Here is a 143,408-nt window from a genome sequence, read left to right on the forward strand (position 1 = left end):
TGCACAGAAAAACCCTATCTTAAAAAACAAAAACCACGGGGCTGAGAGATGGCTCAGAAGTTAAGAGCACTGACTGTTCTTCCAAAGGTCCTGAGTTCAATTCCCAGCAACCACATGGTGGCTCACAACCATCTGTAATGAGGTCTGGTGCCCTCTTCTGGCCTACAGGGATACGTTAAGGCAGATGCTGTATACATAATGTATAATAAATTTTAAAAAAAAGTCAGGCAGTGTTGGTACATGCCTTTAATCCCAGCACTTGGGAGGCAGAGGCAGACACAGATCTGTGAGTTCAAGGCCAGCCTGGTCTATACAATGAGTGCAGGACAGTCAGGGCTACAGAGAAATCCTGTTTCGAAAAAAAAAAAAAGAAAGAAAAGAAAAGAAGAAAGAAAAGGCTCTCAGCCTGCAAATGGTTCACCGTTCTTTTCACTTCATGCAGCGGCATCTGCTGAGAATTGTCATGGCAAGAGGGGAGGCAGCAGCAGGTGGCTTTGGCCTCCCAGCCCTGTGGCTGCTTTCTGGAGAGACAAGTCAAGAAATACAGCTCAGAGAGGACCAGAAGAGCTCTGGGGGACACACCACACACATCCACTCAAACACACGCACACACACACACACACACACACACACACACACATACACTCAGATGCTCACTTACATGAACTCTCAAACATGCTCACTCACTCACACTCACATGAACACCCCCTCCTCTCTCACACGGCAGAACATACGGGAACAGACACACACACATGTCCAGTCACACTAGGACACATTCTCTCACACACGCACACACACGCACACTAAGCACTTACTTGCACACAGGTTCAGCTTCCTTCCCCAGAATGAGTCAGTCCATGCAGCTCAGCTTCGGTCTCTCACATTCAGCAGCACCCAGCTCTGGAAATGCAAAGCTCAATAGAAAAGGTCCAGATTGCAATTCATGGATCCAGGATCAGGAGCCCCCAGACCCCCGTGACCCTGTAGTTAAATCAAGGGACAAGGAGGCCAGGGCAAGAAGCAACCTACTGGGATGGAGAGATGGCTCAGAGGTTAAGAGCATTGGCTGTTCTTCCAGAAGTCCTGAGTTCAATTCCCAGCAGCCACATGGTGGCTCACAACCATCTATAATGGGATCTGGTGCCCTCTTCTGGCATGCAGGCAGAATACATAATAAATAAAAACATCTTTAAAAAGAAAAGTAATCTACTGTGGGGCATGGTGGCACATAGCTTTATTCCCAACCCTTGGGAGGAAGAGGCAGGCAGATTTCTGTGAGTTTGAGGCCAGTCTGGTCTACATAGTGAGTTCCAACCTACTGTCAAAAAAGAGGAAGGGAGAGAGGGAGGAAGGGAGGGAGGGAGAAAGGAAGGAAGGAAGGAAGGAAGGAAGGAAGGAAGGAAGGAAGGAAGGAAGGAAAAAGCACAAGATCATGTTAGTAATTTATGTTAGCTGGAGTGGGTGCTCAGGCCTGTGACCCCAAGAGCCAACTCTAGGGAGAGAGGAATGGGACTGAGGACATGGGCTGGGGATAACATACTTGCATGCAGACCTGAATGCGGCAGTGCATGCGCTGCAATCCCAGCATGCCTATGGTGAGACAGATGCCAGTCTAGAGTGCACACCAGACACTGTCCTCTGACCACTACACATGAGCCATGTACATACGCACTCACACTTAAACATATGTACATATATGAGGAAGGAGGAAGAGGATGGGGGTAGAGAGATGAGTGGTTAAGAACCCTGTATATTCTTGCAGAGGACCTGAGTTTAATTCCCAGCACCCCGTGGCAACTCACAACTATCCTTACAACTACAGTTGGGTAATTCACAACTGTCCGCAACTCTAGATCCAGGGGATCTACCCTCTTCTGGCCTCCAAGGTCACCATGCAACACCCTAGTGCACTCGTGCACACACACAGGCAAAACACTCATACACATAAAAATTCAATAACAATAACAAAAATTTACAAAGGATTGAGGACACTAAGTCCCAAAGACACAGACAATGGTCCCTTCCCGGAGGAGAGCCACGGAGGGAACTTCTGCAGACACCAGCACCACAGAGTGTTCTCAGAGACTTCCTTGGCTTAATGTATGTGGAGAGATCTTTGGGGACTTGTTCCCATTCATCAGCTGTCTGTGTGCTGCGAGGGAGGGCTGGTGGAGACACTAACTCATTTACCAGAGCCTGGCTTCCCAATTTCAGAAATGAGTTTAACAGAGCCGGCCACTATGGGAATATTCAAGAAGATGGGAAAAGTCCCCTCCTCAGACACCCCAGCCCCTGTGTATATGAGGCCCTCAGCATCAGTGACTCACTAGTCATGCGCCTTGGAATCTTCCAGAAGGCTTGTGGAAGCAGAGACTGCTGCCTCCACCCACCTGCCTTCCCTCTCTTCAGAACCCTGACTCCACAAGTCTATTGGGAGGGGTCTGTTGGGGTGTGGTCTGTTGGGGTGGGGTAGAGTCTGTTGGGGCAGGGGTAGGGTCTGTTGGGGGTAGGGGTGGCATCTGAGAAGCTTCATTTCCCCACAGGCTCACAGAAGACACTGAGAGGCTGCTGGTCTGTGGCCCATTCAAGGTTCATCAGTCGGTGTCCTAAATGCTACATCTATTGTTCAGACAAAAGAGTAACTTTCTTCACCTGGAGCAGAAGGGTTCATTGCTTTGGGCTTGGGATGCAAAGTCAAACAGGCACTGGGGAGAAGGTTCAGTAGGAAAAGTGCCTTCTGTGAAAGCCTGGGGACCTGAGTTCAGAACCCCAGAATCCATGTGAAAAGCCAGGCGTGTCAACACACACAGGAAACTCCAGCAGTGGGGAGGCAGAAACAGGAGAACCCTTTGGGATTCACCAGCCGGCCAATCTAGCCCAGTTAGATAACCCCAAGTTCAGAGGGAGACCCTGTACCCCCTAAAGTAGGATGAAGAGTAATTAAGGAAGACACCTGACATCAACCTCCACATATGTGCACGCACATGTTCACTGCCCCTTGTGTGTTCCCATGAACATACACACACACACACACACACACACACACACACACACACACGGAGTTGTGGGCCCCAGTGGGCATGCACAGCAATGATCAAGGTTGTCTCTGGTTGTTATCTTTGTCGATGAGAAGAACAAATCACAGCAGGGCTCTTGCCTCCTGAGAGGAGAGAAAGAGGGAGGGCTTAGGGTCACAGGTGGGGTGGGGACACCTCTAATGACTGTCTTCATTTACTTGACTGAGGGGACAGTCGGGTGCAGGGAACAAAGGCAGATGCCATCAGAGTGGCTTTCACCTGGGTTGAATTGGGTGGTCCTTTGCTTTGTTTTGCTATTTTGCAGTGCTGGGGTCAGAATGAAGAAGAGGAGGAAGAGGAGGAGGGGAAAAGGCTGAAGGAGATGGCACCATGGCCCCCCTTTCTTCCCCACCAGAACTAAAATGCTGTTAGTACCCCACAAGTTGTGAGAATGGCCCGAGCTAATCCATGCACAGATGGTGGCTAAGATGGAGAGGAAGAAACACACGCAGCACAATTGCACATCTTCTTTCCGGTCTGCACGATGCTTCTAGAACATTCCGTAAGACAGATGCTTCCTGCTGTATCTGTCGGTATCCTGTCATTACGAGTTTTAGTCCTATCCCGTGTCCCCTTTGTGGGAACCTTGGGATGTTCGTATGTCTCAGCACACATGCGTGACAAACCCCAGACACACGAACGGTATGCCAACGATGGCGCTAAACACGGCTGCAGCTTCTCAGACTTTCCAGACTGAGCCTCAGCAAGCTGGTATCAATTTACTACAAGTTTCCAGGGCTTTAGCCCCGATACCATCATCCTCTCATGGCTGCCACTTTGATGGGCGAGTGTGGCATCTTACTGCTCTCATTTCCCTTTTCTTGGATACTGGGTGAAATGGACAATTTTTCACACACTTGAAGCACTCAGGTATGCGTTTCATAAACTGCCTGTCTGTATCCTCGGCCCAGAACTTGTTCATCATTCTTATTGATTTACAAAAGCTCTTTATATAGCAAAGATATCAGCCCTCTAAAGCAGAGACCCTAACGCATCTTCTCTGGCTTGTCATGTCCTTTGTTTATATTTTATTTTAATTGGTATGTGTATGTGTGTGTGTGTGTGTGTAAGTGTGTGTGTGAGAGAGAGAGAGAGAGACAGAGACAGAGAGAGAGACAGAGACAGAGAGAGAGAGATGCATGTGAGCATACACCTACAAGCATTTATGAAGAGGTCAGAGGAGGTTGCCATGTCTTTCTTCATTGTTTTCTGCCTTATTGCCTTGACCCAGAGATCTACCTGTCTCTGTCCTCTAATTCTGGGTTTTACACACACACACACACACACACACACACACACACACACACGTTTTTGCCTGAGTGCTGGGGATTCCAACTCAGGTGCTCAAGCTTGCATAGTAAGCACTCTTACTGAACCAGCGGCCCCCCCCCCCATTATCTCTGTCTTATTTTTACTGGACTTCCTTCTTCATATGCCCCTCTGTTCCTTTGAGATCCACTTGATCACCAGACAGGGGGTCCCCTTGTCTACCAGCACGTACCCTGCCCACCCCACCAGCCCTGGGCCCTCTCCAGCTGGCAGCCTGGGGCAATTTCTTTGATTTGCTACATAATAAGAAATTCTAGCTGGAAAGTGGCTTGCCAGGTTCTTCCAGAATTCCAAAATGACCCCCCACCCACTGGGCTCCTACTCCCGCTGGCTGGGGTCACAGATCACAGGTCATCATGCCCCAGGGACCCCCAGAGAAGGATGACTCTAGCCCCCCTGGTGATAATAGTTGATGCCAGCTGACTGGTTCTGCAGCTGGTGGAATGTGGGCAACTACATAGGACTGCAAGACAGAAAGTGACACGTGGAGCCAGGCTCTGCCTAGCCAGAGGCTCCCACATGCTGAGGCTACTGTGTTTGTTCTTTGGGAGAGATGAGAGTTGAGTGGTTTTCTTTGGAGTCCCCTCCCAAGATATGAAACCAAGGTTACACTTAGCAAATCCACGCCATTCACAATCCTTTCTCCATGCTTAACACTTGGCTGATTATTTTATGACACCAGAGAACCTCCCTGTGGACCCACCACCAGCCTTCCTCCATCTGATGTGAAAGTTGGGTCTTCACACCACACAGGATGGAAGTGAGAACTGTCAAGGGATGAGCATGAAGAAGGCTGGAGAGGTGGCTCAGCTGTGTAAAGAGCACTGGCTGCTCTTTCAAAGGACCCAAGTTTAGTTTTCAGCATCCATATTGGGCAGTTCACAACCATCCTTAACTCTAGCTTCAGGGTATGTAATGCCATCTTCTGGCCTCTGAGGGCAGCACACACACACACACACACACACACACACGAGAGAGAGAGAGAGAGAGAGAGAGAGAGAGAGAGAGAGAGAGAGAGAGAGAGAGAGAGAGAGATAAGCACAAAAATTCCATAAACTATAATTGATGTGGGATTACCTATGACAGGGCAGAATAGAGTAAGGCAGAAAAACTAAATTGAATGCTGGGAGAAAGAAGGTGGAGTTGGAGAGATGCCATGTAGCTGCTAAAGGAGACAAATGCTGAAACTTTACCCAGTAAGCCACAACCTTGTGGCGATACAAAGATTAATAAAAATAGCTTAATTTAAGATATAAGAGTTAACCAAAGATATGCCTAAGCTATTGGCCAAGCAGTGTTATAATTAATACAGTTTCTGGGTGATTATTTGGGTCTGGGTGACCAGGAAACAAACAAGCAGTCTCCCCCTACATGTAATAAGTTTAATTAATATTGGCACCAACTTAGGTGAGTCCCAGAATTACCACCTATGGCAATTCTAACCATACATAACTGGGTGCTCACCTAGTAGAATATGCCACCAGGCCACACACACACACACACACACACACACACACACACACACACACACGCGCGCGCGCGCGCACCCCATTGCGGCGAACGCCCCTGGCCAGCAGGGAAGAACGACCACCAAGTCGAGGATTCTTCTCAAATCACGCTTTATTGGAGCCTCTTGGCTCCTCTTGGTTGAAGGGAGAGCAGAAAGCGAAGGGCCCAGAGCACTAAACGGCAGCCACTTATATAGGGAGAGCAGACACGGGTCGTGCCTGGATTGGCTACTTGCTCGTCTTTCGATACCCCCGGCCACGGGATTGGCCAAGATTACTGCGCACTACTGCGCATGCGAGAGGTTCCGTCTACAGCCTTGCCTAATATGGAGTTGTTTACTCGGTGGTGCAGGGGCTCGGCGCCATCTTGTAATGGCGGCCAGCAAATCGGCTCCCTGCACACCATCACACACACCATCACACTCACCCATTCATTTAACAGACATCCATCCATTGCATTCTAGGTCAAATAACTGCCATCCATACATGCATGCAGCATGCACATAAATATACAAATACATGTTCTCATGTACCTGCACCAATGCATAATTGTTAACATGCACACACATGTAGACAACATGCATATATGTGTGTATGTGAATACTGCAAATACATGCCCACAATCATACACATACAAAAAATATTTATTTTACTTTTCTTCGTGTGTGTGTGTGTGTGTGTGTATGTTTGTGTATCTGCCACATGGGAACAATGCCTACAGAGACCAGAAGAGGGTGTCATATCCCTAGAGTTGGAGTTACAGAAGGTTATGAGCCACCCAATGTAGTGATGGGAGCCAAACTTAGGCCCTTTGCAATAGCAGCACACACTCTTAACTTCCCAGCCACCTCTAGCCCCCAGAGCTATTAAAGATAAAAGAATTAAGGCCAGCTGCCTCCAGTATCCAAACTGTGTGACCCTATGGAATTCAATCCACATCTCTGGGCCTTTGTCTCCTCATCTCCTGTGTGAGGCTGCAGTGGCCCACTGCCTGCCTTTGCAAGTGTAAAATAGGCCCTTCTAAAAGCGAGAACCACTTTCTCCAACAGGCACGGCTATGCTCTCACAAGACAGGAGGGTCTTGAATGAGAGAGAGGAGAGGTCCATTTTCAGGCTTTTTAGGCCCTGGTTTTCAGAACCTCATCCGTGGTGGGGGCAGGGTGAGGGGAGCCGGCAGCCACCTTGGTTGGAAGGAGCCTCTGCCAGGGCACTTTTTGATCTGCTCTAACTGCCACTATAGAAAATTAGATAGAATTCATTTCTGTGATGAAGGAATTAATGGTTATGGAGAGAATCGAGTTCAGGTGGAAGGCTTGAATCCAAGGAAGGGAATAAAGCCTTGAAATTCAAATGAAAAATTACGGTATAAGCATAAAGGAGCCCTATTTTACACCTGTAAGACCAAATGTATAAATATGAACCAACGTCTCCCTCTGGGAGACTGGGATTGTGCTTCTAATTCACCTAGACAAATAAGCCATGCATCTCTTCCACCCACACATTCCAATGAAGGCCAGGCACCAGGCAGCCTCAAAGGTCCCCCTTCCTCTGCTGCGCGCCTGTCAGTCAAGTCCTTCTGGCATCCCTGGAAGCCAAGCTCCAGAAACTGCAAATGCCTTGGACAAGGTCATGCATCCCAGGCTTCCTCCCGACTCTTAAGTCCCTGGTCTGCAATTTCCCCACCCCCACCATGCCTCTAGGGTACAAAATCCTGTCACCATCAAGAGGCTGCTACTTCATTCATTCATTCATTCATTCACTCACTCTCTTGAGGGTCCATTCCATGCCTGATATTGGGTATTGATGTCAAGGGGAAACTGAGGCCATGGGATCAGGAAGTCCAGGTAAAATCCTTTCCTACAACCTTGAGTCAGTACTTAGCCTGCTTTCTCATTGTAGAACAAGAGTTTAGATGCCCTTCCCCCCCACACAGGGCATCTCAGAGGTCACAGTAACAGGCTTGTGCTACATAACCAAGGCAGAGAAGCCTATCCCAAAGGTCTGGGGCAACTCACAATCATTCAACTTGGCTATCAATTGAGCATCATTTGCTGTTTACCTCATGAGCTCAGCCCAGGCATAGCAGAGGTACAGATGCCAACCACTGCCAAGGGAAGCAGCAAGCGAGAGTCAGCATGCACTGAGTGCCAGCTACAGGCAGGGTGCCAGGCTCCATGTTCTCACCCAACCCAGCCACCAAACTCAGGGCTGGCAGGCTATATCTGGGGTTTGCCATGCATAGATGGCCACATACCCTCCTGATATTCCACCTGGCCCCAGAGGACACAAAACACTTAAAAGGTTCAGAGCAAATCACTGACTCCCCAAGATTTGAGCCAAGGTCCTTCAACTTTCCCTTGAGCCCAGACAGCCTGCTTATGTGAGAATCATTCATTCACGCTCTCGTTCATCCACCCAGTGAAAATACATTGAGCATCCAGGAGGGCAGGTGGGAGACAGCAATGCATAGAACAGTGCCCTCCCTCCCACTGGCGGAGCTTCTGGGAGATTCCAAGACCTTTGCTCCAGCTGACAGGAGTGGAAAGAGACACTTCCCTCTCCAGGGAACTAATTTGGAAGCAGGAAGAAGCAGGAGCCCCAGGGAGCCCAATTCCATCAGCTTCCCCTTGGCAACTGGGCAATCTGAGGTGGAGAACAGGTAGCCTTTGATCTTTACATCTCCATTCTCATCCTTCCTGATGTCCCTAAAAAGCCTGGGGGTGCTGAGGCAAAGTTTTCCTGGGCTTGAGGCTTTCCCTGCACTGGTACACAGTCCCAAGCTGCAGGTCGGTCTCAGAGATGTGGGCCAGACTGCACTGGGCTCACTGCCCCTTCACCCCCGCTTTGATTTGGCTAATGAAAATACTTTGAGGGTGCCATAGATGTCGGCTGTGATAAGGTAATTGTCCAAGGGCAAGGTCTACAATCTATTAACGCCCAGACTTGGAGCAAACTGAACTTGGAGGAGGAATCTAAAGGGGCCAGGGCCGGAGGCAGCCCAATGCCATTCGATACTTGGTCTTTTGTTCGGACTGCTGGGAGCCCAGAGGAGGCACATGTGCACCATCCCAGGCTGTGCTCACAGGCTCTTGTACATGTGTGCACACACATGCTCCTAGCCACACTCAGTGAACACGCACATTCCCATACACAGGTTACCCCCAGCACACTCAGCTGGATGGGGGCGCCCACTCTTACACTCCAGGAGTCAAGGGGAAACAGAAATGAGGAAAGGCTGCTACAGATCCTAGTGACTGCCCTGCAAAGGTAGGAAAGGGTACATCAGGACAAGGAGGAGGGAGAGGGGACCAGCAACATTCAATGTAAAGGACGGCAGGAGGCACTCCTGGGTCACCCACACCCACACCAGCTTCATCTGCTCTGCTTTTTATTTCTAGAAACTTCAGAGGTGTAGCCTCCCTGGACCAGCCTGAGAAGAAGGCAGAAGATAAAGAAGCAGGAAAAAATAGGGAGGAGAGAGAGAGGGGAGGAAAGGAAAAGGGGGCAGAAGTGAGGAGGGAAAAGAAGAGAGAGAAGGAAAGAGACCTAAGAGCAGGAAAGAGAGAAGAGTGGAGAGGAAGAGGAGAAAGGGGGAGGGAAGCGAGTGAAGGAGCCCCTAAACCCCACCCTCAGGCTCCTGGCTCTCAGCATGTGCTTCCGTGCCTTGAGAGCAACCATCTCTATGCAAATTGATTTTATTTTTCTGGGGGAAATGAGAATGAGAACGTGAGATATAAAAACAATTGGGCTTCCTTCTCTTTCCCATTCCTGCCTGGGCGAGCACTTTGGTGTCTACACACACACACACACACACACACACACACACACACACCCCGCACCAAAAAGCATGCTTCCTTAAAGAGAAGGCACAGCTGTGTCCCCCAAGGAGCCTCTTCCAGTGGGGCTCCAGAGTCCCACCTGGGAGATCCAGGAGCCTCAGGGCCCTTTGTTCTGGGCTACTCAAAGCCTGTCCTCGTCCCCAGACCTACCCTCTGGTCTCAGCCAACTGCAGCATTCCTGTTTGTGACTCTGGCCCCTCCCATCCCAGGAGCCTCAGGAAATGTCAAAGATCCCAAACCAAAAGCCCTATTTTTCAATGTGTCTTTAGCATTGTGTAAAGAAAGATGCCATTTGGTAATCACGTTCCAAAAATGCTTGCTGCATCTGAGGTGAAATAAACAGCGTCTACTCCCTAGAGCAAAGGGTGCAACAGTGGACACTGGGGGAGGGGGGCGGGGGGTGTTGGTTGAAGTCTCACACATCCTGTTGGTCATGTGTAGACCCGAGCAGCCAGGGCCACTGGTTCCCCAGCCCTTCAAACAGTTCTTATTGGTTCCATTTTCTTCTCCCTTGCTTAATATAGCTCGGAGGGCTCCACTAAAACTTGAAAGGAAGAGTGTTCATGTTGCTGCAGCGCTTTAAAAAAGGGGGAGGTTGTGTGCAGAGATTCCAGACTAGGCTAGGAGAGGGTGGACTTAGGGGACAACTGCCCAAGTGGGGACAGCGCTGGAACAGAAGTGGTTCCTAGGAGGATGAAGAGGATGGCATGTATCATTAGACCAAAGGGAAGAAGGGAAGAGAAAAGATGGAGGAGGGAAGAGGGAGGAAGGGAGCAAGACGAGGAAGAAGACAAGAAAAGGAGGGGAGAAGGAAGGAGAAGAGGGAGGAGAGGAGGGAAAAGGAGAGGACCAGAGAAAGAGGAGGAAAGGAGAGAGGAGGAAAAGGGGAGGAATGGGAGGAAGAGTCTCTTCCCCAAGGGGTCCAGCCCCATCTGGACCAAAGGATTCTGGTCTGAGTTCCAGCCCACAGGGCAGTGGAGGCCGGTCATACTTCTGGAAACCATGGAGATGGGGAGGCGGGAGGACCAGACCACAGAGTCGGGAGAGGAAACCCGCTGGGGAGGAGTCAGAAAGGCTAGGAGGAAGGGGGGAGGAGAAGAGGGGGAGAGAGAGAGAGAGAGAGAGAGAGAGAGAGAGAGAGAGAGAGAGAGAGAGAGAGAGAGAGAGACCCTAAGCACAAAGGAGAGAGAAGACAGATGGTGTGGTGCAAAGGGAGGCTGGGACAGAAAAACTGTGCAGAGAACTGAGGCAGAGGGAAGGAGGAGAGAGAGAGGGAGGGTAGGGGGCTAAAGAGAGCTGAGCAGGGCAAGTACAGGCCATATCGCGCGCGCGCGCACGCACAGCTGGGGCAGAAGTCCTGAGAGCCTCTGAGGCTCTGGAGATCTTGGGAGTTGATTGATGACTTGGGAGGGGGTGCATTGGGACCAGGGGCTAGCCAGGGGGACCAGTCGAGCAGGAGAGTTTCTCCCCGACACCAGCTGTAGCCACCCATCCCCAGGTGAACCCCCCTTTCCCCTGCTGGATGTGAAATCGCCATTTCACCCCGCCACACTTCTTAATTGTTGCAAAAATCATTTGTGAAATTGGTCTCCAACAGGCAAGAACGGCCACGCTCATTCTGACAGACAACCCCGCTTCCTCCCCCCCTGGTGCCCACCCTGCCTGGGCTCAAGGGATCCCCAGCTGCAGGAAGGCAGCGAGGCCAGTACAGGGCCTGGGTAGTGAGTCTCTGTGTCTTTCTCCCTGGCGTGTAGAGAGTGGAAGATCAGCTCAAGGGCAAGGTGGACCCCAACCACAGGTCTGAGGATCCCAGCAGCATCCTCCCTGCACCAAGGTGACCAGCTGGGTGTCTGTCTCACTTCACCTGGGCTCCAGGGCTCCAGTCACGGTATTGATAACAGAAAGACTGGGTCTAACAGCCCAGGTGGCAGGCACTCCCCCAAGAGAGCTAATCAAAATAGCCCACCACTCTTTCTCAGACTTTGCTTAGACCTATGCTTAAACATACATGGACTCTGCAGCATAGCACCCCTATTGAGGAACCCACATTTAATTTATCTATACTGACCTAGGACAGACCCCCCCCACCTGCATATAAAATCCCAAATATGCCAGTGGAAGTCATCCATGAGTACACTGGGACCATGCCACCATACATAGAAGGGTACCTAAAAAACCTGCCATACCAAGGGGTGGATGGATGGACAGACAGATAACTGAATGAAAACACATGAAATGTGTATATTCTATGTTTATAGAGAGATATATGGACATAGATGTGTTTATATAACAATGAATATCCACCTCAAGAATTAAAGACGCCTAGGGTCTCAGCAAGTTTCCCTATTCCCTGAACAGACTACCAGCCAGAAACTCTGTCTCCCCATGTGGCTGGTGAAGGTGCCTGTGGCTCAGGCAACAGAGTCTAAAACTAAACAGCCTCTCCCCTCTCCCCATTCAACCCCGCAAGCAGGTATTTAACAAGCTTTTCCACAGGGCTCCCGTGCCCGGAAAGCCTCCCCCACCCCCAAAAAAGTCTGAGGCTTCCCCCTCGGTGGGGGGAAAAGGGTCAGTAGCATGCTGAGAGGGGCAAAGGTCACAGGTGAGGAGGAGGGAAAGGAAGAGGACACACTGGGGCCAGGCGGCAGAGAGCACCCCCAGGCCAACACCAGACTGACCCCCTCTGCCACCAGGAGAGGGAGGGAGCGAGTTTGGGGGTGGATTTATTTTATTGTAGTTTACCTCCAGGGCTGGGCCAGCGAGGCCTTTTCCTGGAGTGTTGGGGGGGGGGGCGCGGGAGGACGACACAAAAGGTCTCTAGTAGTGGCGTCCTATCCTGCTGCGAGGGCGTTTTCACCCCTAGGAATCTCTGTCCTGAGGCTGAGACCTGGTTACTCTGGCTTCAGAGAGCAGAGAATTGTGGGACCTCTGACCAAACCCACACACACTCTGGACCGTCTGATTGGAGCACCCCCACTCCCAGTCCACCAGTGGAGGAGTTGGAAGTTGAATTGGTACCAAGCTCTGCCTAGCCGTCTCCCGCTCATCTCCCATCTGCCTCCCAGACCCACAGACGGAGTAGCTTCCCAACACCTTGCGGTTCTCTAGTAAGGGGTGCTAGGTGGCGGCCTAGGAGCCAGAGAAGGCGGAGCTGGAAAGGGAGAGTCAGGCTGTTCTCAAGGTTTTGACAGATCCAGGTTTGCCACCAGCTTGCTAGGTACGTCCTGCTGGGCTTCTCCGAGCAGCTAGGCGCGGCGCAACCGGAGCCGAAAAGCCCTGACCTCGTGCCAGAGATGTAAAAAAAAATCTTTCCCTGAGAAGTCACCCCAGTATGTTCCTCCAGGGAAGGAGTCGCTGTCACGGAAAGTTCAAAGTTAGCGAGCTAAACAGAGAAGAGGTGGGAACGGTGAACTCCAGTTTTGGAGGCCGGAGACCCCAGGAGAAGACAGAGAAGCGCCCAGCCCAAGGCCGGCTTCCTACACATCAGGGAGACAGCTGAGGACCCGGGCTGGGGAACACGAGACCAGACTGTTTATCTCTGGACCACACTTATAAGAAGTTGTCCCTACCCTCTCTCTGGGCACCCTCAGCCCCCACCCCATCCTTGGGCTCTGCTTCCTCTATATTTTCACCAGCGGTTCAAATTATCTCCGTCCCCTACCACCTCCTGCAAAGAGAAAGAGAAGGAGAGGGGAATGGGGAGAGAGAGAGAGAGAGAGAGAGAGAGAGAGAGAGAGAGAGAGAGAGAGAGAGAGAGAGAGAGAGAGAGAGAGAGAGAGAGAGAGAGAGAGAGAGAGAAACCAGGTCGAGTTGGAGATCAGAAAGGAAGAAAAAAATATCGTTGGCGACTTCTTTTCGTTAGCGGTCCCCTCTCCCTCCCGAACTGGCCCCCTTTCCCTCCTCATGAATAAAAGAAAAGTCCGAACCTATCAGATCTCTCTGGCTGTCGCCTACTCCCTCCCCTCCCCTACGGTTGAACACTTTTGCACAACTTACCCAGCTGATCGCTCGCGCCCCCTCGCTTTTCCTCTTCTCATCCCCAGCCCTGTCACTCGGGTCGCCTCCCCTCCAGCCAGAAACCCGAGCAGGCGCGCATCCCCGCTCCAGTCCTCCCGGGGACAGGGTGTGAGGGAGAGCAGAAAGAGGCGTGGAGTGAAGGGATCTAGGGGAGGAGGGAGCCCGAGTCAGAGAATAAATATATAAATAAAGATCCAAAGAAGTCCACTCTGCAGCCTCTCGGCTCAGGAACTTCGTCCGGGAGCGCGGGAGCCAGTGGCCCGCAAGGCGCGGCTGGGGACCGAGAGCCCGGCCTGCAGGGCCCTTGGCTGCCGGTGTCACTCAGCTCAACTTCTGGCCCGGCCTGGTGGGCCGAGGCGGACTTGGGGTTGGAGTGTTTGTTTGTTTGAACTTCCTTGTCGCCACCTTCCCCCCCCCCACCTTACCCCCTCTGCCCAGCTTCTGGAAGGGGCGCGTCTGCAGCGGGGGGGGGGGGGGGTTGCAAAAGGGAGGGGGGGGAAGAGGCTAGGGGGGCGGGGAAGAAGAGGAGAGGAGAGGAGGATCGCAGCAGGGGTGAAAGGAAGAGACGCTGTAGTAAGGTTTCTCCAGCCGACTCTGGATTCGTCTCCGGCGTGCGCAGGAATGGCGGCGCTGCCTGGTGCGGTCCCCAGGATGATGAGACCCGGCCCGGGGCAGAACTACCCGCGCACCGGCTTCCCCCTGGAAGGTAAGTGCGCTCAGGAGGCTTTCACCGTGTACCCGGAGGGTCTCGGAGGTGCACACCACGGGGGAGCGAGCGGTGAGTCTTCCCGGGCTCTGCTGGATCCGCGTGCGACCCTGGAAGTTTCTGCAGACGACACTTGTCTGTTTCCGCGTGGGTTCCGCTGACCCGCGGCCCGAGCTACTCGGGTCACCGGCAGCGGCGGGCCTTTCCCCGCAGGGTGCGACTCCCCGGGCAGTTTGCAGCAGCTGCGTTTGGCAGCCGGGTAAATTCCAGTTTTCCCCACTATTTTCTGACGTTTTGCGAAGTTCCCCGGTCTCTACGCAGAGTCGCCGGCTTTCTTCCCTAGTTTTAAGTCGGTCTCCCTAGCCTCGGGATAGGGTCCCAACCCCTTTTATTTCGAAATACCAACAGGCGAAGCTCTATTCCTACCCTACCAAACTGTCCGCTTCCTCCAAAGCAATTTGCAAACCGGCTGTTTTTTTCGGCCCGGAAACAAACTAATTGGAAATAATACATAGTACCATATTTTCCTGCAAAACAAAAACAAAACAAAACACAACTTTTTACTCGGTCTTTCTGAAGTTTGCAAATGTCCCGGAAGAGAAACTCGAGACAGAGAGAGGGTACAGCAATGTCCAATCCAGGGGACTGTCTTGGTGATGAAACGAATTCAGCCAAATTCTTCAGCCACTCGAGGGAGTAGAAGGGACCAGCAGGCGGTGCGGGACCCGGAGAGGAGAAAGGGCCCCTTTGCGCCCCCCTCCCTTTTCTATTTAAACTGATGGAAGGCTTTCAGCCAGTCACGGAAGGGTCATCTGACTTCCTCGGGTCAGGCAGCCCAGGGTGTCACAGGAGCGTTAGAAATGGCTTGCCAATTTTATTTTTTAGTCGCCCCTCTTGTCATTGTGTGGGCCCCACTTGCGGGTGCGGGAGGATGGGAGAGAAGGCGAGAAGGGGCGGTCTGGCAGCCTGCGATCTGGGGAGGGAGACCCCCCTCGGGCAGCGAGAAGCCGCCGGGTCCCCGAATTAGACAGAGGCGAGGAGAGCGGGCTGCGTGATCAAGTGTGCGCGAGCGGCCACGCAGGCGGGAGAGCGCGGCAGCCGGGGATTTGCCGGAGCCCTCTCCTGGAACGAATGGAAGCAAAACAGGCGGCTGAGGACGCACGAAGGATTAGGACAATATTTGCCCAACATGACGCAGAATACTGAGGAGAGCCGAGTGCCGGTCGCTAAAGAGGCTCTTGAATATAAAGTTGGGCGTTTGAGAGCTCTCCAGCGCTAATGGCGTATCCCGCCACGGAGACCGAGTGACTCTGGCTTGGCGACGCACGATTTCTGATTAAATCCGAGGGTGGCTTCAGATACCTACTTTTACAAAGAGAAATGGGGGGGGGGGGTAGGAAAGTAAGGAGGGGGCGGTAGGAACAGCTCAGCAGCCTGAGCCTTTTCTAGCCTCCTCCTTTCCAATTATTCTATCTGCTTTCTCTGCTTGGGCCGCTGTGAAATCGTTGTAATCTTCCAGATCTCTGCAGCCGCGAGTCCCCAAATTGCGGGTATCGAGACCGGATTAGTGCACCGGGTGCCCCCCCAACCTTCTGTGAGAAAATTGTGTAGACTTTGCATTAAGGCCTGCCTGAGTTCTCCCCTCCCCATAACACACCAGGTATGCCTATCTTCCCTGTACACACACACACACACACACACACACACACACAGAGAGAGAGAGAGTGACCCATCTTCATTGCAGCAAAGACTTCTGGGACAGTTATTGCATTTCTGAGACCAAGTGAGGGGTATTTTGGAACTTGTGGTAATTGTGGCATGTGCCCCCGATTTGTCCCCAAACGAAATGAAAACTTTGGGGGTGCTTGGCAGCAAAGGGAATTCGTTAAGGGGTGGCCTGGGTTCCCTGAAGGCAGTCACCAATCATTAAGCTGTGAAGGCTTAAGGTGGCACAACCTTGGCTGCTCAAGTCGGAGCTGTTAATGTTGGGGAGCCCAGAGGCCTACTGATAGTGGGGTCCTCACCCCCAGGGTTGTGGAACTGACCACTAGCCTCATCCAGAGGCTACAGGCCTGTGACCTTAAACTACGGCTTCAGAACCATTTGCCACTGCCACTCCCAGGCTTTCTAGTCTGTCCCTTCAAAAATCCACATCGCCAAAAGGTGTATCTTCATTTCCTGCAGTGTAAGGTGACATCAAGGAACATACAAACCAAGGCTCTGAAGCCAGGGCCCTTCTCTTTCTCCCTGTAGGAGCCTCCTGGAGCTCCCTGTAGACCTTGGAGATCGGCTGGTGGGAGCCTTGGGTCTCAGCTCCCCCTCTCCTGCGCTAACCTTGGTCTAAGTCACTCTGACCCATCATCTTTCCTCCCTCCTCCAGTGTCCACCCCTCTTGGTCAAGGCCGGGTCAATCAGCTCGGTGGGGTCTTCATCAACGGGCGACCTCTGCCGAACCACATCCGTCACAAGATAGTGGAAATGGCCCACCACGGCATCCGACCCTGCGTCATCTCCCGTCAGCTCCGTGTCTCCCATGGCTGTGTCTCCAAGATTCTGTGTCGGTACCAGGAGACTGGGTCCATCCGACCTGGGGCCATCGGTGGCAGCAAGCCCAGAGTGAGTGTCTTTGCCTCTGCGGCTGGCAGTAGACCTTCCCTAGTGTGGGGACCTTGGTTGTCACCTCTCTATATCGTATCACTTAGCAGCCCTGGGTGTCTGGAAGCTTCCGATGGTACCAACTGTAGGACTCCTCCTTGGCGCTGAGAAACTGTCCCATTATCTGAAAATTTGAAGGATGTGAGCACTAGATTGTCCAAGACTTTGAAGCCAATAATCCTCACTGGGATTTCCTCACATCTGCCCCAACACCGTACCTGCACCCTGGCCAGAGGAAATCTCCCTTCGGTGTTGCCTGACATGGCAAGGATTATGAATTAGATTTGATTTTTATTTTGTTACCTATCCCAGTGCCATCCGGGGAACCAGGGACAGTTTCCTTGAAAAACCTAAAGCCCTTCTTAGGAGGAAGGGTATGGCCACAGGAGCGCTCAGCCTGGCTGGGATCTTTTGGGAGGTTGATACTAAAAGTATTTCCCTTCTCCCATCCCATCTCTCCATTCCAACTACCCCACCTCCACTTCTGAAGCAGGTGGCGACTCCGGACGTGGAGAAAAAGATTGAGGAGTACAAGAGAGAAAATCCCGGGATGTTCAGCTGGGAAATCCGGGACCGGCTGCTGAAGGACGGCCACTGTGACCGAAGCACGGTGCCCTCAGGTGAGAAGGCAGCTGAGCCGGGGACAGAACCCACAGGGAGTCTGGCTGGAGAGTCAGCATTTAGGGCTGGAGGGTGGATGGAGGGAAGGAGAGGGGTGGGTGGCACCTGGGAGGAAAACAGTTAAGTGTAGAAGTGAGCGAACACAGCAGGAGGACTAGAAGAAAAAGGGGAGCAGAAAGTTGGGAAAGGAGAGGTTCAAAGAAAGGAGGGAGGTGGGAAGAAGAGAGGGAGGAGGGGGGTGAGGATGCTGAGAGGAACTGAAAAGAAGTTAACCTCGAAGGTAGGGTTCCCCTGAGCTTTGGGGAAAGTGATCTGGAGAGACACCTGCCCCAGGAGGATTGGTGTCCTTGCCGCCCCCACCACCACTATTTGCACCTCTATTTTGAAGCTCAAATCTCAGACTATGCTGTGATGGGGGAAAGCTGCTCAGTTTGTTTCTGACTATAATTTTGTGCAAGATTGCAGGGCCAGGACACACCTGCATAGCTGCACCTAAGGCTGGGGTACTCTGGGTGGCACTAAGGCAGTGGGCTTGTTGTGAGTGCATGCAGGGCACGGGGTAGGCACCTGGTGAGTGTGCAAGGAAGTGTACTGAGAAGCACTAGGTGGGTGCTCTGCAGGCTTACCTGGTCGTGCACGCCCCAGGAATGGCCTAAGTTTCCTAAACCGCCGCTGGAACAAGCCTGAAATGCCTGGGTGCCAGGGAGCCGAGAATGGGCCTCCTGGTCCTCTGCCCCAATAACTTATACTCTCCCTTTTGCCTTTAATTTCTGAGGTTTAGTGAGTTCGATTAGCCGAGTGCTCAGAATCAAGTTCGGGAAGAAAGAGGACGATGAAGAAGGGGACAAGAAAGAGGACGATGGCGAGAAGAAAGCCAAACACAGCATCGACGGCATCCTGGGCGACAAAGGTAAGAACCTGCCGCGGCCCTGAAGCCGCCGGAGACCACGTTTTCCCCAGCTGGTGGTGAGGACCTGTGCGGATTAACCTCTGCCACAGCTGGGACGGTCAGAAAAAAAACGTCGCAGGTTGCAGGCGCCGGTCCGGGCTTTTGAAGGGCTTTACCGTGCTCTGGTGGTATATCCCTCCCCACCATGCCTGGCCAGGGGAGCGGGGCTGTGGGGTTGCACAGTCGTGCACCTCAGCTGTCACTCTTGCCCACCGGCCCACAGCTTCTGCATCTTCCGGAGCTGGCGTTTTGGCGTCGATCAATTATTTATTGAAAACTTGGGCAAGCTTGCAGGGGAGTGGGGTAGGGAGGAGGGCGAGGAAGGAGGAGCCCGCCCGGGGCTCCCTAAATGAATTTGTTAACCAGACCCGCACACGCTTTCTAAACGGTCCCTTGAAACCCCGCCTGACAGCTGACTGACCGCTGCAATCAATAAAAATTAGCGCAGGCCGCGCGGGCCGCCTCTCAGCCCCGCATGGCCAAGGAGGAGAGGGGGGCACTCAAGTGCTTTCCTCTTGGCAAGCACTGTTGTGGCAGGGGCTGGAGGCCAAGTTCCCAGATGCCAAGGGTCGGCGCCCCACACTCTCTGCCCAACCTTAGCTAGGTTTCCTTGCGCCGACTCCCTCGCTCCGACTCCCTCCCTCCGCTTTCTCTCGCCAGCTGCTAAAGCCGAAGTTTATCTTTCAAGTGCCTGGACCCAGGTTTGGACAATCCTGCAGTGTTTCTGTTTCTGGATGGGGAAGTCTTCCCTCGTCACCCCTCCCGTAGAAGTTTTCTTGTCTTTGTTTTAAGTGCGGTCAAAGTGTGGAGTGGATAGGAATAGGGGTGGAAGACTTCGGAATTACAAAGACTGACCTGGACGAGGGGGTGGGGGGTGGGGGGCTGGAACACATATGACAGGGAAGCAGAATGAACCCCAAAGACACTATGGAGGACGTTTACTAAGGACCCCTTGTTGCCCTGAGAATTCTTCCAGAGGTTTCCCAGCCCCGCCAGTCTAGGTGTCTCTCTCTCTGGTTCTTACGAACTTCCCAACCTTGAGGATGAACTTCACAGACAAAAGCCCACTTTTAAAGACAAGTCCCAGAGTCGGAGGTCCACCCCACTAGCCCCCATCAACCTCTACCAGCTTGTTCAAGGTGGGCAGGGGGATTGAGAGGAGGCAGCCCCCCTTTTAGGGCAGCCTCTTGCAAGCGAAGAACGGGCTGCTGACACTCTGGGGGAGGGGGGGAGAGGAGCTGCTGTCCCTCCAGGGACAAAAGGGCCAGGAAGAAAGGGAGGGAGCAGAGCCTAGTGCCCTGCTGTGCCTGGCCTGCCAGAGGGGCCTAGAGGCCAGACTCAGGAGGTAGCCTCTGCTCTACCAAGTAGCCACTGGATTGGCCATTCTGCCCAGAGTCCTGGAACTCCTTCCTGCCAGCGCAGGGTTTATCTCAGTTTATCAGAAAGACAAATTGGACTTTTTTTGTTTTCTTTGTAAAAATCAGTCTGCTTGCTCCTGGTGGGCCCAGAATCAGAATAATCTTTCCAAGGTACATGCTGCAGACCAAGCACCTCTAGGAGGTAGCCCCAGGAAGCAGCTGGGAGATTCGAGTTTGTTAGGAGATAGCTCACGTGTGTGTATGAAGGGCCATGCGTCTAGTTCAGTGTGTGATGAACCGCCAAGAAGTCGCTGACCTCTGAGAAAAGAAAGAGAAAGAAAAGGGCTTGTGTCTTGGGGAATCCCTCTGACTCAGAGAATTCATGGGCCTCACGAAAACCGGTGAGCCAGCTGCTTTGCTAGAGAGAGGGTTTCCCTGCCAGAGACCCAGGACGATTCACAGTCTCCAAGGGTTTAGAAGTCAAGCTGGCCCTTCCAGATGGGGACAGCTGAGAACACAAGTTGAATGCAGAGCGCAGTAAGAATGAATCGGCTTTGCGGGAGGCTGGTGTCCTGACAGATCCCCTGACAGGGTTTGAGTTGTTGTGGGAGTCGGAGTGGCACTCAGGGTCTCTGGATGGCAGTGTGGGCGCTTGTTTCCTCCTGGTGGTTGTATGCCTACCTATGAATGTCTTCGGTCTGAAGAGGCAGGAGTCACGGAGAGGCAGTGGTGGATCAAATGAGAGACGGTTTTCATTCTGGACAAACTTGGTGTCTGGTGTGAGCCCCGGCCAGTTGGCTGGCAGGCATTTGGGGACCGCTCATCTCTCCCCGAAGACATCAGTTCCCCCCCCCCCACTGAGTTAAAGCCCCTCCAGCCAGCGCTCGGGTTGTGGGAGTTCAGAGAGGGCCCAGACGCCCGATTTACCCTCTCCCGTGGAGAGAGCAAGGGGAGGGCTACAGACTCACAACTTTGTTTTGGCTTCTTGCTTTTTTGACAAACGCTTTCTCCCAGGGTCGCCCCTCTCGTGGCGGGGAGCCACCAAAGAGGGGTTTAAGAGAGCTCCTCTTTAAGCGCTAAAGAGAGATCCCTCCCTGAGTCCGTTTCTTCCTATCGTCCGCTTGGCATTTAATAACGTTAAGACTTATTAGAGCTGGTAATGAAAACTGAGGCTGCTGAATAGGAAGCTGTGTTGGAGAGGGGTGTAATAGCTTCCAGGCATGGTAAGAAACTATTTATCCGCAATCAGTCTTCACTCTCAGAGTTTGAAGCACAAACGTTAAGTTGAAGGGTTTTAAAGCAGATTAAATTGAGCTTTTATTTCTCCGCACTTTCATCTCTGAACGGCTCACTCCTGCTTCCCTTGGGCTGATATTCATGAGACTGTGGGCTTTTTTTCCCCCTCTTTCCCTCTTATCCTAGTTAAGACTGAGTTATTAGGATTGTTGCTTGTGAGAATTCTCAGGACTGCTGCCGATAGGGGCTGCGGTCTCACTCAGCTTACCTGGGGAAGGTGGGGGACAGTTGGCACCCTTGATGCAAAAGGGACACTCTCCTTTTCGTCTCTCTCCCCAAGAGTCAGGGGGATGGTAGTTCCGAGAGCTGGCTTGCTAGGGATCTGAGCAGAGAAGGCAGAAGAGGGCAAAGATTTTCCCCCAAGAAATTGATAAGGGCGTGCAAAGAAGGGTTGTCGCCACCGAGAGAGAGAGACAAGGTGGAGAGAGAAATAGACAGTAAATTAACAATAGCTACACAACCTGCGGCCAAAGCTTCAGGCAGCTGACAGTGCTCAAGCAGAAGCGGCAGATGAGCACTTCAGACATAGGATGGCTCTCTAGGCTACCAGGCCCAATGAGGTTATAATTAACATGAAACACTCATAAGTTACTGGGGGATGAGAAATTGTTTTCCCGTGTGGCCGGGAATACCTATGGGTGTCAGGGTCCAATGGGAAAGGAGTCCCGGAGTGTGAAAGCCGTAGAAGGCTGGGGAGATGGGGAGGGTGGGGACCAGGGCTTAGTTTTTCCATCCAGAGTCTCGCACATGCCAGGCAAGCACTCACTCTCCTCCCACTGAGCTACAGCTCAGGCCTTAGGTTTGTTTTCTTTGCATTTTCCCCCTCATTTATTTGAAGAAAGGCAAACTTACAGGTGTGGAGTGGGAGATGACGGGGAAGGATGGAGAGGAGGGCAGAGCCCGGAGTGTTGGGTTTAGACACTTGTAAAAGGAGGTGGGAAACAATTTAATTTGGCAGCGGCGATGGCTGCTAATGCGGTTTTCGGTCGTTTGCCGCACCGGAGGAAGCTGTTTTGATTGTGTGTACAAGGACCTGCCAAATTTAATTAGGCTCCGGGGGAGCGAATGAATGGGGAAGGGGGGGGGGGCAGGGCTCCTCTCAGTCCACACTTCTACTTTTCTTTTTTTCTTTCTTTCTTCCCCCCCCCCCCACCCCAGACTTCACACCTGGAAGGGTGGCTGTTTGGGGAGATAGGTGAGAAGGGGGTTGGGAGGGGCCTTGGAGAAGAGGGCAGGGCCGAAAAGGGACCTAGTCGGCCCATTTATCAGGAGACGATCTGCATTGATTTAAAACTACAACTTCCCTCCTCTGTAAATGTGTGTTTAGAGAAAGGTAATTGACACTCCAGCAAATCAAAGGATTACCCCGGGTTGGCAATCTAATCAAACACAGTCCAGGCGGGATTTGAGTCTGTTCAGAGGAGGATCAGCTTCGCATAATGGGGGCTCCGAGGAAGATAGGGGTGTCAGGCAATTCCTCGGCTTTAGGCAGCGCTCCGCTGCGGACGTGGAGGGAACAGAGCAAGCGTGGGAGGGGGCCCTGGAGGCCCCAAGGCCCGGTGGGGGAGGGGGACGCGGGAAGGTCCTGGGGGAAGGGAACTCCTAGCGAGGGGGTGAGCCCACACTGCGCTGACAAGACCCCCCCATCCCCCAGAACCCAAGACAAGAGTGAGGAGGAGGGAGCTGAGACTAAACGACACTACAATGGGGCGATAACTGTTACAAAGGCGAACACGCGCTCGCACGCTCGCACGCTCGCAGCCCCGCATCCCGCGGTAAATAAAGTCTGCAAACTGCGCTCCAGATAAACGGGTGCCTAAATCTAGTGTGACGGGCCAGGAGAGAAGAGACAGAAGGAGATAAGGCTGGGGAGGGGCGAGGAAGGAGCGTAATCTAATAGAAGACATTCAGAAAACAAACTTTATAAACAAGAGAACCAGCGAGTGCCGAGAGCGCAAACCTAGCAGGGCAGCAACTGGCCGCTGGGTCTGGTTGCTGGGGTTGCTTCAGGGACTCTGGGGATGCTGCTGGGATGCAGGAGCCCGGCCCGGGATGGGAGGGGGCGTTCAAGGAAAAAGCCCGGACCTATAGAAGTTGCTGGAGTCTAGCAAGTGGGGTCCCCCGCTGTGAGGACGCGCGGGTTCTGTGTTCACCTCCGGGCACGCACCCGCAGCGCAGCGGCCATTTCAAGGCGTCTGTACCTAAAAGATTCGTGTGCACAGAGTGGCAGTTAAAGGAATTAGATATTTACCAGTTTGAAATAAGCCTGGCTAAGAAGAAGAGAGAAGAGAGAGAGAGAGAGACACACACACACATTGAAAATATGAGGCTGGGGGAAGACTTCAAACGAATTCATCATTTGGAACGGTGAAGGGAGATTTACCAGACAGTATTGGGAAGTTATTTAGATATTAATAACACATTTTCCTGAGGCGCGACCACGGCAGCCGTCTGCGCTGCTCTCCAAGCTATTTGGCTGGGTAAAATATGGGCGTCTCAAATGTTGGGAGGCGATAAGGCAATCGGGCCAACCCTGGTCCTGAGTCTGCGTCGCAAGAGCGTTAAACCCGGATTAACCTCCCCCGCCCGCCACCCCTCCCCTTTCTCAGCTTTCCAAATTTTTGAGTGGAATTTACATGGAAGGGTTTTAAAGCACACATAGCAACGGCCACAAGGCAGAGAGGTGATTCTTGGTACTTTTATTTTTATTTAGGAGCCTTTTTATGAAAACAGTTGTTACACATTACGTTAAGTATCAATATTACACGAAGCACAGAGAGAGCGGCCCCGAGTAAACGACGGTTCTTCCTGAAGTTGCGATACCCCGTTAGTCCTCGACCATCAACAAAGTTAAGGCGGCCTCACCTGGGGTTGAGGGCATTTTAGGATATAAACCCGTAAACTAACAAGCTCAGGACAATTGGCCTGTGAGGAGAGCTTGAGACCCCAAAAGGAAGGTTCTCTCTGGGGCCTGGAAGGCCTGACTAAGAGGGTGGGGGGTGTGCATTCCGGGAATTCCTGAAAAATAGCTACATCCCCTCCCACTCCGCTAATGGGGTAATTAGGAAACCCAGTTGGGGACCCAAGGTGATTGGAAGACTGAGATGCCCCCCTAAGTTTCTGTTACTCGGGGCCCTCCCTCTCTTTTTCCCGACCCCTAACTCCCGCTGAACGTGGGGAGGAGGTGGAAATGGGGTCAGCACTTTCTGACCCGCTCTGTTGGGACTGGCCCCACTGGGGTCAGGCCGGGGGAGGGAGGAAACTCTCCTTCCCAAATCTAATCAAGGCAGAACGGCGACCTAAGGGGAAGCTGCACCACTAGTAGCTAGATCTCTCCACAACTTCAAACAAAGTGGGGCTGGGGAGAGGCGAGACCGGGATGCGAAGAGTGGGGAGAGCTTAGGGGAAGGAGTGGTGGGGAGAGACTGAACGTGCGAAGGGGTGGGGCCTGCAGGAGGAAGAGAAGGGGTCGAGGGCAAAGGGGAGGTGGGGGCCAAACGAAGGGGTGTGGGGAGAGAGATGTGAAGGCGGGGTCAACAACTTAAGTCCCGGGGGAGAGGGAAAGCCTCCGACAGACCCTGGCAGTTTCAGGAGGGATGCGGGAAAATTGTGTGTGCCCCAAATCCAGTTTCGAAGTACCCCAGAGCTTGTGTCTGGTCCTTTAGTGCTGCAGCGAGTTGAGTTCGGGCGGATTTCCAGGGAGCAGGAGGCCGCCGCAGGTCTTTGGAAATCCATTGCTGCCATGAATTGGCCTAGTGAGCCCGAGGTCTAGGGTCAGCTTGGTGGCTTGGTTGCCAGGCCTTGGAAGTGCGCGAAGCCTGAGTTCCAGTGGAGAGTCAAGCAGCGGCGGGATGGAACCAGGGACCAGAGAGAGTCTGCAGAAGGGCGCGATCGTGGAGACCCACGCAGGAGAGACGATTGGGAGTGGAGTGTGGGGACGCTAAGCAGTTCCAAGGATAGATAGAGAGGGGCGCAGGATAGCAGCTGGAAGGACAAAAGGATGCAGTAGCCGAGAAGCAACCCGGGCCCGCGAGCGCGGCGGCCTACAGAGCTAGCGGGGCCGGGCGGCGGGTCGCAGCGCTTTTGATCCTCGGCGTTGGGTGACACCAGTACAAAGGCTCCTCATCGTATTACCGCGCGGCCCGGCGTCTTCCCGGGATCCAGCCGCTTAATTAGAGGCGAGCGCGCCGGGCTGGTGGGGCGGGGACCCGGGCGGCGCGCTGTGACCCAGCGCTGGGCCTCGGCCAGCGGTGCGGCCGTGAGCGATCCCCCACCCCCACCCCCGCTCCAGCCGTGAGCCCGGCTCTCGCCTTCCCGCTTAACTGTCCCACTGCAAAGTTCCAGGCGACAATGGCTAAGTTATGAGCTCTAGGTTTTGGTTTCAGAGTCAGAGGAATGGGGTGTGTGTGGGGGGGAGGGGGGTGACGATTACTGAAAGACTGCGTCCTAGAGCAAAGTGAAGGCTGAGTGCTGCCCCGGGTCCTGTTCCACCCACCGCTTTTACCTGACTGGGTGTTTGTGGCCCTCAACCGGCCTGTGTTCCTGGGCCTCAGCAGCTACCGGTGGGCAAGGCTGGAGTACCAGGGCGGGGCAGAATGCACCAGCCCCTAGTCCCCAGTACACTAGTCTTGCAATTTACAACAAGTCGATGAGTTTCTCTGTGCCTGGGTTTTCCATGGACAGGGATTTACACAAAGGTCCCTATCATTTGGATGGGATTCTGGAGCCATTTGACAGTCAGGTAAAAGCTAGACAAACCAACCAAGCCTTTACTGCAGTCCATAGGGGCAGAATTTTAAATACTGAGTAAAGGCATGCCTCTGCTTCCTGAGGTCACACCCTGCTCAGAACGCCACCGCTACAGTTTTTGATGACCCGTATTCTTTAAAGAGCCCCAGTTTCCTAGAATGAAAAGGTTTCCATAAAGGGCAGGAGGGGAGTGAGAGCTAGCTGTCTGGCCTCACTTCCCTCTTTTTCCAAAAACAGCCAAATGCTGGGGAACACAAGTAGTGTCTAACTAGTCTTTCTCCAAAGCAGCCTCTCGGCTTCATGATTGGAAGGGTCTTTTCCCAGGCATTAAAATTTTTTCATTTATTTATTGTTTGTTTGTTTGGGATTGAGTATGCATATGTGGAGGTCAGAGGACAATTTGCAGGAGTCCGTTCTCTCTTCATCATGTGGGTCCCGAGATCAAACTCAGATCATCAGGCTTGAAGGCAAGCCCCTTTACCGGCTGAGTCATCTCACTGGTCCCTTCACAGATAAGTGCGTATGTGATGTCCCCTTTCGTCCCATATCACTAAAGGAAAAAAAAAAGGAAGGAGAGAAAACTCTGCCCCTGAGGAGTAAATACATATGAATCTCATCATTTATTCTTTAGGACTTTTGTTAAGCATATTTGAGGGACCAGGCACAGTGTTAAGCGCCTAAATTATACTCCAGATATCCGGTCCCTGCCTTCATGAATTCTGATCCTGGCAGGGAGAAACAGATAATAAGATAAACACTGCGCCCGTGCGTGAGCGCGCCTGTGTTCAAGTCTGCCTGGGAGCACACAGCAGGGCGTGTTGGCGCTGCCTCTGAGTGGAGCAAGCAGGCTCCAAGTTGACCTTTGGAGTTCCAGGCATCCGCTGCCCGGCTTTGTGCATTGAGGGTTCAAGGCAATGGTGGAGGGAGGACCGAGTCTCTTGTCGTCACTAAGCTCTTTGTCTGAGGAACCAAAAAACCTGAGATCAAAGAAATCCCGGCAGGACAGAAAAGGGGGTGGGAACAAGAGAAGTAGCTTAGAAAACTCTAACCTGAACTTTTCTGGGGTCCCTTTGGGGAAAGCCCCAGCGAGTGGGCTGGGATCCTTCTGGGGGTTCCTCTCCAAGGCTGGAAGCCTCAGCGGGGCTGACAGGTGATCAGCCACGCCTCCGGATGTGAGTTTAATTTCAGACAACAGGTCTTTAAGGAGATTGGAGAAAGTGGAGCCCAGCCTTCAGAGGTGATCTGTATGGGCCTGGAGGTGTTGGGGAGTGTGATGTGGAGTTGGGGGGAGGTGGCAGTGTTTGGGTTCAAGCTTCCTGGAGCTCAGGAAGCTGGCTTAAAGTCTACCTTGGGTTTATAAGAGCTGTGTAGACAAGAAATCAAAGAAAGCTGGAGTTTGCCTCCTAGGCAAGTTTTGGGGTTGATAGGGATGGGGGGGAGTTTTAAGGAAAGTTTTGGATCTTTACTTCCTAACGGAAGCTTCCAGAAGTACCCCAATCCCATGCTTTCTCTTGTGATTACAGAACCAAGAGATTTGGTATACTGAGCCCTTCAGCTCTGAGTTAAGATCCTGACTCCACCCCCATCCTTGTAATTTCCTTCTTCGTCAGGACTTCCTGGATTTGCCCTTTCCAGGGCCCAAAAATCCGGTAGAAAACAATAAATTCCAGTGGAGGAGGGGGGCTGCAGCTGGAAGGCACCTTGGGCTTCAGCTCTGGACCTCCCCTGACCTGGGGGCCAGTACCCTTCTTCTCATCTTCCTCCTGCTGACCCCAAAGGAACAGGAGTCAGTCGGAATGCCCACCCCTCTAGTGAACTGCCCCTGTATTTCACGCCTTTATTAGTGGGGCTTCAAGAAGACCCTGGGGAAAGAGACTGTGGAAGTTTATTGAAAGTGGGAGACTCTCAATGTGTTCCAGTTGGGACATTCCCTTCTATAGCCAGATGGGGCTACAGTGAGGTCTCACCAGAGCCTGCCCCTAACCAGGCTGCAAATGGCCTTTTGCTCTGCTCCCCAAGGACCCGTTTCTCTCGCAGTTTGGTGGGTTCCTATCCCAAAAAGTCTAGCCTCTGGCAGGGAGCCTTGCAACAGCAGTGACTTCCCAGTCAGCCATGGCCTCAGTTTCCCCGACTGATCAGCTGCTTTGATGAGAGCCTCCGGATTGGAGAAAAGTCTGGCCCGGTAGGGGGAAAGCTCCCTGGAGCCTGACAGGGAGTCCCAAGCAGTGGAGAGGCCCTGGCTCCTCCTCCCCTCAGTCGCTGGCCTGCTCTCGCCTCAATGGCCACTTTAGAAATACAAACAACTTTAGAAATAAAGTAACCAAACTCCCAAGGGGCTTTGAAGCCGCGAATGCCTGGTGGCGCTTTGCTGTGGTGTGGGCCAGACCCGGGCCTAATCTTGCTTTCATTTCCACCGGTGGCTGCGGGGGAAGAGCTCCCGGCCTCTGGGCCCCTCAGGAGGCTCATTAGGCCACAAAGAGCCCCCATTATCCTGAGAAGAAAACGGGGAAGGGGAGGCGAGGGGGAAGCGAGGGGGGGCAGCCTCTGAGCCAGTCTATTGACTTAGTAGATGAAGTCAAGAGTCGCACACGCGGGGCCTCGAGGGACGGGGGCAGGCCCACAAAACCCCCAACCAAACGGGAGCAACCAACTCCCCCCCCCCCTTTCTGCTAAGCTGCTTTAGGGTGACTGCCCAGGCTAGCCACCGAAGGCCTAGAATAGTAGGCCCCACCAATCTAGACCTTAGCTTGTGGATTGATGGGACGGTGGTGAAGCCTGCTCCCCCCCCTCCCCCCGGCCCTGCGCACACTGCTCTGCCTCTGGAATGTCCCAACTTAGAGATCCACCTGCCTCTGCCTCTGTCTCCCAAGTGCTAGGATTAAATTCAAGTACTCTTGGCGAATGGCAGGTGGGCAAAGGTCTCAGGATGCTGGGAAGAGGAAAAGATGCTTGGTGAGTCCAGGAATCTCCAGAGCACCTGAGCAGCTGAGCAGTGTCCTCCTGCCAGTTGGAGGCTACCAATTTAGCCGCTAAAGAGGAGGTGATTGAATCTGACACCCAGGAGGGTCCAAGGAGGAAGAGGATGCTGAGAGAACCTAGTAACTCAGAGAAATTTCTCTAAGACTCCATGTACTTTTTCTTTTAGACAGGATTTTCTCTGTGTAGCCCTGGCTGTCCTGGAACTCGCTCTGTAGATCAAGCTGGCCTCCAACTTAGAGATCCACCTGCCTCTGCCTCTGTCTCCCAAGTGCTGGGATTAAATTCAAGTACTCTTGGCAAATGGCAGGTGGGCAAAGGTCTCAGGATGCTGGGAAGAGGAAAAGATGACACCATACAAACCCAGCACAAACTCCCAGCTTCCTCAGCATCCTTCCTCCTTCAAGAATTCCTTCAAGAGGCAGAGGTCCTCCTCCGTGACCTTGGCATGTGGGCTGTGACTCTACAGCCAATGATGAGTAGGGGGGAGGCAGGACCTGGACAGATGGCCACATCCTTCCTGTCTACAAACCTGAACTTGGAAAGGTGATAGACTCAGGGAGCTGCCCATCTACAGAGGACCAAAGGAGAAAGAGCCAGCTCCGACAGTCGCACCTAACTGCAGATGAATGCAAAGACCTTGGTAGCCTGGTCCCTCTGCAGGTAGAGGCTGGGCAGCTGGGTGGAGAGAGTGAGGCCAAGCACTGGGGACTGAAAATGGCAAAAAATCCCTCCAAATAGGTATGAAAGAGGCAGGGGAAGCTGAGTGGCAGACTCCTCTTCTCCCTGCCTCTATTCCCCCAACACACTTGGCCTGCTGCCCATAACATCCTTTCCTGTACCCCTGTACCCTTGAGACAAAGTCCATGTGACCCCTGCATAGATGATGTGCAGTTGTGCTCCTCTTCAGCCATTCATCCTATCCCAAGAGACTAAGCTTGTCATGGTGGACTGTGCTGGGGAGGGGCTCGCCCAGGGACCTAGCTGTAGGCTTCTAAAATGCTGAGCTGGAGACTTCAACATAGAGCTTATTCTAAGGGCAGTGGGGAGCCTCAGAGTGATGGACTGAGCAGGGAATGTATTAGAAGGCTTGGAGGTTGATGCTGTGACCTGACCCGATGGGAGTGGAGAGCAGAAGATGCATAGAGAGGTGGCAGACCTCCCTGCTGCTGTGGAGGGAGGGAGGAGGCAGCTCTGTCCTTGAGTCCTCCCTGCCCTGGAGGCTCCAAGGTGTGGAGCCAACAGCTGCCACCTGGGGGTTTTCCTCTTCAGGCTGGGTGGACACAGACTTGTCCAGATCCCAGAGCTCATCACTTCACAGTACAAGGTTGGAAAAAGTGACAGGAGTGAGACGGAACAGGTCACAGAGATTATGGGTTGAGGGGCAAGATCAGAAAGCAGAGGACAGGGCATTCAGATGGCACTGGGTGAAATCCGCTCCTTTCTCGTCTCTGCAGACTCTTTGTGTTGAGCGTGGCACATGCTTGAATATTCCACTGAGGGGGAAACTGAGGCAGTGAGGTGGTTGGTGGGGAGGAGTACTCTCTTCTGTGTCAGCTAGACCCTAATGCCCTTGGTTTTCAGTGGCCTGGAGGGGGACCCAGCCACACTCCTCTGTTTGTTTGGGCTGGACAACTGAGGCCCACCACCCTCCCCTGTCTTTCATGAGCCCTGGACCTTCTTCAGTCCCGGGGGACACTATGGCTCCAATAGGCACCCCTATTAACCATTTAGTATGTTAACATCCCCAAGTATCTTATGAGGGCTGAGACTAGACAAATGTCTCAAACATGGCCTCTGAGAGGTCTGTTTTGTCACCCTGTGAAAGACCCAGTAAACAATAGGGACATGGAGCTGGGAGGCCAGGTGGCAGCAGACCGGCAGGAGTTGGCAGTGGACAGAGTGAGCCCCTTCAAGTCTCTGGTCCTTGGAGCTCTTTTCCCTAACCATGGCAAGGCTCAGCCCGGTGGTTTTCAAGTTGTGTAGGATGGGTACGCGGAACTCCAGCTCTGCGCAGGTGTGCACCAGAGGGGAAGATACACAGGCGGACTTGCTGGGTCTGGTGGAGGGCATTCCAATGAGGCTAGACTTTGTCCCAGGGAGGACAGGCGGGGCTGCTTTCCAAGGCTTCTCTGACGGGGCCAAGGGGGCGGAGGGGAAGCTGTTTCTCTTGGAATCAGAGCCTGGGGCTGTGGTTATTGGTCCTCAGAGATAAGGTGGTGATACTTATCTGGTGGCAAGTGGATCCTCTCCCTTTCTAGTTCCCTGATTAGAGAACTTTCTCTCCTGGCTGAGAGTCTTAGGCAGGGCTGTTTTATGGACCCTGGTGTCTGTCTCTCAAGTTTGCCCAGCTTGCTGCATGACAAAGGCAACAGATCGCCCTGGGCTTTACTGGTGATGTTGGAGAGGGAGTGGAGAGGCAGGCAGTGTGGTGCGTCAGGACATTTCTCAAGGGCAGATGCTGCAGAATGTGAAGAATGGAGGCCGTCTAGCCAGCAAGACAAACTGTGTGTCCCAGGTCATTTGATGTCCACCAAGGTTGAGAGTCACTGGCCTAGTATAAAACACGGGTGTATAGATAAAGAACCAGAGGCCCAGAGAAGGGGGGGATTTGGTAATTGTCACAGAGCAAGTCAAGAGCACCTGAACAGAGCCACCATCTCCAGAAGGCTAGGTCCTTCAGTGGAGCATTCTTCCAAAGTCGATGGGTTCCTTGTCCTTTACACATCACTTGTCCCTGTTGAGAATCTACACTAGCTGGGGACCACACTCTGCTCTGTCCTGCTGCTCCCTGCTCTAGCTTGGTCCATGGGGTGGCCTCCTAGGCAGTATGTCTCCATCTCAAGCCTGGTATCTCCCTGATCTGTAGTTTCCATTCTCTCTGTCCCCTGTCTTGGCTTTCCCACCCAGCCATTGAGTCACACAGACAGGAAGGGAACTGGAGCAGAAGAGGCACCTGGCCTTTGGGGGGGGGTGCTAGCTAAGATGAGGGGAAAGACTGGAGGGTGGTCTGTATGGGATGGAGCTGACAGGAGCCGGCTAAGTGAGGGATTCCCAAGTCAGTGCATACCAGGCCCTGGGGGTTTTGAAACAAACACAAACAGAATTCCCCCTCTTATGCATTTAAGGATTTACAACAAAGATGATACATGCTTGTGAAATTGTTTTATTTTTATTATTTTTCCTATTATTTATTTATTTACTTATTTTGGATTTTTCAATACAGGTTTTGTGTGTGTGTGTGTGTGTGTGTGTGTGTGTGTGTGTGTGTGTGTGTGTAACAGTTCTGGCTATCCCGGAACGTGCTCTGCAGACCAGGCTGGCCCTGAATTCACAGGGATCCACCTGCCTCTGCCTCTTGAATACTGGAATTAAAGGTGTGCCCTACTATCACCACCCTGCTGGAAATTTCTTTCTTTTCTTTCTTTTTCTTTCCTTTTTTCCTCTCTTTCTTTCTTTTTTCTTTCTTTTCTTTTCTTTTCTTTTCTTTTCTTTTTTTTTTTTTTTTTTTGGAGACAGGGTCTCTGTATCCCAAGTTAGCCAGAAACTTACTGTGTAGTCAAGGATGGTCTTAAGTCTCTGCTCCTCCTCCTTCCTGCCCCTTCCAAGTGCTGAGATTATAGGATCCCCCCACTCAGGTCATGCAGTACTGGTGACTGAACCCAGGGCCTCACGCATGTTGGGCAAACACTATACTAACTGAGCTACATCCCCAGCCCCTATGGTTTTTTTTTTTTTTTTTTTTTTTTTTTTGGTTTTTCGAGACAGGGTTTCTCTGTGGCTTTGGAGCCTGTCCTGGAACTAGCTCTTGTAGACCAGGCTGGCCTCGAACTCACAGAGATCCGCCTGCCTCTGCCTCCCAAGTGCTGGGATTAAAGGCGTGCGCCACCACCGCCCGGCCCTGGATTTTCTAATAATAAAAACTATTAACTAGGGCTGGAGAGATGGCTCAGTGGTTAAGGACACATGCTGCTTTTGTAGAGGACGCCCCCTCCACCATTCGGAAGCCACACAGCGGCTCTCACAACCATCTGGAAGTCCTGTTCTAGGGACTCAGACACTGTCTTCTGACAGACACCAGGCACACAGGTGGCACACACACACACACACACACACACACACACGAGGCAAAACACTGTCTTCTGACAGACACCAGGCACACAGGTGGCACACACACACACACACACACACACACACACACACGAGGCAAAACACTGTCTTCTGACAGACACCAGGCACACAGGTGGCACACACACACACACACACACACACGAGGCAAAACACTCATGCACATAAAGGAAGAGAAATTAATTCAAAAAAATTTTGAAGTATAGAAATTAATGTTTAAGGGGTCACCTTTGGATCCATGGGTAACCTTTCAGGGAAGAACTGACTGGCATCTCTCTGCGTGGCTGTGATTATATGTATCTGAGTGTCCCTTGTAGACCTGGAGCTGGAGGAGGGTGTAAAGTGGACCATGTCAGCTCACTCTGTGACCACAGAGGTGTGGACCATGAACCCCAGGTTGAGTTCCTAATGATCTCTGTATGCTGCTGCTTCAGGGAGCATCCTTGGGAATTGTTTCTTTGTTTTCTCCCCTTGGGCTGCTTGTGATGTTCAAGCTGTACCCTTAGCTCTGTCCTGAGCTTAGAGTTCCTAACAGGTTAAACACCCACGTCCGAACATTTGCAGGTGTTTGTCCTCTCAAATCAACACCCCCCCACACACACCTAAATGCCTCCCCTTCCTTCCCCCTTCTGCACCTGCCCCAGCTTCCGCCTCCTCGGCTTCAAAGCAGCAGGCTGGGCTTTACCTGCCTGTCTTTGAGAAAAGCAGTCAGGCCTGAAAGGGGAAGTGGTATTTTAGGGGCTTAATTAGACACAGGACAAGAATGGAGGTTAGCGCTCTGGTTGGGCCAGAAGAGATTGTTGGGATTAACACCCAGGTAAACCTATCAAGGCCTCAAGCCTTGCTGGCCTCCTGGCAGCAGGCCGCAGGTAGCAGGAGAATCCTGGGCAGCAGAAAGCCTGGGCCAGCTGGGCTGCCACCCCAGGAACCATACTGGGAGGTGTCAGGAGTCTAAGTGGTGTGTGTTGCAAGAACACACCCCCCAGCTGTCCCATCCCCCCTTGAGAAGACAGAATTAAGAGAGATCATTTTATTCTGTCTAGAAATGTGCAGAATATGTACTGTGGGCGGGTAAGGGCTGAGAGCGTATGGAGGGGCAGGACCACACTTCAGGTTTTTCCACTGGGGAAACTGGCAATGAGCTGGTCCACAAACTAGGTGAGACTTGCAAAAGGTAGAGATGAGACTGGAGGATGGAAAGAAGGGATGCGGGGAATGCGGAGCTAGCAGATGCTTGTGGGGGAGGGCTGCGGGGGGGGGGGGGCAGAAGCAGTTTGACCTGAGATCTGCAAAGCAGGAGGGAGGCAGACATAAGCTGAAGATACCAACCAAGCAAGCAAGGTGATAGTGTCTGTAATCCCAGACCTGACGCTGCTGAGGCTGGAAGATCACAGCTTGGAGAGCAGCCATACAAAACAAACAAAACCCTACAACCGACTCTATACTTTAACAGGAATGAATTCTCCAGGCCCACCAGACAACCCTCAGAAGTAGGAATTATTACAAAGCCCATTTATAGATACAAAAACTGAGACACAGTGATCCCACTGGGACAGGACCTTCTTGATGGGCACCCATGTTCAATGGGACCGCCTTTAACTAACCTGAAGGACCATGCTGAGTGAATTATTCTCATTCAGTCAGCCAGCCAGCCTTATTATGTGTCGGCTGATAAAAACAGAAAGGTTCATTCATCCACCTGGTGTCACACAACTAGAAAGAGGCAGAGCCAGGAACTAATAGATGTCTTTCTATTGTGGCATTGGCTTTTCCACAGGCATGCAACTTTGGAACGTTCTTCAGAAGTTCACAGGGTCCAATGTCCTTGGAGATTGGCTTCCCTGTCTCCTCCTAGGAAGGGGTTTACCTTTTAGGGAAAGATTCCTGGAGAGTAGTGACTGGCTCCTTTTTCTAATGGAGTTTCAGCAGGTGGTGTTGCCAACTTGCTGTCTGTAATCCTAAATCAAGAAAACTCGGTGGCCTGGAAGTGTGTTGGATGGGTAGAAGCAGCAATTCCTGTGTGGGCTTTGTTACCCTTGCCACTGTCCTGTGTATACCTGGCCTGGGCTGAGCTGTATCTTGGTTGTCTGAAAACCCACAGCAGGTGCCTCTGGTCTTCAGTGTATGTGTGTCAAATAGCCTAGGATGTGTGCCCGCCACTGCGTGCACGTAGGTGTGTGACTGCTGCCGCCACGCGTAGGGGTGTAGCTGCGGGTATTGCTATAGAACAAAAGAGGTGTGTGCCATGTGACTTTGCGGAGCCCACGCTGCCGGGTGTAGGCCTGTCGATTTGCCCACGGCCCCATTCATAAAAAGGAAACGGGACAGAAGAGCCAAGTCAGTTTTGTGAAAGCATCTAGCAGTGAGTGGCTAAGTGGGGACTAGAAACCAAGGCTGGCTTCAGAGCCTGGCCGCTCTTCTCAGCTCCCCAGGGAAGATTTATGTGACGGCAAAAAGTTTAAAAGAGCTGGCAGCATGCAGGGGCCCCACTGTCATCAAGGAGTCTGGAGGGTGTGTGTGTGTGTGTGTGTGTGTGTGTGTGTGATCACATGCATGCCCCCTCCTCATTCTGGCCTCTCAGCTCCTGCCCATTCTTGGGCCCCCAGCCCAGCCTCGTCACACGAGGGCCTTTCTTTCTGAGGATTGCAAACGCGCCAAAGATTAACGCCTGCAGCTGGCTGCAGCCTTGAACAATGGAAAGACCTAGGAAGTGAAGGAATCGACAGGGGAACACAGAGCCCTGTCCAGTGGGGCGGGTGGGTCACGGTCTGCCCGCTTGACTCCAAGTGACCCCGACCTCCTGCCCTTCCCCCAGCTCCAGCTCCAAGTGGCAGGCTGGAAGCACAGTCTGCATAGAAATTCTCACTCTACAGATCAGACCACTTTGCACAAGTAAAGCCTTCCTCTAGAGACTGGGGGTGGCGGGGGGGGGGTGTTAGAGAAGAAGGGGAGCATCCTTTCATCCAGGAAATAATCAACTATTGGGGAGGGGCCTGGTGTCAGAAACCAACTGGGGCCTTCTACCCAACCTGTTCTACAATGACAAGATAAGCAAACAATCCCAGCACTTAACAGGCTGAGGTGGGAGAATGGCTAGCCTGGGCTACTAGCAAGATTCTGGGGGCTGGGAGGGCGGTGATAAGGAGAGACAAAACCAACCCAGCCAGGTACACTTCCCTTCTCCTCCCCGTATCTCCACCCCTCCCTCCGGAGACAGCTGAAACAGCTCTGGCTACTTGAAAACTTCACCCTGCACTACTGGAGGGAAGGAAACCAAGGTGGGAAAGGCCAGGTGGGTCATCTGCGCTGACTTTCAAGGCAACAAGGGTGAGAGACATGGAGGGCTGGGACATGTAGCCCGGAGCCCCAGCACCGAAATAAACGAGCCATAAGGTGAGCCGTCTGCTGACCAGTGGCTGGGAGGAATTTCTGGGTGCAGACCTTCTTTGGCAGGTGACTTCTGTGTGACAAGCACAGCCTTCCACCTCAGAGCCCGGAGAAGAAGATGCTTGCAATCCCGTTTCGCAGATGACAAAATACAGCCCCCAAGAGATTTAGTCACTTGACCCAGACCACAGGGACTGAGAAAGAGACAGAAGTGCTATTTGATCCTAGCCTTTCTTGGCTCTGGGTTCAAGACTAATACCTCACTGGGCACAGTGTTCAGCCTTTAATCCTAGCACTCAGGATCTAGGATCCACCTAGAGACAGGTGGATCTCTGTGAGTTTGAGGCCAGCCTGGTCTACAGAGTGAGTTCCAGGACAGCCAGGGTTACAAAGAGAAATCCTGTCTCAAAAAACAAAACTGAACTAAACCAAAACAAAAAGGTAGCTATCACCCTGTGTATGTGTGTGTAGGTGGGATGGGGTCAGGAAGAATCCATCAATGGGAGAATTGACTTTGCTTGGCTTGCCTGGCTGGCATCTACAGTGCAGTGGAGATTTTAGCTCCCAATCCAGAGCCACCTATGTCTTTCTTGAATTTGGGCATTACTGACAAATTCAGCTATGTTCTTTCTTAGCTTGCAAACCCTTTTTAACCGCTTGCAAACACCTTTCTGGTCCCTCCCATAGCACACCAAAAAAGAAATAAAGACACTGTCTGGGTGGAAAACAATGCCCCCCCCCGACTTCTAGTAGCCAGATGTGGGTCTCCTTGGATCAGAAACAAGGGCTGTGGCAGGTCCCAGCCCGTGACTGCACAGCTTAGAAATGCAGGTGGCGAGTCCCCTCCGCAGATGAAGCCACTTAATTACCACGCAATCAATATGCAAACAAGTGCCAAACTGGGTTTGAATCAAATTTCTCATTGGGGACTCAGTGGGGGAGGAGAATCAGGCAGAAGGGGGGCCCACCAGGGTGGACTGCAAAGGAGGGGGCTGGCTGATAGAAAAACGGGTGTCAGTGAGACCCAGGCACCCCAGGGCCACTCAGAGGCCCCTAGAGTCTGGTGTGGGACCCTGCTTCCCATTGAGAGGAGCCGGGGTCTATGCCTTCAGGCTGCCTTCTTCAGGAGGGTTCTGAGGCCTGTCAGCTGAAGTCTGGCGGCCTCTGCTAATTCATTTGACTCGGAAATCTCAACTTGACCAGGTTCCCCCTCCCCTCTTTAAAACAAACTCATTAAACTTGTCAACACTCATTAGGCCTGTAAAACATTGAACTGGAGTCGCTGGGGGAACTCAGAGAGGGTATGTGTTAGCTGTGTGTGAGCATCTGGGAGCGCGCACTCCGGAGCTGAGCCAGTCCCTGGGAGACTCAGCTCAGGCTTGGCCATGGGACCAGAAGTCACAACGGTTTGTTTTCTTGCATCTGCCGGTTATCAAAGGCAGAAAAACGCTGGGAGTGAGGCCCCCAGGAGCTCTGGAGTAGAACTTCAATTGGAGTTTGCCTGTGACTGTCTGGTCTATCACAGTGGGACTTAGCTTGCTGGGCAGGCGCTCTGCCACCAAGCTGCACCCCCATCTGAGTGGCTACATTTCAGAGCCTGACTTTTGTAGCTGCTGTGATCTCCAGGAGCCTTAGTTAGAACTTCAGCTTCCTGCTGCCAAGCCCGTGTTTGCAGGAGAGTCTTTTCCTTTGAGCCTCAGTTTCCCCAAAGTTCAGTGAAGAAGCAAGTTTGTGGTGAGGAGTGGGTTGGCACAGGAGTAAAACCAGTGAGCTCTGTGGTCCCACAGGGACATTAGGAAGAGAATTTCTTTTTTGCCCCACCCACCCACCTCGTCTACCTGTCCCCGCCCCAACTCTCAGTCCCTTGCTACACAGTGTGGAATCCCTGGGGGTGCTGTCTAGATCCCAGTCCTTGGGTGAGAAGTATATGTGTTTGGAAGGGACCCTAATCTGAAGTCAGGAAAGCGGAAGCTTCCAGAAGAGAGTCTGAAGCCAAAGACAGAGGGCCACAAGGGTTCTTCGAATAAAAAAGCACAATTTAGAAGGGGAAACCATGTTACAGGGTTGGGGGACTAATTCAGTCACAGAGTTCTTGCCTAGATGCAGGAAATGATTCTCAGCATGGCAGGGGTGGGGGCATAGAAAAGATGAGTTTAAAGGAGAGCTAATTACTGTGTATCACACCCCCTGCCACCCCCTCCCACATGTGCACCAGCTTTTAAACATTGCCTGTTGCAGAGGAACCCAAACCACTCAGGTTTACAAACTGCTGCTGGAGTCTCCTCTTGGGCCGCAGTCTGCAGAGTCCGGAGACAGCCTCCCTGCCTCCCTAGGTCTGCTCTCTGGCCGGGGAAACAGCATCCAGCCGATGAATAGCCGTTTTGTCTGGGTCCCCTTTTAGGGTCTATGATGTGTTCTTTTTCCCTTTAAAGTGGGGTGTCTGCAGTCTCCGGCTCTTTCTCTCTCCCTTCCCCCTCCCCCCTCTTATTGAGAATACCCCCTTTAAAAAAAAAAAAAAGGAGAGAGAGAGAGACACGCCAGCCTTCTGCTATTTTCCCTTCTCCTTGAAAATGAGAACATCAGCCATTGAAGTGGATTGATGAACTCTTCCAAAAAGTTTATTAAGAGAGGTTAGACAAAAGCCCCCGGGCCTGCAGGCAACTGAGCAGTCAGTATATAGACTGGGCCCTTTTGTCCCCCCAGGGCCGACGCTTGAATACCTCTCAATGGCCCTCTTCAGAGTGACAAGATCAAGCCAGACAACGGCTTGTTAAAAGGAACTGCTAGCCGTTTCTCTCTGCCTGGCGCAAAGCTGCGTCCCCCACTTCGCTCCTGCATTAATGTACATCTGCACCCGCGGGAATAATCGGCTGGAATTCTGTTGGTTTTGTGTGGGTTTTTCTTTTCTCTTAAATACACCCTCCTCCTCCGCCCTGCCCCCACCTGCCCCTCCCCTCGCCACCCCCTCCCTCCCCACAGCTGTCCTAGAGGCATATGTTACCCAGCTCTGCTGTCTATGTCCTGGGAGGACCCCTGGTATTTCTGGAAAGGAAGGAAAGAACAGGGTTTTGGAGCCTCTGTCTCCTTGGTCCATCCTCCTGTGCCCCAGGGGATGGGCGCTAGGAACTTAGCTACATCATCAATCGTGTAGTTGGGGATCCTCTGTCCCATGTATGGATGGAAATCCAGGCAGGTGAGTGGAAGTCTGGGATATTCCCCAGACCTGGTTAACTCAGTGTCTGGGTCTAAGAGTCCCTAGATATGGTAGGTTTCCCGCCAGCAAGCTGGTGGTGAGAGCATCAAAGCTGTTCTAAGGGACAGGGACAGCCAGATGCCTGACCCTAGGAAGCTAGGTGGGCGAGGCTATGGGAGATCCATAGGAGTGGGACATGAGGGGAGGAGAAGTTGCCTAAAGAGGACTCATGGATGCTGACATGTCCAGGGGTGGACACTGGACAGAGAAGCTTAACAAGAGTCTTCAGCTGGACTGGGCAGTGTACATGCGTGTATGGGCGTGCAAGCCTGTGTCTATGTGTGTATACTTCGAATGCATTTTGTTCTGTCTGGATCCCGCAGCTCCAGGGTCAGGACACTGTGATACATAGGTGCTCAAAAAAATGCCCCTTGCCTTTAGAACCTTCCTGAGATCTGGAGGGGCAGCTGCTACTGCTGGGGACCGAAGCTCTTCCCTCCCAACCTCAGGGACCACTGCCTTCCCCTTCTGAGCAGTACTCTCCTGGCAATGCTAGGGGGATTGACTATTTTCCCCTCAAAGATAGGGATAGCATAAAGGAGTAAAAGGGGTTGGGGTCACTCTGGCTCCTAATGGCCCTCTCTGATAGCAAAAGGGTCTCTCAGTTTCCTTTTATTTGTGCAATGGAAACCACGCCCCACCCCCAGCCCCAGGCCATCTAGGCCTATGGATAGCCCAGAGGGCTCAGGTGAATCAGCTTAGTCTACTAGCAGGGCAGCCCTAGCCTCACCTCACCTTTGGTGTGGACCAGCACAGGTTTAAATCATGCCCCTTCTGCTTGCCAACTGAGTCACTGTGACCCAAGTCTTCGTGGCCAGAGGAAAGGAAATGCTCCAAGAAAATGTTCAGGTTGGGACCAATGCTCAGGCATCCAGGCCAGCCCTGTCTCTGTTCTTGCCCAGACACTTTCATGTCTTCTGGATAGGATTGGGAGAAAGGAAATCCAGATGTGTGCACTCATATGTGCATTATATGCATTTGTGCATGTGCACACATACACGTGTGTGTATATGAGCATGGGTGGGGGAAGGTGATGGGACAGCCATTGTAACTGAAGAAATCTGCCTCTCACCCCTGTCCACCCACTCCAGTGAAAGATAGCTATTTCACGGATGATTCAAGCCAAACTTCCCTGGAGGAAGGGTTCTGACCCGTGACCCCTGTAACCTGTATTTAGCACCTTCAAAAGCTCCTCCTAGCCCCAGAGAGCTGCCCTGAGCCAGCCCTAGGGAACAGGGCCATCAGCAAGCCAGGTCCTGAGCTCAGGAATCCTGAGTGAAAAGCCAGATGGGTCTGGGAGGAGCCATCCTAGCCTGTGAGTAGTCACAGAGAACCTGAGGAGGTGGAGGGATGGAGGAATGGGCATCTAGAGGGTGAGCAGGAGGTAGCGAGAGTTAGGGCAGCTGCCCCCACATGAGATCTCTCTTCTTTCTGGCTGTGTTGGTTTACCTGTCAAGTGGAGTGGCTTTGCCTTCCTTGTGGGGTTTTGCAAGGATGCATGGATGCTGTGAAGATGGCAGCTACCATAGGCCTTGCCAGCTGTGAGGACTTGTCTGTGTTGGAGGGGGACAATGCGAAGGTCTGTGCCCAGGCATGACAGAGGACGGGGCAGATACAGCAATGAGGGCTGCAGTTATTAACTCAAGGGTGTGAGCTAATGGCATTTCTTGCCTCATTGCTAGCAATGCCAGACCCGTGCAAAAGCCAAGAACAGTGTGAACTCATTCCTATCCCCAGGGACCCCTGTTGTGCCCTCTCATCCTATATAAGATGTCTCATGTTGGACAGGTGATGGCTGGCTTTCTCCGTCTCTCTGTCTGTCTGTCTGTCTGTCTGTCTGGCTGGCTGGCTGGCTGGCATTTTGAGACATGGTCTCATCCTATTAAGACTCACTCTGTAATCCAGACTGGTACAAAATTCTGGATCTTCCTATCTCAGCCTCTCAAGTGCTGGAATGACAGGCATGAGTTACCATCTTGTTTACTTTTGTCCTGATTTTCTCCAATTGCATTTGCCATGGATCTCTGCAGACTTTCAGATCTCTGGACTAGGGGAAGAGTTCATCTGGTAAGAGCTTGCTTATGCAAGCGTGAGGACCTGAGTTCAAATTCCAAGTGTCCATGACTGTGCTGTGAGGGAGGGGCAGTGGAGGCAGGAGGATTGTTGGGTCTTACTGGTCTCTGGTCTAGCTCCAGATTTAGTGAGAGACTCTATCTCAAGGGAATGAAGTGGAGATTGTAGAACAAGATATGGTTATCCTCCTGTGGTCTCTGCACATGTGTGCACACATGCATACATCACACACACAGAGAGAGAAAGAGAGAGGGAGAGGGAGAGAGAGAGAAATATTCTGATCTCTGCTCCCACCTCCTGCTTCTTGCCCCAGGCTTGCCTTTGTCCTAGCGGTATCTCTTAAATCGAACATACTTTCTCCCTCATCTTTCAAGTAGGAAGGTAAAGGCTAGGGCAGGGGTCTGTCCCCACTGCCCCTCCAGGTCAGTGGAAGCCGGCACTGGGCAAACTCCTATCTTAGCTCAGCCCTTGCTCTGCTCTGCCACCTCAGGCAAGACACCACCTATATGGGTGGGAGTGGGTTTGCCACCTCACAGTGGGAGGAGCCACACACCGAGTTCCTGACCTGGCACACAGTGGACCCTTAGACCATAAGTGCTGGTGTCCAGGAGGCCCTGGGGCCCACATGGGTTTCCTGGCTGTGCACAGAGCCTGGGCTCCCACAGCCTGGACAGCCTTTGAAGGTCAGTGCAGCCCTTTATTACCACAATTAATCATCCAGGGACAATGGTGCTGTCATGCCCTCAGCCTGGCCTTCAAGGGGCAGGGGTGGTTGGAGGGCACCCGAGGGGGGTTTAAGCAGCTGCCCATTTGTTTAGGGGTATAGAACACTTTGCTGGTTTGTGCTGCAGTTCCATGTTAGAATTAAAGAGTGTTCCTAAGGAGGGGCGGTAGTCAGCCTGAATCTAGAGGGAGATTTGCTTTTTTTGGTATGCAACTTGTTCTCGGATTGTGCCAGCATCCTTTGAGGTCCGCTCAGGGGCTGGGTGACAGTTGTGGGTAGCCAGTGTCTAGGGATGCCAACTTTCAAGGTTGGCTAAGGAAGACAGGGAGCTTTGGTGTTCCCAGGCCCGTGATGAGCATTCCACAGTGTGTGTCTTGAGACAGGTAGAGTACTAGTACCCCAGGGATGTGCTGGGGATACTTACTGGTGGCATCCAATTACAAGCCTTTGTGAAGGTTAGGGTTTAACTTCCACCTTCCTTCTGTTCACCATTCATTCATTCATCACCCATCCATTCATTCATTCATCACCCACTCATCCGTTCAGTCTTCGTCCTTCCTTCCTTCCATTCATTCATTCCTTCACCACGTATTCATCATTTGTTCATTACTCATTCTGTATTAGCCATTCAATTGCATAATTCACCATTCACTCCTTTACCCTGTGAAACTGCAGCTTCAGGTCAGGCTTCTGCCTGGAATTTGAGCAGAAGAAATCTGGGTCTTAATGTCTACAAAATTGTATTGACTTTTCTGATTGAAAGAATCACTTGCTTCTTGTAGAAAGAAATTGGTCAAAGTGCATAGAAAGTTTGCCTGTCCCTGCTACCTCCTGCTAGACTTTAGATGCAGGTAATTTGAGAGCCGGATACTCTAGATGTTTCTCTCTGATAAAGTGTACTTATCTCTGTCACGTGTTCTCTCACACCCTGTTGGAATCTTACCTGGATGACAGTGTGCCTAGGACAGTGTTTGCTGGAAGCTTGGGACTTGAGGTTCTTTCTGCAACATGCTGCCAGTGCCAGACTTCCTCGTGTCCTTTGGCTGCTGTTGATTTGGGCAAGAGTAACTGAGGTGCTGGGTTTCAACATTTCCCTTGGTTGCCTTTTGGCTCAGCAAGCCGGTGCCATCGCTCTTTCATAGAGGGTTAAGACCTAGTGCCACAGAACCATTGTGACTTCTAGTCTCGAAGTAGCTGGCATTTAGGTTGACTCTCTCATGAGCGCGCTCTCTCTCTCTTTGTGTGTGTGTGTGTGTGTGTGCGCGCGCGTGCGCGCGTGTGTGTTGGGTGTGGGTCAGATGATAAATTGTGAGAATCAGAATCAGCTCTCTTTTCTACTGTGTGGGTCTCGGGGATCAAACTCAGCTCAGCAGACTTGACAGCAAGTGTCTTTACCCACTGGGTCATCTTGGTCCTCCCTCAGCTCTCTCTTTATTTTTTATTTTGAGACAGGTTCTTACGTACTTGCCCAGGCTAGCCGTGAACTCGATCTATAGTCCAGGCTGGCCTTAAACTTGTGATCCTCCTGCCTCCGACTTCTAAATGGCTTAGATGACAATCGGTAGCCACTAGATCCTGTTATGGTTTGGGGCTGCCCTGAAAAACTCCCTAATCATCAGACCCCTCTAGATGTTAGCTGTGGAAACATCCAGACCATTTCACTTTTCACAGGGGGAGGCCGTGTCCTCTGGAGAGTCACCTGACTGTCCCTAGGTAATGTAGCTCACTGGTGACAAATCGAGGGCAGATCTAGTCCTCTGAGACTGCGGTGATTGTGACAGGAAAGGAAAATGAAGTCAGGGAGGATGGCAGTGGCAATGGCTGGCGGTGGCCGGGGTGTTTGTACTCTAGGGGTGAAGGCCGGGTAGCCATGTGGATAACCAGGATTGAAGATATCACAGTACTCAATTGTGGTTTCGAACTTCACAGTTTACCAAGTTTCTTCAAAGCTATAGTGCTCAAAACCTCTGTGGAGGAACCATGGCCCTCTCTTTTACAATCAGAGAAACTGAGGCTCCAAAGGTAATATCAGTTGCTCAGAGCACACAATAAGTGATGAAATATCAGGCTTGGGTGGGCTAAGGACTTGGAAACCATAAGTCCTCCCCCATCCCCACCCCCATTGGTGAGACACTAAAGAGTGGAGGAACTTCTGGCCCTGAAGCTTCTTCCAGACAGAGGGCAGTGAACCCTGGGTGAGTAGAGAGGCCATCCCTGGACATCAGTGATTCTGAGCAAGGCAGGATTCATAGTGGTCCCTTTCGGGCTCTAGTGTCATCTGAACTCAAGTTCCAACCTGAATCTGTTGTTTGTCCGTGGGGAAAATGGCACTGTTTCTCTGTGTTCCCATCTTCCTAGGTGTAGTGTGCATTTCTTTATAGTACTTGGGAGAGGAGATGGCCTCTTATAGGCAGCCAGTCTGGTCACAGTAGATCCTCAATACATGTAATGACCTAAGAGCTGCTGTCAGGCTGACTGGCTAGGGGAGGGTTTGGCAGGGTCTCTGCTCTCAGTTTTGGGTTACTGGCAACATATCCATAACTTGTATCATTTATCCATGGATGACCAGAAGTGGTCAAGGTAGAATCAGGTAGGCTCGTGCCTGGGGCTGGAGAGATGGGGTGTGCATGGGCTCTGCTGTGGAAATGGTGCCATTCTGAAGAAGAGCAAGAACCGTGGCAATCTCTCCCCAAAGCACAACAGTCAGACCAGCTTCAAAGTAATGGCTTGATTACTTCAAACTGTTCTGCAGCCTGCCCTGTGGATCAGCCCTGACATCTTAGCACCTATGATGGGAGGCAGGATGACACATTTCAAATTGGCCTGTTCCAAATCGTATAAACCTGTTTCACAACCGAACAACAAAATTTAAAATAAACTAGGCATGGTGGCATGTGTCTGTCATCGTAGAACTTGGGAGGTGGAGGCAGGAGTATTAAGAGTTCAAGACCAGCTTTGGCTATGAGACCCTGTTCTCAAACACCCAGAATTAGGTAAAATAAACTCAAAAAAACCCAAAATGAAATCAGCTAAAAAGAAATTAGTTAGGTCAGGTGGTAGCAGCACATGCTTTTAATCCCAGCACTCGGGAGGCAGAGGCAGGTGGATCTCTGTGAGTTTGAGGTCAACCTGGTCTGCAGAGTGAGTTCCGGGACAGGTTCCAAAGCTACACTGAGAAACCCTGTCTCAAAAAAACCAGAAAGAAAGAAAGAAAAAAAGAAAGAAAGAAAGGAAGGAAGGAAGGAAGGAAGGAAGAAAGAAAGAAAGAGGAAAAATAGTTTTAAAAGGTAAAATAATTATGGCCTGTGACCGTGGGAAAGACTTGGGGTAGAAGGGCCAGTGAGGCCACCGCAGAACGCGTCTGGCCATTTCCCAAGCCAGGCACCTCCCTGGTCCCTGGCAAGGTCCTTGGGGTCCCACCTCTCACCTAGGTAGTGTGAGGCAATCCTTCACCTAAAGACAGGCTTTGAAAGTCAGTTATTTGAAGCAAGGCAGCCAAGGCCCGTTGGGCCTCTCAGAGTGCTGGAAGCAAACAGATTGTTGGCAAGTACAGGACCTAAGGAAACAGGATTGAATTTCCCCTCACCTCACCTGGGGAAAATCCACACTGCCTGTTGGTGAACTTGGCTGAGAGGCTTAAGGGGTGGGGGCCTTTTATGGTTATTGAGGAAAGCCTCAGTGATACTCTTGAGACCTCCCCTCTGCCCCTACCCCCATCCTTGACAGCTGCTTCAGGGTTTAGAGCTACCAAGGTTGGCTATTTCTTCCTTTGGTATGACTTTCCTTCAGATAAAAAAAAAAAATTAAAAATAAATAAATAAATAAAAAGAAGACAGCTGAGCTAAGGAGAGAGATCCAAGCCCTGACCCTTCCACAGAAAGCTGTGAGTACCTCCTGCTGTAACTGTGAAATGAAGGAGGAGCCAGAACACTCATGTTAGAAGGGCTGGGTGGTGGTGGTGCAGGGCTTGAATGCCAGCAGAGGCACGCAGATGTCTGTGAGTTCGAGGCCAGCCTGGTCTATATAGTGAATTCTAGGACAGCTAGAGCTACGTAGAGAGACCCTGTCAGAAATAAAAAAAGAAAGAAAGAAAAGTTCCTGGCCACAGGGAACACACTATAGATAAGAGGAAGAGCTAGGGAGTAGGGTGTTGGAGGGCTTCACCTGAGCCCTTCTGAGAGCCTTTGGGTGGGTAGTAGCCTAGTCTGGCTGTGTGTGCAAGGATGACCTTGAACTTCTAATCCTCTTGCGTTCAGCTCCCAGCACTAGAGTATAATCACACCCAGTTCAGCGGGGCTGGGACCAAACCCACCGTGTCCTGCCTGCTGGGCAATCAGGCTACCAAATGAAGATGCCCTTTGCCCCAGAAGCCATTTATGACTAGAGCTCAGGAGCCCCAACTTCATCTTATGGGTCTGAGAGACACAGATGCAGGATGTGAGACCAGACGCAGAGATCTAAGCCCTCCCTATTTAGTGTCTACACGTGGGTGGGGGAGGGGTGGCGAGTGGAGGATTTCAGAACGGACTCTACACACTGGGGTATGGGCTACTCACTGCCCCACTTCCTACCCAGGGGCTTGGGTATACTGTCCCCTTCAGCTGGGGTCCCCAGTGCCATTGCGGAACTTCCTCCAGCCCAGTGAGCCCAAACAACCCAGAGTGGGCTCAGATAGTTGTTTAAAAGCTCCCAGGGAAGGCTGGGGATAGAGCTGAGTCAGTGGAGTGTTCCCCTAGAATGTACAGAGTCCTCAGTTAGAGTCCCCAATGCTGCACCAGACAAGGCACAGGGCATGGTGACACACACCAGTAAACTCAGCCCTCAAGAGGGCGAGGTAGGGCGAGCACAAGTTCAGGGTCATTCTCTGCTACATAGTGAGTTTGAGGCTCTAGCCTGAGCTACAGGAGAATCTAACTCGCTTCCCCATACCAAAAAAAAAAAAAAAGAAAAAAAGAAAAAAAAAAGAAAGAAAGAAAAAAAAAAGAAAAAAAAAAGAAGAAAGAAAGGCTAAAGGCTCACAGGTGATTTCAACCCTCCTCCCCCAGGCTCAACAGGAACACTTTTCCCTCTTTCATAGTAATGGCTTCTGTTTCTGAAGCACCAATTCAGGTGCCCAACCCTTTGCATGCCTTTACACAGGTTTCCTCTCTGGAGCACACCACCCCACACACACAACGCATCAGGAGGGTTGCCTTTGTCCTGCTTTGGGGTGCTGGGGCGTGTCTGCAGCTGGAGCAGGCCCTGGGCTTGTGCCTGTTGGGACATAGCTAGGCAACCTTCAGCAAACAGTGACTCAGTCACTTGGCTATAGATAAGTCTCTTCCTCGGCTAGTCCCAGCTTCCTCAGGTTTCTCTCCCCAACATGTCAGGGCCCAGGAGGATGTGGCAAGCTCTTGTGTCAGTTTTCCCAAGAGGCCCCGGTAGGGGCTGGGGGCTGAGAGACTGGGAACCCTTCTGTCTTTAACCCTTCTGTTCTATATGCCCCTGGTCCCTCAGGGAGCAGGGGAGCCCAGTTTGGTGGGACAACACTTTGCTCCCAGCACTGGGACACCGAGTCTCTCCTTTTCCCCACTCTTGTTTCCAGGTCTAGGACACCCTCACTGGGAGTAGGGTAGCCCTGCTTCTAGGCTCCCAGACGGAGAGCAGAAGGAAGCCACCGTGCTTTAGAGCTAGTGACGGGTGAACTTAGGACTTAGTGAAAAGTAGCCACAGAGAGGACGCTAGACTCCTTCATTGTCTTCTAGGGCATCCCGTCCTTCACCCCGCTCTTCAGTGACGTGCTCTGAGCATATCTGAGATTCCCTGGAAACAAATGGAGTGGGGGAGGGCCTGATGCCAGTCCTTAGTTCCTTCAGTCACCTGATGTGTGACTTCTTGTGAGTTCCATTCCCTCTCCGGGATCAGTCTTCCCATCAGTAAGGCAATGGGACTCTCGATGTGGAAGGAGGCTTGAAGCAATTAGACAGAGTGCCTCTGTGGACAACAGCCCTGGGCTCAGCCCCATAGTCAGCCTGGAAGTTCCATCACAAGAGAAGGTAGCTTTGCTTCCGTGGGCTGCTTCATCTTAAATGTAGCTGAGTGAGCTGACTCTTTGTGATAGTTAAACAGAAAGGACTCTTCTGAAGATGCCTCTACAGCACCTGGGGCATGGGAGCTGCCTTCCCCATGCCCTCACAGCCACTGATGGGGTGGCACTGCCATTCGGAGCCTGGGTCTCTCACACGGGCTTGATGGTGTCTACCTGCAAGGATTAAATGAGATACTAGGTACCTGGAGCTTGGTGGGTAAAGAGGCTTAGTCATTGCAAAAGCCAATTATCTCCACAGGTGTGGTTGAGTCTGTCTCCCTTTGCCCAACCCTGTCTTGAGAGCAGGACAGGAGAGTTTGGCAGCCCAAGAGTGTGACACATAGACTCGTGTGGCCTTTGGTGACCCTGCTCAAGTACCTGGGACATTCTGGGGTGCCCAGGCTCTACCTCCCACCTGTGTTCTACCCCACTCCTTTAGCCCATGACTGTGGGTCCCCCTAAGCGGAGTCTGCTTCCTCCACAAGCTCTCCTTCCAACCACTTGTATCCCCTGCATCAGAATTCTCCATCCCTAATTACTGAAGCCCATGGACTCATGATCCCGATCCTGGCAACACGTACCCACCCCACCCCACCCCCACCAGGCATCCAATCATTTGTCTATTCTCCTATCTGAAGGAAGTCTTACTAGCCAGGTTTTGGGGACTGGAGGGTGGTGCTGACCATGGAAGGCCTTGGGCTGTGCAGACGGAAGCCCTGCCTGTGGGATACTCTCCAACCGGCTCCTGAGCCCATCAGGCCCCACTTAAGAGGATGTCCCTCACGTGGAGGGCCCATTTGGCTGGAGATACCTTCAGAAATGGAAATGTGGTCCATTTGTTTGTGATTTACTTCCTGACCCTTAACGGGAACCCGATGGGACCAATAAAGGCTCCCAGCGTGCCCAGTGCCCAGCCTCAGAAAGGCTGGAGCCCATCCAGTTCTATAGGCAAAAAGCATCTCAAAGTGGAGCCGACTTCTCTGCTCCCACCTCAGGCCACCCTAACCACTCACCCGTGCTCCCTAAACTTTTGAAAGATCCCTCCTTGTTCCCCCAGATCAACCTCGGGCCCCTAGCTTTCCATGCTGGGGGCAGGAGGCAGAGGATTCGGCTTTGGAGGCATGGAGGGGATGTGGACCAGGGGTGAAGAATATTCTGAGGCACAAGGTAGGTAGAAAGGGAGCCGGATGGAGAAGAAAATCCAGCTTTCAATTTCCCTCAAGAGAAAAGTAAGCTCGCAAGAGACAGAATAATTTTCCAGTGTGCCGGTCATAAGTACAACCTCCTTGAGACGTAGCGAGTTATTAAGGAGGAGAAAGAAAGGCATTGTGAAACCTCTTTGCCTTTAGCAGAATTGTACAAAACCGCTTATTCCCAAGGGGAATTTAATTAGAGGGTAGGGGCCAAGTTGGGGAGGGATAGAGGCCAAGTTTGGGCTGGGCAGCCCCAGTGGCTGGTTCAGGAAAAGGGCCGTGTGGAGTAACGTCTTCATTCATAGTGCCACAGAGGGTTCCGGGGACCTGGATGCGAATTCAGCAGCTTGGCTTTGCCAAAACTATAGCAGAGAAAATAGTGGGCTTGCTAGTTCATGCGCTGCCCTCCCAAGGCTTGGAGGTTGGGACAGGAGGGTTGTCAAGAGTTTGAGGCTGGGACTGGGCTGCACAGTGGTGGCCTTGTGTTGGATCTTGTTTTGTCAATGACTCCCCATGCAACCAAAAAGGAGGTTTGAAACTCCTGATCCTCCTGTTCCAGTTTGCGTGGTGGTGCTGAGGGTTGAACCCAGGACCTCATGAGTGCTAGGCAAGCACTCAAGCAACTGAGCTACGTCTCCCGGATGCATAGTAAGCTTCAGGCCAGTGTGGGTACAGAGTGAGACCTTGTCCCCAAGAAGGAAAGTCAAGAAACATTCCCAGAGTTACACACCTGTGCCTGGCTGACCCAGGTCTGGCAGCACCAGTGGAGGCCAACCCATTGGTCCCGCCACCCACAGCATCAACGGCCATATGTGTCCTTGTCCAGGATGCTTCATCTGTCCATCAGCAAATGCAGCCTCAGTCCACAGAGACAGAGTCATCTGCATCAGCCTGAGTGTGTTCTGCAGTTTCCATGGTTCTGTTCAATACCCTCCGTTCACAAAGGGCGAAGTGATCAGAGGTCTGGGCTTAAGTCCCGCCTCAGCCACTAGTAGCTGTGTGCTCTTGGGTAAGTCCCAGACCCTCCTCACTCTCAGCTTTAGAATAAGGTTGGCCTAGGTGCCCGCGGGGACGTGACACAATTATAGGTGCACAGCTTGACACCTGTGGGGCATCTCGGCCACCCAGTTTCAGTTTGTCTTCACATAGTAGCCTCCAGCTCTCTCTCTCCCTCTGCCCGCAACCCTTCAGTGAAGCATTTTGTCCATGTTCAAAAATACCCAGAAGTAAGGATTTTGGTCCACTGGGAACCTGTATGTTATTTGGAGTTTGCCACCTCCTGGTATCTTAATGCCACTTCCCAACAATGGCTGGCCACATTGCTTATTTGAACAAGATTCAGCTAACTGAGCTCAAGCATAGTATTTGCCACAGGTTGCAAGTAACAGATTTATCTGTCTGTCTATCTGTCTATATTATCTGAGACATATCAACCTAGAAATGGAATAGACAACAGGGGCAGGTGGGATTTTCAAGTCCCTCAGCAGCCTGTTTACAGAGCTGTTTAACTCTAGTGAGAGTCCAGGGGATGTGAAAGTCCGTAGGTGGAGGGGACTGTTTCAGCAATCATGATGAAGACACCGTGTTTGCAGGGGCACAGGAAACGAACTGCACATCTGGGTGGGTACCAATGAGGGACCGGATGGATATCTACATTTGGGTTTCACAGGGCTTAGGTCCCTCAGCCCTCCTGGAGCAGTCAGGCAGGGACCAGGCAGGTGGCTGGGTGCCACATAAATCATCTCTAAATGAGATTCTTGTGCAAGGAGATGCTAACAGACTGGCCAACAATCACACCTGGTTAAATAGCAAAACTGCTGTGGGCCATCTTCTGAGGCTTTGCAAGTATAGGGCCACCCATCTGGATATGTAGGGATCATCATTCATTCGTTCGTTCATTCATTCATGAACATAAGCCATCTCCTCTCCTTGGGCATCCAGGAATAAAGCAATGAACAAAGCAGAAATGAATATACATCGTCAGTCTGTGACGACATACATTCCTGCATGTCCTCCAAATCATTTAACCACAGAGTTGGTGTGGGACAGGTGCACTCCTGACTTCAGCATTTTTAGAGCCTCTCTTGACTGGATGACAGTTATTTGCCCTGGAAAATATTAGGATGTCTCTGACAGCAGAACACAAAGGGAAAGTCGGGGTGGGGGAGTGAAGAGTGGGGACTTAGGTCAGCCTAGATGGGAGAGGAGGGGGGCGTGTCCAGGAAAGGGCAGCTTGTAAGCTGGGCCTGTGGGACATGGTCAAGAGAGTTGGGGACAAGCCAAGAGCCCTGTGATGCAGGCAGGGGGTCACGTCAGGTGTCAGGAGCAGGCTTAGGTGGTCTTCAAGCTCTCTGGGAATCCCTCTCCACCATCACAGAGGGGAGGAGAGCTGTAAGTCTCCATGGCCCACACCCTCTCCACAGTGCAGACAGCCTTGGTCTTGTGAGTTGCTGCAGAGCCCTGTCCCTGAGTGGCTCTCAAAGCTGGCAGTGACCAGCTCTCCCAGGTGACACTGGGGAGGGATCTAGGCTACAAATACGCCTTCTTAGGCACCACCCACAGACCCACCAGGCGATCCCCACATGGGAAGCTTGGTGGTGGGGGGCGTTGCTGCTGCACAGCCTACTGACTGGATGTAGTCTTAGCTCTGGGGGCCTTCCCCAGCTTTTAACCCAGACCTTGCATCCTACCACCGGCTCAGATCTCCTCGCCTTTCTGAGTGTCCCCCAAGGAGTCCTGATTGCCCTGTCCATACGCGGACTGAAGATTCTAAGGGCCTCATGAGCTGCTGGGACATCTCAGATCAAAGCTGGCCCTTAATCAACAGCCACCTCCTTCTTCCCTCTGTTGTGCTATTTAGGGACAGACAGGAAGCACAGAAGGCAGTCGGCTGGCTGCTCAACAGGCCCACACTGTCACCTCTGCTAATCAGTTTCCCCAGCTCTAAAAAACGAGTATCCCCCACTCAGAGCATCAGAAGAGGTCGGATGTTAGGATCCATAAGAAGATGTGAGCACCCAAAGGGGCTGTCTAACCTCGCCCCTTCTTAGCAGGAAGAGGCAGGATCATGGGGGCATTGCACCTGGTCCCAGTGGCACAGTGTGTCAGAGCCAGCTGCCCACACCCTCCGACTATGTCCCCTGGTGTCACCCTTTGGGTGCTCACAGCCAGGCAAGCTCCAAGGGAGCTCAGCTTAAGTTCTAGGTTGATCTTTCTCTTCTAAGCATCATGGCTTTCCCAGGATGGGGTGGAGAGATAGACTGGCAAGGTCAGGGGCACAGGCAGAAGTTCTGAGTCCCCCTGCCCTGATAGGGGCAAGACACAGCTCCCACTCTCTCAGCTGCCAACCAGCACTGCAGTATCAGGACCGTTTCAGGCCAGCGTCTGCTCTGGACCAAGCCTTGCGGGGCTAGGGGCGTCTGCCGACTGTAAGACGCAACTGTAATTAAGAAATAAGCCGCCTCGCCCAGCACATCGCAATCATTTGGCTAAGTAACTAGCATGGTCCAGTGCCTCAGAAATCACCATTAGAGTACGCTCCTTATGGCCATAAAATTCTCGTTTTCTGCCTCTCGTCAGCCTCACCCCCGCCATCTTCGCCTTGGCTTTTATTACACATTCGTCCTCAAAACAATGGCAATAAACTCTTTCCCAGAGTGTTGCAAATCAGAAATTTGTCCACATTTTTCCAACCACCTTCCACTGTGGCCCTGCTCTGCCTGGGAACAGCCCAGCCAGGCCAGCTGGAGAGGGCTGGGCAGCCTGGATTGATGGAGGGTTGTCTCCACCCCCCACCTCCACCTCTGCCATGGGAGAGGTTGTTGGAGAGAAGGCAGGAGGGGAGGGGGGCAGATTCAGAGGAGAGAGGCTAGTGACCAGCAGGATGCAAGGGGCCTCTAGGACTAGGAGAGAGAGAGAGAGAGAGAGGAGAGAGGAGATAGATAGGAGAGAGAGAGAGAGAGGAGAGAGAGAGAGAGCCTACCCATTCCCTCCTCCTGAAAGGAAGAGGGTAGGAAAAGGATAATCTAAAACAGATAAAACAGAACTGGTCCCCAGACAGCTGTGAAGAGGAGAAAAGCCCTCCCCGTCCCATGCAGAAAATTGTTGATTTTAGGGCATCCTTGGACCCCACACTGATCCCCCCACCCCCACAGTGTTAATATCCAGACACCCTTCTGGACGCAGCTCCCGCTGATCTGCCGGCCTTTCCAGGGCAACAGCCAGCCCTACTGTGTGCTGAGCACACTGTTCCCGCGGCCTTTGCTGAGTGGTGAATACGCCCCCCGAACAGCCAGGGCCCCCTTCTCAGGTTGATTTTAGACACCCAGGAGAGAACCCCTTCTTCTCAAAGATGGGGGACCCAGAGAGGTTTGGTTGAGACTCAACAGAAGTAACATAGCAAGTTGGTGAAACTTCAAGGTCCCATCTGGAGGTTTGTGTTTTGTTTTGCTTTGTTTTTTTTTTTAAAATCAGCCCAAAGACTTTCTGTGAACATTCCCATGGGAAGGTTATATAGTCCCCTTATTCTGGGTGAGTTGTGGGGCTTCTGCAATGACATATTCACACTCACACACAAACACTTGAGAACCAGTCTAATGTAGCTCAAGCTGGCTCCCCAGTGCTAAATAAGAGGGCATGTCTCAGCCCACCTGGGTTATGCATTGCTGGGGATGGAACCCAGGGCTTCCTGGATGCTAGACAAGCACTCTACCACTGAGCTCGTCTCTGGCCCTATGCGCAGGTCTATAAAAGCGTCTTAGGGTTTTTTTTTTTTAATGTGCATGAGTTTTGTCCACATGTGTTGTATATGTACCATATGTGTTCAAAGCCTGTGGGAAAAAAGCTTCAGATCCCTGGAACTAGAGTTACAGACAGTTTGTTAGCTACTCTGTGGGTGCTGGAAATTGACTGGGTCCTTTGGAAGAACAACCTAGTGCTCTTAAGTGTTGAGCTACCTCTCCAGTCCCACATCTTAGTTTTTTAAGTGACACATTGTAGTTGCCCATGTTCATGGGGTACAGAGGACCTTTCAGAGGACACAGGGTATGTAGTTCACTGACCTACCCCCTCAGACTGTGCCACTCCTTTGTACTGGGGACATTTATGCTTCTATGTCCTGGTCATTTTAAAATATTCCACTCTTCACTGTTACCCTTTGTGATCCACTGTGTACTAGAACGTTAGAAGTGATTCCCTCCACCCCTGCCAGCACCGGTGTCTCAATAGCCAGTACCCACATCTCTCCCACCTCCCTGGAGCTCCTGGAGGCAGCCTAAGGAAGACAGTGATGGCATTGGAATGCCCAAGGTTGTCAACTTAAGTAATTTCTGGTAAGTGGGTCTCCTAAGTAAGGCTTTCTGTCTCTAGGGCAGAAATGCATGGCCTGCTTTAGAGCATCCTGCCCCAGGGATGGAGAGAACCTGGCTGTGCAGGTATCTTTTCTTCCCCACCCCCTGCAGTCAGCTAAATTGTGACCATGGCAGTGGGAAGCTGAAACCCTGTACTAGAAGCGGGATGGGACAGTTGATCTTGGTCTCTGTGGGCTTGTGCAGCCTGCGGGAGGGACTCTAGGGGAGCCTACAGAGTACACAGAGAACCATACACCTTCCCAGCAACAGAAGGCTAGTTCTAGAATTTTCTGCAAGGCTTGCTTAATAAAAATGAAAGGGTGGTGATGGGAGGAGGTTGGATGAAGGGAAAAGGTTGGGAACGGAAAACGGTGGGGGTGGCAGGATCCCCAGGCAGGTCCCAGGAGGAAGCTGCAACTTGGGCATGCTTGAATCAGCATCTCTCTCTCTCTCTCTCTCTCTCTCTCTCTCTCTCTCTCTCTCTCTCTCTCTTCTCTCTCTCTCTCTCTCTCTCTCTGGTGTGTGTGTATACCCATGCATATGCAAACATGTGCGCATGTATGTGGAGACCAGAGAACAAGCTCAGAAGTCCTTCTTCCGGTGCTGTCTGTCTCTGTTTTGAGACAGGGTCTCCCAGTGGCCTAGAATGCCCCCATGTAGGCTAGGTCTGCTGGCCTATGAGTCCCAGACTTTTTCCTGTCTCAGTCACTCCATGACTGGGATGACAAGGCTGTGCATGACACCTGGCTCTTACATGGGTTCCAGGGATCAAACTCAGGCTTGCCAACCAAGCAGGCTCCCAAGTTCCTCTGTCAGTTTTTGTTTGTTGAATGGGTAAGGTCTGTGGCTTCTGTATTTAGCTGATGGCTGCAGACTCGTCCATTTTATTTTTGAGACAGGGTCTCATTAGATAGCAGTGGCTGACTTTGAACTCACTACGTATCCCAGGCTGGCCTTGAACTCACAGAGATTCACCTACATCTGACTCCTGAGTGAGGGAACTAAAGGTGTGGGCCACGATGCCTGGATTTTCTCCTAGTCTTTTAACCTCAGACTTCTTCGTGGCTGAGCTGGGAGAGGCCTGAGCAAGAGGCAAAGCCTGAGCCCCAGAGCCAGTTTCCACGCTGAACCTCCCCATGATTGCCACCTTCTGTCACTGGGCTCAGCACTGAGGAGGCCGAGGAGCAGGGAGAAGGAGGGCAGATTTGACTTCATGGCACCGGAGCTCGACTTCCTCTTGTGTGTCATGCAGCCAGCCCATCTGGTGGGAAGGGACAGATGTCCTATTTCTCTTCCACTGACTTTGAAGCTTCCTTTTAGCCCCCTAACTCCGCCCACCCCAAACCACCATGCCCACCCAGCTTCCCGAGGGCCTGTCCCCTCCTTTGGTACCCCGGCTCTGCTCTTGTTGGCTCACTTACCTGAGATCTTAATTCCTACCTGCTCTTCTGCAGGTGCCATTTGCTTTCTGGCACAGGTTCCTGTGGAAGAAATGAAGTGGAGAAGGCTGCGTGTGCTCGGGTCTGTGAGAGAAAGAACGGGGGCGGGGGAGGAGTGTTCATTTATTTGGCCATTCATTCATTCATGCATGCATGCATGCATTTGCTTCTGCCTTTGTGTTTTGTGTCAGACAAATCCTGCCTCAGGGACCCAGGGTAAACTAAATTATCTTTGTGGGAAGCACTGGTGGTGGCAGCAACCACAGTTATAGGGTGCTCACTGTGTACCAGGTACTGTTCATAGCCTTTGTCTTACAATAGTCCCCTCCATCGTCAGGAAAGAGGACTCTAAGAGACTGAAGGTCCCTCCCTCAGCCCAGAGGGATAAAGTCACTTCCCTAGGTGCTGCGGAGCTGGGCATGGCTCTATACCTCTCGAGGGTCACTTTGAGCCACGTTAGCACTGTGGGGGAGAGCCACAGCAGCAGGTATCAAGAAGTGGGAGATCCTGGAAGGCACGGGTAACACTCCTGGGCTAGAGCCTGAGGCTGCCAGTCTTCCCTAACAGGCGCGATAAAAAGAGGGGCCTGGGATGGTGACTGGCTGAGTTGGTCACCCTGGAACTCTGTCACACACAGGTCTGGGAGCTCAGCCTGGGATTCCGTTCCCTCCGCCTGGCTTCCCTCCACACTGTCATCAGTGATTCTTGTCATCAATGACAAGTCCAGCAGTATCGGTGGCCTGAGCCACCAACTCTAGTTCCTCCCATTCCTCTGGTGTCCTTGTCAGCTTTGGTTGCATTGACCACGCTCTCTCAGAACTAAGAAGGCAAGAAATGGTGTCCCTGGGCTCTATTCTACCCAACACCAGCCGTTGCTCTCTCTGATTGACTAATGTCAATTTTAAAATTGTTTATTAATATAGGTAGTTGGAGTCAGCCAATTATTGGAATAACCCAAGGAAGGGACGGGGAGATGGCTCAGTCTGGAAAGCCCTTGCTTTGCAGGGAGGGGGACTCGAGTTTGTTCCTTGGGAACCACTTAAAAAGCCTGGTGCTCTGACACACACTTGTAATCTCAGTGCTGAGGAGGTTGAGACAGGCACATTCCTGGAAACTCGCTGGCCGACCAGCCTGGACTACTTGTTGAGTTCCAGGCCAATCAGAGACCCTGTCTCAAACAAAAAGTAAAAAGTGCCCGAGGAGGAAAGCCCAAGGTTTGTCCTCTGACCACCATGTTTCCTCATGCCCACTCCCCCACCCCCACAAGCACGTGAACCTCCGAGTGGGACATATATTAAAATAACCTGAAGAAGAAGAGACAAAAACAGTGTCTTAAAGCCACAGTTAGAGTGAACGTTTTGGAGTTCAGCTACACTTGGGGCAGGTTTGCTCTTATCTCCAAGGCGCTCAGATTCTCCCTTCCCACACACCACATTAGCCACATGGAACATCAGGTTAAAGAGACTGAGTTGGAAAGGCCCCCATGACCCTGTCTTCCAAGCAGATAAGCCATAGTTTTGAACTTTGCACCGCAGACTCAACCCTCGTGGAAGCGGTTCCCACGTTGGACACCTGACTCCCATACATGACATATGCCTGGTTCCCAGGTCAGTGAGGGAGAAAGGACACTAGATCACCCTGGAAAAACATGACAGTAGTGTCCAAGCAGTGCTACTTCCTTCTTCCTGGATCCGCCCCTTCCTGTCAGGAATGTATAGACAGCGCCCTCTAATGCCCAAGGACAGTACTGAGCTCTTAGCACAGGATCATGTTCAAACTGTCCCACATGGACCCCACGTTTTCTGATACAAATGATTCCTCCCAGAGAAACCAGGTCTTGAAAAAACAAAAACAAACAAAAAACAAATGATCCCTCCAAGGTTCAGAATTTGAAAGTAGAGTCTCAAGGAGAATGGGGACTTCCTACCTGAGGAGTTTTGTTGAGTTGTGGGTAGATGTGAGTTCAACTCCAGCATTCCCAGAGAGGCTACCTCCTTCTCTCTTGTGGGTTAGGAGATTAAAACATCAAAAGACTGGAGGTCCGGGGTCCTGTTTGCAATCTGCCCCTCACCAGTGCCCCCACCTCTGGAGGAACCTCTAAGGAAGTGGGGGGTTCTGACAGCCTGCTGTCTGGTTCTGGTCACAGGGGTCCTTCAGACCTGAGGGAGTGGTTTATCTTACCCTGTGACAGACCAGAGTCCCCTTGAGAAGTAGGAGCTAGCCCTGCTGGACTGGTACATTCCACACACCTCCCTAGACATGGGGTAGATCTCACAGAGCTCCTGAGGTAGCCTGGGCTCAGGCTGTGGAAGACCCTAGAGTAGAGCCCCCCCCCACCACCACCACCACCACTGCCTTCTTGACTGTGGCTATGGGCACATATTCCCCCAGACACTCTGGAAAAGTCGGGTCCCCAGTATGAGATGGTTCCACACAAGAGGTCCAAAGAATCCTGTGTGGGTCAGCAGCTAGTATCTGGCTGTTTTGCCCCTTCCAGCCTTCCCGGGCCTGGCTAGCTAGCCACAGGCTTCATGAGTTGAACCAGGCCAGGGGGCACAATGAGGCAAGAGGGCACAGCCCAGGGTGGGATGGAAAGGGCAGACTTGGGCAAGACTGGGGTGCTTCATCTCTGGACAAGAGTCCCCAAGTGTCCGTGAATCTGTGTAAAGAGGTGGGCAGGATTGGGGTGCTTCATCTCCTGGCAGGAGTCCCCCAGTCTCTAAATCATGTAAGGCCAGTTTCCTGCAGACTAGCCTGGCCTGTGAACACCTGGTGAGCCAGTTACGCTGAGCACTTTGCACAGAGGGACGAAAGGCACAGGCCACCACTAGGCTGGCGGCCCCCCAGCTGAGCTGTAAATGACTTTTCCATTTGCAGAGGCCTGCGCCCAAGCCTGCTTGGTATTCAGGGACACCGGGCCCACACTTGCCAGCTCTCGGCTCTGCCCGAATTACTTGATTTTAAAACGCATATCAACTATTATGTGATTCGTTTCTCGGCCACAGCTCCGCACCAGGGCCTATGTTAAACTGTAATAACAGGGATGGGAGGAGGAGGGAGAGGGTTGCAGGGAATGGGGCTGGGAGGGCTTCTGTCTTGGGATGCAGAATAGAGACCCTCCCTGTGCCTCTTGGCTAGTGTTGGCTTACACTGCCTGGGGGTGAGGAGGCTTTTGGGAGGTGTGTAGCTTCAAAAAACCATCACTACCCATGCAGGACTTCTCCAGCCAGAAAGAGGAGGGAAAGGTTGGGGAGGGCGGAGCAGCCACTGTGATTTCAAGATCACAGGTGGGCTTCTCAGAGAAGCTGCCTTGGCAGGTGTCCACCACTAGGTGTGAAGCCAGGGTCCTTGGCTTTTGGTCCAGCCTCACTGCTTCAGGGCTCCACTGGGCACTGTGAATTGGGCCAACCTCGTCTTCTGGCATTCCAACTGATCAGAACAATGATTTCGTGTTAGCAGTGTGAAGGGTCTGCAGCTCCCTGCATGGCAGTGGGTGCGGCAGGATGCCAGACTTCAAAAGGTACTTGAGATTATCGCTCTGCCGGGCTGTGAGCATGGTGCTGCTATCCTGAGGGCCTGCTGTGTGCCAGGCACCATCTGTATCATAGGCAAGGTGGATCTGCTGGCCTAGCAAGACCAGAAGACCCGTACACAGACATGGATGGCCATTGTCTCCAGAGACTTAAGACATGACTGCGTATGCGTTGTGTTGGAGGATGGGGATGTATGTAGGGACCAGACATTGATCTTGGTGCTGTTTTCCCCAGGAGCTGTCTACTGGGACAGGGTATCTCACTAGGACCTAGGGCTGACCAGTTTGAGCTGGGACAGCTGTACAGTGACCCCCCCCCAGGGATTCATTTGTTTCTGCCTCTCCCGTGCTGAGATTACAGGTTGTACACCTCTCCCTGGCTCTTTATGTAGCAGTTGGGGATTGAACTTGGGTCCTCACACTTGTGCAGTGCGTACTTGGCCACGAAGTCATCTCCCAGCCCTTCATCCCCTGTTTTCTAATGGTTGAGACTTAAGAGCTCCTCCCCTCAAAATGGTGCTGAAAATCTACCTGGTCTGGCTTCCTTGATGAAGGTCACCCACTGTGAGGGGTTTTACTGGGTAAGCAGACTCCATCCCACAGCAAGGACATGGCTAAAGGAGAGGCAGGAGGTGGCCCTACATATGTGATGCGCATTAATTGGGAGCCTTGTACGTGGGAGTGTAGAGTCTGAACACGGAGGATGACAGATGGTTAGTAGATTCACCGGTTTACCGAGGACTGCTTGGCATAGCCCCAGTACTTGGTGATGGTGATGGGATGGGATGGGCTCTAGCAAAAGACCCCGAAGAGGCAGAGGCAGAAGCTGTGTGGCTGGGGAGGTTTAGGTAACCAACCCCAGTGACTTTCCAGTCTTCATTTATCTTTCACTGTCAGCCAGAGCTAGGCTATCCTGAGATAGGCTATCCTTGTCTCCCACCATCAGCCTGAGCTAGGCCATCCTGGGATAGGCTATCCTGGGCTTTGACAAAACTCAACATCTCTGGTCCCTGAACTATTCTCAGATTTCCCCTGGCTTTTGCAGGTCATTGTAGCAGTCTTAATGTCTGATGTCTGTCTGTCCATGCAAACATTCGCTGGATACAGTGCTTTTCCACCTTGGACTAGGAAGTCCCAGTATAGGAGTGATGCCTCCTTCATCAGACTGGAAGCTTCCTAAGACAGACTGTGTCTCCCCATAAGATTGGAGGCTCCAACTTAGAGGCTGTTCTTCCTTGCTTGGCATGGGTCTCCTGTTCCTCTAAGCAGAGAACCCAGGGAGGACTTCCTTACTGTCCCTTTTCTTGGTGCTTGGTTCAGTCGCATCCCCCAGCTGCAGGGAAGGAGGAAGGTAGGGGTAACAACTGGCCAGGATCCGCTCCCTCCTTGCCCACCCCAAATCTGCCAATTAATCTAATGAGTGCTTTTTTCTATGTCTGCTTTCCCCCACAATCCCTCTCCCCAGACCGATGCCCAGGCTACCAACTTTCCCCACCCAGAGGACTTAGCTTCACCCAGGTCTGTGGGGCCACAACACACTTAGTCTTGTTGATTAGTCTAACTCAAAAGGTTGAAGTGTTCCTAGGGGTAAAGAAGTGGGGTACTGAAGAGTGGGGTACAAGGAACTGAATCAAAGGCACTGAGGGGTGACGTAGAGGCTCTTCGTGTCCCTTCTCTAGTCTCTCTGCTCCTCCCCTCCCCCTTTCCTTTTCTTTCTTTCTTTCTTTCTTTCTTTCTTTCTTTCTTTCTTTCTTATTATTAAAAATTTCTGCCTCATCCCCCCTCCCCCCTTTTCTATCATCTTTACTATCATCATAATAATGACAATCCTATCTCTTCACTTTCTGTCCCAAATCACTCCCTGTCTACTTTTTTTTTCTGTTTCCTACACCCGCCATTGGGGTAGGAGTGAGTATGCACGAATTTATTTTATCCTCTCTTTCCAATTGAGAAAGCCAAGAGAGGAAGCAACTCTGCAAAGACACATGAAAGAGGATGTCAGAGATCTGGGTCCAGTTCTCAGGTCCCCAACTGGACTAGAGTTGTCCCAGGAGTCCTCAGACACCCAAAACTATCTCCCAACTACACCTCTCCACGGGAATAAAGAAACTTGGGCTTTGGGCTGTGTGGCCTCCAAGTGACTCCAAACCTTATTGGCTGTGTTTTTAAAGGACTCAGTAGTGCAGGCTTCAGAGCTCTGTCAAATGAGGCTGCATAGGGAAGGCTGCAGGAATGGCTGCATAGAGGAGGCTGCAGGAATGGCTGCAGGAATAGCTGCAGGTCCCCTGGGATGGGGCCAGAGTTGGAAACTGAACTCACAAGTAGGGTGCAGCCTTAGTCTCTTAAGCACTCTTTGGATCTTTGTGGGCAGTGGGATAGACATGTTCTTCTCAGTATCCAGAGGGTTGTTATGGCAACGCTTCATCCCAGAGGACCAGTTCTCTCAAACAGCAGAAGCCTGTGGACTATGCTTTGCTGTCCTCAGTTTGGGCTGGGTTTGGTGCCTCGAGATGCACAAAGCTCCACAGATCCCGGCTACTAAGGAGGGGAGGGGCAGGGAGTCAGGGAGGAAGTGTATGGTCTGTCAAAATGCTGCAATCTGAAAGCAGGGAGAAAAGGGTGAGGAAGGGGCAAGAGTCTGGCCATGGTACAGCCCTCAGCTGGCAGGATGGTGTCTCTACCCACAATTTTGTTCCTGATGGTTCTGATTTGCCATCTACCTAGCTAGTGTCTGAGTTCTGAATCCAGGGGTCACATGGAGGAATATTCCCTGGAGCCTGTTTGCTCCCCTGACTTAACTGCTCTCCTGGTCCCCATCAGAACACCGAGACCACTGGTGTGTCTGGCTCTAAGCCCAGTGTGGGCTGGGAAGGGAACCCCAGGGTGCCATGTGTGCCCACCTTTGATGCTCTCACCAGAGCTAGGGTGGGTGGGCAGCTGGCAGGCTGTCTAGATAAGGGGCAGAGGAAGGGTTGGCTCTGACTTTATGTGGCTACCCATTGGCTCTCTGACCATGGAGTCACAATTAGATACAGCCTGACAGTGGTCGTTAAATTACAGAGATGAGTCACCAGTGAACAAGATTAAAGTGGTAGTGGAAGAGATGGGGAGGAACCCGGCCCAAGTCAGGGCATTGGCCAAGACTCTTCCCCTCCCTGTGCCGCCTGTCTTGTGGCCGTGGATGTAGCCCTTTGGCAAAATGATCCCTTGTACTTTGGATTCACGGGCCTTTGGCACCCCTCTTTCCTCAGCCTGGCATGACTTCAAACTTGCTGTTTTTGTTGTTGTTGTTGTTGTTGTTGTTTGTTCTCAATGTGTTGTGAGTCGATGGGGGGGGGATGTCGGGGGGTAAGGGCACTTCTTTGTGGGAAGGGCCTAGACTCTCGTGTAGCCAATCCCGGAGCATCTGAGTGTGTGCTGGTGTGTAGGTCAGAGAGGAGAGTGTAGACTGACTGCAGTGTAGACACTTGCCCAGAGATTTTGTACTCTTCAGCCTGCCTTTCTATGACTCTGTTTCTCCTTTGAGAGTGTGAGCAGGCGGCCTCCGAGTCTCTCTAGCTTGCCCTAGGCTGAGCACTCTAAGCATAGAGTCTAGGATTCCCCCCACCCCAGTCCCTCGTGTGCTTGGCCTCTACAGGAGCGTGGTAGTGCTCAGTAAATGGTCTGCAAATGGATGAATGAGTGAGAGAATGAATGGATAAATGGACAAGAAAAGCTCCATAAATCCAATGGCGTAGCAAAGTGCAGGGAAAGATGAAGGTAGGGTAAAAAGAGGGAGAGACAGAGGAAGGAACAGGACTGGTTCGGTTGCTTCTCATCGGACTCCACCAGGCCAGAGAAGGGCAGGAGGCTCAGTGCCACTGGTGGGGATGCAAAGCCAGCTCTGTTCCCAGGTCTTAGTCCCAACCGCGGGGACAACTGAGCAAGCCAGTTTCTGGTTTTTTTGTTTTTGTGTTTTTTCGAGACAGAGTTTCTCTGTGTAGCTTTGGCTGTCCTGAAACTCAATCTGTAGACCAGGCTGGCCTTGAAACTCACAGGGATCCGCCTGCCTCTGCCTCGCCAGTGCTGGGATTAAAGGAGCGAACCACCACTGCCTGGCTGATCAAAGCCATTTCTGCAGCCTCCTCCCCAGCTGGACTCAGAGCTCAGCCTGCCTGTTAGTCCCTTCCTGAATAAGCCTGGCCCCAGCCTTCCGCATGCATTGCATACACACACATGCACACACCACACACACACACACACATACACACACACACACGTACACACATGTAAGACCAAAGCCTTTACCTTGCATGTTTTCCTCAAAGGTGGAGTTGCTCCATGCTTACTGGTTTATGCTTTCCTACTTCGCTTAAAGACAGGCTCTTACTGACATGCCATTAAGACACAACCAACCACTCCTGCCTCAGAGCTTATTCATCCTTTGAAGAATTTTCAAAATTTATTTTACATTTATTTATTTTGAAGGGGGGATTTGTGAACACTTGCAAGTGGGTTCTTTCCCTTCACCATTTGGTTTTCAGAGACTTGAACTCCAGGTAGTATTTGTGCCACCTTTACCCCCAGAGCCATATCCCTTGAGTTTTGAGAGATGTATTTTATCAAGTCTTATGTCAGGGGCATCTATGTTGGTGAAGATAATCAAAGTGCCCAGCTGGAGGGGACTGGCTTTAAAAGCAGGAGAATTGTTGGGCAGGAGATGTTTCCCCAGTCTCCCTCCCGGGCTGGGCATGAAGGTTTTCTACCATCCTTCATTGCTAAGCCCTGATGTGGTAAGCAGCCTTTTTCCTTTGGGAGAGACTGGATCACCAAGGCAGTGTTCAGAGAAAGACATAGGCATGACTCCGTGCCCACTGTGTCGCCCGGCTGTAGGGAACCGTCTGGATGAGGGCTCAGACGTGGAGTCAGAACCCGACCTCCCACTGAGCGCAAGCAGCGTCGCAGCCGGACCACATTCACTGCTGAGCAGCTGGAGGAACTGGAAAAGGCCTTCGAGAGGGACCCACTACCCAGACATCTATACCCGAGAGGAGCTGGCGCAGAGGACCAAAACTACGGAGGCACGCGGTCCATGGTAGGGAGAATTGGGTGCTTGCTGGAGCCCGAGGCTGGGGTGGCAGGGGGTACTATGGGCAAGTCCTGAGTCTAGTGCTTGTTCCAGGGGTTTGCTGGAGCCAGAGACTGGGGTGGTGGGGGTACTGTGAGCAGGTCCGGCAGTTTTAGTGTTGCTCAGGGGTTGCTGCGGGGTGATCATGGGCTCAGGGACGTAGTAACGCACTCAGCAGGAAGCACGAGTCAGGTGATTGATTTATAGATTGACAGTGAGGTGGGAGAGTCCAAAGGGGAGGAGGACGCAGCGGGAGATGAGGGCATTCCCAGAAGGCCTATCTTCTTCAGGCAGGGAATGAGTTCCCATTGCTAGAAGAATGCAAGATGTGTCTGGGTAGGTTCACTCCAGGCCCCTAAACACCTGAAGTACATAGTCCCTAATCAATGGGTCTGTGATGGGTGAGGTTCAGGTCTGCATGGGGGAGGCGGGAGGGGAGGGGCAGCCCATCTCATCCTCCCTGCTGAGCGCTGGGGATCTCTTCTGCAGAGCACAGGACTAGACTCTGCACCTGCTGGAGAAGGCTAAGGCTATGGAGGAGTTTGGGGAAGGGCAGGGTGACTTGATGAGTGGCTTGTCCTGGACTCTCACCTTTATGTCCAGAGGAGGTGATTCTTCAGTAGGACCACCTCAAACCATGTCATCCGAGACTAAAAATGGCGCTCCTCAGCGACCCTCATGGCTGCAAGCCCCAATGTTGAAGGCATTGAAGGCAATAGAGCCTCAGGACTCACGCTCAGGTTGGAATAGCCACTCCCCCCAGCCCAAGTCAGAGGCTGGAGCTCAGAGAAGTGGCCCATGGGAACATGAGAGCTAGACTGGCCGCTTGCCCCTGGCTGACACAGAAGTGTCCGTTCTTTCTGTACCTAAGAGAAGGAAGCTGACTCCGAAGACGGAGTTAGAAAGCAATGCATGAAAGTCCTAGAAGAAACTGGCCTTAAACCCTGCAGGAACTGGCGGAACCTTCTCCACTTTCCCACCCTCAAGGGGAAGAGGGCAGGCCACGGCAGCAGCTAGCTTCATCTCATCCATCCCCTCCCCTCCCTGGTGACACTGGAGCTGCAGAAGGTCAGGCTCTGCTTGATCCTCGTAGCAGCTGTTGTCCCGGGTACCTTCCTCCAGCCTTCTCATGGCTAGTCTGGCAGCCTCGTGGCTTCCCACCACCCGGAGCCTGGCAGCTTCTCAGAAAAGTCCTGGCCATCAGGACAGGGCTTTCGTGGCCCGAGGGACAGAGAAACAGGTGTCACTCAAGGTCCAAAGAGGGAGGGGCCTGGGAATGGAGGAGCCAAGCCTTGACCAAACACGGAATAGGCCACCCAGCCACTGCTTCACTGGGTCTCTCCCCTCTCAGGGGCTGTGAGCTCCTTGAGTAGGATAGAGCAGAGAGGTAAGAACCAAAAGCACAATTTTAGAGAGGATGGCCCCAAGTCTGAAGTGGTAGCCCTAAGGGAGGAGTCTGGAAGCGGTCAGACCACATAGAAGTCTTGGAGGTGGGACAAGAACTCACAGGACATGCACCTCAAGCTGATAGAAGGGTCTTGCAGGAAGAGGGCCCAGGGTGGAAAGCCTCCATCCCCGCCACTGAGCAGATGAGCCCCCTTCAGCAGCTCAGCCTCCCTCCTCCAAATGAGCTCAGGAGCTCAGGGTTGGAGCTCAGTGGTACCAAGACTCCTTTGGGTTCTGAGGCCTCATTGGCATCGCAATGCCAGTGATGAGATGAGACCCCTGTAGATGGAAGTGTTCAACAAAACACAGCCATCCAGGATTGGGAATCCGCGAAGGGTTCCTGCTGAGGGTAGCGGGCCCGGGACTCAAGGCCCTGGGTGCTGGTGCTGATGTTCCAGCTCCATGTGTCTTGCCACTTAGCCTCTGTGTATGTCCTGTTCTAGCAGTGCCCAGGTTATGCAAGCAGGGCAGGGTCTCAGTTGACACAGCTGGGTGCCAAAGACCATCTTACTCACTCTGTATGTGTGGTGTCCTCTTGGAGTGCTTCCTGGAGGGGGTGGAGATTTAGAACAAGGATAGAGACCTGGGCGGGCACAGGCCTGGGAAGAGTGACTAACAGACTTCTGTCATCCTGGCCCTATGGCTGTCACATAATCCCTCTAGTCTTAGTGTAAAACAGGTGCCAATTCTAAAAGACCCTCCCTGGATAGTGGGAGGGGGACCCTGCCTTTGACGCTTCCTGCAGACATCCTGGGCTGTGTTCAACGGTGGCCTCTGCTTCTTGGAAGAAGACACTTACAGCTGGAGCTGCCCTGCTGGGTACCACCTCACCCATGTCTCAGCTTTCCTCAGGGACCCAGGCTCAGCATCTTCTCCCCTTCAGGTCTGGTTCAGTAACCGCCGTGCCCGCTGGCGCAAGCAGGCAGGAGCCAACAGCTGGCTGCCTTCAACCACCTTCTGCCCGGAGGTTTCCCACCCACTGGTATGCCCCACCTTGCCACCCTACCAGCTGCCGGACTCTACCTACCCCACCACCACCATCTCCCAAGGTGAGTGTCTGCAATTAGAAAGTGGACAGGCCTGTTGTTATGACCTTAAACTCCAGTCATTCAGGGCTAAAGAGCCAAGCCGCCTCCCACCCCTCCACCCTCCGGGGCTGCACGGGCCACTGAGACTCCTCTTGAAGGAAATCCTTTGGGTGCAGTTCTTCAGGTAGCTTCGAGATGCCACACAACCCCAGAGAGGGAATGCCGAGGGATGGAAGGTGGCAGGGGAGAGAGCCCAGCATACCACAACAGCCCTTGAAAGTAATGTTTCTAGATGCCCCCTCCCTGCATCTTGCTCCCACCCCAGCACCCCAGGAGGAACCCTCTTGACATCTGAGGCACAGGGTTGCCTCCCTGAAGGGCCTGGAGGCTGACGTTCTGGAGGCTAAGAGCCAGAGAGCCCTGCCCATGATTTTGCAATAAGAAATCAAGTCACGTGCTGGAGACAGCTGTCCCTGTGCAGAGGAAGCTACTGTAGTGTAGTGGTCTCCAGGAAAACCAACTCCAGTTCAATCATTCAAGCCTAGATCATTGGCTGGCTCAGTGGTTAAGAACAATGGTTTGTTCTACCAGAGGTCCTGAGTTCAATTTCCATACCTACATGGTGCTCACAAGTAATGAGATCTGGTATCTTCTTCTGGTGTGCATAAGGACAGAGCACTCATGTACATAAAATACATAAATAAATAACACTTAAAAAAGGAACAGCATTCAAGCAAGTCACTCATGATTGACCTTGACTCTAGCGCAAGCTGACTGAACCCCAGAGGCCCCTGTCCCCTCTCCCAATAAGCTAGGACTCACTATTGCTTTGTACCCTTCTCCTGCATGACTGAAGGCACCCGGACAGGTCAGCATTACCCTCAAATGCTAACAGGGCAAGTCTGGGTAGACTATAGTCTCGGCAGGTGCAACTCGCAACTCCGTTTATTGAGCATCTACTGTATACCTAACACAAAGCGCCAGGACCTATCTGTGTGCAATTTGCCAGAGGTCATCTAGTGTCAGCTGGGTGGCAGTCAAGCCGGGGCCAGTCTATAGGACTGTCTGAGAACCAGCTTGTTTCAATCCAAGTCACTTCCAGAGGGCATGTCTGGGTGGAAGGATCCCAAGGCTGCTTTGCCACTGCTTAGGATCCTCTCTGGGTCTCTCCTCAGATGGCGGCAGCACAGTGCACAGGCCCCAAGCCCCTTCCACCGTCAACCATGCATCAGGGTGGACTGGCTGCAGCTGCTGCAGCAGCTGACACCAGCTCTGCTTATGGAGCCCGCCACAGCTTCTCCAGCTACTCGGACAGCTTCATGAACCCGGGGGCCCCCTCCAACCACATGAACCCTGTCAGCAACGGCCTGTCTCCTCAGGTAGGCGGCCTCTTTGCTCCATTTGGGGAGTCACATTGCCAGACTCCCTGCTGGCCCAACCAGAAAGGGCTCAGGGTAACCCAGGCTGTTTTCTCTCCACAGGGGAAATGTGTTACTCAGAACTCAGTGATCTTGGGAAGCCTCTGGGCCTGGGGACCCTGAGAGAATTTGAATGGGAAACAAATGTTCCTCCTTCCTTCCCTTGCCTGTGTCTGTGATCATGGCTCTGACTGACCTTCCTCTTGCTGCCAAGATTCCCTCAAATTAGCAGCGACTGATTATAGGACCCACTCTTGGCCCAACAGCCATTCCAAGCTTGGTAACTGACCCATGGTGCCTTCATGTGCACCAGACACTTCCTACAGGGAGTGGGGGGAGGTAGGCTCCGGGTTTGAATCTAGAACCAAGAGTCTTCTAGGTCCAGCCAAAACTCCATGCCTGTTGTGTCAGGAGTGACCAATCACTGGGACCAATCACTCCTATTGGTGGAGAGAATTGCTGCCAAGGTGCTGGGCCAGGAACTCGAATCTAGATTGGAACTAGGAAACTCGGGTTATTGACGTGTCCTTGGTTGCTGGCTCAGTCACTCATGACCTAATGGAGTCAAGGCTTGGAAAAAGATGGAACAATAACAAAGAGCTTGGAGTGGCTATCAGTGGGTCTGATGAGCAGACCTGACGCTTGGAGTCTGAGTGATTTTTTTGAGGAGTTGCTGTGCTTGCTTCTGTAGTTGCGACAGGCTCCCAAGTCCCCTGAGGAAGGAAGTTTACTCTCCCTCCCACCTGCTGTGTCCCTCTTCCTCCTGTCTGCAGAGCAGGCTTGGCAAGGCGAGCAAACTGATCTGAACAGCTGTGTTGTGCGGGAGAAGGTGCAGTCTTATGGGGGAGGCAGAGAACCTCCCTTCTGCTGCTCTGGGGCCAATGTACATCTGGGTACCTCAGCTTTGCCCTGTTTACAGAGTCTATTCCTAATAGCCCTACCAGAAACACAGCTGTGGTATGTGGATGATTACGTGCATGTGCGTCCATCTACTGATGATGATAACTGGCCTAGGGCAGCAAGGGTACCCTCTGAATAGCAAGGCTTGAATGGAGTCTGGAAGTCAAAAGTCTCAATGTTTCAAAGTCGCTGCTTAACTCAGAGTGAACTCTCATCTTCATGGCTCTGGGGTCTTGGGAGGGATCTGTTACAGGGAGGGAGGACACTTCATAGTACAAATTGACATTCTTGTCCTCTGTCCCCAATAGGAAACTCCCCCATGGTTCATCTAGGCCTCCTAGGAGTGTGTCACTGAGTTGAGCTAGGTTAGCATACTATTACCAGAATCAGAGATCTGGTCCCTGTTCACTGGATAGTGTTAGCCATACAAGTTGGAAGGCCATTTTTGTTTTTCCAGAACCAAGGGGGGTCTGTGTATGGCTGAAACTGGGAAACTTAGGGATGGGACCAGCATGCGTATCTTATGGTGGCCTGTTTGGCTGCCTGTGGAAACGACCTCTTCCATGCTTTGGCTAAGATCTCTTTCCCCCTACATAATGAGCTGAAGGCCAGCCTGGGCTACAAGAGACACTGTTGGGAGGGGGGAGAAGGAAGGCAGGCAGGTTGACAGGCAGCCTTTTCAAGGTGAGTCCTTTAATCTCTCAGCACTACAGGTCGATAAGATGGACATTTGCTCCGGTTCTTCCCAGGAAACAGCGTGAAATACCTACAGGACAAGGAAGAGACCAGCCTGATGGAAGGCTCCCAATCTGATGGCAAGCAGGACCCCTGACCTTAGGAGAAGCATGGCAGAGACACATTTCTTGTCTTAGGGTGTCCTGATGGGATGACCTGAGATGGCCTCCCTTGTTGAGGTCCCAGTGGATATAGAGACAGATGTCAAGAGGCTATGCTGAGCAGCCAAACTATCCACCCAGAGCCCAAGCAAAGAGTTGGGGGCCAAAGTTCTGCCACGCAGGGGACCTCAGGCTGCAGCACGGAGCCTGTGTTGGGCCTCTTTTGGGGGCACACTTGTGAGATCTGGGGGGAGAAGTCATTCTTTTGTGCTCCCTTCTCACCCCACCATTGGTGGATGGACTTAGGAGTGGAAACTGAGGTCCGGGGAGTATGCCAAGATTCTCGCAAAGTCACACCCCTAGACCCTGAGTTCACGGGCTCTTGCTGCTGTGTCACAGAAGGTGACATGGTCACAGCTCACTCTCACTCCTCACACCCTCGCTCACCATCATTCTCTCTGACCCTCTCCATATTTACAGCTCCCTCCAAAATAGTCTGTAGGTGGGCCATGAGTCACACCCCATGACCCAGCAAATCAGGCCCTTTTGTCTTTCCTCTTCTTGGCTCCTTCTTCCTTTCCCCCTCCAGTGCCTAGAGTAGTTATACGGCACCCTAATGGATTGGAGTAGGAGTGTGGCTTAGAGACAGTGTTGCGGACCTTGCACTAGGCTCTGGACTTGACCTCTAGCAGTATAAATGTAAATAAATGAATAAATAGGTCAGTACTAATTACAGTGACAATCATACAAAGTTAATGCTGAATTCAGGCCAGGCACAGTAGCAACAAAATGTGGTACTTGCTTCCATTTCTAGAATCATGGCAGTTGTCTTAGACTTCCATTCTGCAGGTGGGAAGACTATGTCATCCAGGGTCATCCATCGTATCCATCCATCCATTCCATCCACTCACACACCACCACCCATCTATTCATCCATCACCAACCATTTATCCAGTCATCCATCCATTCAATTCATCTATCCATCCATTCAGCCACCAATCTATCCATCCATCTACCTACTAACTTATCCATCCATCCATCCATCCATCCATCCATCCATCCATCCATCCTCCCTCAATCCCATTTATCCATTCATCATCCTACCCAACCAGCCTCACACCTAGCCATTATCTCATTTATCCGTATATCCATTCATTCACTCACCCACCAAGTCCATCCATCCATTCATTCATCTGTCTACCATCCAATCCATCCTTCCATCAGTCTACTTACACATCCATCCACATGTCTATATATCTACCTGCCTACCCTCCCACCCATTTACCTTCTATTTATTCATCTTCCTTTCCCCCCACCTGCCCACTCATCCCCTCTCCATCCACCAACCAATCCACACATCCATCTATAATATGGTTTATCCATATATCCATCTATTTACCTATCCACCCACCAACCCTCCCATACTTACTCCCTCCCATTTATCCACTCACCATTCTATCCCATCCATCCACCTATCCATCCACCCATCCACACACCTATACATCCTCTTATTAGTCAGTATGTCCATTCAAACCAGTCAGTTACTCAATATACTTACTATCTATCTATCTATCTATCTATCCATCCATCCATCCACTCATACATCCATACATTTAATCATCTACTCATCCATCTACCCATCTATCCATCCATCCATCCATTCATCCAGCCATCCATTCATCCAAGGTGCTGTGCCAGTCTCTCCAGGTTCTAGAAAGCATCAGAACTAAGATTGGGGACATCCTGTCTGCAGAGTCCACCTTGCTCTTGGATTGTATCTGCCCCATGAGGTTGATACAATGGTCCATATAAGAGAAGCTTTGTGTGATGATCCAAACAAGGAAGTTGAGGTCCAAGGCCACAGGGGCCGCTAAGGGCAGATCCGGATTCCGAGTTGGCATCCTCCAACAGCAGTATTCCTTTCCTCCTGAGACAGAGCTTCAGGAACTGCATGGTTATTGACAATGTCAACTCCCAAGTATTTCTCAATGGCAGGGGCCAAGTTCTGCCCTCATTACAGTCCAATTCTCCAGGGGAACCAGACCAGCAAGGTCAGATGCTTGGACACCAGAGCCTATGTAATCATCTGGCCTATTTGAGGGCATTTAAGCCCCCATAACACCCCCTCCTGTTGGGGAGGTAGTCTTCGAGAGAGGTTAAGAAATTCACAAAAGGGCCTCAGAGTCAGTGAGCATAGAACTGGGGTTCTGACTGAGATCTACTTGGCCTCTGAACTGCACCACTCCTGACCTTCAATAAGACAAAAGCAAGGTAGTCCTCTGACTCTTGGGACCGGATTTCACCTGTACAAGAGGACTTCCAGCCTCTTTCTCCTCTCACTTCCTCTTTGTCCCCACCCCTTTATTGGTGACATTGCGTTTCTAATAAGCATTTAAAATGAGTCTTGCTGGACCAGGGATGAGGAAGGAGGAGGGAGTGAGAGACATGGAGGCAGGAAGAAGGGGCGGTGGTAGGGGGGATCATGGGGTGTTCAATAGCCCAGAATTTTTAAAAACCTGATGCAAATCATTGGTAGGAGAGAAAATTACGTGCAATTATGCCCTGATACTGGAAGGTTTTGCCTAGCCCAGGCAACAAGATCTCATTAACAAGCAGAAAATAAGATTGAAATGGTGTGTAAAAGAGCTGAAAAATGAATTTGAATGCTGCGTTTGTCCACAATTACCCCCTCCTTCACACATATTTTATTGCAATTTTTTTATTATTCTTAATCCTCCATTCCTCAAAGCAGATTGGGGGCATCCTGGCATTACCGGGCATCAGGAGGAGGCGTGAAGGATCTTCCGCTCCCCTGAAACGAGATCTTCCAAGGTTGGGATTTGGAGGGATCGGAATTCATTTTCTTGGGCTTAGCAGGTTGTAGGGACACAGGGCTTTAACCCTAGCCAGAGTCTCCCCTGCACCCCCTCCCACCCAGCGCTTCCTTCTCCTCCCTTCTTAGGTGTCTCTCCTGGCATTGACTTCCTTCTTTCTGCCTTAGCGCAGGGTCTCTATGCTTCCCTTTCCTCAGGGAACCTTCCACTCAGGCCCCACAAGTGGAACGTGGCTGGGTTGGAAGAAACCTCAAGGTAGACACCAAGTTCTGATTCTACTATTTATTATGGTGGCTGTGTGACCCAGAGCAGTTTACTTAACCTCTCTGGGCTTCATTTGCCTCACCTGGAAGGAGGGACTTTCTCCCTGCTTCTCAGAGGAGAATGGAGATTTGAGCAAAGGACCTGGAACACAGTAGGTGCTTGTTAAATGTGCATTTTCTACACCTCTATGCTTCAGCCTCCAAACTGTCCCTCCCTCTTTTCCCCTTCCTTGCCCTCTCTCTCTCTCAGCCCTATTGGTTGGCCGGGAAATGGCTGTGCTGGTTTCTTTCTTAGAACAGCCTGATGTGCTCAGCCGACCCAACCTAGAAAGAGCAATGTTGGGGTGCAGGCGGCACTGCTGTACAGAAAGCACGGGAGGCTGCCCACTGTGCTCCCCAGAAGGCGAAGCTGAGAGGGAAGGCTGAGATGACTCAGACTCTGCGTGGCTTCCCAGGGTCAGGGGACAGCGAGGGAATCATTCCTACCCTCCCTTCCCTGCCCCGTTTCTCATCATGACTGGCAGTGCCAGTGTAGGGTCAGGGGTTCAGTTTTCAGGCACGACCAGGAGTCTGTGGCTGGACTTTCTTGGATCCAAAAGCCCAGGATCATTTTTTTTTTCCATCTTCCCTCCTCAACTGGCTTTTCCCATACCTAGCAATAGTCCATCTCTTAGACATGCAGGCCGCACCTGCCAGCCCCCAGTTAACGCCAGATGGGGCAGCAGCTGGGGAACATGTCACCATCGCTCTGCTCTCTAGGGGTCCCTCGCACCTCTCCTTCCCACCAGCATTCTTGGCCTGGCCTGCTCTGGCAAGGAATTAGCCACTGCAGAGGTATGAGCCAATGGTCTTGGTGGCCAGCTTTTGTCCCTGCCTGGATATGCTGAGCCTCCGTTGCCGGGGCCCAGACCCTGCCAGTGCCTGCTATCTAGCCGTTCTGCCTTTGTCCGAGGTCAGCCACCTCCGTGGAAAAGCTGAGTTATTTCCCACTGGCTGCTGCTCCTGACACAGCCACCTGCTTTCATCATCCGAGGGCCACTGCTCTGGTCCCCGGGGAGAGAATGGGCAAGCCGTCTCCAGTGAAAACAGAGCTCTGTTTATGTCTCTGCTCTTGCCCTTTATCCTGGGGTGGAGGGAACAGGGGGGGCAGGGGTGGGAACTGACTCCCTAAAACAGAATGGGAAACCTCCGGGTAGCTAGCTGAGGTGCGGGTACCATGCCTGTACTGATCAGGGTGAATGACTCGTGGCTTGGCTTTCAGGGTGACACTGGGGACTCTTTGATGATTGAAAGGACAATGGCAATGGCTGAGTCTACTGCTCCCCCTTTTTTTTTGAATGAGACCCAAAAGAGCTGCAGCCTAGCCCACTATAGAAATAACTACATCTAAGTATCCCCGTGTACCCCTGGACAACTGTGACCAGAACCGCCCTCTGTTCCTGTGTGGGGCCAGGGGCACCAGGAGGAACAAGAGTTTCTGTGGGATTCCACATCTCCAGGGGCTGGGGGAGCTCCATGTTGCTCAACACACTGTCGCTTGGTGACATTTGTCATTCTTGGCATCTGGAACATAGTAGGTCACCAGCAGTGTTTGGTCCACCCCAGGCCTGCAGACTTTGATGAGGCATAGCTGAGATCGGCTCCCACAGGGACTTGGAAGCAGCTGCTCATCTGGTCTGCACTTGAATTCTTCATGATGCCTGTCAAGTTCACTGGGCACACACAGTACATGGGGAGGCTTGGGAAGAAGGGATGGGAAGACTCTTGTGCTCCAGCGGGGTGTATTTTGGGGAGGATGATACCTTCTCCTCTCCTCACCATGACTCTCCACACACACATAAACATCACTGGAGAACTGATTGTGGACAGTCCTGAGGGTTTTCTGGTTCAGCAGGAAGAGTGGAGGAGATATGCAAGACAGAAGGGCTGCATCATAGCAAAGAATGGGACAGCCAATAACAAATGCAGCGTGAGCTCGGTGTTGGTCTGCGTGTCAGGGTTTCTGTTCCAGCTCCTCTCTCTACTTGTGTGACCACAAACAACCTACTTGAACGTCCTGGGCCTCCCGCTCCTCGTCCACACCGCTCATCTGTAGCCTTAGAATTAAGTGAGGGGCTGGGGACGAAGCTCAGTCCATAGAGTGCTTGCCTAGCATGCAGGAAGCTGGGGTCCATCCCCAGCACAATAGAAACAGAGCATGGAAGTGCACACCTGTAATCCCAGTACTCAGGAGGTAGAGGCAGGAGGATTAGAGGTTCAAGTTCAGCTTAGGCTACATGTCAGGTTAAAGGCTGACCTAGGATACATGAGACCCTAGCTAAAGAAAGGCAAGAAGAAAGAAGTTCAAGGGAAAGAAAGAGTCCTTGCCACTCCTTGTACAAGGCAGGGACTTAATAACTGGGTTCTTTCTGCTTCCCCCCACTCTGAGCCGAGATCCTACAGTGAAGAGGTCTTGTATGCCCAATCCTCTGCAAACCCAGGCAGTCACTGGTCAGAAAAACTGAGAGATCTAAACTCTTTCCAGGCTTTATCTCAGACTCACTCTGTGGTCTGATGAGATGTGTCCCTGCTGTGGGCCTTGGTTTCCCACCTCATGCCAGTACCCCAGAAGGCCAAGGGGTTAGCTTTTGGAGCTGCTTGGCTTGGTGGGAAAGAATGCAAATGGCCTATTTCTCCTCCTTTCTGGGTGATGCAGGGACTCAGGGAGAGATGGTCCAGGGTAGACAGGGGAGAGAAAGTGAGGGAGGTTAACAATTAATATTACAGGCTGGCCGGGGGCCTTGAGAACTGTCCTTGGGCTTCCTAGTGGAAGCGGGCGGGAACTGTCCAGAAGCCACAAGAACCCCACAAAGGAGAGGTGGCGGTCCCATTGAAGGTCTCCAAAGGGCCACACTCTTTCTGCTTCCTGGCCCTGCACCTGCTGCCCTTTTGTTATAGGGCCAGCTCCCCCACCACCCCACCATCCCCTGGAACCCAGCCCCGGTTACTCTTTTAGACTTCTCCCCCTGGGAAGTATTCCTTGGGCCCCCTCCTACTGGGCTAGCCTACTTCCTCAGGCTTTTTTTATCAGTTTTTTTATCACCATATGGAAAGTGCCTGCATTGTTAGACAAGTGCTTTTAAGTAGTAATAATGATGATTACATTTTTTTTCTTTCGCATGCTCACCCCAGGCCAGATGTGTGCTGAGCCCAGTATGTGGGCTACTTTAGTCCATCTTTAAAACATCCCCTTGGAGGAGGCCCTGGGATCATTTCTGCATCACAAGTGAAAGCAGGGAGAGGCGTGGAGCAGGTTAAGCAATTGGTCTAAAAGTTAACACACAGGGCAGAGCCTGGACTGGAATCCAGCCGGCCTGGCCCCAGACACACTGCTCTTCCTCAGGGCATATCATAAAGATGGGTGAGGTGTTTAAAAATATATATTTGTTTATTTATTGTATGCATGTGCACATGCATGCGTGGTATGAGCTCCACAGTGTACGTGTGCATATGGAGGCCAGAGGACAATTTGATCGAGTCAGTTTTCTGGGTCCTAGGGATCAAACTCAGCTCTCAGGTTTGGTGCAAGCTCCTTCACCCTCTGAGCCACCTCTCTGGCCCTCTGGTAGGATCTTGCAAAGTCCTCAGTGGAACTCTCTGACCTTAGTTGGTCACAGACTGCTCTAGAAGAGAATAGTAGAGGTCAGAGACAGCCGAAGAGCAGAGGACAGAAAAGGGCTGAGGTTGGGAAGAGTATCCGCAACACTGTCAGTCCACACCTGTGTGATCCCGGCAGCCTTTCTCCTGCCTCATTATCCCCCCTCCCCATGGAAAGCGAGTCTAAGGAACAATGTGTCCAAATTGCACCTGCACAGCCTGCGTGTCTTGCTGAGGACCACAAGAGGTCCAAGGTCTCAAGGAAACAGTGTGGGTCTGGGCTGAAGCTTGTGCTTCCGAGAATCCCTTTCCTTCCCTTCAGCTCTTGGTCTCCATCCTGTTCCCTCAGCTCCAGGCTCCTCTCTAACCAAGGGTCTCCCCTAACTGCTCTGGCTCTCTCCCCAGCTGGGACACTTCCTTTAGCACCCTTCTCATTTGGGACAGGTGTTCCTTTGTTCGACCACCCACAGAGTTCTTTCTGCTAAAGCAAAGGCCAGAGGCACGGGAGACTCTTTGCCCCGTGTGAAGCTCCTGGGACAGCTAGGTCTGGGCTGCTTCCCCCAGGTGTGGTTGGAGACCCTCAGAAGAGCAAGCCAGACTGGGATCTCATTCCTGTGTACCTTGGCTGTGGGGATTCTCTCTGCCTGCACACTTTCCAGGGAGGGTGGGCAGCCTTTCCTTTCCTCTTCCCATACCTCCCTCACCTGAGGTCCCAGCCCAGAATGTTCTCTCAGGCACACAGCTGCTAAGAGTGTATCTGTGGCTTCTGTTTATTCCTCTCCTGTCCCCATCCTTTCCTCGGCTCCAGCCCCGCTGTCTCTTGATTCATAGGCCCCACCCCCACATCCTCTTGGACCCCGCCCCCATCTTACTTTTCTACATACCTGAACACAGGTGCAGGACCTTCTCCTTCAGGACGTTCCCCATTCCTCAGTTCAAACCCTCTTCCTTTCTTCCTCCCTCTTTCCTGGCAGTTCCAATCCCCACCCCTATTGTCCGCCCTAATCTCTTATTTTTCTCCACACCTCTCCTTTCCCTGGCTCAACAGGGGGCCTCTTCTTCCTCATCTTCAGTCCCTCCTCCACCTCTGCCACGATTCCTCATCTCTCTGGGCAGCTCATTCAACCTATACTGTGTAGAGGCCGAGCTGGGTACAGGGTCCCCAGGCCTTGTGTGGGGGTGGGGAGCGGGAGGAACGGGATGGGGACACGGACGGGGGCGGGGCGGGCAGCTGAGACCCCTCCCGCTCCGCTGCTGCTTCGGCTGCCGTGCCTTTGATCCATGGCCTGAGGCCGCCTGACAGTGGAAAATGCGGGGAGACAAAACCACTCAGTCAAAGTGATTCCCAACAACTGTCTCCCCGAGATAAGGACTCACTGGGCTCCGCAGCCTGCTTAATTCCTGCTGCCCGGCCTGGGATCCCGTGCAGCAGCAAGTCAACTGGCAGCAGAAGCAGCTTTGAGAACCAGCCTGGTCCCGAGAACCAGCCTGGTCCCGAGACCCAGGATGGGGTGCAGCTCCGGATACCGACATCAGTGGGTGAACCCAAGACAGGGGGTTCTGTATCCAGTGACACTGGCTAGGCCCCCTTCTCTTGGCAGTTTCGGGAATCCTCCTTGTCCCATCCCCACCAAGGCACTTTCCCCCTTCCCTGGAACATTCTCTACCTCCAGCAAAGCCTGTTCACTCTTGGTCCTCCATTTTCCCCAGCCTCTCTCATTTCGTGCTTGCAGTGCTAGCTTTGCGTTCTAACTTTCTGGATGGTTCTTGTTCCCTCTGTAGAGCACGGTCCAGGCTGTCTGTTGTCCTGTGTCCCTAGCACAAAGCTTTATACATAGCAGGGACCTGGTAAATGCTTAGTACTAGGGACAGAAAGTGGACCAGCCTTGTTTGGGCCCTGCCGCCAAGAAACAAGAAGCTACCACTGAGACAGAAGCCTTCAGAGAGGAAGGCATGCCCGAGATAAAGTAGGGGGTGGTCTGTGGGTCCTAGACACCCCCACCCGAGGGCATACTTTCTTGGAATGACAGATCTCTAGGAGGCTGGTCTGGGCTCTCTGTCCTTGGCAATAGGGTCTAGAAAAGCCCCATTGATAGGAAATTTCAGGGACCCTATGACGGACAACTTCCCACCATGGTGTTGGCACAGAGAGCTTTTCTGTGTGCCTGGTGGCAGAAGCAAGGGTCAAAGAAACTGGATTTGGCTCAGGAGTCCTGACAGCCAGGGCTGGAAGGGGAAGTTAAGAGAGTTAGTGAGCACGGGTGGATGCTGGGATGATGCAGGCAGAGCAGATCCTTCACAGGCAAGAGAGAGAAGATCAGTACCAGGGTTTTCCAGAGATGGGCATCAAAAGGATCTAGAGTGTTTGTTAAAATTCAACTCCCAGATTGGTCCATGACAGTCATGACAGGTTTGCAGTGGGCACAAGAAACCTGCTTTTCAAGATGGCACTAAGCACCTGGAGCAGCCCATTGGCAGCCTGGCACCCCAGAGCACTGGATTAATATTGGCAATCTTGCCCAGCATGGCTAGAGACCCTTCCAAAGGCCTCCCGGGTTTCAAATGCTTAGGTCGCCTGTATGAATCAACGGCATCAGCATGTCAACCCCCTTTTCTTTATAATATGACTCTGAGAGCAAGTGGAACGTTCCAGCAGTGGAAGGAAGAGGCAAGGGAACTTTCACAAATCTCAGGCAAGCCTGGGCTGCAGGCAATCCCCTCCCCCAGGCTGGGGAGATGGCTCAGTTGGTAAAGTGTTTACTACACAAGTCAGGAGGACCCAAGTTCAATCCCCAACACCCACCTAAAACTCCGTGTGATGTTTTACACACTCGTAACCCCAGTCCAGGGAAACAGATAGAGAAAAACCTCTCGGGCTCTCTGAACAGTTGGTCTAGCCTGAACAGTAAGCACGGGTTCAGTGAGAATATTTGTCTCATAAGGTGAAAAGTGATTAAAGAAGATACTTGCAAGGGCTGCAGAGATGGCTCAGCAGTTAAGAGCACTGCTGCTCTCCCAGAGGATCCGGGTTCAATTCCCAGCACCCACCTGACAGCTCATAACTATCTCTAGCTCCAGGATCTGATACCCTCTGGCCCCTCTGGCACCTCTGGCCTCTGTGGGCACTACAGGCAAACAGATACACCCATGAACATAAAATAAAAATAAATAAGTATTTCTTTAAAAAAAAAAGAAGACACTTGATATCCTTTTACTCACCTCTGGTCTTCACATGTATACACAGGCATGTGAATGCACACCCACACACATGCAAATGTGTGTGAGCAAATGTGTTTGGTCATGCATGCACACATGCACTCCAACACACACACACACACACACACACACACACACACACACAACCACACGTCACTCCCTCCAAAAAGGAAAAACAAAATTGCCTGTCAGTAGAGTCTGTTGGGAACTGCACTGACACTTTGTTCCCAGACATCTCAGAGCTGGGCGACACCCTGAAATAGCCTCTGTCTTACATGGCACCTGGAGAGGCCCTGAATCTTGGCTGACAGAGAGACTTGTTATTAGGTTTCTCTGAACCTGTTTCTACTGCTGAGCCAGTGCAATGTCTTGACAGAGCCTGTTTAGTCATGGGGTCCAAAACAGAGACAGTGGCAGCCTTGTGGGTAAGACAGTAATGGCCAAGGGGACAGGAGACCCACCCTGCCCTCTCTCTGTCCTTCCATCCCGCTGTGGCGCAGACCTCAGCTCCCCAGGCCCAGAGGACTGCCAAGCAGAGCTGGCCTGAGGCCAAATGAGCGAGACCCTCTCATCAGACCAGGGCTGTCTGACCAGAGGCATCAGAGGATTAAGGTCCCATGAGGGCCCTGGCAAGTGTCTTATCATAAAGGGGACATGTCCAGGCTGAAATTGAGATGTGGTGCCCAGGGGCAGAAGTCCCTGATCCTTACCCAAAGGGCTCCCTTTCCCTTCCAGCCACAGACATGCCCTCCTGGCCTGAAACTCTCCAGCATCCTTCCCTGAGCTCCCAGGGGGCTCACCCGACTCCCAGCCAACTTCATTCTCTCTCGCGGTCTCTGGGGTGAAGTAGCTGCCGCCTTTGGGGTTTTGCTCTGCTTTGAGCAGCATATCACAGCCTGATATGATTACTGTATATAGCGGCTGAAGTAATGGTTCTCTTTGGTTTCCACCCTGTGGGCATAGAACTCAGCGCTTTGTATGTAGGTGCTGGGCAATTGTGTTATTACTGGACGACACCTACATACCAAGCCTTGTTTTTTGATTAGGTTGTTGTTGTGGTGGTGTTTTTTTTTTTTTTTTAGAAAATCTTTTACTCTGTAACTTAGGCTGGCCTGGAGCTCACTATGTAGATCACTATGTAGGCCTCAGAATGGCTGGGTTTACAAGCATGTGACTTCGCACCCAGCTTTGTCCCCACTGATGGTGGTCTGATGGTGACCGGGCACCCAGTGACCGGGCACCCAGGACCGGGACCCATTGTCAGCCTGTCCGTTTTGCTGACTCATGTGAAATCCAAGGTCAGAATGCCAGGACAATGTCAGAATTCCAAAAGCAGATCTACTCTGGGGCAGATGTCCTCTCCTCCCCCCATGGGCCATCTCAGTAGGAGGGACAGGCTTGTTGTCACCTTCGCTGCTCAGATCTAGGCTGTTCTTTAGAGGGTTCCCAGGGATACTGTGCCCCGAAAGTGTGAGCGGTACCGGCCAGGTGGCTTCTCCAGTCTTCCTCTCCTAGCAGCCCAACTTAGATTACACCACCCTGGGCAGCAGAGGGTGAAGAAAGAAGGGCATGTGAAAGGGAGCCCCCAGAGCCCGGACCCCAGATCCCAGGGGCCAAGAGGAAATGGCAAGGGAGTAAGACAGGTAGCCCAAGGGCCCCTCAACCTTGAGGTCTATAAGAGCTGTCCTGGCCACCTACTGGACCAGGTTCAACCAGGAGGCATATTGGGGGCGGGATGGACAGAGGGAAACAAAGAAGAAAACGTCCATATGTCTGGACCAGAGAGCTGCACTGTGAGATATTGGAGAGAGAAGGAAGGTGGAAAGAAGAGAGAGGAAGGGGGGGGAGGGAGAGAGGACACAGAAGACTTAAGAGCGGAGGGACGAATTGGGGCTCGGTGACAGGGGCAGAGGCAGGGAGAGAGAAACAGAGGGGAGGCAAAGGCTGATGGAGGGTCAGAGCCCTCCTGCAGTGAGGCAGAGATCAGGAGTCTGGGAAGGAGGGCCCAGAGCATGGCCAGGGGGTGGGGTGGTTGGGGGGGATGAGCACAGGTGCTGAGAGGGGTCGGAGGGCTCTGTGAGGAACGCACCCAGCATTACTCTGTAGCCAGAGAAGCACAGATTGGAATTCCAGCCCCACTAGCACCCAGCTGTGTAGCCTTGGACTGCCCTGTCCACCAGATCAGCAACAACACAGGCCCATTGTGTAGCCCCATGGGGTGACCTGCTACTAGCATGGGCACAATCTCCAGGTAGTTCTGCCCCCCCCCCCGCCCCACGCACATCAGAGCAGGGACCTTTTTCAGAGTTGCCAGGCCTGAACCTCAGAAGTCCTAGCTTCCCAGGATGGCAGTGGTGGTCCCCAAACTCCCGGACTCCGAGGTGAGAAGTCCTGGCCTTTCGCCGAGTGTTTTCCTTTAGTTCCAGATAGTACTCTGACAGATGCTTCCTGTGATTAATGTCACCACCTCCTAGCCCTGGGACCAGCTTCTCTTCCCCAAGCCATGGCTGGCTGTGGGTGGGCAGTACAGAATCCTGCCTGGCCTTTTAGAAACCTCTTCTGGTCTCTCCCTTCCCTAGGATCCCCCATGAACATGGGGTACAGACCAGTGATATGGGAGGGAACCCAAGTTTTCAGATTGCACCCCAAACCTTGAGGACCTGTAGTCTCAACATAGAATGGCAGTAGAAGGGATTCTGCATAGCTGGAAGTACTGCCAAGGTTAGGGGGTCTTGGCCAGTTTAGAAGGTTGCTGTCAGATTTGGGGACCACAGTTAAAGTTAAAACTGATCATGTCGAATCAGAGAGCATTCTTTGAATAAAAAGCAGTGCTTACTAGCTATGTGATCTTAAGCAGATGACTTGACCTCTCTGTGCTGCCAATGTCCTAGGTACTCTGAGGATTCTATGTGTACCTGGTCTGAGTCTGCAGTCAGAAGACAATGATTTCAATTTATGTATGGCTATATTTAGAAGTGCAGCCAACTCCAGGGTCATGGAGTGAGGGCTCAGATTGGAGCTGGGGATATTAGTATAGCATTCTAGTTCCTTCCCATGTCGCCCCCCCCCCCCGTCCCTCCCTTTCCTGTATAACCATATAAACTGAGCCCTCAGCATCCCCATCCCAGCCAGTGAGCCCCTATCTCTAGCCGCATCTCTCCCGCCCCAGGATGGGAACAGACAACATCTCAGCGCGGTCCCCAGCCTCTTGTTTGTTTGCTATGGATTCCTCCATGCCGTGGGCACGTTTTTTTTGCTAATTTTGTAGCTGCCTTTATCAAACGAGGATTCACAGGCGCCTTAGCCTCGATAAGTGGATTAGTCTCTGCGCTAAACAAGGAGGTGCGGGGGCGTGGGGGCTGCGCCACAGAGGAGGTTTGTTTCCGGAAGAATGGAGACAGCGTTCTCTGCCCCGTGCGGGGTGTCTGAGGCGCTAGAAGGGCCATCTGCATGCCTTGTCTCAGCTTAGAACTTGCTTTCTGGAAAGCAACCAGGGAGCCAAGGGGAGGGGCTAGGAGTTGGGGGGTGGTAAGGGGGCTCTGGATTCTTTCCAGGCACACGATCCACCTGGGCTCATCATACTGAGCATGGGAGCACCTGCCTGGGCAGAAATACTCTCATGGCTGTCTCCTCCCTCCTTCCCCTCCAGCCTCTACTTTCTGTCTTCTCAGCCTCTTCCATTGTGCCTTGACTGGGGATTCAGGCTCAGCTCTTGCTGACTTCCCTAATCCAATTGAACAAAACCACAGCAGGCCCTGGAACTCCAGAAGCAAGAGACAGGTCTGTTCAGAGGCTCTAGAATGTTCCCTGGAGCTTCCTTAGCATTGGTGATCTCTGGGGAATGGCTGGAATATCTGGAACCCCCAGGGTACCTCCCAGTCACCCCAGGTTGTAGTTGACAGTGTTTCCTCAGAGGCCCAGAGTGCACCTTTAAAGTATGTGTTAGCTCTTCACTGTTGGAGCCATGAGACGTTAGCGTCATGTCAAGTTGACCCTTGGTCTCCAGGAAGTTCCACCATGTTTAGTTTGTGATTTTTGCATGGCTCGTGATGGCCTACCAGGTGATGAGTCTGAGAGAGGAAGCAAAGATGCCTGGGTGACCAAGACAAGTCACAGACACAAACAGGGAGTCTGGGGGAAGGTTCTGGATCAGGTATAGCTCTTTAAAGGTCAAGGCAGGAGGGAGCCAGATAGGTGAACTGGGTAGAGCTCAGAGGAGTCCCAGAAACCTGGGGATGAAATAAACAAGAAGGAAGAAGGTAGAAGGATGCTTGCTCAGATAAACCCTGAAGGCTGGTTGAGAAAGTGGGGTGAGGGACCCCAGTGCTTCCCTCCCCCGGGCCCTCCTTAGTGTAAGTGGTTGGGGTGTTCAGCTCTCTACTCCGTGCTGGCTGAAGGGCTTAAGGAGAAGAGGTGCTGAGAGAGGAAGAAACAAACGGGTGGAACGGAGCACCACGGGCCCTCAGCTGGTCCTTAACCGCTCAGTCTCCCAAGCTGCCTCCAGCTGAGTGTGATTTTGCTATTTATTTACATGTAATTATTGCTATGAGGTGCAGATATTAACGCTGTCAAGAGCAATTTGCTCTGACATTTTTCATTCCCTCAGTGCCCCCGCCACTCTTGATGGGGCCCAGGGCTCTCCCTGCTTAGCCACGGCGCGCGCTCGGTGGCCCGGCCCAGAACCACCCAGCCGGCAAGGAGCTGCGTCAGAGAGTTCACTGGGCTCTTCTGCAAGCCCATTAAGCTCTGAAATTGAATTTGGTCTGGGAGAGGGTGGTTGCTCCCCACCCTGCTACAGTTCTACGAGTCAGGGCCTCCCTGCCCTGCCTTCCACAGACAAAACTGGTGGGCAAGGGCAGGCTTGCTGAGGGCATGGGCCGTGGGTTTGAGGGTAGCAGATTGCAACAGAAAGAATGATAAGGACCTTAAGGGCCACTGTCAGAGAGGCAGGTTGCACATGGTCTCGGTCTCACGGATACAGCCTAAGATGGATGTGGCCACTCATTCTCTGCCTCACCATCTGGTCAGCCAACAAGAATGGGTGAGGGAGGTGGGGCAACAGGGAAGTTGTAAGACATTAGGGGAAAGGAAGCGACCTGAGTTTGACCCTCAGAACCCGTATCAAAAGCCTGGTAAGGTGGTGAGCACCTGTAATCTGAGTGTCGGGAGGTAGAGACAGGAGGGTCAGGTTAGCTCCAGGTCAGTGAGAGACCCTGCCTCAAACAAACAAACAAACAAACAAACAAACAAATAAATAATAAATCCACGGTGGGGGGGTCACAGAAGAGGAACATAAAAGGTTGTTGTCACCTGGCCTCCACTCCCATGTGTACCAGTGCATATGTGCACACACACAGGGAAGGAAAGAAATGCTGAGGGGCCCTGGGGACAGGTGGCTGGAGGGATGTCACAAGAAGAGTTTGCTCTGTATCCTGTGAGGCATCTCAGTCACTGTGAAGTAGGAACAGGATCTGGGCTGGCCCCACACTGCCTCCCTCCAGTAGGTGTTAGGAATGGGGTTGGCTTTCAGTGTACCTTAGGGGTTCCAATCCCAGCCCCACAAGGAACTAAGCATACTGATCTCGGTAAGCCTCTGTTTCCTTTTAGTGTGTGTGTGTGTGTGTGTGTGTCTGTGTGGTGTGTGTGTGTCTGTCTACGCAGGTGTGTATAGGCATGGTGAAAGCCAGAGAGGGCACCAGATCCCCTGGAGTTATATTTACAGGTGGTTCTGAGCTACCTGGTGTAGGTGCTGGGAACGAACAGCCAGGGCTTTAACGGCTGAGATGTTGCTCCAACCCCTAAACAGCTGTGTTTCATTAGGCCCACACTTCACAGGGTCAAGGCCGTGGGGTGTATGCTGGCTCCTCCTTGAGCTGACCAAGGCTTCATGCGGCCACATCATGACAGCCTGCTCATTCGAAGATGCCTGCTGGGTGGAGGGACAGCCCCACTTCAGAAACATTGAAGTGCGCGTCTCTGACCTGGTATCTTTCTGATTGGCGGAAAAGAATGGCTGCCCACACATAGTAGGTGGGAAGGAGTGGCTACCTGCACACAGTAGGTATCTAGCAATGTGGGCCTGTCAGTTTCAGGGGCCAAATAGAAGAAACTGAGACCCATGGGTCCTTTTACCCTGCTGTGGGGAACTGGCACTCTGGGCGAGCAGCAGGCCTGAACCATCATGGCTGTGGGTCCCTAACACACTGTGATGCATGCCAGCTTGTCTGCCCAGATACTAATGAGGCCTCACTGCCACCACTCAGTCCCTGCCACCACCAATCTACAGTCTCATCTCTGACAATTATGAAGGGGACACCACACACACACACACACACACACACACACACACACACCGGGGGGGGGGGAACTGAGGACCCCTCCTGCTTCCCTCTCCTTCACCCCTCTGCCTCCTCCTCCCCCTCAGCTTGGCCAATTAGGCCTCTGACACCTGGAGCCGCTGACAAACTGTTTCTGTCACTTGCTCTCTGTCTTTCATTAGGGGCAGCAGAGGAGGGGGGGGCAGGCGAGGGAGGGGAGAGCGATGGGATCTTTCATGCTTAGTAAGGCCGGCTACATTAATTACAAAACGGCCATTTGCCGCGTGAAACTCCGCTAATTAAATTTATGCAATCATTATCTTTAAATAGTCATATCTTTCCCAGTGATCGGCTGGTCCCTTCCTTCCCAACCCCTCTGCCACTGCTCCTGGCGGTCGCTCTAATCCCCTGGCCGTGTTTATCCAGCTATCAGAGATGCTTTTCCATCTTATCCTTCTTTACCCACCCCCCACCCCACGTGGACACCCCCAACCTAGGCCAGCCTAAGGATCTGCCCAGGGAGGGATGGCTGAAACCTCCACCATGTCTCCAGATATCGGGAGAGTGGCACTTTGTCAACCAAATACCAGATATCTAGATGTTCTTGATCTCCAGCAAGAGGTCATCCCGTCCACACCTCCTGTCCTACCTCCTAGCTCTGTGCGATAGGGAGGGGTCCTTAGAGAATCTTCAGGATTGGGAGGCATAAGCACACCACTAAACCTGCCCCTTTTGCTTTTCATTTAAGCGAGCCAGATACACGCCAGGCCTGGGCTAGAGAGAAAGAAACCTCCAGTCCTTGTTTTCCTCCTGAACTTGCTCAGTTCAGCCAATGTTTGTTGGACACCTACTGAGGGCCAGGCACCCAGTCTGTTCCCAAGCAGTTCCTGCCCATCCAGAGCGATGGTACATGGCCCCGATAGAATGCATAGGTGTTGAGGTGTTTGTGTGTATGGGTGTGTGCTGTGGACGTGTGAGTGAGTTTGTCATATGCACAGCAGCACATAGGGTCAACATCAGCCTGAGCCTGGGAAGAGTGTGGGACCACAGGAGAGCTGAGGGCTGTCTCTGTGAGGTGAGGCTCCAGCCAATGAGGCAACAGGCTCTCCTTGCTGGGCCTCCTTCCAGTCCCTTTGGATTCCAGGAGGGCCTTCCAAAGTCTCCCCCTGGATCCCTTCTGATGATCCCAGAGGGAGAGCCCTTTTCCCCTTCCTCCTCACTCCAGGGGACCTTGCCTGCAACCCTTGCTTTGCACACATACACCAAACTTACAGGTGTACTCACACGTGCACAAACAATATATCCATGTACACGCAGATAAGTAGTACCATGTGCCGTGTGCACAAATGTGTACAAATGTACACAAACACAAAAAGATTCTCCTAGGAATGTATAATACTCCCCTGTGCACACACCTCTTGAATACGATAGTACCTTGTGCACATACATGCACATCTGATGCTCATGCACGCACATTTAACAGCTAAGAGAACATGCACTCAGTCCTTCCATATGCATGTGTGTGCACACATAGCCCTCACACACATGTGATATTCACACCCATGTCCGCATGCAGACAAAAATCCTCTATATGGTATTCCCACGTATACACACATACACACAGCAATCGTGCTTATGAACACCTAACAGCAATGTGCACTCAGTACTCCCATGCACACATGTGACCCATACATATGGAGTACACACCATACTGAGCTGCTGAGCTGATTGGTAGGGCATACCTCAGCACAAGGGAAGATGAGAGCATAGCACTGAAAGCCAGGGCTCAGGATCTCACTACTATTTGCCCCTTAGATGACTCCAGGAAAGCCCCAGAGCCTCAATTTCCTCATCTACTGAGTAGGGTAACTGCCTCAGAGTAGGCCATGGGCTTGACAGGGATAGGCTCTGAGAACTGGAGGATTCTATGCTTCAGCAATTGAAGCACTCTCTGGAGGCTGGAGGGAGGCAAGAGTGGGGCTTCCATGTGAAATGGGGGATGGGGTGTAGCCCCTATATGCTGGTAGGGCCTGGGAGACCTGGGAGAAATCTTGTTTGGAAGTTCCGAGTCAGCACCCGAAGCCCATTACTGAAGTCCACAGGGGGCGTGGGGGGCATAGATCCTCTTAGCAGAGAATTGAGAGTCGGGAGAGGGAGAGGGGAGCAGTGGTAGCTGGCTGCCTGGGTGGAGGATTTCTCGATTGCTCTAATCCCAGCTGGAGACAGGCAGGGGACCAGCAGGGGGGGGAATATGTGTGTGTGTCTGTGTGTGTCTATGTGTGTATCTGTGTGTCTATGTGCATGCTTGCATGTATTGAGATTGGAGGAGGGGATATAGATGCATAGATCGGCACTGGAGAATGTGGAGGTGAGAGGCTGTGGTATGTGGGAGTTAAGTGTGGATCAGTTTGCCTCTGTGCAGTATGTGGATGACTCATGGCATAACATATCTGCATACATGAGTGTATGTGTGCATATTTGTGTATGTGCATATGTATGCATGCACATGTGCATTTGTGTGTGTGTGTGTATTGTGTATACTCCATGTCTTTGCTCAAGTGTTTTTTGTTTTGAGGCTACCTGTGTAACAAGCACAGAGATGACTTGTAGGCGTTCGGTACCCATTGGAGTCACCTGGAGATATTAAACAATATTCCCAGGATCCAGGCAGGTGATGGTGAACAGCGAAGTGGCAAGATGGAGACTGAACAGTAGTTCTGTTCCCCTTCCCTGCTCAGTCCACCCTGATGGAGTGCACCTGGACCCAGGGCTACCCCTAGCTAATCCCAGCCTGGCTTAGTCCCTGGTCCTTTGAGACATTTTTGCACAGCCCCAGCAAACCCTGTCTTCCATTCCTGGCAATGGAACAGGCTGTCACCTGTATGTCCCCACTCTGGCCTGGCTACTTTCAGAAGTCACAGTGATGTGTTTAGCAAGAGGGTGAGCCAGGGATGGAGCTGGACCCAAGGCTGGAGGATCAGTATTTTGTGTGCCACATCAGAGAGTCCTTTATGACCAAAGGGGAAAGAACTGTAGTGCTCAGGGCCTCTAAGAAGGAACAGTCTGACGGTGGCAGTAGGAGTGGGGGGGGGGGGTGGTGGCAGTAAGCCCTTTACTAAAATTTGCCTGCAGAGGTAAAAGGGTGTCCTTGATGGTAAAGCAGGAAAACCTGCTTGGGAATCAGAAGAAAGTTACCCCATCTGTGTGGCTATATGTGCCTATACCAAAATGTGAGTGTCCCAGCAGCCCAAGTCTAGGAAACCTCATAGACTTACCCCAAATCCTCCCAGCCACCTCCTCTCTAATGATGAGTACCATCGTGCCTGAGGGGGTGTGGCTTGCTGAAGTGTCCTGCACCTGCTCCCTTTTGGAGACTGCAGCCAGCTACTAGCTAGGACGGACCCATCCCAAAGCAGAGCCAAGCTTCCTCCAAAAACATAAAGACACCGCGAAAAAGGACATACTCACCTAGGTGGCTGTACTCTCTAAGGTTCATTTCCATCTCAGGGGGTCCCAGGGCCCCTTCTTGTTCCTCCCCTCTAACCCAGGTTTTAGCAGAATCAGCAGGGAGGGAGGACAGCCAGGCTGATTAGATGCTAGGACATCCTCACTGCATCCTCTTCACATTAACACTCTAGGCAGCTGAGTTCCACGTTATTCCCATCACAGAGATGAGAAGACCAAGGCCTAGTAGATTAAAGAGCTTGCAGCAGGAGGAGTGGGGGAAGAAAGTGTGAGGGTCAGGGTGGGGGCAGAGTGGGCTCAGCGACGTGGTCTCAAGTGTCTAAACTAAAAGACCCTGTTCCCAAAGCCAGGCATAGGAGTGCCTGTTTGTAAGCCCAGGGCTCTGCAATTCACGGTTACTTTTAGCTGCACAAGGAGTTCTGGGGCAGCTTTGGACTATATGAAACTGGATCTGGTAGGACAGTTGAGTGTTCGAGGCTAGCCTGGGCTACGGTGAAACACCTTCCAATCTCCAGGAAGATCCCCAGCCTTTCTGCCTTCAGCTGGTCCAGAGCCCTCGGGGAAAGAACTGTAGCGCTCAGGGCCTCTGAGAAGGAACAGTCTCCAACCTGCAGCTGGTCACCGGGGCAGGGGTGGGTTGGGGTGGGGTTCTTTGACCTAATGGTAACCCTCCCATCACCTTCTCAGTCCTGGGCCCATCTCCTCCCTCTCCCCACCACCCAGAGCCTACCTACCACACAGCCCTGGTTTAGCTATGACACCTCTAATTTCAACTCTGCTCCCCAAGCCATGCTGGGTTATCACAGAGGGTGCAGAGCTCCAAGCTCAGGCTCTTCGGTCCCCAGGCCCTCGGGCCAGCTCAGGAACGGAGGGAATTAATTACATTCTACCATCCCCTTTTAAAGTAGGGGAGCGCGTCGGGGCGTCCACAGAGGAGGGGCTGCAGAGCAGAGGCTGTGGAAGGAGGGGCACCCCTGAAAGAAGCAGGCCTCTCCCCAGGGGCGGAAGGGGGTGGGTGAGGCTGGCCCCTTATTGATTTAGCCAGGTCTGGGCTGGGACTGATTTGGGGAAGGGGGGGTGGGGGTGAGTGCACACGCGAAGTGAGGGGGTTGGTGGTGAAGGGGGAAGAAAGGAAGAGAAAGGAAGGTAAGGCTGTCAGTCAGGCTGACGGACAGCCCCGAGATTTGCCTTCAGATAAAACCTTACAGATGTGGAGGTCAGTATTGATTTTGAGTTAGTAACGGTACCTTACCAAGAAGTAATACATTAGTGAAAGCAAGGTCACCAAGATAAAGCAAACCCCACCCGGGAGAGGCCTCAGCATTCCTGAGGGGGTGTACATTACCGCATGAGACCAGTACTTCCTCAAGTTCAAAAGTGTGCAGGCCCAGACCTCCGCTGGGCCCCACTGTGGGCAAGATGCTTCCTGCTTCTGTGACAGAGAGACTTCCTGCAGAGGTCCCCAGGGCTCTGCACCCTCAGTGCTGGGAAGACCCCAAAACCTAGTAGGAGCACCACCTGAGAGACTGAACCCCAGGCATAGACCCTGGAGTGGCCACTAACCAGCTGTATGAAATTCATTCCCTGGTGCCTCAGTTTCCCCATTTACAGATTAGGGGTAGAAAACCCATTTGCTTGAGACCATTTGCAGCCATGACTTGGTACCACCCTGGCTGAAGCCTCTCCTCCATGGTAGCTGCCCGGTTCTCTTAGGTTTTGCCCTGTCTGTTTGCTGGAAAGGGGCTCTCGGGCATATGAAATGGAAACCATTTGATCCACAGGCCTCCAGGGACTCGGAGCCACCATTCACACCTACCCCAGATGTGGATTTGATTTGATGTTCCAGGCCAAATCCCATTGAGCAAATCCCATTATAGGAAAAGCTCCCTGGGCCGAGCTGTCTGTTAACCGGCAGGGTCCAAGGCCTTCGGAGCCACTGGGCACCACACAAACCCCTTCCTACAAAGGGCTGCAGGAGGCCTCATAGCTCCCAGGTCTCCTCACCGTGTAGCCCTGGCTGTTCTGGAACTCACTATGTAACCAGGCTGACTCTGAACTCTCAGAGCTCCACCTACCTCTGCCACCCAAGTGCTGAGCATCCAGAATCATGCTCCACTTAAAGTATTTTTAAAACGGAGTTCATTACTTTCCATTTTATGTGTGGTGTGTGTGTGTGTGTGCCTTTGTGAGTCTATGTGCAACATGTACATGCAGGTACCCAAGGATACCAGAAGAGGGCGCTACAGTCCCTGGAGCTGTACTTAAAGCTGTACTTACAGTGAGCTGCCTGATATGCGTTCTGGGAATCAAACTTGAGTCCTCTGCAAGAGTCCTCAGCCATCTCCCCAACCCCCTTGATGTTGACCTTCTGGCTGTTTCTTAAGCTTATTGGGTGTGTTCTCACCTTGGGTCATTCGCATTTGTAGATTCCCCTATCTGGAAAGCCCTCTGCTGAGCATATCTTGTAATGCCTTCTGCTGAGCACATCTTGAAGTGACTGGTTCTTTCGGACTTGATGGATATGAACCCTTGAGCCAGGTCTTCCCTAACCCGGCTCCCACCCCTCTTCCCCCACCCCTCTGCCTCCCTTGCTCTGCCACCCAATGCCCTTCAGGGTTTCATCCATAGTGGTCTCCAGTATTCCAGATTATACTTTGTATCTGTCTACTTCTTTGCTGCCAGCATCCTTCATTAAACTGACAGCTTCAAGAGGGAGTTGGGATTATCCTTTGGGATGTCCTAGTGATTGGCTTAGGGTCAGGTGCATGATAAATTCTCAGTAACTATTAGAGCCCTGTGTGTGGATTCAGCGAGCCCTCTGAGCTCACTGTTGGCTGCAGATGCACAGCACACGCTGGAGCCGCGAAGCAGTTGAGAGCACGTACTTTGTGCTCATCGCAGCCTTCCGTGACACATTTGCTGAATAACAAATGAGTGCATGAACGTTCTTGGCTTTGGAGAATACAACAACGTGGGATCGCAGAGGGGCCTGAGAAACTGGACTAGCAGAAAAAGGCGTAGCAGAGAAAGTAACCCTTGCTGCAGCCCCTGCTAGTTCTTGAATGACCCCGTCAGGTCTGGCCACCACGTGTGTGGGTGTCTGTCATAGAGAATGTGCATGCATGGGGTCTGTGGAGTACTGCCTCTTCTCCCTACCCACCCTTCTCCTTTCTACTTCCCCCACATCTTTTCTGAGCTGATGGTAAAGGGCAGGATTAGAGACGAGCTGAGCCCCAACCTCCTCCAGGATCCTCCCACCCTGATGTGTGTTCTGAAAGAATGGAAGGGGCCGCTGAGTCTATTCCTGCAGCCCAGGCTCCCTATAAGGGGTAGTGAGCTCTGTTTGTAGGAGACAGGATGAGTGACAGTGTCATCATTTAAGTGGAGAAATGCGGTCTTGATTAGGAATCAAACACAGCTGAGAATGGAGTGGAGTCTCCCAGGCCCGGATCAGTTTGAGTCCTGAGTTCACCCTGGAATCCCTGTACGTGCCCCCCAGCAGGTTTCCCAGCCTTGAGGATCTGAACCACCACAGACCCAGGTCAGGGTTTGGCTGTCGTCCCACCCTCCAAACCCAGCACCCTGCTATTGATCCTGCTCTGCCAGAGATGTCAGAGGCAGGGCGCGAGCCTGCGAGCTTTGCAGACAACTCAAAGTGGTCCAGGTGCGTCCCACACAGTTTCACACATCCCTTTCACACCTCCCCAAAGACTCAGAATATCTTTGCCTTCTTGAAGGGGTCCACACGGTTCCACCCAGCCTAAAGATCCCACCAGCAAAGCCTGTGGACAGCTGCTATCCCCTCCTCCTGGCTCTGCTTAGGGTCAGGTACCCGGTTCACAAAGTCTGGGCACCAAAAGAGGTGCTTCTACTCTTCTACTGGTTCCCCCAAACCAGATAACTACATCCACAGCCATGGGGTGATGCCCTCCAAAGGGCCTTGGATGGGACAACTTGGGAATCTGTGGGAGGTGATCTGAGCCATAAACCAGGCCCTAGCCTGCTGGCTCCCTGGCTGGGTGTGAGATCTGGTGGAGGCATAGCTCTCTGTGGATCCCCCCGCCCCCGCTTGCTTTTGCCTGAGAAATGGGTTCTTAGCTCTGTCCCATATGTCTCCATAGTGTTCCAGATCGGGGACTGTCATGCAGGTGACTGACTAGGAAGAGGTGTGAAGGGAGGGGCAGCGGAGGAGGCCTGTGAGAACAGGACCCTGTTTCTCGGGCTCTTAGCCAGGTTCAAGGCAGAGCGTGTCCCGGGCAGAGCTCCCTTCAGCCTCCCAGCCACCCTCACAATCCCTTTCCAGGGGACTTTAGGAGACATGGGATTTCCGGGCTGCCTACACCCCCCTCAGTTACACAGCTGTTAAGTATGAGAGCCCTGCCTCCATCCAGGGCTTGAAAAACCTGTGTGTCTGCCCTTGACCTGTTCTTCTGCCTCATCCTGTGCAGGACAAGTCATGGGGAGACAGATGTCCTCAGAGGGGTCTGGCTTCAACTTTTCTTGGACTGGCAGCTAGTCTCATCCTTAGAGACAGGTGAAGAGGTCATAGCCAAAGCTATCTCTATCAAACCCCTCAACGTTCTGTGCTGTGAGGATCTTTGCTTATTGCCCAGACCATTTGGATCCATTCTTCTGCTTCAGTGGGCAAGGCCCAGGACTCTGAAGTTCCATGGCCTTCAACCTAGGGCACAAGGCTAGACTTATTACCAGTATCTGTTGAATGACTCAGTGAGTGCCCCAGTGCCCAACATCCATTCTTCAGGCTGAGTTCCTAGAGATCAGTCTTGGGGGGAGGGGGTCCTATTGCTGAACCAGGCCATGCAGGCTCATGGGTGAAGGCCAGAGACAGCAGAGATGGGTCAGAGGGTTAAAGGCTGCCAAGCCTGATGACCCGAGTTCGATCCCCAGGACCCGCATGGTGATCTCCTTAGGTTGTCTTCTGATCTCCACATGTATGCTATGACATGCACCCCCCAACACACACACACACACACACACACACACACACACACACACACCACACAGACACACACACGTGAACAAATAAAATAAAATATTAAACAAATAAAATAAAAGCACGGGTTTTGTGCTTTGGTATAGTAGAGGTAGGAGCTCAAAGTCCAGAGTCGAGAATGTTACAGTCAGCATGACAAATGTGTGAGGGTCATGAAGCCAGGAGAACCAGCCTCACTTCAGTGTGTGTGAAGATGGGCATCCCAGGCCGATGGGGGAGGCACAGTCAACTAATTATCAGAGGGAAGCTCCCTGACTGATGAGAGAGACATGATCATCTAGTAGGAGACTTAGGAATGCACTCAGCAACTCAGGCACAATTCCACCATTCATTCACCCCTGATAGGCTTAGGGTGTCCATTATCTAGTGAGTGCATTTGCTCATTCATTCATTCATTCATTCATCCCTTCAGCTAATGGGCCTAGGGTGTCCATTATCTAGTGAATGCATTTGTTCCTTCATGCATACATTCATTTATTCACCCCTTCAGCTGATAGCCCCATGGTGCCTTTTACCTCGTTAGTAAATTTATCTCTCGTGCATGTGTGCATGTATCCGTTCTTCCATTCACTCAGTCAGTCAGTCAGGCACTTAGATGATTGACCCAGACTACCCTTTGTCTAGTTGGTGCCCATTCACCCTTCATTCATTCATTCATTCATTCATCCAACTGATAGACAAACCTTGTGTGGTTAGCGTGTTTGTTAGTTCATAGACATATACACCCATTCATTTATGCATTCATTCATCTCTTCACTCATGTAGCTGGTAGGTTCAGGATGCCCCTTTGTGAAGTTAGTATATCATTCATACATTTAGCCACTGGCTCATTCATTCAGCTGATAGGCTCAGAGTGCCTCTTGTTTAGTAAGCACCCGTCCCTCATTCATTCACTCGTTCAGCCAATAAGTCCAGGATACCCTTATCCAGTTAGTGAACTTATTCATGCATGTGATCATTCATTCATTCATTCAGCAGAAGGCAGAGGGTATCCCCCTCAAACTAGGCCATAAGGGACAGAGAAATGACAAAGGGCCTGCCTTGCTCCTGGAGCTCTTGATAAGGAACAGTCCCTTGGGCCCACATTTGGGTAGGGAGAACACTGAAGACCAGCGCCCGTTTCCTACACAAGCCTGTGATACTGCTGAGGTGTGCCCTGGACCTCTCGGTCCCGTCCTTTCGCGAGGGTGCCCTGGGGTCCAGCCTCTGGCACTGCCTGTCTCTCCTGCAGGTGATGAGCATCCTCAGCAACCCGAGCGCGGTGCCTCCACAGCCCCAGGCCGACTTCTCCATCTCTCCGCTCCATGGAGGCCTGGAGTCTGCTTCTTCCATCTCAGCCAGCTGCAGCCAGCGGGCCGACTCCATCAAGCCAGGAGACAGCTTGCCCACGTCCCAGTCCTACTGCCCGCCTACCTACAGCACCACTGGCTACAGTGTGGACCCTGTGGCTGGCTACCAGTATGGCCAGTATGGCCAAAGTGAGTGTCCCCTGTTGCCCATCTCCAGTGGGCTGGCTTATTCCTAGGCAAGGTGGTGGCCAGGGTGGAGGGTGTTTCTTTCTTTTAAAATATTTAAAATTATCTTAGTTTATGTGTATGAATGTTTTGTCTGCCTGTGTATCTGTGTATCACATGCATGCAGTGTGCAGTGTGCAGTGGCCAGAAGAGGGCATCTGATCCCCTGGAACTGGAGTGACAGATATTTGTAAGCCATGTTACGGGTGCTGGGAACTGAGCCCAGGGCCTTGGCAAGAGCAGCCAGTACTCTTAACCTGGAAGAGCAGTCAGTGCTCTTAAGCACTGAGCCATCTCTCCATCACTCATTTAAATCTTAAAATAAGCCAGGCAGTGGTGGCTCACACCTTTAATCCCAGCACTTGGGGGGCAGAGGCAGGTGGATCTCTGTGAGTTCAAGGCCAGCCTGGTCTACAGTGTGAGTTCTAGGACAGCCGGGACTGTTACACAAAGAAACTCTGTTTCAAAAAACAAGCAACAACAAAAACAAAGCTATTTTTTTAAATTTAGTTTTATTTTATTGGTGATTTGCCTGTATGTATATCTGCGTGAGGGTGTTGGATCTTGGAGTTAGAGACAGTTGTGAGCTGCCATGTGGGTACTGGGAATTGAACCAGGGTCCCCTGGAAGACCAGTCAGTGCTCTTAACCACTGACCCATCTCTCCAGCCCCTACAATTTTTTTAATTGTGTGTGTGTGTGTGTGTGTGTGTGTGTGTGTGTGTGTGTGTGATGTATATGAGAGGAGGCATGGACCTGAGTGGGGGGTCAGAGGACAAACTCGGGGGATTGTTTCTCTCTGTCCACCTTTACATAGGTTCTGGGACTCAAACTCAAGGTTGTGTTTCACCCTTTGAGCCACTGCACAGGCCCAGATGGCCCTTTCACAGGGAAAACAGAGGCCCTTCAAGGAAGCAGAGGTACCTAAGATGTTCTGAGCTACCAGTTCAACCCTGCTCACCTCTGAGTAAGACTTTCACTTCCTTCCTGGGAGCCACAAACGCCCCTGCATTTTCTAAAGGCCAAACTTTAAAATATAAGAAGAACGGGGCAGGGTCATTTTTATTAACATATTTTATTTAACCCGATACACCCAGAGCAGGTCACTGTGTCATAAGTCAACACGTGATTACCAAGGAAACAATCTATCTTCTTTTGTTCAGACTGCCTTTGAAACTTTGTTGCTATCTGTTAGTGATACTGGGGCTCAAACCTAGGACCTTGCCCAAGCTAGAGAAGAGCACCGCCACTGGGCTACATCCCCAGTCCTCTATTTACTTCTTACTTTGAGACAAGGTCTCACTAGGATGTCCATCCACACTGGCCTGAATTAAAGAGTTTGAATGACATAAAACTGACATCCGAGAGTCTGCTCCCCATTGCACCAGGGTCAAGTGCAGGACAGCTAGCTGCATGTGGCCGATGGCATGAAGTGGGGACCATACAGTGGGGGATCTGATTCCCTCTTCCCCATACGCATGGAGGGGACAGCTTTGTGTAGAGCTCTGTCTTCTACATGACTCCCCTTCCCCCGGGCTCCAAGGTTTCACATACCCATTCCAGCCATTGTTCCCTTGGCATCTTGCCTTGATGTAGAGACTGCGGACCCTCAGGCAAACAGCTGGGCAAGATGGGCTTGGCCACAACCTCTCGCTGCCACCTGATAGGGCCAGCAGCAGGGCCAGCCCAGACAGGATGGGGGAGCCAAAGGTCACAAAGCTGCCCTCCTGCCACCTCCCAGTAAAGGCCTCACCTGCTGGTGTCAAACTAATCAGGAGAGCGTGTGGAGAGGGTGAGGCCTCCAGCCAGAGGGCATCCTCTCCTCCAGCTGCCGCCTGGCCCTGCCACACTGACCTCTGCTTCCTGAGGCCCCCAGCCCACTCCAATCACATGGCCTTGGCCTCCACGGTTAAATGAGGGCCAGCTGTGTGGACCTCCACCTCCCATGTGCCTAAGTGCATGCGTGCATGTGTGTGTGCATCACAGGTATGTTACAGTCCAAGTGTCTGTACACAGCTATGTACAAGTGATGTGACTTGGATAATTCAGCAGCTGCAAAATGGCCCCATATTTGCAGATACATGAGTCGCCTATAAGTGTGTAAATTTGTGATGAACATACGTGTTTACATTTATCTTTAACTATATGCAAATACATACAAATGACCATTCTGGGTACCCATTGGTACATGTATATGGTTTTGCATGTATGAGCACACGCAGGCACACATACATATGACAGACAGCATTTAGTGGCAATATGCACACATTTAAATTTTCATAGGTGGGTTCTTAAGGGCTTGTGTGTCTATATATGTGTGTGTGCATTGACGTATGTGTGTATCCTTTGTGTACAATGAGTATGCAGATAAACATTGTTGTGTGCAATCATGTATTTTGGTGTGTGCATGTGCATAAAGGCATCTATTATTAGGCATGCTTGGGTGCTTGCATGGTTGCTATATTTGTGCCTGGATGTGTATATGCTGTGTCTGGGCATGATTGTGTATGCAGTTTTATGTGTGACTATGGATGTGTGGGACTGTGAGTGTGAATACACATGTGGAAAGCAGATTTACATGACCATCTGTGAACAGGATGCACCCATGTGCACAGAGCCTTTCCAATGGGTCCTGGGTTGACCTCCTGACCTAGCACATGTTCCCAGCCCAACACGCGACACACATGCTCTTGATAAAACTTTTGAGAGTAGCAGCAGCAGCATGGCCGGCCCCAGGCAGGCGTTAGTCACACCCGGAGCCTGCAGCCCCTGCCCTGCTCCAGGGCGCCTGCCCAATTCGGAAATAAAATTAACCCCAAAGTCGGTATGGGGGTGGTAGGGGAGGAGGATCAAAAGAGAAGGGGCCCAGGAGGCCAGAAAGGAGAGGCAGTTGCCCTCCCTCTCCTTCCTCGCCCCTCCCCTCCTTTCCCTGCTCCTCTGTTGCTGCAGGGAGCACTAAGGACTCCTCTTGGACCATCTTCTCCAGCCCCACCGAGACCCCACTCACTGAGCCCCCTCTTCCGCCATGTGCCCCAGGACAAGATACACATCCAGCCTCAGCTTTCCCACCTGCAGGACGGGTCTGGGACCAGACAGATCATCTCAGATGTTTCCTGTCATGCCATCTCCTTTTCTGTTGACATTCTGGAACAGCCCAAGAGCATGTCATCTTTCCATTAACTACCTGCCGACATCCCCAAGCACACACAAGGCCAGGTTCCCTGATCAGCCTGGAAAGTCACACATCCTACACACACTTCCTTGTATTGGTCCTGACCCACCTGCCACCTGCTGCCTCTTGTCCCATGCTTCAGTTTAGCCCCTGTAGCGCTGTGCAAAATGTGTGCTTATTCACATAGCTTTCACAGTTCCTGGGTCCTCAGCTTGGTCAGCTCAGAGAAGTAAGTAGTGTTCCCAAGGTCCCACAGCAAGGGGATTGTGACTCAGATTTCCAACCTCAAACCACAGGTGGTCCAGTCTCGCGCAAGACCTTTGGTATTGATTGGTGCACACTTGCTCTCCAGTGTGCAGACTCGTGTAGGTGAGTGCCACTGAGCATGTTTGCAGAGGCGAGGCACAGCTGTGCAAAGTGCGTGTGCAGGAAGGGAGGAGAAGTGACAGTTAGTTGAGCATCTACTATGGAGTTGACATCCTAGCTACACTGCCGCCCAGAGCCGTATGCTTGGTAATTCCCACTGCTCGCTACAGAAATGGCATCTAGAGAAATCACCTGCATGAGGTATTGATGGGTGAGGTAGCCTTGTCTGCATCCCAGCCCCCACTTTCAGGTGTCCTTGGAACATGGACCTGACCTAACTCCTGTGCAGCAGAACCCTCCCCCGTCTCTTCGGGCCTCTCACCTTCCCAGGGACACCTTCACACCTTCTTTTCCAGCTCTGGCCACGTCCATCCATCTGCCCATCTCTCGCAGTCCCTGGGGTGGGTGGGGGCAGGAGGCCAGGGATGGGGCACATGGTAGATTAATATGGCCCCAGTGTTCCCAGAGGCCAGGGCCACACTAATGATGGCGCTGATAGAACGCAGGAGTGTGAAAAGAATTTTAATAGATCTGACAACTCTAATAAGAATTTGTGTCTAGAAGGGTCCTCCTCTGGGGCCGCTCGCTGACGAGGCATTGATGGCTGAGATTTGTTTACGGGTTGGCATTGCTGGCCCATCTCCTGCCAACTCCTGATTAATGTAATTGGAGATGTTTAGAGCCCAGGCGGGGTGTGAGGCAGGAGAAGGGAAACACGGAGGGACAGAGTCCCTAATGAGGAATGTCACCTCCCTGCCTTCTCGCCAGCCCTTTTGCTCTACCCTTGGAAGAGGCAAGCAAGCCCTACAGTTGGCCCCTTGGGTGCTCTGGAAGTTGCCAGGGTCAGCAGGAAAGTTTCTGGGAAAGCTCCTACTGTATGCTGGGGGAGGCCAACCAGGGAGCAGGCATAGAGTGGATAAAGGTGCCAGAGGAACAATTCATTATTTTTCCTGCATTTATATGTGTGTGTTCATGCGTGTGGAATTGTGCTCATAGAGGTCAGAGGTCAGACTCAGGCATCATCCTCAGACACTGTCTGTTTTGTTTTTGAGACAGCATCTCTCACTGGCCTGGAACTTACCAAGCAGGCCACCAGGCAGGCTGTCCATCAAGCCCTGGGGGATCCAGCTGCCTGTCTCCCCAGCATTGGGGTCTACCTTTTCTGCATAGGTTCCAGGGGTCCAGTTTTCACGTCTACGCAGTTTTGTCCACGGAGCCATCTCCCCAGCTCCATGGGTATCAACTTAAGCTCCTGCAGGCCACTCGTGAAGTGTCAGTCTGGACTGGCAACTGTCTGTGCTTCAGTTTCCACATGTAGGAAGTGGGAACTGTCCTGCCTGAGACACAGAACTCATGTTCGCTAGTACACAGTAAGAGCCAACTAAGTGTGGACTCTGCCTTTGCTGCTGTCCCTCCCCAGGGACAGACCCCAAAGCCCATCGCAGCAATAACTAATGAGGTTGTGCCAGAGCCCAGCATGGCATAGACTGAGGCAAGGTAGGCCACCGCCTTCTGTGACAACAGAAAGGTCACCGGAGGTGATGTGTGCCCTTGGTATGTTCGTGACATTGACTGAAAAGGAAATGAGACAGTGTGAGTGATGAGGGGCTGGGAGGGCAAAGTATCTCAGTCTTGAGAGCCCTATGCACATAGAGGGTCATTTTCAGGGATGCTCCTATCTCAGGGTTGATTCCAGGAGCTGCTGATGAAGCCCAAGGCTAAGGAGCTGCCACCAGGCTTCCTGGGTTTGAAAACATGGGAGAAAGCAGCTGATTTTAGTTACAGTCCCCAAAGAGCTTGGCTCTACCTCTGTCGAACTGGGAGAAGGGGCAGCCATGCTACCTGGCTTGTAGAGCTGGGATGAGACCCGAAAGCATCCCGAGTACAGGGCTGGGGGAGAACAGCACAGGGCTAGCTCTTTGCAGCTTCTGGTTCTATCCCTTCTGTGCCTGTCACCCCTCTGAGAGGGTGGCTTACTGGTCCCTGCACCCTGGAACCCAAGGAGAAATGACAGTATGGGCAGAGCTGCGGGGTCTTCCCAAAGCTAGAGCTGGGAATCCCACGCTGCCCACAGCTGCCTCTGCTCTACCAACCAGGAGCCTGGGACTGAGTGAGTGGCAGCCCTGGAACTCATCACAGGACTTCCGCCATTTACCCAGCTCGAGCCCGACTAGCTGAGGCACAGACGAGATCCAAAGAGAACCCAGGACATGCTTTAGGGTCTGGGATCTTGTCCTGAGCCCTCTGTGACAGTTTAAAAACATCGTCCCCACCCCTTTGCAGATGGATAAATAGATCTAAAAGGGAAGACAGTTTGCTGACAATCACATGGCCAGGAATGTGGCCACCCTTGGCCACCCCTCCTCCATACCACCATTAAAGGCCACATTTATTCTGGGCCTGCACTCACAAGTGCCACGCTCTACCGTCGGAGGCTATGTGTGTGGAGTCTACTACCTTTCTCAGCAGTATTTTGGTCCAGATGCCATGTCCCATGATGCCAACAAGGAAACTGAGGCTGAGGTGGTGTGCCTCAGATCACACTCAAGGTTGGCAGTCACGGAATTGAAATCCAGGTCATTTGAATCTACACCCCCTCCCCCGGTGTGACATAGCTCAGCTATTGAGAGTGTCCCTCTGGCCTCCCTGGCCTAACCATCAGGCTGTGTCCATCACCTCTCAGTTTTACCCGTCCCACCCTGCTTTATGCAAAGGGTACCAAGCTTGGGGAAGCACAGATACTGTTTCCAGGGAGCCCAGAGGGCAGGTGACAGAGGGAGCCTTGTAATGCTTCATGCACAGCTTCCCATCGTCCCCTGAGTCCTCTGTGTCATGGGAGTCCCATAGGGTGTACCGGCGACAGTCTCAAGGCCCTGCCTAGAAGGCAGCATCCTGCACCCTGGGAGGCTTAGCCACATGCCTGTCGCATGCCTTGGTCAGGACGGATTTCTTCTAGGGCTTCAATCAGGACAGGTCCACATGCAGGCAGGCAGCTGTAGCTGCATATGACAGACACCTGTGTCTCCCTCTTATGTTCACGGGACCTACGTGTGCAAGGGTGTTTCCATTTGTGCATCTGCTCACAAGTGCACATGGTTCACACGTGTGTGTGTGCTTGCTTGCGTGTGGTGTGTGTGTGTGTCAAATGGGCATGGATAGGCATTGTTCTGTATGAACGGTCATACTATACTCTGCATTACCTTGTGAAGACACTCGTTCCACTGGTCTCAGGGCACCCCCACCCCCACTCATGTTCATACCTCATCCCCACCAATGCCAGCCTGTCTTCACTGGAGCTGATGGGCTGTGGGTGTCAGCCCCCACTCTTTCTCCCGACGGCCCCCTTGGCTCACTTGCAAAGCCACTTTGGCTCTTGTTCAAGGGCACTGCTCGGCCTCATGCATGAGAAGCACTCGGGGTCCAGCACAGGTCAAGAACCCTCATCCTCAGTGCCGCCTGGACTCACTCAGCGGGGTTCACTAGCCTCCCCATGACCTGGATATCCAGAGGGCTTGTGGGAAGGGAGCTTAATTCTCCACTGAACACTGGGATGTGTGTCTGTACTTGCCCACAGAGTCAGAAAGGAGCTGGGAGAACAATAAGCTTTGAGTAGCCTGTAGAGTGGGTGGAAAGGAGGTGAGAAAAAGAGATCCGGGAAGAGATCAATGGAGGAAGGAGGGATGGGAAGGGTGGAGGGGTTTTAGTTTTAGTTCTGTTGCTGTGGCAAATACCCTGGCCAAAAACAACTTAGGGAAGGAAGGGGTTCATCTTACTTACAATAACATGTGATAGTCTGGGATAATGGAGAAGTTAAGGCAAGAACTTGAAGTTGGTCACATCATAACCACAGTCAAAAGCAGAGAGAAACAAATGCATCCACGCCACCTTCTTCCTTGCCTTTGGCTACCGTTCTTCTTTCTTATACAGCTTAAGGCCCCTTGCCCAGGGAATGTGTCACCCACGATGGACTGGGTTGATTAATAATCAGTTGGCAATCCAGACAGTTCCCCACAGACACGCCCACAAGCCAACCTGATCTAGACAATTCTTCCACTGAGGCTCGCTTCTCAGGTAATTCTAGGCTGTGTCAAGTTGACAATAAAAACTAGCCAACAGAGGATAAGGGAAAGAAGGACAAATGGACCAGAGGATGGAATAAATAGAAGAATGGATAGAGAAATAGTATGGATGGAAGAGCAGAAGGCTAGGTTGGGAGATGGATAGATGGAAGGATATGTGTACGGATGAGTGAACAGAATGGACGAATGGAAATGGGTGGATATTAATTGATGGGTAACCAGACAGACAGAGAAGATTGGATGGATGGATGGATGGATGGATGGATGGATGGATGGATGGATGGATGGGTGGGTGGATGGATGGATGGATGGATGGATGGTTGGAAAGAGGGATGGATGAATAGACATGTAGACAGAAGAATGTAAGAATGGATGAATAGATTGGCAAGATGAATGGGTACACAAATGAATAGAAGGACAGAAAGATGGATGGGAGGACAGAAAGATGGATGGTGGATGGATGTACAGGTGGACAGAAGGGTGAAATGAAAAAAGAGCCTCAATTTCTAGAAGCTTCTCTCTCTTTCCAGCTGCTGTTGATTACCTGGCCAAAAACGTGAGCCTGTCCACACAGCGCCGCATGAAGCTTGGGGAACACTCCGCCGTGCTGGGACTTCTCCCTGTGGAAACGGGCCAGGCTTACTAGGGCCCCTGGGGCGACTTGCCCCAGCTAATGGCCCAGCCTAGCCCTTCCCAACCCCTGAGCTCCTCACCTCCGTTCCTTCATCTCCCTGGGGTCGAAGAAGGCCAGGGAAGAAACTCTTTCCCTTCCCACAGGTGGCCCTCTGGAGACAGAAATCCAGTGTGTCATACGCCCATGGTTAGTGACCTAGAGTGGCCCCTTGGGTCTGCCCTCCCCACCCCCATCTCCAGAGAGGTTCTTAGCCATCCTGCAATGACCTCCAGCTCATATCCATTTTTCAGTGTCATGGCCTTGGTCCTGTCTCGTCACAGAGACTGAGGGTCAACCTGAACCGAGCACCTAGGCATCAGAAGAAAATGGTGCCAAAGACAAGGTCCTGGAATCCTTGGCCTCTGAGTCCTGGGTGCCACAGGGGCAGGTGGAGCTCACCAGGGTGAATCTTTTGCTTGGCATCAGAACTACATCCCCTTTCACTGGACACTGAGATGAGCCCCCCAGGGTGTTCCCAGGAAAAAGCAGGCAACATCTCAGTTTCACCCAGGAATCCAGAGGACTTTGGTACTGTCCCCGCACACCTCTGCTGGGCATCAGGAAACCACGAAGAGCTTCTACCAGGGGGCAGGGGGCACGGAAGCAGAGATTGCCAGCCATGGGCTATCCCAGAATGCCAGGCCCCAGGTCCAGCATCAGGAGGTACAGGACTCCTGGGCTGCAGTCTGCCAGAGGCTTGCCCACTGCATCGGGGCCTGGGGAAGCCCACAGAACCTGTCGGTTTCCTCAACTGGTAGGAGAGGGGAAGATCGTGAGGTGACAGGAGGCACAAGGCAGGCTCAGAGGGTCTGAGGGCCATTTGCCTTCAAGTCCACACCACTGGAGCCCTGCACACCATCTCGCTGGCAACTGGGAACCTGCCTCACGCATGCCGGTCCTCTGAAATGGGGGGGGGGCTCCTCTCCCAGCATATTAGGCTCTTGAAGCCACTGGATACAGAACGCCTTCTCGGACCAGGCAAAACTGCTGGTCCCCACCTCCCCACTCCCGAGAAGATGCTCCAGTCTCCTTGGCATCTCAGTGGAAGGCCGTGTCCATCTCCTTTTCAGAGTGGCATTTTTTTTTTTCAGTGTTGGCTGCTCTCGGTCAGGAGGCTTCTGTCGCCTCACCAGACACAGTGCACCTGGGGCACTGTTTTTTAAGTCACCAACCCTAGGCAGAGGAAAATGCTGAAAATCTCAGCAAAGAGGACAAGGCACCTTCCTTAAACACTCCAGTTTCCTTGCACTCCACCCTCTTTTAGGCTGGGTCTTTGGGGGAATGGATTGCTCGGGCCCCCCAGTTCTCCCTAGAGCTCTTCATCACACCCCCTATTTATCAATTGTGCCCATCTTTACCCTCTCCCTCACTATAATCTACACTCGGACCACCTCTATCCAGTGCTGGGATGCCACAGCACCAAACCCACGGACACTAGGCCCGATGGCTTCTCCCCACCTGTACACGTGAGGCCACCTGCTGGCCCAATCCACGTTTCCTGCCCTTAGCCAGCAAGACATTCCTAGAAAGAGGGGCTGCTGCTCAGGAGCCCCGACTGATTTCCTTCTGCCTGGGGAGCTGGACCGGCGAGACACTGGGACACTCATCTACAGGAACATGTGACTGATGCACATCTATTTCTCATCTCTAGACCCATCATCTGAAGCCTGTCCTGGGCCGTGACTAGGGTGGGTTGGATCTGTGGTTTAGAGACATCTATTATAACTGGGGACACATGGACTCTCTGGTAGCATCAAGCACCAGACAGGTGGGGCTTGCCAGCTCTGTCCAGGTTCCAAGAGAGGAGACTTCTGGGCTCTTCGAGGTCTGGATAAAAGGAAAGCCACATTGCCCCTTGGAAACCCAGCTTCCCTTTTCACTGCTTCCACAGTGGGGAGCGCCCCCAACAGAAGACCAAATGCTTTTTCCTCCACATTCCTTGCTCCCTGGAGGCCTGACTCTGGATGCCTCTGAATCTTCTTCCATCCACAGTGATTCAGAAGCAGGAACCTCAAGCAGGTGACGTCCCCAGGGCCCAGCCCCAGCCCAGGAGACAACATTCCAGTGCTTGGACCAATCACAGTGATCCTCCCACTAGGGTAAAGGCGACCAAGACCTGCTTGGGAGAAAACAAAAATGACTTCTCATTCCATTCACCACCTTGAACGTTCCCCAAGCTACCATCTTGGTATAAAACTGGACTTGTGTTCTGAGGGGCCCTTGGTCCCCAACAGATTTCCCCAGTGTCTCATGTTTTTGTGTATCTGTCCACTCTGGTCTGTAAAACTCAGCCTTGTTTGGGCAGCTTGCAGCTTCACCAGAGAGGTGATGTCGTTTAGATGAGAGGCACCGGGCCTCTGTCCCTTTGGGGTTGAGTGCAGCCTAGGAGGCCTAACTTCCGGTTAGTAGGCCAGACCAGCAACACCCCTCCTCCCTGTATATAGAGTCAATAGCAAGATAAAAGGGGTGCCCTCCGTGTCACCTCCAGTAGCCCCTGGTTCTGTGGAGGCCCCCCCTGAACTCATTGTATGTTAGTTGGAAATGTGGTGTTGTGCTGTTCGTTTATAGAACATTGGCTTTTATATATAAATCTATATACTTAAAAAAAAAAAAAAGGAAAGAAACCCCCACAGTGTGTGTTGTGCTAGCGCCAGGGACCATCTGTAGGGATTTGCTCAGCCTGTGTTTTGGATTATGTATTCCAGCCTTTCTTGGGTTCCTTCATTATTATATTTTTGCCACCATCCCCTCAATTTGGTATTTCTCTCTTGCTATGAAGATGAAAGCAATGGCGGTTAGAACCAAGCTTCTAGTCTCTTGTTTTGTACCGAGTTTACCTTTGCCCTTCTTTGGGGGGACCAGGAAGGAGCAGAGGAAGCAAGTTGGGAGGCAAGAGAGTAGGGGACAAGAATGAGGGGGAGAGACTGGCTGGGGAGACAAGAAAGAAGTGCAGTCTTGCAGCAACATGACCTCGTGTAGATCCTCTGTGAGGCTGGTGTTCTCCCCAGGTTCCTGGACACATCTCTCCCTATCAGACACTTTTTAGGGTACACAAGCAGATGCACCAAGCCAAGACCAAATGGGGGTACTCGGGCTGCCGTGTTGAAATGCTTCAAGACACCTGTGTGTTTAATGTTGCCCCTGTCTCCATTGAGCCGGGCAGCCCCCTACTGGGAAAATACCCACACTGCTGGAGAACATTCCTTCATTCTAGGAACCCCAACATTGTTGCTTCAGCGTTGGACTCAGCCATTTTCCTCCATGCGTAGTGAGTGTGTGTGCACAAGGGGTGTGAGTGGGATGTGCGCGTGTGGGCGGGTGTCTAAATATAATCGCACCATAATTTATTCAGCTATATGGAGTAGTAGACTAGAAAGACAAACTGGTATTTGCTTTAACTACCTGCTGCTTGTAAGCGCTGCCTCTGTAACTCAGGCATAACTGTTATACATTAAAAGAAATTAAAAAAACCATGAAGTTTCTGTATCCTCAACTGACTGCCATCCTGTGGCTGGGAGGACCAGGATGTCTGGGTGCACAGTGGATTGGCGTGGGAATGTTTCTCTTGTACTCTGTATTGGTAGGTTTGCTAGAGAAACAGAACTGATAGAATACACACACAAAAAAAAAACACGGGCGGGGGGGGGAATTATTAGACTGGTTTACAGGTTGTGGTCCAACTATTCTAATAATAGTCCTTTCCCAATAGAAAGTCCAAAGAATCCAGTTGATTTTCAGTCCACAAAGCTGGATGTCTCAGCTGGACTTCAGAATATACTAGAATCATGAAGAAGTAGACTCTGATGTCATGAAAGGAATGAACTTGCTTTTGAGAGTGAGGGCAAAAAGGCAAAAAGCAAACACTTCCTGCTTTTGTGTCCTTTATATAGGCTGTCACCAGAAGGTGTGGCCCAGGTTAAAGGTGGGTCTTCCCACTTCAAATAAATCAATCAAGAACAACCCCCCCCCCCACCAGAGATGTGCCCAGTCATTTGGGTTTTAGTTAATTCCAGATATAGTCAAGCTGACAACCAAGAACAGTCATCTTAAGTCCGCCCCTTGTCAACTCGACATACAATTATATCTCCTTTGGTACCAGGAGTGGGGTACATACCCCCACTGCATATGACCCTCCCTAAGTACCAAATAGCTGTTGGCATGCTGCGTGTGTGCCTCTTTGGTATTAATAAATATCAACACAGATGGATACAGATAAACAGAGGTAGCCACTGAAGCATCTCTGTAGGCTTCAGAGAAAAGTCCCCAAACGCTGAGCTAAGAACCTTTGGTAGCTCTCACTCCACCTAGGAGAGGACTCAGAAGCACCTGCTTCCCTAAGAGCAGTACTAGATGTCACATGTATACTCTGGCTGAGTGACTGGGGAGTCCATGCCACCCCAAGGTGCTGGTTTCCTTGAATGAAATTCTGAACAGAAAGGAGTTGTGTGGAAGTTAGAAATGGGGGAAGGCCCATGGGTCAGTCACTCCTGTTGACCTGAATCTATCTAGCCAAGGTCAAGCTCTCTAGGGCAGGACTTGGAAGGAAGCCGAATATGCCCCTGGCCTGAGACCAGATGGAAGCTGCCTAATACCTTCTCCACAGAGAAGGTCCTGAGTCCCATATACACCCTTAATGTTGTAACTGGTGCTCTCAAACACAACCAATGAACACCCTTAACCTCTTGGTTAAGAAGATTTTGGGACAGTCAGACCTCCCCAAGTTCTGCCCTCAGCTCTGCATCAGACTGACTGTAGGACCCGAGGCCATCCCTCTCCCCCTTTGACTGGATCTCCATATGTAGGTTACCATGGAGATCCTCTGAGCCAGACACTGGGCTTGAAGGCAGCTTCCAGGATGCTGGTACAGTTCTGAGATGTTCATCTTCAGAGCTGGGGAAAGGAACCAAAATATAAGATACCAAAACAGGGACTTTGTACTCAGGGACCCAGAGAACTCCCCAACACACTCCTAGGAAGCATTACTAGTGGTCATTCTTTCCCTGACAACTTTTGTCTGTGTCCCATGGAAAACTGAATGGTCTTCAAGAGGACACACTGCCACTCAGTGCAAAGTCAGATTTCCATGTATGAAGCAAAAGAAGAGTTAGCCATTGGACAGATATTTGTATCTGTCAGCTATTTCAGTGATAATGCCACATAAGAGAGCAATCTGACTGCACTCACCCCAGTGTGAGTCCATTCCCAAGCCTTCCCTTGAATGAAGCTGACTAACAAGGGACAAAAGATTGCTTAGACAGAAGATGCATGGAACCTCTGAGGTGGGAAAGATGCCTAGACAGACACTAGCCCAATCCCAACTGCTGCATATCTGGTTGTCTTAGGGTTTCCATTGCTGCGAAGAGATACCATAACCGTGGCACCTCTTATAAAGGAAAAAAAACATTTAATTGGGTTGGCTTACATTTGCAGAGGTTTAGTCCGTTGTCATCATGTTGTGACTGGATGGCATGCAGGCAGACATGATGCTGGTGAAGGAGCTGAGAATCCTACATCTCGACCCACGGGCAACAGGAAGTGAATTGTGTCACTGGGTGTAGCTTGAGCATAGGAGACTTCAAAGCCCATCCCTACAGTGGCACACTTTCTCCAACAAGGCCACACCTACTCCAACAAAACCACACCTCCTAATAGTGCCACTTCCTTTGGGGACCATTTTCTTTCGGACTACCACCCTGGTCTTCCTAAGAGCTTCCGGTATTCCATTCTGTCCCCTCCACAGGCTATGACCTACTCTGAGCAGAGATTAACTTTCATAATCCCAGCCACATAAACAACTGCTGCTGGGAGTAGGGCATATTCCCCTGGAGGCTTCGGGGAGTGGAACTCAAATCTCTACGCCCTCTCTTGCCTTCCCTCAAAGAATTGAACAATGTTCCTTTGATCAGGCCTCACCATTAGGACCAAGTCCCTTCTGTGTGACCAGAGGCAAGTCACTTTCCCTCAGCTGTCCCATCCTTCAAACAGGAATAAGGTCTGTCCCTCTGTGTCAGAACTATATCCAACAATGCCATGGTTTGCTGGATTCAAACACCAACAGCTTAGAGTGTGTGTGTGTGTGTGGGGGGGGGGGTGACCCTTGTCACTGCTCACTACCACTATTTATAATCTTAGTCCTATTTCTGTTGCTATCGCAAAACACTCAAGATGGGGACCTTACAGAGTGGGCGTGGCTATCGTGATGCATTAGCGAGTAAAGACAATTGCTGGTCACACCTGGAGACCTGAGTTTGACCCCAGAGTCCAGGAAGGCATGAACCGGTTCCACAAAAGTGTCCTCTGACCTCCAGACTTGTGCTGTAGCTTATACACCCACACATACACCATGCACACAGTCAATACTAAAAAAATAATTTGTTAAAAGAGTGGACATTGATTTGGCTCATGGCTCTGGAGGCTGGAGAGCCCAAGAGTACAGGCTACATCTGTTCAGTGCCTGGTAAGGGACCCATAACAACATGGTGAGATGGGCTGTGTGACAGAGTGGCTTAAAAGGCTAAGTGGCTTGGTTGTACCCAATGGTAGAGCATTTGTCTAGCACATGCCAAGGCCTGGGTCCAATCCCAAACACCACAAAGATGTAGATGCTCTTCCAGTTCCTTTTCTGGCCACTGTGACCCAATAACTGTCAAAGAGCAAGGGTCTGCTTTGGCTCACAGTTCAGAGGGGACCTGGAACCATCCTCCAAAGCAAACCCTTCCTTCCCCACCTTGTTTCTTTTCAGGCTATTTTATGCAGTAACAGAAAAGTTATTAATATACATTTGGTGAGTCCCAGGTTCTTGTGACAGACTGTCTCAAAAAGCGGTGAACAGTGCCTGAAGTATGACACCAAAGTGGGTCTCTGCCCTCCACATGTGTACTGCACATGTATGCACATTCAAATGCAAGAGCATGCATACACATGAAAATACACAATGAAAGTCACTCTCAGGATCCTGTAGTTCTCCATCATGGTGGGCTGCAGAGAGGGTCCCTTACCATCTATAAAAACACATTAATGATAGGTCACATGGATAGAAATGGCTGTCTCTACAAATTGAGAATCACCTTGGACAACACTAAAGAGAAGATGACCTCTCTCCATAGTGACAGGGACAGAACCCTTCCAACCCCAAGTGAGCTTGTAAAACTGGTTCTACTCTCTGGAACCTTCATATTAGACCATAGCCCATGTCCATTCTTGACCACCACAGTCCAGATCCTCAGCCAGAGACCCTGCTCTGCTGAGCCGAGATCTTAGGAGATGTTCAGTGAGTGTTGTCTGAGTCCCTAACTTGTTTAATGATGGAGACTCCCACAGGGAGGCAGAGGATGCTAGAACCTGCATGTCTGACTGTATTTGTTCTGGAGTCTGTGTCTTAGTTACTGTTTCTACTTCTCTGATAAAAACACCTTGACCACAAGCAACTTGCATGTGTGGCACTAGAACATTGTTTCATCTGACAGCTTGTAGTCCATCATTTAGGGAATTCAGGGCAGGAACTCAAAGATGGAACCTGGAGGCCGGAACTTAGACAGAGGCCATGGAGGAGTGTTGCTTACTGGCTTGCTCTCTGCCTGCTTTCTTATGCAACTCAAGACCACCTGCATGGGGGCGACACGCCCACTGTGGGATGGGTCCTCCCACATCAATTATTGAGACAGTCCCTATAGGCCCATCTATGGAGGCATTTTTTCAACTGTGGTTTCTTCTCCTCAGATAATTCTAGCTTGTGTCAAGGTGCCATGAAGCTAGGCAGCACAGCACCATTCTAAAGCACCAATGATCCAGTGGAACTACGGGTACACTTAATTCAGTTTATCTCCCATTTCGTACTCCAAGTCCCCAGACATCTCATGACTGAGGCAAGTCTCATAGCCAATCTGAAATCAAAGGATGAGGGATGTACTTCCTGCCCATCTGATTTCATCCCAAAGGAGTAAAGAATTGATGCGCATTGTTCAGGAAACACAGCAAGATTGCAACATGTCTGACCTGACCTCTTCCACTCCATGAACAAAGAGTTAATCGACAATAATTACTTCTCAGGAGGGTTGAAACCCTGGGGGCCCCTTTTCCCAGTCCTGTCAAACTGGCTCATGGCAGATGTCTAGGCCTCTCAGGAGGACTTTGGAACCCTGGAGGAGTGAGGGCAGAAGGTCAGATCACCTGAGTCAGGATAAGTTACTGGGTTATCAGGAAGAGCATGAGATATGAGTGTGTCGCCAGGAACATCCCAGGCACGGGGCTCAGGTAAGGCTCTTGGTAGAGAGACTGACTTCCCTGAGGCCTTGGACTGGGCCACACCTTCCTTACCCTTTAGACAATCCCTGCTTTGGGAAGCTAGGCTGACGTCCTGTATTAGCTGCCTACACTATGAAGACCACGTCTTGCTGTACCAGGCACCTTTGACATGCTATTTGCCTATAGTTTTCAGACAGCCACTCTGAAGTCAGCCTACATCCCAACCTAGTGACCACAGCTGATTGATCTTGTGCAGGGTGCCCAGCTTTCTCTGAGGACTCTATTTCTCTATACAGCATGTTAATGATGGCATCAGCCTCCAAGGTGATTGGGAGGATTCAGCAAGGTCACAGAATTTCCTTGTGGCTACGTTTCACAGACGTACCGATCACATGACCTTTTACTGCAGAATGTTTACTGACTATATAGGGATGAGCCAGGGACTTCCCAGCAGCCAGTAGAAAAATCAGAACCCTATTGATATCAATGGAAAGAGATGAGGCATGTGAAGGAAAGGTCCAATATTATAAGTAATTTCTTCCCAGTGTCTTCCAAAAGAGGCTACTTGATGATAAGAAATGACAACTCAAAAATAAACCTCTGAAGTCATTAAAGATGTGTTGTGGGGGTTTGTTCATCATAAAGGTCTCCAAGTAGAAGATGAGAAGAGAAAACTAAATAAGATGTAGATGCGTTCCCTAAGGGTTTCTTTTATTCTGAGGTCCATTTAGGAATCACCAGAGATGAAAAATAGTATCTCCAACACCACCACACAGAACACAAATTCATAGAAACTGGGTCAATGGGGCTAGAGAGATGGCTCAGCTCTTAAGAGCAATGCCTGCTCCCTCAAGGAGCCAGGGTTCAGCTCCAACACCCACATGGCAGCTTGCAACTGTCTATATGTCAGTTCTGGAAGATCTGGTGCACTCTGCTGGCTTCTGTAGGCAAGGCATGCACATGGTGTAATACATACATGAAGGCAAACATTCATACACATAAAACATTTAAAAAAACTGGATCAATATTTTTATGGCAAAGAGCTGGACAGTACACACTCTAGGAAACTTTCTAGAATGTAATTAAATAGCTGGTCCATAGATTTCTTTATTTTTTTAAATTGATTGTTTTGAGTTCTACACTTTTCTCTGCTCCCCTCCCTGTCTCTCCTCTCCCCTTCAACCCTCTTCCAAGGTTCCCATGCTCCCAATTTACTCAGGAGATCTTGTCTTTTTCTTCTTTCCTTGTAGATTAGATCCATGTATGTCTCTCTTAGAGTCTTCATTGTTGTCTAGGTTCTCTGGGATTGTGATTTGTAGGCTGGTTTTCTTTGCTTTAAGTTTAAAGACCACTTATAAGTGAGTACAAATGATAATTGTCTTTCTGGGTCTGGGTTACCTCACTCAAAATGATGTTTTCTAGATCCATCCATTTGCCTGCAAAATTCAAGATGTCATTTTTTTTCTGTTGTGTAGTACTCCATTGGGTAAATGTACCACATTTTCCTCATCCATTTTTTTGGTCAAAGGGCATTTAGGTTGTTTCCAGGTTCTAGCTATGACAAACAATGCTGCTATGAACATAGTTGAGCACATGTCTTTGTGGCACGATTGAGCATCCTTTGAATATATACCCCAAAGTGGTATTACTAGGTCTTGAGGAAGGTTGTTTCCTAATTTTCTGAGAAATCGCCATACTGACATCCAAAGGGGTTGTACCAGCTTGCATTCCCACCAGCAATGCAGAAGTGTTCCCCTTTCCCCACAACCTCTCCAGCATAAGTTGTCATCAGTGTTTTTGATCTTGGCCATTGTTACAGGTGTAAGATGGAATTTCAGAGTTGTTTTGATTTGCATTTCTCTGATGACTAAGGATGTTGAACATTTCTTTAAGTGTCTTTTAGCCATTTTAGATTCCTCTGTTGAGAGTTCTCTGTTTAGTCTGTACTCCCCTTTTTTTATTGGATTATATATTCTTTGATGACCAATTTCTTGAGTTCTTTGTATATTTTGGAGATCAGACCTCTGTCTGATGTGGGGTTAGTGAAGATCTTTTCCCATTCTATAGGCTGTCGTTTTGTCTTGTTGACCGTGTACTTTGCTTTACAGAAGCTTTTCAGTTTCAGGAGGTCTCATTTATTAATTGTTTAAGTGTCTGTGCTGCTGGGGTTATATTTAGGAAGTGGTCTCCTGTGCCAATGCATTCAAGTGTACTTCCCACTTTCTCTTCTATAAGGTTCAGTGTGGCTGGCTTTATGTTGAGGTCTTTGATCTATTTGGACCTAAGTTTTGTGCATGGTGATAGATATGGGTCTATTTTCATTCTTATACATGTTGATATCCAGTTATGCCAGCACCATTTGCTAAATGTGTTTTCTTTTTTCCATTTAATATTTTTTTGCTTCTTTGTCAAAAATCAGATGTCCGAAGGTGTGTGGGTTGATATCCGGGATCCTCGATTTGATTCCATTGATCTTCCTGTCTGTTTTTATGCCAATACCAGGCTGTTTAGGTATGTTCCTTGTATCCATGCTCTCTCCAAGACCTTTATCATGAAGGGATCTTGTATTTTGTCAAATGCTTTTTCTGCATCTAATGAGATGATCATGTGGTTTTTATTTTTCAGTTTGTTCATATGGTGGATTACATTGACAGATTTTCATATGTTGAATCATCCCTGCATCTCTGGGATGAAGCCAACTTGATCATGGTGGATAATGGTTCTGATGTGTTCTTAGATTCGATTTGCCAGTCTTTTATTTAGTATTTTTGTATCAATATTCATGAGTGGTATTGATCTGTAATTCTTTCTTAGTAATGTCTTTATGTGGTTTGGCCATCAGGGTAATTTTAGCCTCATGAAAAGAGTTTGGCAATGTTCCTTCTGTTTCTATTGTGTGGAACTCCGCAGATTTCTTATGTTAGTTTTTGTCAAGGTCCGACAATCTCTGCCTTCTAAGGTCTGTTTAGGCCTTTTACATTTAATATAATAACAAACAGAATTGGATTTATCACCAGTGTCACTTTCTGTCTGTAACTTGCTTTTGTTTGTATCTTTGTTTCCTCATTTTGGGTTGTTCTCATGTTTTATATGTTTTATAAGTGTTACGTAGCTTTTCTTTGTTTCATTAGATGCTAGGAGTCCAATGCAGGGCTTCATGCATGCTAGGTAAAAGCCACTAAGCTACAGCTCTAACCTTCAAGTTATTTCAATATTTCAATATATTTCAGTTAATTTATTGCTTTATTTTACTCTTTAAAATATTCCTTTTCTCTTCCTTCCTTCCTTCCTTCCTTCCTTCCTTCCTTCCTTCCTTCCTTCCTTTCTTTCTTTCTTTTGGGGGGATTTCTTTGTGTAACATCCTTGACTATCTTGGAACTCACTGTCTAGACCAGGCTGGCTTTGAGCTCACAAAGATCCACCTGCCTCTGCCTCCTGAGTGTTGGGATTAAAGGCATAAAGGCATAAGCCACCACCACCCAGCAAAATATTTCTAAGTTTTTTTGTTATTGTTGTTTTTCACTATTATTGGGGGGACATGTACTCCATGGCACACACCTGGAGATCAGAGGACAACTTTGTGGATGTGGTTCTCTCCTTCCACCTTTGTGTGAGTCCTGGGGCCTGAACTCAGGTCTCCAGCCTTCCATACAAATTCTTTTAACCATGAGACATCTCACCAAACCCTTATTTTTTAAAATATATTTTTATTATTATGAATAGGTTTGTTATGAAAGTTTTATGCATGGATCTCATTGTACTTTGCTCATACTCACTTGTTCCCTTTTAAAATTAATTTTTAGAATGAGTGTAAGGGCTGAGAATGGTGGTACATGCCTTTAGTCCCAGAACTTGGGAGGCAAAGGCAGGCAGATCTCTGTGAGTTCGAGACCAGCCTAGGCTTCAGGGCAAGTTCCAGGACAGCTAGAATTGTTACACAGAGAAGCAAAAAAAAAAAAAAAAAAGCAAAAAAGCAAAGCAAGAAGAATAATTAGTGTAAGGAAAATTACATCTGTATAATTTACATGTATAGATGCAACTTTTTACAATCTGCCTAGAATTAAATTATTTCTAAATTTTTAAAATAATTAAAAAATTATTTTGCCTACCAAAAATAAAACACAGAATGCAAATAAAAGTCAGGGATACTGGTGAGTGGCTTACAAAAGCCAGGATGGTCCCTGCAACCCAGGGTTATCTGACCCAAGGTCTGAGTGCCCAGGCTGAGACTGTGTTTTGAGGGAGGTCAGGAAGGAGTTGCTCCATCACATAGGCGGTGGGCCTGTGAGCTCCTCAGCCGTGTCTCTGTCAAGACCCATCAACATGGTGGAATTTCTCCACATGACCAGAGTTGATCAGGTTCTTCCTAGAGACAGCTGGGTGTGGCAGGATACCTGGTTTCAGCCAGGCATGCTCTGTCTTACACTGGTCCTCTTCCAGTCTGGGCAGTCAACTTGGCAAGGGTCCAAGTGCCTGATGGAGATGTGGCATCTGGTGTGGCATGTTCTGGCAAGTGGATGTACTATGGGCCCAGCCTGGGACAAGGAAGAGGTCTGGGATTGGGGCTAGGAGCAGTAAATAGAGTGACTCGGGACCCAGTTTGGACCACTGCTCTGCCGTGGGTATCTTACTTGACACTGGGTAGGCAGCCCTGGCCTGGGGCTCACTCCACCCAGGCATCTGTTCATCTGTAAAAATGTCTGTGCCATGACCTGCATCATAGGACACCATGATGGTCATTCAAAAGATGCTGAGTTCAAAGACCCCAACAGCATAAAGGGCTCATCCAGGATCTCAGAATAGCCAGGGATGAAGTCAGGTCTTCCGAGGCTAGACCCTTTCCTGCAAACCTACTCACTCCACCCATCAGTCACTCGTTTGTGGTGGAAGACTAGAAAGGTGACATGGAAAGAGACTGTGGACTTTATTCTAAGAATGTGGGACAGGTAGAGGCTTGCAGACATGCCTAACAACCTGAGTTCAGTTCCCACATCCCCCAAGGCAGCAGAAAAGGACAGCCATCTAAAAGTTCCACGTGTGAACATGAACATACTTATACACACCTGTACTACACACACATCACCATGCACACCCATGCCTGTGCACATATATGTTGACATAGGCATGCTAGCTAAGGATAAAACAACTATACTTTATTTATTATAAGGGGAAAACTCACGAAACAGGAAATGAGAAATCTAAGCACAGCAATGTCCCACAGGAAACGGTGCAGAGAGAGCACGCACACAGAGGTGCACACGTTTTATCCTGGGTCCCAGCGAAGCCATGCCTTAACTAAGACCCACATCTTAAAGATGATTGGCTAACAAGGTTCTCCATCATATATACGTCCTGCGCGCGCACACACACACCTGCTTACACGCACTTGGGAGCTTGGGAACACAAGTCCATCAAAACTTACAGTACAGAGCAGTTAAAGAAGATGACTGATATCTACCTGTCCTCCACAGACATGTATACACATGCATCACAGGCACACACATAGACACACAGAGCGCATAGCCAGAGAAAAGGCATTGTGTGTGATTCCACAGCTAGCCAGTGGCAAGGAAAATCAGGCAGAAGCATTAGGCTCTGGAGCCAGGCTCTTGACCATGCGGGCCCAGTAAAGAAAGCCACATACAGAAAGCTCAGATCTGAACACATAGTGGGATCTAGAGCCAGAGACCTGACAGCCCCTCTAACTGGACCCAGGTACAAGGCAGGAATCTGACCTTTATGACAACCAGTTGTAATCTGCTCGGCACACCAACACCTCCAGATGTGCAAGGTGGAGGTAGGGGCAGAGTGGAGGAGACAGGAGCCGGAGAAGAGAGAGGCCGCGGCGTGCACACACTTCCACATGCACACGCACATACAGGGCTTCCATTTCCCCGAGATGTCCACCTGCTTTTTATGAATATAAGTGGATTTGTGACAAGCATTGCAGCTGCATAGGCGCCATTCATACATGGGGACAATTTTACTAGATAATAGACCATCACGCAGGATACAATTTAAATTAAAAAATGCAATTTTCACCTTGAAATGAACAAATGATTACAATTTCTATACAAATTAAGGCATTCAGCCTCTCTTTCAGTAGTGGCACCAGCCCATGAAATATGACATAATTACCATGAAATACATTTTCAAATATTTTGATTTTTTTGTCCGCCGCTTTTTAAAAAACATAGGCCGCCTTCTAGCTCTCCGGGTGTGTGCTGGCATTTTCCCACCTTCTGGGAAAAACACATTAAAAAGAAAAGCCGAGGTCCCCCCCAGAAGATGAAGTTGGCCCCCTCCCTGCCCTCCTCTCCTCCTGCTGCCTCACCCCTCAGAGCCCCCTGCCCTCTCCTCCCCCTCCCTTGGCTCAGAGATAAAATTGAAAAAAGGCAGACAGGAGGAGAGGGGACGCAGGCGACCAGTTCCAAAGCCTGAGATTTATCTAAGTTGCTACGCTTATCTGCGGGATCGCATCTGTTGGTTATCTGCAGCCAACCACTCGGAGCTGCATGCCGCTCCCCTCTGGAAATCCCCTCCCCAGGCCCTGTCCCTCTCCCCCCCACCCCCACCCTCACCCCCATCCCACCCCCACCCCCACCCCCACCTCCTCTCTTATTTTCTAATTATTTCTCCACTCAGTTGTCTCTTTGTGGCTAGAGAGGAAAGGACTGAGCACACCCGTTGCCGATGACTTGATACGTCTGATGGAACTTTGGGGTTCAGAAGGCAGATATGGGGAGAGGCAGTCAGGGGTCTTGGCTCCCTGTCCCTGAGTGGAGTTTCTTGTGACATTGATGAAGGTCATCCCTATGTTCCTCTGCCTCATCCCTGTGTCTGTAAGGCCACCATCTTGAATGTGCCAGCTCGTCCTAAGACGAGCTTGAACGTTTCTTAGGCCAGAAGACCTAAGAGCCTTAAACCTCTCCTTTGCTTTTTGCTTCTGAGCACCGCACCCCATCCCCGCCCTTAGCACACACACCTTTGTGATGGGTTTCAGGACTCCTAACTCCCCAATAAGTCTCCTCTGACCTTGGTTTCCATCTTGGTTCCCTGGCATTCCTCCTGGTCCCCTGAAGGGCACCTCTGGCTCTTCCTGGGGCTCCTGTTCAGCCGGTGCAGACAAGCCAAAGTTTCCTCTTCCTCAGCTTGGAGGTCTCCCCACCTTCCCTGGGAAATGGAAACACAGCTTCTCCAGAGTCCCTCCAGTCAGCTTAGCTTACTATCACCTGCTTCAGTGAGAAGGTGTCTTCCAAGCGTCCCATAAGGAGAACTTCCCTCGTATGAGAATCATCCAACCTTTCATGGGGAGAGCAAACAGGTATCCTAGAGCGAGTTAGAGAATTGTCACGGCCGTCAGGTCTTCCAGTGGCTAACTTAAAAGGTGCTTTGTGGGCACTTGTGCACTTAAACCACCTTCATCTCCTGACCCATCCTTCCCTACACTCTGTCCTTCCCCAGCGACACCCGGATCACACTGCCTCAGAGAGCAAAACAAGACATCTTTTAAAGAGCATATTTTAAAACCAAAGTCCCCCCAAATTTCAGAGTTGAGTCTCAGTTGCTTTCTCTGCCTGTGACCTTGGCCAAATCTCCTGGTCTCTGTGCCTCAGTTTCCTCAGCTGTAAGATGGGGTCATGAGTCTTCTGCGCAGGGCTGGAGAAAGGATTTCCGCACTGCCAGGCAGGTCCTCAGCAGTGTCCGCTGCTCTCCTTGCTCTTTGGCTCCCAGTTTGCTAAGGAATTTAGAGGTGGTTAAACAACCCAGGTCGCGGCCAGATGGCTCAAAAGGTAAAAGTACTTGCTGAGCAAGTTCAATCCCTGAGACCCACAGCAAAAAAAGGAGAATGAGCTGACTGCCGAGAGTTTTCCTCTGGCCTCCATGTCTGCATGATAGCACATACATGCCCATATTTACTCACATATCATATTCACAGACACACATATATGATATCAATAATAAGTACTATTTAAGAAATCAGAGCCGGGCGGCGGTGGCACACACCTTTAATCCCAGCACTCGGGAGGCAGAGGCAGGCGGATCTCTGTGAATTCGAGACCAGCCTGGTCTACAAGAGCTAGCTCCAGGACAGGCTCTAAAGCTGCAGAGAAACCCTGTCTCGAAAAAAAAAATAATAAAATAAAAATAAAGATAATTTAAGAAATCAGGAATGGGGCCTGGCAAAGTGCTAGTAATCCCTATCACAGCAGTTAAGAGAGAGAGAAGAGAGAGAGAGAGAGAGAGGAGAGAGAGAGAGAGGAGAGAGAGAGAGAGAGAGAGGTGCCATGGTGTCCTCTGTGATCCTAGCACTGCAGAGGTGGAAACAAGAAGACCCCTGTGGGCTGGGCAGTAGTAGTGCACACCTTTAATCCTAGGAAGGCAGAGACAAACATATCTCTGTGAGTCCAAGGCCAGCCTGATCTACAGAGTACATTCCAGGACAACCAGAGCTTGGTAGAGAGGCCCTGCTCAAAACAAAACAAAACACATACTGTGCATGTATCAAGGCACACATACTCACATACATGCTCACACATACCACACACACATACACACACACACACACACACACCTACCAGTTCCTCAGAAGTGTTCAAGAAGCCATCATTTAGAGACTGATTTACCCGTGGGATGAGTTTGTGCCTGAAATAGACACAAACCTTAACAAGATGATTGTGTGAGCCTCCCAAGAGGGGTAAAGGAGGAAGAGGAAGCAGGAAGATGGTCACTGCACTGTGGATCACACCCTACTGTCTGCCACAGTCACTACACAAAGGACTTCATCTCATCTGAGCCACATGACACCATTATGAAGTTAATATCAACAACACTTGACAAGTGGGAAAATGGAGTTATGGACAGAGGTCATGTGATCATCTCATGGCCACACAGTCAGAAAGTAGCAGAGTTAGGATTTGAACTCACACACTTCCAGACTCTTAAAACACTGTTCTATTCAATTATTCTGGGTTGACCAGATGGCTCTGCCTTCCTGATGTGATATAGTAAAATAATATATAAGACCAAACATGTCAGCAGCCAGCAGGTAGAATGAGATGAGTACACACTGTTTCCCTCCTGATAGAATTCACTGATGTCAACTACAGGGAGATTGTAGTGATATTTCATTTGTATTTTAATAACTAATGCTTGCCTAAGGATCAGAAAAGTAAAATAGCCCCACTGGTCAGTCTTACAGACCAGGCAGCAATGACACACACCTTTAATCCCAGTAGCCACACTAGCTTGCCATAGAAACCAGGCAGTAGTGGTGCACATCCTTAATCCCAGAACTAAAGGGGAATATAAAATGGGAGGAGACAGCTCTCAGTCTCAGTCTCATTCTGAGATTCCTGGAGGCAGGATCACCATTTTCAGACTGAAGTTGAGATAAGAGCCAGTGGCTGGCTGTTTTACTTTTATGGTCTTCAGGTTGAACCTCAATTTCTGTCTCTGAGCTTTTATTAATCATGCTTCAGAAGATGAATAGTATGTCCATGGCACTCTGGCCAGACTTGAACCTGGCACAGCAGAGGTAGCAGAGGTAGGAAGAGAACAGCGTAATCAGAAGGCCAGGCTCCATCCTGCTTCTGCAAAGCCCTGACACGGCTTGGGCATTTAGTGTTGCATGTCTGCATCTCTAGGTGCAGGATGCATGGACTAAACCAATGAGATCAAAGCTCGCACCTGTTCCCGTGAGTGCCATGGGGAAAGAAGAGAAAGGCACTGTGGGTATCCGTGCCCAAGGTACCAAAGACAGGCAAACAATCCCCAATATTACTTAAATGATCAGTTGTTTCTGTTGCTGGGGACTGAATCAAGAGCCTTGTACAAGCAAGGCAAGTGTTCCATCACCACCATTCCAGCCAAACGGCCCATTTTTTTTTAATGTTTATATTTATTGTGGAGGAGGGCATGCATGGGCCACAGTGTGCATTTGGAGGAGGAGGAAGGCCCCCTCGGGTGTTGTTGCCCTCCTTCACAATGCGGGGCCCCATGATTGAACTCTGGACATCAGGTTTCATAACAAGGGCCTAGTCCACTGAACCATCACACCAGCCCAAAGAGTCTAAACATTTTAATCTTAAAAATGTATATAGAGGCTGGGGAGGTGGCTCAGCAGGTAAAGCACCTTCCACCCAAGTAGAAGGACTCAAGTTTGGACCCCAGAATCCACACAAATGCTAGGCAATCACGGCAGCCATCTATAACCCAGCACTCAGGAAAGCAGAAACTGCTTTCCAGGGGCAAGATGGCTAGCTAGACTAGCTGAATCCATGAGCTCTGGGTTAAGGGAAAGACTCGGCCTCACATGTAGACCTGAACACACATACATGTGCACTGCCACAACAGGCGCACCCACATACACGGGACCATACATGCCCAAAGGCTTACACACATATGTACACACACATGCATACACGCCCAATTGCTTGTAGATTTTATGTTTTGTTCCTAAAGGCATATACCAAAACTCAGTGCAATGCAGCTTGTGATTGAGTCATCTAAAGTCACCAGTGACCCTCAAAAACAGTTAATAGTATTTCTTCTCCTCTTGGGTCCCCCACTCCCTCATCCAGCCTCAACAACAGGGAAGGCTCTCTCTGGTCACGCCAATATGGTCAAGGTTCATGTAGTGTAATGTTCTAGACATCCTTGTGACATCCATGGGGTCTTGCATGGAGTCATTTAAGAGTCCTGAGACCATGCCATGGTCCCCTCAGAAGATGACACAGCTCTTTTTACTCAGCACAGTCCCTTCAGATGCTGACGTGGCTCCCACATTTGATTCTAGGCTCCTTTGAGCTCACTCATTGCTCCATCCTCAGTCCCCCTGTGTCCAGTGTCTGGTTGAAGCCACAGACAAGAAGGCACTACACCTTGCTGTCCCCTTGCCCAGGGACCTGGAGAACCTTTCTGCCAGCCCCAGACACATCTCAACCTCTCTCACTACTCTGGACATGTGACTTAGATGCAGTTAAGTGGTTTGTCTGAAACCGAGGCAAAATAAGAACCACAAAAGCCCAAGACCCTCTGATGCAACTGGACACAGTTTAATAATAGTTACAGTTGCTGCTATTTGAACTAGGATATAGCTGGGACAAGGCCTCACAACACCTTTACAGGATACTATCATTGTTTCTAAAGTACAGACAGGAAAACTAAGCCCTAGGGAGGGTTAGCAACTTGCCTGAGTCCCACAGTAAGTTGGTGAGAGAGATAGGAATTTTTAACCTTTGGCTGCTGGGTGCTTGGTCATCTGTTGAGCCTGTGGGCCAGCACTCATGATCTCTGTGGGTTCAAAGCCAGCCTGATCTACACAGCGAGTTCCAGGACAGCCAAGACTACATATAGAGATTCTGTCTCAGAAAAACAAAAATGAGTGAATGAATAAATAAATAAATACAATTTTAAAGCTCTCTGGAAGCAACACAAGAAGCTAGGCACTGGACAGGGGAGATGGCTCAGTGGCTAAAACACATGGGGACATGAGTTGAGGACCTTTATGAGGACCTCAAAGCCCACATAAAACCACCCTTCTGCAATCCTAGTGTTTCTGTGGCAAGATGGAAGGCAGAGGCAGGAGACAGTGGACCGCTAGCCTGGCATAGGCAACTAGCGAACAACACAGAGATTCTCCCTCAAGCAGTGTGAAAGCTGAGGACCAACGCCTAAGGTCCTCTGACTTCCGCCTGTGCACTGCACACACGTGACACCCCCCAACCTGTTGTAAGGAGCCACTTGTTTGTTCCTGGCTGCTCAGCCCCAAAATAATCACACAGAAACTATATCATTTAAATCACTGCTTGGCCAATTAGCTTTAGCTTCTTATTGACTAACTTTTAAGTCTTAATTTAGCCCATCTCTATTAGTCTGTGTATCACCACATGGCTGTGGCTTCTGTCTCCAGTGGGGCTACATGGCTTCTCTTTTTCTCTGCCTCCTTCCTCCCAGCATTCAGTTTAGTTTTTCCCACCTAGCTCTGTCCTACCCTATCAGGCCAAGTCAGTTTCTTTATTAACTAATGGTATTCACAGCATACAGAGGGGAATCCCTTTTCTGTTTAAATAAAAAATGAAAGTTTTAACTTTAACATAGTAAAATTACATAAAACAGTTATCAAGCAGGAATCATAGTTACAATATTTATATCTATTTTATCTCTTATCATAACTAAGGAAAGCTATATTATTACTATCTACTCTTCAACTCCATCAAAGACCCCAGAAGGATGTACTATTACCTAAGTAAACAGGAAGTGCATTGTAAGCAACTTCCAAAACTCTAGAAATGACAGAGACATCTTGCTGCCTGGACAGTCACCCAAAATTCTTTGTACCATTGGGCATCCATCTTTGGTCTACAGGCCTATAGTATCTGGCAGGCTTTTCCACGACGCAGGAAACTTCAAAGACAGTTCTGCCTATATTGGCAGTTTGTCAGTCACATTTTTCTGTGTCCTGCAGAATGTCTAGCAGACTCTTTCATGAAGCAGGAACCCCAAAGATCGTCTCACCTTTAGGCAATTTCAGCAGTCATTTCTCTGTGGGTCCTGTATGTTCAGTTTACATAACACCATCAAGCAGTCCAGGCAAGAGCAGTTTCTTGCCCAAATGGCTAGCAAACTCCATAAGGAGCTTCTTCGATGCCCATCATCCTCTCAAAATAGATTGGTGCAGCCAGGAGCAGATGTGTCTCATTGTCGTAATAAGTCCTAAATTCTTAAAGCATTTTAAATACCATATTCTGTAGTCTTTGAAAGGCCTGAAGAATGCCTATCGATCTGAAATACATATCTGTCCATCTAGAAAATCTAACTAACTTACAAGCTTGACTCTCTATTATATTATATTATATATTATAATATATATTATATATCTCTATTATATTATAGATGACTCTCTATTTACCTATATTTCTTAATTATACTTTACATTTTTAAATGAGCTGCACAAACACCTTAATCAAGAGCAGAAATATATATATATATATTTATACTATATATATAGTATAAAAATCTACCTTAAATTTGTATCAATAAACCAAGATCCATACCAATACAAATCTCTATAGCATATTCCCTTTTAAATGTAAAGAAATACCTATAAACAATATTTGGAAATATGGGCATAGTTCTTCTCCAAACTGCTTTCTGCTGTTTATTGGGCAAAGTAATTTTTTGAGGTGTGTTCAAGGTGACCTTTCAGGGGCTCTTGGTCTATCAAACCATATTAGTCTGGAAGCAATCCACAGGTTCTCATCCTCTGTGAAAACAAAAGAAGAACCTCTTTTCCAAAGAAACATATCCTTAGTATTTATGTTGATTACTTAGCTCCTTTACAGTAAAAAATTTCAGTGAAAAAACAATAATATATATAATCTAGGCTCTATTCCCCATCTTTACATGGCTTATTAGTTTTAAATCTATTACTTTTAATATTTATTTTATTATCTTTACTCCTTTAAATTATGACTGTCTGTACTCATTTTCTTTTCTCTTCTAAGCCTACATAAATCACTGTGACTCATTTAGAGGTCTTTTATGTCTGAATTTGTCTTTATTGTGTATTTATAATTATTTTCTGACCAGGACTGTTTCTTCAAATGCTAAGCCCTTCTTATGAACTTAAGTGGCATCATTGCTAGGGGAAATAAAGCACTGCCTGCTTGCCCCACCCAGTCCAGTATGGCAGAGCTGTTTGCTGCTTCTGAGCCACTCACACTGCCCTCGTTCCAAATATGCAGTGGGTCTATGTCAAGCCATTAAGCAGTTTGTAGCATGCTGCTTACAAACCTCATTTTTAAATTTAGTTTTTATTTTTATTAGTTTTTTGCAGAGTGAGGTTGGATATTTATTTAGTGAGTTATGGAAGGGAATGGGGAGAATGAGAAGAGCAGAGAGAGAGAAAAGAGAGAAAGACAGAGAGAGAGAAGGGAGAGAGAGAAGCTGCCTCTTTGAGAGGGAGATAGAAAAGGCTACAAACCTCATTTAAATGCTTGGCCAGGTCTCTCAAAAAAGTTAGAGTTCATTCTGGTCACATGGCCCAGAAAGCCAGTATTTCAAAACCACAGCTTTTTTTCTGCTACTGCTGAATCAGGAAAACCTCTCTTAAAGGAGCCGCAGCATGCTGCCAGCAAGCAAAGCCCATTTGGGAAAATAAATGTGGCTAAACTTTGTTTTTTAGTGTCTAGATTCTTTTCCAAGCCCTCTCAGGTTTTATGTGGATTTTAGTTACTCATGTTGGGTGCCAATTTGTTGTAAGGAGCTGCTTGTTTGTTCCTGGCTGCTCAGTCCTGAAATAATCACATAGAAACTATATTATTTAAATCACTGCTTAGCCAATTAGCTCTAACTTCTTATCAGCTAAATCTTACATCTTAATTTAACCCATTTCTATTAATCTGTGTATCACCATGTGGCTGTGTTAAAGTTTTGGCATCTGTCTCCAGCGGGGCTACATAGCTTCTCTTTTTCTCCACCTCCTTTCTCCCAGCATTCAGTTTAGTTTTCCCCACCTAGCTCTGTTCTACCCTATCAGGCCAAGCCAGTTTCTTTATTAACCAATGGTAATCACAGCATACAGAGGGGAATCCCGCATCACATATACCACATACATCATGCAACGGTTGGAAGAAGAATCTTGGGACCCACGTTATGGAAGCAACAGTGAGAGATATCCTTGGCCTTGGGAGTTTTGAAGCATGAATATATATGAAATTTTACAAATTTAAAACATTTAGGAAAGGCAAACAATGGACAGCCATTGAAAGAAAGTACAACCCTGGAGAGATGATGGCACAGCAGTTTAGAGCACTGGCTGCTCTTGCAGAGGACCTGGGTTTGATCCCCAACACCCACAAGGTGACCCACAACCATCCCTAAGTTCAGTTCCAAGGGATCAGACATCCACTTCTGACCTCCACGGGAATAGGCACATATGGATGGACAGACATACATATATGCAGATGAAACATTCAGACACATAAAATAAAATACATTTAAAAATGTTTTTGAACTGTAAACACTTGCCAGCTGTGCAAGTGTGAGGACGGGCTGCAAGCTGTCTCTCTACATGGTTCTCTGGTATTATGGCCTCAGATCCAGCGCTCTGCTCTGTCAGGATCTGAGAATGGCTGATTTCCACCATCAGACAGTCATTTCACGAAGCCCAAGTTAGTGAGGAGCCTGGAATACTGGGAGCATTTGACAGTTGAGATTTGATTTAGGAAGCCAAGAAGACAAAGAGATAAAGGACGGTTGAGGGGAAACTGGGGTCTAACTTAGTGATAGAACATGCTTAAGCATGCATGCAGCCCATAGTACTGAGTTGACGGGGGATGGGGGGAGAGAAAGAGAGAAAGAGATAGAGACAGACAGACAGACAGTGTGAGTGAGCTGAGTGTTTTCTCCTTTCACAATGTGGGATTGAATCCTGAGTTCAGAGATTGAACTCAAGCTGCCAGGCTTGGCAGCAAGCTCCTTAACTCACTGATCCATCTTACTCACCCCTGGAAAACAAATATCAAAGTAGTGATCGCAGGGGATGAAGGCGCAGAGGAGGTGGAGAGAGTGTTGATGTGGATTGTACTCACTCGACAAACCAGTGCCGGGTCCTGAGTATTCCAGAGTCACAACGCTGAATAACACAGTCAGTCCCCATCTCAGAGAGCAAACAGCCAGCAGTGCATATTGAAAATAGCCATTGCAGCCCGTGCTCAGTCAGGTAAAGGAGAAGAAGACATGAGAAGGGACAGCAGGGCTTTCCTGTGTGTCCCCAAGAAGCCTGAGCTAACATATCAAACTGTTGGAGAAGCAGCAACTGTCTAAGCCCGGGAAAGACATCGCAGGCAGAGTAACCATAAATGCAAAGGGTCTCAGCGAGTCATTTGATTCCTCGGGCCTGGAGATAGAATGATGGTGGCTACCAAATCCTGAGGTTCCTTTCACCTGTAAACTCCCACCTGTCCATTCTTCCCTTCCACCCCCACTGCTGCACCCACCCCTGCCTCTCACCCCTGCCTCAGCCTTCAGCCCCAGCACTTACAAGCCCAGCCACCCAGTCTCCTGAGAACATCTGGGTCTTACTTACCTCCATATCCCCACTGGGCTCTGAGCATTTCATAAATGGAACAAAAAATTAGGAGTGAGTTATTCTAAATGCATCAGAAGTTGGGCACGGGGATGCCAGCCTGTCATCCCAGCTGCTTTGGAGGCTGGGTCAGCGGAGTGTCAAGCTCAAGGGTGGCCCACTCAGTAATGCGAGAACTGACCTTAGGCATGGGGACACACTCTCAAGGGAGGAAAGGGTCACCTTGTCTGATTAGAATTACAACCAGAGGGATGGACTGATGGGAGAGTTGAGCCCGAGAACGGCCCCTCGCCCTGCCTCCTGCCCTCTCGTGTTCTGTGGGCAGGGGACCATTCTCCTTCAACTCCAAACCTTCGTTGTAGGTAGGGCCTGCAACCTGAGTCCCTGGCCTCCATCCCTGTCTGTTGAGTGTGATCCTGGCTGTCACAGCCACTGGAGAGGGTACAGGGGAGAGAAGAGGGATGGTGGGTGTGAGTAAAAGGGAGAATTTACTAAATACCATTCAATAAACATTTATGTAGCATTTTCTGTGTTCTGAGAACTTGGAACTCAAAAGACCTTCAGGTGGAGAAACTGAGGCCCAGATAAGGAATAGCAGACTGGGGGCTAAATCTGGGTCTCTGCTCTCCACAGCCCCATAGGGGTGGGGCTCTCAGCCAGGGCAAACTCTGGGAGGGGGAGCCCTTCCGTCCTCCATAAGGATGCAGACCAGTTCTCCCTGGAGTCCTTGAGAATAATTCTAGCACCCAAATTTTACAGGTGAGTAGGTGAGGTGACCCACCCAAGCCTGCCTAATGAAGACTTACTATGTGCCCCCATGACAAAGGAGACCTCCACAGTTAGGCCAGAATCAACAGTGTGAAGTTTTAGCTGGTTCAGCAGGTGAGGTAAACCTGCCCTCATGCTAGTGCACCTGGTCTTGGTCCCCCCAGAGACATAGGCAGTGGCTTCTTGGGCCGTACTCCTGACCCTGTGCCTCCCATCTGAGTCTGTCCCCCATCCCAGCAACCCCTGTACTTCCCCTGCCCCCTTATGCCCCCCGACTGTCACGGATTATCCAGGGGACCCTGGGGATGGGGAAAGGACATCTGGATCCACTTATGGGGCCTAGCTGGGGGTCGGGGGGGTGGGGTTGCTAAGCCAGCAGAGTAGCGGACTTAAATCAGTTTCAGAGCTTCGGCTGCTGCAGCCTGGTGCTGGCGGGTGAGGGGCCCAGGGCCTCAGATCCTGGCGGGCAGGAAGGTGGATAGGGCAAGCATGGGGCCTTCCTGAGCTGCTGGGCCAGGACGGCTGAAGTAGGATTAGGAAATTAGTTCAGGTGGCCGCGCTGGGCAGGGACTGGTAAAGGTGGCCGCAGGCTGTGGCCCAGCCTGGCTTGGCCTCCACCTCCCTGGGGACATTGGGCACCTCAGGTTAGCGGGAATATGGTTTGGTTTAGGGGCTGACCCCACAGAACAGGACAATCAAATTCAGCCAGACATTCCAGGCCAGTCATGCTGGCTAGGTGAGCACCAAAGACCAGTGTCTCTGGGGTAGGCAGATGGGATCTGTCCCAGGGCATGTGGGGTCCTCATTAAGGGGGCATTTGGGGACTTCATAGTGTTCAGGTTGCTACCCCAGAGTGTCCTACAAGGATTGGGGAGCCCACATGACCCAGGTAGGCTCTGTCTTTACTCTGTGAGGATGCTGGACAAGAGAAGGGGACAGCCACAGAGTTTTGGGATTAGACCAGCCTCCTGTGTTCTGAGAATATCTGCAGGCATACATACTACACAAAGTGGGCACAGAGAGCCTGGGGGAGGGGCTGAGGATGGATTGTCAGAGACTGGCACACAGGCTGGAGAAAGGATAGGGAGCTGTTCTGAGTTGAGGCCCCAGAGGAGCAGAGGCACCAATGAGGCAGACAGCCCATACCCTGGGTGGGCACCAAGGAAGTGGAGATTTTGTTGGGTGGTGTCTGGATTCAGAAGAAATAATCTTTGAATGTCAGGATAAATGGCTCCCACTTCATCTCACGGACAGTCTGAAGCCATCTAAGACTTATGAGCAGCACTGGTGTGACCAGATTGGGTGTCCGAAGATGGCCAAGGTGACCCTCACAAAAGGGGATGAAGAGGAGATGGAGACAGAAATGGTGTGGTGAAGCCAGCCTAGCAGAACCCTGGATGGAGAGGGCCATTAGAAGGGAAGGCAAAGGAAGACTAAGTTCCGTAATTACAGACAGCATTTATTGCTGGAAACTTCCAAAGACCCAGCCTAGTGCTCTTCCCTGCCCGTACCCCCCAGCTCTGTCTCTCTGTCTGTGTCTCTGTCTCTCTCATGTGGGACAGCGGCCAGGAGGCGGGTGGAGATGGGAGCCACGGAGGTGGCCAGTCAGAACAGAAGATAAACTAACCTCGCATGGTAGCCCACACATGAGGGTGGAAGCAGAAATCCAAGGCCATCCTCGGCTAAATAGTGAGTTGGAGGCCAGCCTGAGCTACAAGAAACTGTGAAAAAAAATGTTGAGGACAACTTGTGTCCTCTGTACCCACGGCCTGTGCCGTGAAAAGTCCTTTCTCACACCCTGCTGTACACTGTTCTAAATCTCAGAGGAGTTGCTCTGTTTGCTACCACATGCCCCTGGATGACAGACAAGAGCGATGAGGCCCAGAGACACCCAGAGGCTTCACTGAGAACCCATGGCTATCAGAAGCACACCCAACTCCAGGCGGGTCCTGCCTGACTCCGGGCCACCTGCCAGTCCCCTAAAGCTACCTCCCAGATCCCTCTGCTGATTCAGTGGTGTACCGACTGGGGTAAATTCCCTGTATTCTGTGGATTTCTAGAAAGACAGGCTGGTATGTCTTAAATAGAGGATCCCAGGGCATCTCTGTCTCAGTATAGTCCAGGAGACAGAGGTCTGGACTTTGAAAACCTGCCTCCAAAACCCTACAGACCGAGTTCAAAGCCTGCTTTTGTTGCTTCCTGCTGTGTGTCCCTGGGCAAGTGGCTCAGTTTCTCTGTGTCTCTGGTTCTTCACCTAGGAGAGAGGCTCATGACTGGGCCACCTCCTAAAGCTCAGGGTCAAGTACTTCAGTGTCACTTAGCACTTGTCAGATGCATTTGATCCGAGTGTCCCTGGCTGCCACCTGGCCTCAGAGCAGACTTCCATGCTGAGGGCCATAAGGTTCTGATAGGTGAAGGCTTCCAGCTAGGGTAGCAATGTCAGAGTCCCACAACACAGGCCTGAGTCAGGGCCTTGTGGTCTTTCTAGGAGTTTCATATGCCCCACCAGTGAGCAGCTTTGCTGCTCCAGATGCTTCACCCTCAGGCCCAGAGACCACCAAACAGCCTCGTGAGCCCAGGAACCAGGCTGCAGGCTCGCTCCAGCTCCAGACATCGCTGTGACTTTCCAGGCACCTTCACTCCCATTGCGTGTCTGTGATCAAGCATAGGTATCCTCTGGGTGTCTGTTGAGCACCTGCTATGAACCAGGCATTGCCCACAGCCATGGAGATTCACCTGCAAAGTCTCTGCTCAAGGTACCACAACCCAAGGCCGGGGCCAGTGAGAAATGACATGGAGGGCTGAGACGAGAGATGTCCCAACACAGCGAGGGGACATGGTGAAGGCCACAAAAAATCCTAAAAGATTATAGACACCCGGAGAAGTGGGGGAAGACAATGATAAAAACTGAATGCTGTGGCCTTCCAGAAAGCATGGCTCATCATGCAACAGAGCTGTAGAGAGTTGAGGAGGTAGAGAAGGAATCTGTGGGCTGGAAGGATGTAGAGCTGGTAACTGGGCACATGCCACTTCCAAGAGCCTTCCACAAATGGCTGCCAGCTGGGGAGGGACAGGAGCATGCATGTGTGCATGTGTGCATGTGTGTGTGTACATGCACTTGTGTGCATATGCATAAGCATGGGCATGTAACCAGCCCTGCCCTTCCGAGCCTCAGTTTCTTGCTGTAAAGTTGGTCCCAAGTTCCACATGGAGTGGCTGGCCAAGTTCAGGGAGATGTTCAGTATAGCCTTGCACAGACCCACTTGGTTGACCTCCTGCTGTGTACAGGGCTGGCCCAGATGTGCCTGCTGGATACATTGTCATGTGCTAGCTACATTGTAAGTGCCTCCTGGACACATTGTGCAATTCCTGCTGGGTACGCTGTTGAGTACCTGCTGGATGCAAGCTAAAAGCTTACTGGATACACTGTTGAGTGCTGAATGTACTGCTGAGTGCTTACTCCACAAGCCAGGGCAGGAACTGGTGACCCTGTCTTTCCCTGACGTTACCATTTCCTCACCATCCTGGGCATCAAGAGTGCCCAGCCCTTGGCCAGCCTAGCAGCCTCAGGGCAGGAAAGGGCAGCGGTTCCTTTAAGGCAGGCCCCAGCTGGGCTGCCTGGATATTGGAGCGGGACCTAGATTAGGTGGCAGAGGCACAGGGCCCAGGCCAGATGCGCCTGAGCAGGGCCTCATTATGTATTCATGAGCTGTGAGGAAAAGAAATAAAAGGATTCATTACCGCCCAAACTGTTACTAATGACATGTACCTGGAGCCCTCGCACCTCTGGAAATCCAATACGACACAGTCCGAGAGAAAATGCATTCCTGCCCAGGCACACCGCCACTGCACAGTCCCCTCCCTGCCCTGCTCATTGCCATTCACCGGGGCGACATTTACAATTCTCCTACCATTATGTCCGACCAGGGCCTCTGAGCCTCTGTCACGACCTGCATATTAGCTGAAAATTGGAAATTCTACAGCGTGGCTGTGGCCATGGAGGGCCGGGGACACCGTGGGGAGCGGGAACCCAGAGGTACCCAAGTGCAAGCGAAAGGTGAGCATGGGGACCAGAGAAGGAGGGTTGCTGTTATCCCCAGTCCACCCCGAGTTAGGTCACCTGCTTTGCCAAGTCCATCCTTCCCCTGCAGGAGCATCCTCCCTCCTGAGGAACAACTTGGGCCCTTTGTTCCCTTCAAAGCTCAGTGGGAATGTTGCAACTGCATAAGGAGCAACACCTGCCTGTCTTCGTTTGTGAGCTTGAGTGCATGCAGGTGCACTTAAAAGCATGGTCTCTACCTCTCACTAGCAGGTTGACCCAGGGAACTCCTTCTGCAGAGGGAAAGACTCAGGATCGGAGAGACCTGCCCAAGACCAACTGCAGATCTGGACTTGACCTAGACCTGCAGTGATCGGAGGTCTTCCAAGCCTGGGGGAGGTGTAGTAAGAGGTACAGGCCAGGGTTCTCCCATGGCCTCCTTAGCTGCTTCTACTGTGTTTCATCGGCAATTTTTCGGTCTAAATATGGCCCCAAAGTCAGTCTTGTCAGGCCAATCAGATGTTCTTCGTAGCTGCTGAATTTGCCAGTCTGAGCTTTGTGAATATCCAAGACACCCCACGGTGGGGCTGACTCACCCAGGGTAAAAGGGGCTGGCGCTCCAGACCACGAGTTCCAAAGCCCTTAGTAACTTACCTAACCCTTCTTGGCTTCAGGTCTTCTTGGGGCCAGATGTGGTCATATGACTAAGTACCCGTCAGTGGAATGTGAGCAGAAGCACACAAAACTCTTGTAAGCAATGCTGCAGAAAGAAATTACGTCATGTTGGCTTGGTTGCAGATGGGATGGCAGGAGCGGCTGCAGCCATCTTGGGAGAAGGCACACACAGAAATGTGCAGCTGTCCCCAGTAGGTCTGGATCTCTGAAGGGTTAGTTGGGGATAACAGAAATGAATCAGTTAAACCTTCCAGTTCGGGTAAGCCAAGGTGTTGTTGGGGTTCCTCATTCTGGTAGCTCAGGCTGTACCTTGAGTAGGACATTTGCCCATCACCAGCCTCTTGGAAGCTAGGACTTGGCCTCTATACCACGGTGCATTGCCAAGCTGATCTGTAATAAATACCTTGTTCGACAGCTGAGTGAGAGAATTGGTTTGCTGCCATTGTAAACATCAGTTCAAGGCATGTTGGGTTATTTTTAAAGTGTTTATACCCCCATGAATAGCAGTCATTACAGATATTCCTCTCTTTTTGCTTGCTTTCTGGTGTCCTTCCCTACCCTCCAGAGAGGGTCTCACGATGTAGCTCTGGCTGTTCTTGAACTCACTATGTAGACCAGGCTAGCCTCAAACTCTCAGCGATCCATCTGTCCCTGCCTCTCAAGCATGGGGATTCAATGCATTTTATCTGTGTTTTTAATCAAAGTCTTAAGGAGCTCAAGGTGGCTTTGAACTTGCTACGTCTACAAGGATTACCTTGAACTCATGCTCCTGCCTCCGACTCTCGAGTGCTGTGTTGACAGGTGGGCAGTGCCATGCCCAATCTTTGCAGAGCTGGGGATTACACCCAGAGCTGCTTCGTGCGTGCTAGGCAGGCACCCAATCAACAGAGCCACACCGCCCCTGCTTTCAGATGGGAAACATCTCCCTGCTCAGAGCTGGTAGAAGGAGCAGGTCCAGACTGCAGCCTGACCTGAGGCCTCTCTCTCAGTCCCTCTGACAACCAGACTGGCGACATAGTCCACAGAGCCCACATCAGGAGTGTTCTAGAAACTGGGGGGTCATCCAGGAACAAGGCGAGCAGAAGCCTGGACCAGTGGTGCCTCCACTCCAGTGTGAGGGAGTCGTGAGAGGCGTGGGCAGCCAGGTGCAGTCGCTAGCAGTGATGTCGGAATCTGTGGTAGTGGGAATGCAATTGGTCCCCATAATCTCACAGGGAGTGGCACTGTAAGGAGGTATGGCTTTGTTGGAGTGGATATGGCCTTGTTGGAGGAAATGTGTCACTGTGGGGGCGGGCTTTGAGGTTTCCTATGCTCAGGATACCGCCCCATGTCTCAGTCGACTTTCTGTTGCCTGAAAGATGTAGAACTCTCAGCTACTCCAGTACCACCTCGGCCTGCATCATGCTCCCTGTCATGATGATAATGGACCGGATGTCTGAAATTGTAAGCCATCCACCCCGGTTAAATGTTTTCTTCAGAAGAGTTCCTGTGGCCGTGGTGTCGACAGCAATAGAACAGTGACTAAGACAGACTCCACTCCTCCAGAGTCCCAGCCAGGCTGTTCAGACCTTGATGCTCACTGAGGTTCTTATGGTCATCTCACGGTCACCCAAGGAACAGCCAGAGGACAGGGGTGCCCCGGCCAGAGGCATAAGAGGCCATGTTCACTTCTATTAGCTTCCCACCGTGCCCAGGCCCACACCTCCACCAGGGTGTGAGGCGCCCTCATGATGCAAAATGCTTCTGCCCCCTAAGTGCAAGAGGCAGGCTTTTCTCATAGGGCTGTCCTCGCTGCCGCCACCATGTAGAAAAGTCTGTGATCCCAGCACTCCAGAGGCAGAGGCAAGACGATCAGGAGTTCAAGGTCACCCTCAGCTACTTAGTGGGTTTGAGAACTGTCTGGACAGCAGCAGATGTTCCTAGAAGACCAAAGAGCAACAGACTACTCTCGGCTCTGTAAGAACCAGCTGTCTGCCAGGGCCCCACAGCTGGCTGGAGGCTGCACCAGGACTTGAACCCAGATCCCCAGCTTTCCATTGGGTCCTTTTTTCCCCATCTCACCTACTGTTTCAAATTACTGTTCCAGGAATCTGAAAAACGCCTGGTGAAGCCAGTTGCTGAGACGTGGGTATGCCATCCTGCAAAAGGGGTAACCTTTGCTTAAACACAGGGGCTGCTTCTATTAACGTGCAGCCTCCCTGGTCCTTGGCACATGGCACATGCCTATATAACGTGTTGGGTTAAAGATACAGAGAGAAGGGCAGGTGGGGAGCTGGCCAATTGAATTGTCCCCCAGGGCCAGCACAGAGACTCAAATCTCAGCTCCCCAAGGGTCTGCTCCACTTCATTACACTGCCCAACCCAGGTGCAGAGGGATAAATCAGGCCTCCCCACTGTGATGCTCCTCTGATCAAGGGTACCCCACCCGCAGCCTGTCCCTGTGTTAGGACAGGCTTGTGTGATCAGTGGGAGCTGGAGGCCCTGGATGGCCAGGACTGGGCAGAATAGTGGCTGTGACAGTCTGTGAATTCATCGGAGTGTCCTGGGCCTCTGATGTGATGTATGATGGCAGGGGACCCTGTCTCAGCCTGGATGAAATCAGGACACTCAGCCCATCCACAGCTAAGGAAGATGGCTGACGAGAAGAGAGGAGGGAAGAAGGAGAGGAGAGGTGTGTAGAGACAAGACCGAAGGGTGCAGAGTCAAGTGGAGGCTGTAGGCAGCTCAGACAGGAGAGAGAGAGAGAGAGAGAGAGAGAGAGAGAGAGAGAGAGAGAGAGAGAGGAGGGAGGAGGGAGGGAGGGAGGGAGGGAGGGAGGGAGGGAGGGAGGGAAGGAGGGAGGAAGAAGGGAGAGAACAAGCAAGCAATTTTAACCTGAATCTCCACTGGGCAGCAGGGCTGCTTACCCCCAACCACCTCTCCTGGCTCCTCATGATACTCCTGGGTTGAGGCCTGATGGAGCGGGTTCACTGGGACTCTGCAGACTCAAAGTTGTGTGAAAGGGACTTAATGAACTGGGTATTGTCAGTCGAGTAGGAGTTTTCTTAGCCCACCCCACACTGGCCTCATCTGTTTCTTCTCACACGGTAGTTTACATTCCTGGATCTTTGCGTGTTCTTTGCGTGTTCTGCTGCCCCTGCCTTCTTCCCTCCCTTCTGCGCCACAGGGCACCCTTTGTTTTTATTGTGCATTTATTGTAATCAGAGATGGTGAGTCCCTCATGGCCATCCACATCTCAGATAAAAAGAACTCAGACAGTGGAGGTCAAAGGACATACCCACAGTCACACAACAGCAGGTGCTGCAGTTGGGCACAAAACCAGACAGGAGCCGACGGTCACCATGCCAGCTACCAGCACCTCAGCTCAGATGATGCAACCCCTTCACTTGCCACAAAGTTCACCCAAAGCGAAGTCCACTGTGGTGGCTTCCAGTCTCCACCTGTTTGGGTTCCTTCATACATTTCTGATAGATTTTGTTCCTTTGGCTTTGCAGGTGCTTGCATTTGCGGGAGTTTAGACGCAGCACCTTGAGCAAGCCAGACAACTGCCCTTCCACTGAGCTCCATCCTCAGCCCCAGGTTTATTTTTCTTCTGATTACACTCTCCCTAGACACACCAGGCTGGCCTCGAACTCATGAACCTCCAGCCTCAGCCTCCTGAGTGCAGGGATGATAGGTGTGAGCCACGGTGCCTGACTTGGGAAGTGCTGTGAATACTGGTTTGGATGTTAAGTAAGAGATCATCGCTATGCCGTCTCTGTCAGTTTTGCACAGCAGAGACCACCCGAGCAGCTGGGGGAGCTCCTGAAGTGAGCATCGGGGTTCATCGCCGGGTTGCACTGCCCCTGTTCTTAATCTCACCAATTTCCAGCTGTCCTTCCTAAACACCTCTCCTTCCCCGGGCACCATCTGGAGGGTGATGCTTCAATCTCCTGGAGAGGTGACGTGGTGGATATCCTTCCTAAGTTGCCATGGTCACTGGCTGGCGTAGGTGCAGAAGGGGTGAGTTGACTCTGCCAGCAACAGAGCCAGAAGCAGGTGCCACATCCTGCCCAAGCAGGCTTCCTGCCAGATTTCTCTCCTCCTCAGAGTAGCTCCCTTCCTCCAAAGCTTAGGGCTGCAGGCATGAGCAAGTCATGATGGGCTATGTGGAGACAGAGAAAGAAGACACTCGACGGTGACCATGGCTTCTGCCTCTTGGCTCCAAGTTCAGCTTTCGTATCTGCTTCCCATTCTACCTGGAACATCCCTCCCCCAGGACTGTGTGGTACAATCTTTCTCACTCCCCCCCTTATCACACGGACTCAAGTGCAAATCTGTACTCTCTCCAGAAGCTCCCACCCCTTTCCAAACACCCACCACCCATCCAGACCACCACCGGCCTAAGCCCAAACCCAGGAAGCCCAGGGGGCAGGGCTTGGAATCTGATTTGTGCTGCTCTCAGACCTCCATCCAGCTGTACCATCAGCTCCTAAGGTGTCTGCATCTCAACAAGTTTGGGGGGAGGGGCTTGGCTGCGGCTCAGTGAATAGAGAGCTTACCCAGCAGTCAGGAAGGCCTGGGTTAGACTCCCCAGCAAAGCATGAACAAGAGACTGTGGCACATACCTGCAATCCCAGCACTCATAGAGGTGGGAGGATCCGAAGTTCAGTCATGCTGGACGACGTAAGAGAGCGCAACCCTGTCTCAAACAAATAAAAAGAAGTCTTCAGAGAATGCGTGAATAAGGGTCCCCAAGGGCCCCACAACCCAGAGCCCGGACTTCTCTGGAAGCCGAGGACAGGGGGTAGGCTTTTGGGCCTCTCCATCCCTCAGCAGCTGTGGCTGCATCTGCCTCTGGTTTGGCCTGGATTGTGGAGCCTTGCAGTCAATGAGTTCCGTGAGCACAGTGGCTCTCAACCTTCCTAATGCCGAGGGCGACCCTTTAATACAGTTCCTCATGTTGTAATGCCCCCGCCGGTCATAAAATTCTTCCACTGCTACTTCATAACTGCAATATTGCCACTGTCATACATTGTGATGTAAATACCTGGCATACAGGCTATCTGCCGTGCGACTAAAGAGGCTGCAGAATACCAGGAAGCGTGGCAGCATGATGAAAGTCTCCATGGTATCCTGTGAGCCCCTGAAGAGGACTGGGAACTGGCTCAATCCTCTGACGCAGGAGAGTCACCCTTAGGACTCTTGTCTAGTGGAGCAATGCGGGTGAGGGTTGGCCCAGGCCTGCAGTGTTCAGCATGCCACCTTTACCCACTGAGCCCTCTTGCTGGCCCACAAACAGTTCACCCTACCCCCCTCCTAATAATGCCACTCCTTATGACATTATGAGGGCTGATTACATTCAAAGTACCATACCTGGCTTCTGGGCAGCTTCTATGATGCAGCCCAGGCAGGACATTTATCCTGAAGGCAGGATGTCCCTGCAGACACCAGTGCACAACTGTTTGTAGGAGCATCATATGTAAGGATCAAACATTGGTGACCACCCCAAGATCCTTCAACGATAAATGGACTAATATCCAGGGGCCCATCCACACCACAAAATCACCTCCCTGATAGCCATGAGAGAAAAGACAGGGTCATGCAAGCGATAGCCTGGGTGAACAGAAAGAGAACTGTGCCAAAGGAAAGAAAAGAGGAAAACTTGAAAAGCCCACACATCAGCTGCCTTTATATGTGGGCTATGTGCACTTGTGTCCTAGGGATTGTGGGGGGACAAGTGGAGACAAGCAGATCCCAGAACCTCACTGACCAGTTGGTCTAACTGAAATAGCAAGCTTCAGGGTCAGTGAGAGACCCTGCCTCAAGCAATAAAGTGGAGAACAACCAGAGAAGGTACTTGATGCTGACTGTCTGCCTACACTCACACACACACATGTACACACATACACACACGCACATACACATACACATACATGCACACAGACACGTACACACACACCCCATACGCGCACATACACACCCGTACACACACGTACACACACACCCATATGCACACTCACACACACACCCGTATACACACAATTGGGAACTGGTCTTGGCAGGAACACATCTGTGAACCACATCGAACCACTACTCATGGGATGTCCTTGGTTGTCTGCTCGTTGGTCTTTTGTGTGTGTTTGCTTTTGTTTTTTGTTGACTTGACACAAGCTCGAGTCATCTGGGAAGAGGGACCTCAAGTGAGAAAATATCTCCATCAGATTGGCCTGTAGGAAAGGCTGTAGGGTGTCTTCTTGATTGATGACTGATGTGGGAGGGTCCAGCCCGCTGTGGGAGGTGCCATCCCTAGGCAGGTGATCCAGGCAGGCGTGTATAAGGAAGCAGGCTGAGCAAGCCATGAGGAACAAGTCAGTAAGCAGCGTTCCTCCAAGACCCCCTCTATCAGTTCCTGCCTGGAATTCCTGCCCTGACTTTCCTCAGCGATGGACCATGTGACCTGGGACACATCTCCAATAAACCCTTTCTACCCAAGTTGCTTTTGGTCACGGTGTTTATCATGAAGCACATTGAGACAATGTCTCTGGCCCTGATTCTTGGTTGAGGGATAGCAGCAAAATCTTGAGAACCAGGTGGACCCCAGTGGAATCAGAACCATGCCTCTCTCTGGGAAAGGCAGCCACAGAGGACCCAAGGGAGCATGCCGTAGCTCATGAGTTCAAAAGACCCCAACAGACCCTGCCCAGCCCACCGGCTTTCCACAGAGAGAATCAATTTTCAAGGATGTTTCCCAGAAGCAGACTGTTACTCATCCCACCCTGGCCGGAGGCCACCTCCTAGCCCAAGCTTGCTACCTCCCACCTCTTGCAGCTGGGTCCTACCACAACTGGGGGAAGGGGGAGCTGGGGCGGGCAGGGGTTTCCAGCAACTGAGTGTTGACATAACTCCCCTGCACCAGCTGAAGCCCTTGGCAGTGCTACGACAGGGGAGTACCACACTGGGGCCAAAGGAGCCTTTCCCAGGCTTGGGCTTAGAGGAGAGGCATCCCAGCCAAGTGGTCAGATCTGGGAGTGACTTCCTGCCCCCAGGGTGTGAGATTGCTGCCAGCTTCCCATGCCATCCCACTGCCCATGGACCTGGGAAGCACATGATCATGGCAGGAAGTAGACCATGGGCAAGAGGCAGAAATGTGCCTGTGGGAAATGAGGAGGTCACAGGGAATGCCACCCTAGGCAGGGGACACCTGGGCTGCCTCTGTTGCTGATTTTGCTGTGTGACCCTGGGACAGTCACATCCCTTGTTTGCCTGACAGTTGCCGCAGCATCTTCTGAGTCATCATCTCACTGATGTCTGTGGGTGGCAGAGATAGATGGCTATAGTAAAAAATGGGCCCGAGCTGAGATAGAGCCTGAGGAGGGCCAGGGACTGAAGGGCAAAGCAGGGCCTCTGTGAGAGGCTCCCCTGGAAAGCAGCTGAGAAGAGGAGACACCCCAAGGCCCAGGAAACAGTCACATGGGGCAAAGAGGGGGAGTCCATTGACCAAGGATCACAGACCTAGGGTTAGCAGGGCCAACCAGAGCCATGGCAAGCCATTGTTTGGATCTTTAACAGCAGTAGAAGCTGAGGGCGAAGCCAGTTCTAGACCACGATGCTTATGAAGCTTTTCCCAGTGGAGACCCAACCAGGACTGTGTAGCCAGGCTGAGGCCCCCAGTCCCCTGCCCCTACCAGCTGCCTTGGTGGAACTCATGGCCCTTAAGGACCCAGTTTGAGAACTGCCAGGGAGGATGCCCTCTAAAGGTATCCATGAGAATTCTAGAACTCCTCCAAGCAGCACCATGGCTGACACCTGTTTCCTCACACCTCACACACACCTTGAGGAGGCAGTGAGGCAGGGCCTCTGCCCATAGGCTCCTCATCACCTGCAACAACCCTTACAAGAGAGAGAGTGGAGATAGGGGACCTGTCAATCGGCTGTGCTTTTGACCTCTATGGCCTAGCAGAAGCATGGTCAGCTGTAGCAACAGCCACCCGACTCCCCACGTGTTCTTCACACTGGGCTTGCCACACCCAGCTGAGGCCCACCACCTTCCCTCAGTGCAGCCCTGCCATTGCAGCTATGGTTTAACATTTAAGAAAGCAG

The 143,408-nt window shown here is 51.1% G+C and overlaps 1 protein-coding gene across 1 annotated transcript; it reads left to right on the forward strand.

The window, feature by feature from the left end:
• The first annotated feature begins 14,391 nt into the window (after positions 1–14,391).
• Pax7 (paired box 7) lies at positions 14,392–105,480 on the forward strand. Its single transcript, XM_042055344.1, is given in 14 exon segments — positions 14,392–14,476; positions 16,857–17,092; positions 17,622–17,751; positions 18,528–18,662; positions 65,097–65,147; positions 65,150–65,223; positions 65,225–65,291; positions 67,644–67,709; positions 67,712–67,764; positions 67,766–67,826; positions 68,981–69,009; positions 69,011–69,184; positions 96,936–97,182; positions 105,365–105,480. Coding segments are annotated over 14 exon segments (1,524 nt in total).
• The last annotated feature ends 37,928 nt before the right edge of the window (positions 105,481–143,408 follow it).

This window comes from Arvicola amphibius, chromosome 6 (genome assembly GCF_903992535.2).
Source record: "Arvicola amphibius chromosome 6, mArvAmp1.2, whole genome shotgun sequence".
Taxonomy (NCBI): Eukaryota; Metazoa; Chordata; class Mammalia; order Rodentia; family Cricetidae; genus Arvicola; species Arvicola amphibius.